The sequence below is a fragment of the Somniosus microcephalus genome, unplaced genomic scaffold (assembly GCF_052327205.1).
Source record: "Somniosus microcephalus isolate GS21.2 unplaced genomic scaffold, FLI_Smic_1.0 unresolved_chr1, whole genome shotgun sequence".
NCBI classification, from domain to species: domain Eukaryota; kingdom Metazoa; phylum Chordata; class Chondrichthyes; order Squaliformes; family Somniosidae; genus Somniosus; species Somniosus microcephalus.
Genome location: NW_028225179.1, coordinates 155,746,433 through 155,890,611, shown reverse-complemented (window position 1 = coordinate 155,890,611; position 144,179 = coordinate 155,746,433). Strand labels below are relative to the sequence as shown.

The 144,179-nt window shown below is 47.8% G+C and overlaps 1 protein-coding gene, 1 non-coding gene and 2 pseudogenes across 2 annotated transcripts; 2 read left to right on the top strand and 2 right to left on the bottom strand.

Annotated features, from left to right (window-relative positions):
- Window positions 1-36,116: 36,116 nt before the first annotated feature.
- On the bottom strand, window positions 36,117-74,972 carry LOC147096296 (zinc-binding protein A33-like). The gene is made up of 6 exons (XM_085973868.1): window positions 74,549-74,972; window positions 74,363-74,458; window positions 74,043-74,276; window positions 72,544-72,566; window positions 72,331-72,446; window positions 36,117-40,625 (listed from the first exon to the last, which is right to left on the bottom strand). The coding sequence occupies exons 1-6, from the start codon at window positions 74,957-74,959 to the stop codon at window positions 40,093-40,095; spliced, it is 1,413 nt and encodes a 470-aa protein (XP_085829994.1). The 5' UTR covers window positions 74,960-74,972; the 3' UTR covers window positions 36,117-40,092.
- Window positions 74,973-80,549: 5,577 nt separating this feature from the next.
- On the top strand, window positions 80,550-87,507 carry LOC147096295 (zinc-binding protein A33-like; annotated as a pseudogene).
- A 13,266-nt stretch (window positions 87,508-100,773) lies between these two features.
- LOC147096294 (zinc-binding protein A33-like) lies at window positions 100,774-109,114 on the top strand (annotated as a pseudogene).
- Window positions 109,115-114,783: 5,669 nt separating this feature from the next.
- trnak-cuu (transfer RNA lysine (anticodon CUU)) lies at window positions 114,784-114,856 on the bottom strand. The gene has a single exon. It is a non-coding gene; the product is annotated as a tRNA-Lys (tRNA).
- Between the last annotated feature and the right edge of the window lie 29,323 nt (window positions 114,857-144,179).

The following is a 144,179-nucleotide window of genomic DNA, read 5'->3' as shown; positions in this document are numbered from 1 at the left end:
GTAGCCGCCAATGTACGCCGACTGGGACTCAGAGGCCATAGAAATCCGCTGGTGCGCAGGCAGGACTGGGAGAGAGCAACGCCGCACCGTGTCGGGGTGGATGAAGCTCTCCGTGCTCCCAGAGTCAAAAAGGCAGATTGTATCGTGGCCATTTACCTTAATGTCCATTGTGGACCGGGCCAGCTGGTGCGGTCTTGCTTGGTCCAGCGTAACGGAGGCCAGCGTAGGGGTCGGTGTGTTGCTGCGGGTATCAGATGAGGCGGTGTTGGGGTCCTGCTGCGTCCCGGCTGTCGTCCAAGATGGCAGCGTCCATGATCCCCATGTGGCTGGAGGCGTCCAAAATGGCTGCTGTTCTGGTGGTTCGCACATGGCTGGGGAGGCCCAAGATGGCGGCCCGCACGGCCCACACGCGGCGCTGCTGGGGTTCGGGGTGGCTTTGGCCCTGCAGATGCTGGCGTAGTGTCCTTTCTTCCCGCAGCCCGAGCAGATCGCATTTTTCGCCGGGCAGCGCGCTCTGGGGTGTTTGGCCTGGCCACAGAAGTAGCATTTCTGGCCTTGGGGCACTGCTGTCTGGCCTTGGGACACTGCTGCGGTAGTTGGGCCGTTGCTGGGATGTGGCTGGGGTGGCACGGCGCTATGAGACGGTCCTACCGTGTCCCTGACTGTCGTTCCCCGCGGCGTCCACGGTGCAGAGGAGTAGGCGTCCATGCCCCGGTAGGCTGCATCCAATGATAGTGCGAGTTCCGAGGCCTTGTTGAGATCGAGGTCACTCTGCTCCAACAGTCGCTGTCGGGTGTAATTGGACCTGTGGCCCGCTACAAAAGCGTCCCGGATAAGTTCCTCTGTGTACACAGCGGCCTTTACATCCTTACAACCACAGGCCCGGCCAAGCATAGACAGCGCCTGGAGGTATTCCTCGGTCGATTCCCCAAGTTGTTGTTTACGACTCCCCAGGAGGTGCCTAGCGTACACCTCGTTCACTGGGCGCGTGTACTGGTCCTTGAGGAGCTTGATAGCATCCGCGTACGAGGTCGCGTCCTGGATGACCGAGTACACTCGGTGGTTCACTTTGGAGGTCAGGACATCCAGTTTGTCCTCGTCAAGGGGTCAAATGTTGCAGATGCTGGGGTCTGTATGAAAAACAAAAAACAAACAAAAAACAATATAAAAAAATGTTTTCCTGACTGACCTGTTTGGGCACCATTCACACCTTTGAATGCTGTGATTATCTCTCTGCCGAGGTGTGATAAAGGGCAGTTAGAAAGATTACCTGTAATCATCTGGCAGTGTTCTCTGACTATATATGCTGTGCCTATATGCATCTCTTCACTTCTCCTGATGAAGGAGCAGCGCTCTGAAAGCTTGCGATTTCAAATAAAGCTGTTGGACTATAACTTGGTGTTGTGTGACTTTTCACATTTGTCCACCCCAGTCCAACACCGGCATCTCCACATCAATCTATTTACAGGAGAGGTTAGTGTTTGGAATGCACTGCCTGATAGGGTGGTGGATACAGATTCAATAGTAGCTTTCAAAAGGGAATTGGATAAATATTGAAGGGAAAAGTATGGGCTATAGGAAATGGGCAGTGGAGTGGGATTAATTGTTTAGCTCTTTCAAAGAGCCGGCACACGCACGAAGGGCCGAATGACCTAATTTTGTGCTGTATGATTCTGTGATTCTGTGGTTCAATGAATTATTGTCCAGGACACCGGGGAGAACTCCAAGGTCGTCTGAAAATGGCGCGACCCAATTGGGCGGCGGACATTGGTCCACAAATCTGTCCCTCACTGCACCCATTTTACCTTCAAAAACTGGGACAATGAAGTTCAATTTCTACCCCATTAACCACAAGCACAGAGTCAACTTCCACATCAACCATACAAAACCCTCCACTAACACCATCAACTCCAAGGCTGTTATATACCCGAAGGACATTAAATCCTGGAGGCATTTATCCTCTGAGCCAATGGGGGCATTCCCCCCCTCCCCCTCCACCTCCAGGGGCATCACTGTCCTTGTGAACCTTCAGAGACAGTCACCACTTCTTGGGCCATTTTTAATGGGGAATTCTTTCCTGCAGCACTGATATCCTGCCAGCAGGTGCTGGCGGTGCACTTTGTAACAATGAAAGACTTGCGATCAAACAGCGTCTCAACCCAGCCCAGAAACTCACTGCACCCGCAATGCATTACTCGCAAGTGCAGCAGCCATGGTTAGCGAGGAAAATGCAGCAGTCATTTTACACACAGCAAGATCCCACAGAGAGCCAATGAGATGAATGACCAGTTAATCCAATTCCAATTCAATTCCAATTCAAATGCTTTATTGGCATGAAAGTTTACAGAGAACCATATTGCCAAAGCTTACATAGCAAAAAGGTACAGTTTTCCAACATTCTGTAGGTGTCAATCGATTTGACATTTGTTGGGTACATACAATATTACTTTTAAACAATATTAATTTTAAACAGTCTTTCTACTTCATTTGGTACGTTCAATATTAATTTTAAACAGTCTTACTTTTAAACAGTCCTCAGGTTGTGACATGTTGTTACATATTTGGCCCCAAGGTATGGTCTGTCTCCTTCTCCCAGGACTAATCTCAATTTTGACAGGTCATCCAATTCCTTGAAATCTGGGGTTGTTTGGCTTAGCTTGTTGAATAATATGTTTCTTGATGTGTTGAATTTTTCGCATTTTAGGAGGAAATGCATTTCTGTTTCAACCTCGCCGGCCAGACATTGATCGCATATTCTATTCTCTCTAGGCTGCCAGGATTTCTTGTATCTGCCTTTTTCAATTTCCAGTTGGTGGTCGCTTAGTCTGTACCTGGTGAGGGTCTGTCTCTGTTTTGTGTCTCTGATGGTCGTGAGGTAGTCTGCCAGTTTATATTCTCTTTTTAGGGCCCGGTAACATTCTAATCTGCTTTGGCTTTCGGTTATTTTGTTCCAATGTTCCAGGTAGGTTTCTTTGCATTGTTTAATGATTTGGTTCACTCGGATTGGTGTTTGGACGGCTGTGTTGGTCTGGGGCTGGTCAGGGTCCGGCTGAGTACTTAGTTTCAGTAGCAGCTGACTCAGGGGACTCTTTTCTGGGTTTAGCTCTTGGGTCTGAAAGGCTTTGAAATGAAGGGTGTCTGGGGAGCTAGATTTGAGGTGATTTAGGAAGTTTAGTGCTCGTTTTTGGATGTTTATTATCAGTGGGTATCTGCCTAGTTCGGCTCTTTGGCGGTGCTGGTTGAGGGAGGAATGTTGGCCCGGACACCAGGAGAACTCCCCTGCTCCTCTTTGCCATGGGATCTGAATCACCCACTTGAGGCAGACTGAGGCCTTGGATTAACATCTCACCTGAAGGGCAGCCCCTCTGCCCATTAGCAGACTGAGCTAGTTGTAGGAACAGGAGTGGGCCATTCAGCCCCTGGAGATTTTTTCCGCCTTTCAATGAGATCAGGGCTGATCTGCACCTCAACTCCATTTACCCGCCTTAGCTCCAAAGATCAAACCTTCCTCACAAACAGTGGACATAAGAACATAAGAAATAGGAGCAGGAATCGGCCATTTGGCCCTTCGAGCCTGCTCCGCCATTCAATAAGATCATGGCTGATCTTGTACCTCATCTCCACTTTCCTGCACGATCCCCATATCCCTGGATTCTCTTACTATCCAAAAAATCTATCGATCTCTGTCTTGAATATACTCAATGACTGAGCCTCCACAGCCCTCTGGGGTAGAGAATTCCAAAGATTCACCACCCTCTCAGTGAAGAAATTTCTCCTCATCTCAGTTCTAAATGACTGACCCCTTATTCTGAGACTGTGACCCCTGGTTCTAGACTCCCCAGCCAGGGGAAACACCCTCCCTGCATCTACCCTGTCAAGCCCTGTAAGAATTTTGTATGTTTCAATGAGATCACCTCTCATTCTTCTAAACTCTAGAGTATATAGGCCTAGTCCACTCAATCTCTCCACATAGGACAATCCCCCCATCCCAGGAATCGGTCTGGTGAACCTTCCTTGCACTCCCTCTATGGCCACTATATCCTTATATAGGTAAAGAGACCAAAACTGTACACAATACTCCAGGTGAGGCCTCACCAGGGCCCTATATAATTGCAGTAAGACGTCTATAATCTTATACTTAAATCCTCTTGTATTAAATGCCAACATACCATTTGCTTTCCTAATTGCTTGCTGTACCTGCATGTTAAATTTCAGTGATTCATATACAAGGATATCCAGGTCCCTCTGAACACCAACATTTCCCAATCTCTCACATAGATAGGACAAGGAAGAAGGTTCTGTTAAAGGTGTATGAACAGCTAGGGGTCAAATTAAAAAACAGAACCTCAAGGGTAATAATCTCTGGATTATTACCTGAGCCACGAGCGAATTTGGCTAGGATAAATAAAATTAGAGAGTTAAATGCGTGGCTCCAAGACTGGTGTGGGAAAAATGGGTTTCACTTCTTGGGACACTGGCACCAGTACTGGGACAGGAGGGAGCTGTTCCGTTGGGACGGACTTCACTTGGCCAATGCTGGGACTAGAATCCTGGCGAATCATATAACCAGGGCTGTAGAGAGGGCTTTAAACTAGTTAGTGGGGGGGGGGAGGTTTCTAGAGAGCAAATAATAAAAATGACTACGGAGAAGGTCATAGACTTAGGTAGCAGTGGGGGAATTAAAAAACAGAGCATGTCAGGAAGGGACAGAAGGTATGGAGTAAAAGGTAAAGTAGTAAAAGGGGAAAAAACAGGAACTAAGTGCCACAAAACATATTTGAAATTTCTTTATCTGAATGCACGTAGCATTCGTAACAAAATGGACGAGTTAACGGCACAAATAACTACATATGGGTATGATCTTGTGGCCATTACAGAAACATGGCTGCAGGGTGACCATGACTGGGAATTAAATATACCAGGTTATTTAACAATCAGGAAGGACAGGCAGGAAGGAAGGGGAGCTGGGGTGGCTATGTTAATAAAGGAAGGAATCACTGTAATACAGAGAAATGATATTGGGTCAAAGGATCAGGATAGTGAAACAGTTTGGTTGGAGATACGGAATAATAAGGGGAAGAAAACCATTAGTGGGCGTAGTCTATAGGCCTCCGAACAGTTGCAACTCTGTTGGACGGAGTATTAATCAGGAAATAGTTGAAGCTTGTAATAAGGGAACAACTATAATTATGGGGGATTTTAACTATCATATTAACTGGACAAATCAATTTGGGCAGGGCAGCCTTGAGGATGAGTTCATTGAGTGTATTAGGGATGGGTTTCTTGAGCAGTATGTAACTGAACCGACCAGGGGGGCAAGCAACCTTAGATCTGGTCCTGTGTAATGAGACAGGATGTCCTAGTAAAGGATCCCCTTGGAATGAGTGACCATAACATGGTTGAATTCCATATTCAATTAGAGGGTGAGAAGGTTGGTTCTCAAACAAGCGTGCTGAACTTGAATAAAGGAGACTATGAAGGTATGAGAGTGGAATTGATTAGAGTGGACTGGGAAAATAGATTAAAGGATAAGATGGTACATGATCAGTGGTGTACATTTAAGGAGTTATTTTACAACTTCCAAAAAATATATATTCCACTGAGGTAAATAGGGTGTAAAAGAAAAGATAGCCATCCGTGGCTAAGTAAAGTAATTAAGGATAGTATCCGACTAAAAACAAGGGCATATAAGGTAGCCAAATCTAGTGGGAGGATAGAAGATTGGGAAGTCTTTAAAAGACAGCAAAAAATAACTAAAAGATTGATTAAGAAAGGGAAGATAGATTATGAAAGTAAATTAGCAAAAAATATAAAAACAGATAGCAAAAGTTTCTATAGTTATATAAAAGAAAAAGGGTGGCTAAAGTAAATGTTGGTCCCTTAGAGGATGAGACCGGGAAATTAATGGTGGGAAACATGGAGATGGCAAAAACGCTGAACAATTATTTTGTATCAGTCTTTACAGTAGAGGACACTAAGAATATCCCAACACTGGACAAACAGGAGGCTCTAGGTGGGGAGGAGCTAAATATGATTAAAATCACGAAGGAAGTGGTACTTGGTAAAATAATGGGTCTCAAGGCGGATAAATCCCCTGGACCTGATGGCTTACATCCTAGGGTCTTGAGGGAAGTGGCGGTAGGGATTGTGGATGCATTGGTAATAATTTTCCAAAACCCCCTGGACTCAGCAAAGGTCCCGGCAGATTGGAAAACTGCTAATGTAACACCCTTATTTAAAAAGGGTAGTAGGCAGAAGGCTGGAAACTATAGACCTGTTAGCCTAACATCTGTGGTTGGTAAAATATTAGAGTCCATTATTAAGGAGACAGTAACGGGACATTTGGATAAACATAATTTAATAGGACAAAGTCAGCATGGTTTTATGAAGGGGAAGTCATGTTTGACAAATTTGCTTGAGTTCTTTGAGAAAGTAACATACAGGGTGGATAAAGGGGAACCAGTGGACGTAGTGTATTTAGATTTCCAAAAGGCATTTGACAAGGTGCCACACAAAAGATTATTGCTCAAGATAAAAAATCATGGGATTGGGGGTAATATTCTGGCATGGGTGGAGGATTGGCTATCTAACAGAAAGCAGAGTTGGGATAAATGGTTCGTTCTCAGACTGGCAATCAGTAACTAGTGGTGTTCCGCAGGGGTCAGTGCTGGGTCCCCAACTCTTTACAATCTAGATTAATGATTTAGAGGAGGGGACCGAGTGTAACATATCAAAGTTTGCAGATGATACAAAGATGGGAAGGAAAGTAGTGAGTGAAGAGGACATAAAAAACCTGCAAAGTAAGTGGGCAGAGATTTGGCAGATGGAATACAATACTGGAAAGTGTGAGGTTATGCACTTTGGCAGGAAAAATCATAGAGCAAGTTATTATCTTAATGGCAAGAAACTGGAAAGTACTGAAGTACAAAGGGATCTGGGGGTCCTGGTGCACGAAACTCAAAAAGTTAGTATGCAGGTGCAGCAAGTGATCAAGAAGGCCAATGGAATGTTGGCTTTTATTGCTAGGGGGATAGAATATAAAAACAGGGAGGTATTGTTGCAGTTGTACAAGGTATTGGTGAGACGGCACCTGGAATACTGCATACAGTTTTGGTGTCCATACTTAAGAAAAGACATACTTGCTCTCGAGTCAGTACAAAGAAGGTTCACTCGGTTAATCCCGGGGATGAGGGGGTGGACATATGAGGAGAGGTTGAGTAGATTGGGACTCTATTCATTGGAGTTCAGAAGAATGAGAGGCGATCTTATTGAAACATATAAGATTGTGAAGGGGCTTGATCGGGTGGATGCGGTGAGGATGTTCCCAATGATGGGTGAAACTAAAACTAGGGGGCATAATCTTAGAATAAGAGGCTGCTCTTTCAAAACTGAGATGAGGAGAAACGTCTTCACTCAGAGGGTAGTAGGTCTGTGGAATTTGCTGCCCCAGAAAGCTGTGGAAGCTACATCATTAAATAAATTTAAAACAGAAATAGACAGTTTCTTAGAAGTAAAGGGAATTAGGGGTTACGGGGAGCGGGCAGGAAATTGGACATGAGTCTATGTTCGGTTAGGTCATGGCCCTGTGGGTAACGGAGCGGGCCCAGGGGCCATGTAGCCTGGTTCTGCTCCTACTTCTTGTGTTCTAATTATGTGTTAGATTTCAGGAGATGGTTCTATTCCTGTTCCCGGCTGGGGTGGAGATCACCTTTTACAGAAGGTAAGTACTGTAGAAAATATAGGGACAGTGATTTCCTGGGCGAGTTTCGATCGCCTAGATGGGTTGGAGAGGAATTTCCCAGATTTTTTCTCCCAAATTGGCCATTGGGTTTTTTATCTGTTTTTTCGCCTCTCCCAGGAAATCACATGGGTTTGGGAGGGATGTAGAGTGATAGTAGATTTGAGGTTAGGATCAGATCAGCCATGATCTTATTGAATGGTTCAAGGGGCCGATTGGCCTACTCCTGCTCCTATTTCTTATGTTCTTATGTTCTCACCATTTGAAAATTACTCTGATTTTCTAATTTTCCTACAAAGTGGATAACTTCACATTTCTCCACATTATATTCGGTTTGTCATGTTCTTGCCTACTCACTTAGCCTGTCTATATCCCCTTGAAGCCTCTTTGCATCCTCCTCACAACTTCCATTCCCACCTAGCTTTGTATGGACAACCATGGCAAATGCACTATAATGTGGATAAATGTGAGGTTATCCACTTTGGTGGCAAAAACAGGAAGGCAGATTATTATTTGAATGGCAATAGATTGGGAGAAGGGGAAGTGCAAAGAGACCTGGGTGTTTTTGTGCACCAGTCGCTGAAGGTAAGCATGCAGGTGCAGCAGGCGGTTAAGAAGGCAAATGGTATGTTGGCCTCCGTAGCAAGAGGGTTCGAGTACAGGAACAAGGATGTCTTGCTACAGCTGTACAGGGCCTTGGTGAGACCGCACCTTGAGTATTGTGTGCAGTTTTGGTTGCCTTACCTGAGGAAGGACGTTCTTGCCATGGAAGAAGTACAGCGAAGATTGACCAGGCTGATACCTGGGATGGCAGGAATGACGTATGAGGAGAGATCCAGTTGTCGTGGTCCACGTTGGTACCAACGACATAGATAGGACAAGGAAGGAGGTTCTGCTGAGGGAGTTTGAGCAGCTAGGGGCCAAATTAAAAAGCAGAACCACAAGGGTAATCATCTCTGGATTATTACCTGAGCCACGAGCGAATTTGGCTAGGACAAATAAAATTAGAGAGTTAAATGCGTGGCTCAAAGACTGGTGTGGGAGAAATGGGTTTTGCTTCCTGGGACACTGGCACCAGTACTGGGGCAGGAGGGAGCTGTTCCGTTGGGACGGGCTTCACTTGGCCAGTGCTGGGAGTAGAGTCCTGGCGGATCATATAACTAGGGCTGTAGAGAGGGCTTTAAACTAACTAGTGGGGGGGAGGTTCCTAGAGAGCAAATAATAAAAATGACAACAGAGAAGGTCATAGACTTAGGTAGCAGTGGGGAAATTAAAAACCAGAGCGTGTCAGGAAGGGGCAGAAGGTATGGAGTAAAAGGTAAAGTAATAAAAAGGGCAAAAGCAGGAACTAAGTGTCACAAAACATCTTTGAAAGTTCTCTATCTGAATGCACGTAGCATTCGTAACAAAATAGACGAGTTAATGGCACAAATAACTACATATGGGTATGATCTTGTGGCCATTACAGAAACATGGCTGCAGGGTGACAATGCCTGGGAATTAAACATACCAGGTTATTTAACGATCAGGAAGGACAGGCAGGAAGGAAGGGGAGGTGGGGTGGCTATGTTAATAAAGGAAGGAATCACTGTAATACAGAGAAATGATATTGGGTCAAAAGATCAGGATAATGAAACAGTTTGGGTGGAGGTAAGGAATAATAAGGGGAAAAAACACCAGTGGGCGTAGTCTATAGGCCTCCGAACAGTGGCAACTCTGTTGGACGGAGTATCAATCAGGAAATAGTTGAGGCTTGTAATAAGGGAACACCTATAATCATGGGGGATTTTAGCTATCATATTAATTGGACAAATCAAATTGGGCAGGGCTGCCTTGAGGATGAGTTCATTGAGTGTATTAGGGATGGGTTTCTTGAGCAGTATGTAACTGAACCGACCAGGGGGCAAGCAACCTTAGATCTGGTCCTGTGTAACGAGATGGGATTAATTAAAAATGTCCTAGTAAAGGATCCCCTTGGAATGAGTGACCATAACATGGTTGAATTCCATATTCAATTAGAGGGTGAGAAGGTTGGATCTCAAACAAGCGTGCTAAACTTGAATAAAGGAGACTATGAAGGTATGAGAGCGGAATTGAGTAGAGTGGATTGGGAAAATAGATTAAAGGGTAAGACGATACATGATCAGTGGTGTACATTTAAGGAGTTATTTTACAACTTCCAAAAAATATATATTCCACTGAGAAGAAAAGGGTGTAAAAGAAAAGACAGCCATCCGTGGCTAAGTAAAGAAATTAAGGATAGTATTCGACAAAAAACAAGGGCATATAAGGTAGCCAAATCTAGTGGGAGGATAGAGGATTGGGAAAACTTTAAAAGACAGCAAAAAATAACAAAAAGATTGATTAAGAAAGGGAAGATAGATTATGAAAGTAAATTAGCAAAATATATAAAAACAGATAGTAAGAGTTTTTATAGTTATATAAAAAGAAAAAGGGTGGCTAAAGTAAATGTTGGTCCCTTAGAGGATGAGACCGGGAAATTAATGGTGGGAAATATGGAGATGGCAAAAACACTGAATGAATATTTTACATCAGTCTTTACAGTAGAAGACACTAAGAATATCCCAACACTGGAGAAACAGGGGGCTAAAGGGGGGGAGGAGCTAAACACAATCAAAATCACTAAGGAAGTGGTACTCGGTAAAATAATGGGACTCAAGGCGGATAAATCACCTGGACCTGATGGCTTACATCCTAGGGTCTTGAGGGACGTGGCGGTAGGGATTGTGGATGCATTGGTAATAATTTTCCAAAACTCCCTGGACTCGGCAAAGGTCCCGGCAGACTGGAAAACTGCTAATGTAACGCCCTTATTTAAAAAGGACAGTAGACAGAAGGCTGGAAACTATAGACCGGTTAGCCTAACATCTGTGGTAGGTAAAATTTTGGAGTCCATTATTAAGGAGACAGTAACAGGACATTTGGATAATCATAATTTAATAGGACAAAGTCAGCATGGTTTTATGAAGGGGAAGTCATGTTTGACAAATTTGCTGGAGTTCTTTGAGGAAGTAACGTATAGGGTGGATAAAGGGGAACCAGTGGACGTAGTGTATTTAGTCTTCCAAAAGGCATTTGACAAGGTGCCACACAAAAGATTATTGCTTAAGATAAAAAATCACGGGATTGGGGGTAATATTCTGGCATGGATAGAGGATTGGCTATCTAACAGAAGGCAGAGAGTTGGGATAAATGGTTCATTCTCAGACTGGCAATCAGTAACTAGTGGTGTTCCGCAGGGGTCAGTGCTGGGTCCCCAACTCTTTACAATCTATATTAATGATTTGGAGGAGGGGACCGAGTGTAACATATCAAAGTTTGCAGATGATACTAAGATGGGAGGGAAAGTAGTGAGTGAGGAGGACATAAAAAACCTGCAAGGGGACATCGACAGGCTAAGTAAGTGGGCAGAGATTTGGCAGATGGAATACAATACTGGAAAGTGTGAGGTTATGCACTTTGGCAGGAAAAATCGTAGAGCAAGTTATTATCTTAATGGCAAGAAACTGGAAAGTACTGAAGTACAAAGGGATCTGGGGGTCCTGGTGCACGAAACTCAAAAGGTTAGTATGCAGGTGCAGCAAGTGATTAAGAAGGCCAATGGAATGTTGGCTTTCATTGCTAGGGGGATAGAATATAAAAATAGGGAGGTATTGCTTCAGTTGTACAAGGTATTGGTGAGACCGCACCTGGAATACTGCGTACAGTTTTGGTGTCCATACTTAAGAAAGGACATACTTGCTCTCGAGTCAATACAAAGAAGGTTCACTCGGTTAATCCCGGGGATGAGGGGATGGACATATGAGGAGAGGTTGAGTAGATTGGGACTCTACTCATTGGAGTTCAGAAGAATGAGAGGCGATCTTATTGAAACATATAAGATTGTGAAGGGGTTAGATCGGGTGGATGCGGGGAGGATGTTCCCGCTGATGGGTGAAACTAGAACTAGGGGGCATAGTCTTAGAATAAGGGGCTGCTCTTTCAAAACTGAGATGAGGAGGAACTACTTCACTCAGAGGGTGGTAGGTCCATGGAATATGCTGCCCCAAAAAGCTGTAGAAGCTACATCATTACATAAATTTAAAACAGAAATAGACAGTTTCCTAGAAGTAAAGGGAATTAAGGGTTACGGGGAGCGGGCAGGAATTTGGACATGAGTCTAGGTTCGGATCGGTCATGGCCCTGTGGGTAGCGGAGCGGGCCCAGGGGCCGTGTAGCCTGATCCTGCTCCTATTTTGTATGTCTAATTCTGTTAGATTCAGGAGATGGTTCTGTGATAGTGGATTGGCGGTTAGGATCAGATCAGCCATGATCTCATTGAATGGCGGAGCAGGCTCGAGGGGCCGATTGGCCTACTCCTGCTCCTATTTCTTATGTTCTTATGTTCTTATTAGATTGTGTCGATTGGGCTTATACTCACAGGAGTTTAGAAGATTGAGAGGGGGTCTCATCGAAACCTATAAAATTCTGTCAGGCCTGGACAGACTAGATGCAGGAAGGATGTTTATGATGGCCGGGGAGTCCAGAATCAGGGGTCACAGTCTAAGGATAAGGGGTAAGCCATTTAGGACTGAAATGCGGAGGAATTTCTTCACCCAGAGAGTGGTGAACCTGTAGAATTCTCTGCCACAGATGGCCAGTTCATTAAATATATTCAAAATGGAGTTGGATATATTTCTTAAGTCTAAAGGGATCAAGGGATATGGGGAGAAGGCAGGGACAGGGTACTGAATTTGGATGATCAGCCATGATCTCATTGAATGGCGGAGCAGGCTCGAAGGGTCGAATGGCCTACTCCTGCTCCTATCTTCTATGTTTCTATCCACCGCCCCAGAACCGCTCATGGTCGATGCTGCCACCTTCTCCATAGATGAAAGATTAAAGTATCTCCATCCTGTGAATGTGGAGCTCCTAATCAGACCCTGGAGCCCATCATTGAGCGCTGCCCGCAGAGGCAATTCACAGGCAGCCTACAAGATATCCGCTGTTACACCGCAAGCTTTGGCCTGGATATCTGACTGAGACATTGACATCTGATTGGCTATTCTACTCCCATACGGGAGAAAGGAAGAAGAAGCCCCAGTGCCCTGTATCCCACATCATAGAAGAATAGGGGGAAGGCAGCAGCAGCCAACTTCCTGGCACCATGGGTGGTTCTGCTGCACAAGACGGGAGGAAAAAGGCTGGGCGAGCTATAGTAATAGGGGATTCTATTGTAAGGGGAATAGATAGACGTTTCTGCGGCCGCAAACGAGACTCCAGGATGGTATGTTGCCTCCCTGGTGCAAGGGTCAAGGATGTCTTGGGGTGGCTGCAGGGCATGCTGGAGGGGGAGGGGGAACAACCAGTTGTTGTGGTGCATATAGGTACCGACGATATAGGTAAAAAAATGGGATTAGGTCCTAAAAGCTGAATATAGGGAGTTAGGAGGTAAATTAAAAAATAGAACCTCGAAGGTAGTAATCTCAGGATTGCTACCAGTGCCACATGCCAGTCAGAGTAGAAATAGAAGGATATTTCAGCTGAAAACATCGCTAGAGGAATGGTGCAAGGGGGAGGGATTCTAATTCCTGGGACATTGGAACCGGTTCTGGGGGAGGTGGGACCCGTACAAAATGGACGGTTTGCACCTGGGCAAGGCCAGGACCGATGTCCTAGGGGGAGTGTTTGCTAGTGCTGTTGGGGAGGGTTTAAACTAAAATGGCAGGGGGTTGGGAACCTGTGCAGGGAGACAGAGGAAAGCAAAGCAAGGATAGAAACAAAAGACAGGAAGTAGAAAAGCAAAAGTGGAATGCACAGAAATCCAGGGTGTAAATCAAACAGGGCTACAGTAAATAATAATTCTAAAGGATTATGAGTGTTAAAAAAACAAGCTTGAATGCTTTGTGTCTTAATGCGAGGAACATTCATAATAAGGTGGATGAATTAGCTGCACAAATAGATGTAAATGGATATGATGTAATTGGAATTTCTGAGACATGGCTTCAGGGTGACCAAGGCTGGAAATTCAACATCCAGGGGTATTCAATATTCAGGAAGGACAGGCAAAAAGGAAAAGGAGGTGGGGTAGTATTGCTGGTTAAAGAGGAGATTAACACAATAGTAAGGACGAATATTAGATCTGATGATGTGGAATCTGTATGGGTAGAGCTGAGAAATGCCATGGGGCAGAAAACATTAGTGGCAGTTGTATACAGACCCCCAAAGAGTAATGCTGAGGTTGGGGATGTCATTAAATGAGAAATTAGAGACGCGTGCAATAAGGGCACAGCAGTTATCATGGGTGACTTTAATCTACACATACATTGGGCTAACCAAATTGGTAACAATACTGTGGAGGAGGAATTCCTAGAGTGTATACGGGATGGTTTCCTGGACCAATATGTCGAGGAACCAACTAGAGATCAGGCCATCTTAGACTGGGTATTATGTCATGAGAAAGGATTAATTAGCAATCTTGTTGTGCGAGGCCCCTTGTGGAGGAGCGATCATAATACGATAGAATTCTTCATTAAGATGGAGAGTGAAGTAGTTGACTCAGAGACTAGGGTCCTGAATTTAAATAAAGGTAACTACGATGGTATGAGGCGCAAGTTGGCTAGGATAGATTGGGGAATGTTACTTAAAGGGTTGACAGTGGATAGGCAATGGCAAACATTTAATGATCGCATGGATGAAATACAGAATTTGTTCATCCCTGTTTGGCATAAAAATAAAACAAAAAAGGTGACTCAACCGTGGGTAACAAGGGAAATTAGGGATAGCATAAGATCCAAAGACAGGACATATAAATTGGACAGAAAAAGCAGCAAACCTGAGGATTGGGAGCAGTTTAGTATTCAGCAAAGGAGGACAAAGGGATTAATTAAGAGGGGGGAAATAGAATATGAGAGTAAGCTATCAGGGAACATAAAAACTGCCTGTAAAAGCTTCTATAGATATGTGAAGAGAAAAAGATTGGTGGTCAAGCATAGGTCCCTTGCAGTCAGAATCAGGGGAATTTATAATGGGGAACAAAGAAATGGCAGACCAATTAAATACATACTTTGGTCCTGTCTTCACAAAGGAGGACACAAATAGCCTTCCAGAGATGTCGGGGCACATAGGGTCTAATGAGAGGGAGGAATTGAATGAAATCAGTATTTGTAGGGAAATGGTGTTAGGGAAATTGACGGTATTAAAGGCCAATAAATCCCCAGGGCCTGATAATCTACATCCTAGGGTACTTAAGGAAGTGGCCCTAGAAATAGTAGATGCGTTGCTGGTCATCTTCCAAAATTCTATAGACTCTGGACTAGTTCCCATGGATTGGAGGGTAGCTAATATAACCCTACTATTTAAAAAAGGTGGTAGAGAGAAAACGGGGAATTATAGACCGGTAAGCCTGACATCGGTAGTGGGGAAAATGCTAGAGTCTATTATAGAAGATGCAATAGCAGAGCACTTGGAAAACAGTGACAGGATCGGACAAAGTCAACATGGATTTACAGAAGGTAAATCATGCTTGACTAATCTACTGGAAATTTTTGAGGATGCAAATGGTAGAATAGATAATGGAGAACCAGTGGATATCGTGTATTTGGACATTCAGAAGGCTTTCAATAAGGTCCCGCATAAGAGATTGGCGTGCAAAGTGAAAGCACATGGGATTGGGGGTAAAGTACTGACTTGGATAGAGAACTGGTTGGCAGACAGGATGCAAAGAGTTGGTAAAACGGGTCTTTTTCCGAGTGGCAGCCAGTGACTAGTGGGGTACCGCAGGGATCAGTTCTAGGACCCCAGCTATTCACAATATATATTAATGAACTAGATGTAGATGACACAAAGCTGGGTGGGTGTGTGTGTTGTGACGAGGATGCTGAGAAACTCCAGTATGATTTGGACAGGTTGGGTGGTTGGGCAGAAGCATGGCAGATGCAGTATAATGTGGATAAATGTGAGGTTATCCACTTTGGTGGCAAAAACAGGAAGACAGATTATTATCTAAACGGCAATAGATTGGGAAAAGGGGACGTGCAACGAGACCTGGGTGTCCCTGTGCACCAGTTGCTGAAGGTAAGCATGCAGGTGCAGCAAACGGTTAAGAATGCAAATGGTAAGATGGCCTTCATTGCGAGAGGATTCGAGTACAGGAGCAAGGATGTCTTGCTGCAGTTGCACAGGGCCTTGGTGAGACCACACCTTGAGAATTGTGTGCAGTTTTGGTCGCCTTATCTGAGGAAGGGTGTTCTTGCCATGGAGGGAGTGCAGCGAAGATTCACCAGACTGATACCTGGGATTGCAGGAATGACGTATGAAGAGAGATTGGGTCTGTAGTAACCTGGGAGGTTATGAGTAACCTGATCCACCAGGTGGTGCTGTGGCAATTGCTCTCCTGAGTTAAGTCTGATCTGTACTATTGTACTCTTTGTTTTTTCTGCCTCATGGCAGAAGCTTTTATGTTCAAGGGTTGATTAAACCATGTTACGGAGTTAACCGGTGTCCGTCTCCATCTATGGCCACCTCAAGATACCACATATGGTGACGAGAATAAAGGACGGAAAAGTTTTGGTGGATCAGTCATAGTTAGGGAGTATTCGGAAGAGGTGCTCGGGTTGGTTAGCAAACTAGTCGGAAAAGCACGAGGCTAGGCAGCGGGAGTCGAAACGGAGTTTGATTTTTTGGCTGAAGTGACCGGACTCCAAGGATGGCAGGAACGGTAGGCTCCGTGGCACCTTTTGACAGCAAGTCACAGTCTTGGGAGGAGTATTGTGAAATACTGGGCCATTTCTTTATGGCAAACGAGGTGGACAGTGCTGAAAAGAAAAGGGCCATTTTACTGAGTTGTGTGGGAGCGCAAACCTATACACGGATGAGGAATCTGCTGAGCCCGGAGCGGCCAGGAGAAAAATCTTTTGACGAGTTGGTGAGTCTACTAAAGAATCATTTCAATCCGAAACCTAGTGAAATAGTACAGAGATGGAAATTCAATTCGAGGATTAGGAGGCCGGAAGAAAGCGTTACCGAGTATGTGGAGGAGCTTCGGAAGCTCGCACAGGACTGTAATTTTGGAAATGCGCTCACAGTCATGTTAAGGGACAGACTAGTATGCGGAGTTAACGACGACAGTATACAGCAAAGGTTGCTGTCAGAAGAAGGATTAACGTTTGAGACGGCACTTAAAAAAGCACAAGCCATGGAGACGGCTAACAAGGACATTAAGGACTTAAATAGTATGAGCAAGGAGAAATGGAGTAAACCAGGGGGAGGAGCTGTTTTCAAGATGGAAGCTGGTGCGAGAAGTCCACCAGTCGGGGTTGGGGATTGCTACCGATGTGGCGGGACGAGCCATTATGCAAAGGACTGCAGGTTTGCAAAGGCAAAGTGCCACAATTGTGGAAAAATAGGGCACTTAAAGAAAGTCTGTAAAAGGGCAGTGAGTGAGAGAAGCAGTGCTAAAGGGGCAAAGCATGCAAAAGGGGGGAGGGAGAAGTACACAAAGTGGGCAAATTACATACAAGAGGAGGAAGAGTCTAGTGAGTCTAGTGAGGAGGTTTTCACTGTATACAGTATAGACACTTCAAGGCCCAACGTACCCCCTCTCACTCAGTATTTGATAGTGAACGGAGGTCAAGTAAAGTTTGAGATTGACACCGGATGTAGTGTAACCATAATGTCGCAGACTGAGTACGCCAAGCTATGGGGGGAAGCAAAAGTACCAGAGCTAGGTACATGCCCCATTAGTCTCAAAACCTACACAGGACAGAAGGTGGACATTTTGGGGGCGGCCGAAGTACAAGTGGAACACAAAGGAGTCACCAAAGAGCTTATGGTGGTAGTGGTAGCAGGGTCAGGGCCAAACCTGTTAGGGCGAGGGTGGATCAGTGAGTTGAGTGTGTATTGGCAGGCAATGAATAAAATGGAGGACAGTACAGAAGCACTGCAAGAAGTGCTGATGAAGCATGAGTTAGTGTTCAAGGACAAACTGGGCACCTTAAGGGGAGCCACAGCCAAGATTCATGTAGCCAGTGATGCCACGCCTCGTTTCTTTAAAGCAAGGTCGGTACCTTTTGCAATGAAAACCAAGGTTGAGGCGGAACTAGATCGCCTGCTAAGGGACAAAGTAATAGAACCAGTGAAATTTTCAGACTGGTCGGCACCAATAGTCCCGGTATTGAAGCCCGACGGTAACGTAAGGGTGTGTGGTGACTATAAGTTAACAGTGAACAGAGTATCATCACTGGAACAGTACCCTATTCCGAGAATGGAGGACATGTTAACATCGCTCGCTGGGGGAGAAAGATTCAGCAAACTGGACATGAGTCATGCGTATCAGCAGATATTGCTAGATGAAGAATCAAAAAAATTTGTCACAGTGAACACGCACAAGGGGCTGTTCACGTATGCCAGGTTACCATTTGGTGTCAGTTCTAGCCCAGCAATATTCCAACGGACTATGGAGGGCATTCTGCAGGGCATTCCAAAGGTAAAGTCATGCACTATATTTCAGGAACAGAGGAAAGCACCTGCTGGGGCACCACTCCATCCCTGGGAGTGGCCCAGCAAACCCTGGAGGAGAATTCACATAGACTATGCGGGACCTTTCATGGGCAAAATGTTTTTGGTGCTGGTTGACGCTCACTCAAAGTGGATCGACATTTATCCAGTGAGCTCTGCAATGACTGATGTCACACTGAATTGTCTCAGGAACAGCTTCAGCACGCATGGTATTCCAGAAATGATTGTATCCGACAATGCACAGTGTTTTGTTAGTGAAGGGAGCAAAGAATTCATGGTAAGGAATGGAATCACACATGTCACCTCGGCTCCATATCACCCAGCCTCAAATGGGTTAGCCGAGCGAGCCGTGCAGACTTTTAAGGAGCTCATGAGGAAGAGCTCAGGTGACACCCTGGAGACCAAGCTCAATAGAGCCTTGTTTAGTTATCGTATAACACCCCAAGCTACCACGGGGCTTTCTCCGGCTGAGTTGATGATGGGGAGAAAGTTGCGGTGCACGTTAGACCTGATACACCCAGATCTCAAAAGCAAGGTTGAGACAAAACAAACAAACCAAAAAGCGTACCATGACAAACATACTAAAGCTCGCCATTTCGCCATAGGGGACTCTGTCTACACCCGGAACTTCGGTTATGGACCTAAATGGATACCAGGACTAATCCAGGACATTACAGGACCTGTGTCGTACTCCGTGTTACTAGGGGATGGTCGAGGGGTTTGTCGGCATGTGGATCAGCTTTTCAGCCGGCAGCAGGTGGAACTGCCTCAGATGGAACAAAGGGCAGTAGAGGAGGCTGTTCCAGGACACAGCACGGCTTATAAGGTGCCAGTGGACACTGGTACTGCCAGGCCACAGCGGGACAGAGTAAACCCAACATCAGAGACTACTCCAATCTCAAGTGCGAATGAATCTGAGAATCCACCACAAGTGGAATTAAGACGTTCACAAAGGATTCGCAAGCAACCAGAAAGACTTATACAAACCTGTTAAATTAGTCAGGGGTTAACCATGGTTAGAGCATACTGGTTAATTAAAACGTAGTACCTAGTAAGGGTTATTGTTTAAGAATTGCATACGGCAATCTTAAGGGGGAAGGAGTGTAGTAACCTGGGAGGTTATGAGTAACCTGATCCACCAGGTGGTGCTGTGGCAATTGCTCTCCTGAGTTAAGTCTGATCTGTACTGTTGTACTCTTTGTTTTTTCTGCCTCATGGCAGAAGCTTTTATGTGCAAGGGTTGATTAAACCATGTTACGGAGTTAATTGGTGTTCGTCTCCATCTATGGCCACCTCAAGATACCACAGGGTCGATCTTGCTTATATTCACTAGAGTTTAGAAGAATGAGAGGGGATCTCATTGAAACTTATAAAATTCTAACAGGACTAGACAGACTAGATGCAGGAACGATGTTCCCGATGGCGGGGGAGTCCAGAACCAGGGGTCACAGTCTAAGGATAAGGGGTAAGCCATTTAGGACTGAGATGAGGAGGAATTTCTTCACCCACAGAGTGGTGAACCTGTGGAATTCTCTACCACAGAAGGCAGTTGAGGCCAATTCATTAAATATATTCAAGAAGGAGTTGGATATATTTCTAAAGGCTAGAGGGATCAAGGGATATGGGGGGAAAGCAGGGACAGGGTACTGAATTTGGTGATCAGCCATGATCTCATTAAATGGTGCAACAGGCTCGAGGGGCCGAATGGCCTACTCCTGCTCCTATCTTCTCTTTCTATTTTAATAGAATCATAGAAATTTAGGAGGCCTTTCGACCCATCGTATCTGTGCCGGCTGAAAAGAGCTATCCAGCCTAATCACACTTTCCATATCTTGCTCCGTAGCCTTGTAGGTTACGGCACTTCAAGTGCATATGCTTGTACTTTTAAAATCTGTTGAAGGTTTCTGCCTCTACCACCCTTTGAGGCATTGAGTTCCAGACCCCCACCACCCATTGGGTGAAAAAAGTTCTCATCAACGCCCGTCTAATCGTTCTACCAATTAGTTTAAGTCTATGACCCCTGGTTATTGACCTCTGCTAGGGGAAATAGGTCATTCCTATCCACTCTATCTAGGCCCCTCATAATTTTATACAACTCAATCAAGTCTCCCCTCAGCCTCCTCTGTTCCAAAGAAAACAACCCCAACCTATTGTAGGGACAGTGTCTGTTTAGCAACCTAATCTCCCCCAGGATCCACCTCCCTCGACAGACTCACATTGGAAATTGTTGGGTGCTCCTGGGCTCAGAAGTACTGGGGGTTAAACCCAGCAGCTTCTCCTCCAGCTCCACTCCAGCTCAAACTGAAGGAACAAAAAGACCTACGCAGGCGGCCAGGGACCTACCTTCCGTCAGCCTGCAATAAAACTCTTCCTGACAGCCGCTGATTAATGGTGGCCGTAACACCCACAATTCCCGCGCCCCAGAAACCACTCTATCGAACGCGCTGATTTCCCCGTTGAGAGTGCGCATGCTCCCCGGGGCCGCGGGCCATGCTGGGAGCCTGGCTCATGTCCTTTGTCCTGAGTTGGACGCGGTGGAACTGGCTGAAGAAACCTGGAGCGGCGGCGCTCCACCCTGGATTTCCAATATTCTATAGATTCTGGAATGGTTCCTGCAGATTGGAGGATAGCAAATGTAACCCCGCTATTTTAGAAAGGAGGGAGAGAGAAAACGGGGAACTATAGACCTGTTAGCCTCACATCAGTAGTTGGGAAAATGCTGGAATCTATTATAAAGGATGCAATAACTGGGCACTTAGAAACTAATAGTAAGATTGGGCAGTGTCAGCATGGATTATGAAAGGGAAATCCTGTTTGACAAACCTATTGGAGTTCTTTGAGGATGTAACTAGTGGAGTAGACAAAGGGGAACCGGTAGATGTGGTGTATCTGGTTTTTCAGAAGGCCTTCGATAATGTCCCACACAAGAGGTTGATGAAAAAAATTAGGGCACATGGAATTGGGGGTAATATACTAGCATGGATTGAGAATTGGTTAACAGACAGAAAACAAAGAGTAGGTTAAAGGGGTCTTTTTCAGGATGGCAGGCTGTGACGAGTGGGGTACCGCAAGGATCGGTGCTTGGGCCCCAGCTATTCACAATCTATATCAATGATTTGGATGAGGGGACTAAATGTAACATTTCCAAATTTGCTGATGATACAAAGCTAGGTGGCAGTGTCAGTTGTGAAGAGGATGTGGAAAGGCTTCAAGGGGATCTCAACAGGCTCAGTGAGTGGGCGCGAACATGGCAGATGGAATATAATGTGGCTAAATGTGAAGTTATCCACTTTGGTAGAAAAAACAGAAAGGCAGAGTATTTCCTAAATGGTGAACGATTGGGGAATGCAGATGCTCAAAGGAACCTGGGTGTCCTTGTACATGAGTCACTGAAAGTGAATGTGCAGGTGCAGCAAGCCATTAGGAAGGCAAATGGTATGCTGGCCTTCATTACAAGAGGATTTGAGTACAGGAGTAAAGAAGTCTTACTCCAATTATATAGGGCCTTGGTGAGACCACACCTGGAGTACTGTGTACAATTTTGGTCTCCTTACCTATGGAAGGATATACTTGCCATAGAGGGAGTGCAACCAAGGTGCACGAGATTGATTCCTGGGATGGCGGGACTGTCGTATGAGAAGAGATTGAGTAAACTAGGCCCGTATTCTCTTGAATTCAGAAGAATGAGAGGGGATCTCATTGAAGCATACAAAATCATTACAGGGATGGATAGGGTGGATGCTGGGGGAATGTTTCCCTTAGCTGGGGAGCCTAGAACCAGGGGCCACAGCCTCAGGATAAAGGGTAGGCCATTCAGGACTGAGATGAGAAGAAATTTCTTCACACAGAGGGTGGTGAATTTTTGGAATTCTCTACCCCAGTGGGCTGTGGAGGCTCAGTCATTGGGTATATTCAAAACAGAAGTCGATAGATTTCTGACTGGTAAAGGCATCAAGCGATATGGCAATAGGGCCGGTGAATGGAGTTGAGGCAGAAGATCAGCCATGATCTCATTGAATGGCAGAGCAGGCTCGAAGGGCCGAATGGCCTACTCCTGCTCCTATTTCTTATGTTCTTATGTTCTATCCAATCATTCCTCGAAGTTAAAATTCTCCAGTCCGGGCAACATCCTCGTAAATCTCTTCTGTCCCCTCTGTAGTGCAATCACATCCTTCCTGTAATCTGGTGACCAGAACTGAAACGTTAACTCTGTCTCTCTCTCCACAGAGCCTGAATATCCCAGCATTTTCTGTTTTTATTTTATTGTTTTATATAGTTCAAGCATAACCTTCCTGCTCTTACATTATATGCCTTGGCTATTAAAGGAAATTATCCCATATGCCTTCTTACCCACCTTATCTAACTGTCCTGCTACCGTCAGGACAGTGGATAGGCAATGGCAAACATTCAAAGATCACATGGATGAACTACAGAATTTGTTCATCCCAGTTTGGCATAAAAATAAAACAAAAAAGGTGACTCAACCATGGCTAACAAGGGAAATTAGGGATAGCATAAGAACTAAGGAGAGGACATATAAATTGGTCGGAAAAAGCAATAAACCTGAGGATTGGGAGCTGTTTAGGATTCAACAAAGGAGGACAAAGGACTCGTTAAGAAGGGGGAAATAGAGTATGAGAGTAAGCTTGCAGGGAACATAAAAACTGACTGTAAAAGCTTTTATAGATATGTGAAGAGAAAAAGATTGGTGAAGTCAAGCGTAGGTCCCTTGCAGTCAGAATCAGGGGAATTTATAATGGGGAACAAAGAAATGGCAGACAAATTAAATGCATACTTTGATTCTGTCTTCACAAAGGAGGACACAAGTAAACTTCCAGAGATGTCGGGAAACATAGGTTCTAATGAGAGGGAGGAATTGAAAGAAATCAGTATTTGTAAGGAAATGGTGTTAGGGAAATTGACGGGATTGAAGGCCGATACATCCCCAGGGCCTGATAATCTATATCCTATGGTACTTAAGGAAGTGGCCCTAGAAATAGTAGATGCATTGCTGTTCATCTTCCAAAATTCTACAGACTCTGGAACAGTACCCATGGATTAGAGGGTAGCTAATATTACCCCACTATTCAAAAAAGGTGATAGAGAGAAAACGGGGAATTACAGACCGGTAAGCCTGACATCGGTAGTGGGGAAAATGCTAGAGTCCATTATAAAAGATGTAATAGCAGAGCACTTGGAAAACAGTGACAGGATCGGACAAAGTCAACATGGATTTACAAAAAGTAAATCGTGCTTGACTAATCTACTGGAATTTTTTGGGGATGTAACTGATAAAATAGATAAGGGAGAACCAGTGGATGTGGTGTATTTGGACTTTCAGAAGGCTTTCGATAAGGTCCCGCATAAGAGATTAGCGTGTAAAGTTAAGGCACATGGGATTGGGGGCAAGGTATTGACTTGGATAGAGAACTGATTGGCAGACAGAAAGCAAAGAGTTGAAATAAACGGCTCTTTTTCCGAGTGGCATGCAGTGACTAGTGGGGTACCGCAGGGATCGGTCCTTGGACCCCAGCTATTCATAATATATATTAATGATCTAGACAAGGGAACTAGATGTAATATCTCCAAATATGCAGACGACACAAAGCTGGGTGGGTGTGTGAGCTGAGAGGAGGATGCCGAGAAACTCCAGGATGATTTGGAGAGGTTCGGTGACTGAGCAAAAGCATGGCAGATGCAATATAACGTGGATAAATGTGAGGTTATCCACTTTGGTGGCAAAAACAGGAAGGCAGATTATTATCTGAATGGCAATAGATTGGGAGAAGGAGAAGTGCAACGAGACCTGGGTGTCCTTGTGCACCAGTTGCTGAAGGTAAGCATGCAGGTGCAGCAGGTGGTTAAGAAGGCAAATGTTATGTTGGCCTTCGTAGCGAGAGGGTTTGAGTAAATGAACAAGGATGTCTTGCTGAAGTTGTACAGGGCCTTGGTGAGACCACATCTTGAGTATTGTGTGCAGTTTTGGTTGCCTTATCGGAGGAAACATGCTCTTGCCATGGAAGGAGTTCAGCGAAGATTCACCAGGCTGATACCTGGGATGGCAGGAATGACGTATGAGGAGAGATTGGGTCGATTGGGCTTGTACTCGCTGGAGTTTAGAAGAATGAGAGGGGATCCCATTGAAACTTATAAAATTCTGACAGGACTGGACAGACTAGATGCAGGAAGGATGTTCCCGATGGTCGGGGAGTCCAGAACCAAGGGTCACAGTCTAAGGATAAGGGGTAGGCCAGTTGGGACAGAAATGAGGAGGAATTTCTTCACCCAGAGAGTGGTGAACCTGTCGAATTCTCTAAAACAGAAGGCAGTAGAGGCCAATTCATGAAATATATTCAAGAAGGAGTTGGATATATTTCTTAAGGCTAAAGGGGTCAAGGGGTATGGGGAGAAAGCAGGGACTGGGTACTGAATTTGGATGATCAGCCATGATCGCATTGAATGGCAGAGCAGGCTCGAGGGGCCGAATGGCCTACTCCTGCTCCTATCTTCTATGTTTCTATGTTTCAGCCATTTCTTTGTTCCCCATTATAAATTCCCCTGATTCTGACTGCAAGGGACCTACGCTTGACTTCACCAATCTTTTTCTCTTCACATATCTATAGAAGCTTTTACAATCTGTTTTTATGTTTCCTGCAAGCTTACTCTCATACTCTATTTCCCCCTCTTAATTAATCCCTTTGTCCTCCTTTGCTGAATCCTAAACTGCTGCCAATCCTCAGGTTTGCTGCTTTTCTGGCCAATTTATATGTCCTCTCCTTGGATCTTATGCTATCCCTAATTTCCCTTGTTACCCACGGTTGAGTCACCTTTTTTGTTTTATTTTTATGCCAAACAGGGATGAACAAATTCTGTAGTTCATCCATGCGATCTTTAAATGTTTGCCATTGCCTATCCACTGTCAACCCTTTAAGTAACGTTCCCCAATCCATCCTAGCCAACTCCCGCCTCATATCATCGTAGTTTCCTTTATTTCAATTCAGGTCCCTAGTCTCTGAGTCAACTACTTCACTCTCCATCTTAATGAAGAATTCTGTCATATTATGATCGCTCCTCCCCAACGGGCCTCACACAACAAGATTGCTAATGAATCCTTTCTCATTACATAATACCCAGCCTAAGATGGCCTGATCTCTAGTTGGTTCCTCGACATATTGGTCCAGGAAACCATCCCATATACACTCTAGGAATTCCTCCTCCACATTATTGTTACTAATTTGGTTAGCCCAATGTATGTGTAGATTAAAGTCACCCATGATAACTGCTGTGCCCTTATTGCACGTGTCTCTAATTTCCCGTTTAATGCCATCCCCAACCTCAGCATTACTGTTTGGGGGTCTGTATACAACTCCCACTAACGTTTTCTGCCCCTTGGTATTTCTCAGCTCTACCCATACAGATTCCACATCATCAGAGCTAATATTCTTCCTTACAATTGTGTTAATCTCCTCTTTAACCAGCAATGCTACCCCACCTCCTTTTCCTTTTTGCCTGTCCTTCCTGAATATTGAATACCCCTGGATGTTGAATTTCCAGCCTTGGTCACCCTGAAGCCATGTCTCAGTAATTCCAATTACATCATATCCGTTTACATCTATTTGCGCAGCTAATTCATCCACCTTATTATGAATGCTCCTCGCATTAAGACACAAAGCCTTCAGGCTTGTTTTTGTAACACATTGTCCTTTTAGAATTATGATTTACTGTAGCCCTGTTTGATTTACACCCTTAATTTCTCTGCATTCCACTTTTGCTTGTCTACTTCCTGTCTTTTGTTTCTATCCTTGCTTCCCTTTCCTCTTTCTCCCTGCTCAGGTTCCCAACCCCCTGCCATTTTAGTTTAAACCCTCCCCCAGAGCACTAGCAAACACTCCCCCTAGGACATCAGTCCCGGTCCAGCCCAGGTGCAAACCGTCTGGTTTGTACTGGTCCCACCTCCCCCAGAATCGGTTCCAATGTCCCAGGAATTTGAATCCCTCCCCTTTGCACCATTCCTCTAGCCACGTATTCATCTGAAATATCCTTCTATTTCTACTCTGACTAGCACGTGGCACTGGTAGCAATCCTGAGATTACTACCTTTGAGGTCCTATTTTTTAATTTACCTCCTAACTCCCTATATTCAGCTTTTTGGACCTCATCCTGTTTTTTACCTATATCGTAGGCACCTATATGCACCACGACAACTGGCTGTTCACCCTCCCCTTCCAAAATGTTCTGCAGCCGCTCTGAGACATCCTTGACCCTTGCACCAGGGAGGCAACACACCATGCTGGAGTCTCGTTTGCGGCCGCAGAAACACCTATCTGTTCCCCTTTGATGCGCTATCAACAATACCAAAGACTACGAGATGGACTTAAATGAAGTAGGCTTTTATTGACTAAGAACTAGAGCATGCCTCTGCTAGTGAATCCACCCTAAGAGCTCCCGGGGGAAGGGTGGTGAGTCACCTTTATACCCGGGCTTAGGGGTGGAGCCAGGGGCTGAGACATGCCTGGACTTGTACAGGGTTAACAGTGGTTTACCACACAGGCATGTACAGGTTAACAGTGGTTTACCACATTCACCCCTCGTTTGAAAAAGAGTCCGGCGGGGTGAAGTGTTTCAAAAGTTCGTATACGAAAGTCTCTCCGGGGGTCTTGTCTGCCGTAATGATCTTCGTGGTGCCGGTTGCGGCGGTTCTTTGCCCGCGGCCGCTTCTCGCGTGGGACGGAGCACTGGCGTGTCGTCCTCTCGGGGTTGGGATGGCACCGGCATGTCGTCAGTTCATGGTAGACACCCCGGTGGTGCGTCGTGGGTAGTGGTGGTGGGTGGAGGTAGTGGATGGTGATCGATGGTGTTTCGGGTGGTACCTGAGGGTGCGAGGTCTTGAATTGAGACTGTGTCCTCCCGCCCGTCAGGATACGCCACGTAGGCGTACTGTGGGTTGGCGTGGAGGAGGTGAACCTTTTCGACCAGGGGGTCCGTCTTATGGCTCCTCTCGTGTTTCCTGAGCAGGACAGGTCCCGGAGACGTCAACCATGGCGGTAGTGATGTCACTGAGGTGGATTTCCTGGGGAAGACGAACATCTTCTCGTGAGGGGTGGCGTTTGTGGCAGTACAGAGCAGTGATTGTATGGAGTGGAGCGCATCAGGGAGGACATCTTGCCAGCGGGAGATTGGGAGGCCCTTGGATTTTAGGGCGAGCATGGCGGTCTTCCACACCATTGCGTTCTCCCTCTCTACCTGTCCGTTACCCCGGGGGTTGTAGCTGGTAGTCCTGCTCGTGGCTATGCCCTTCTCGAGCAGGTACTGGCGCAGCTCGTCGCTCATGAACGACGAGCCCCTGTCGCTGTGGATGTAATTGGGGAAGCCAAATATGGCGAACAGGTCGTGGAGGCACCTGATGACTGTGGCGCTGGTCATGTCCGGGCAGGGGATGGCGAAGGGGAAACGGGAGTACTCATCAATAATATTGAGGAAGTACGTGTTGCAGTCAGAGGAGGGAAGGGGCCCCTTGAAATCGATGCTGAGACGTTCAAAGGGGCGGGTGGCTTTAATCAGGTGTGCCCTGTCTGGCCTATAAAAATGCGGTTTGCATTCGGCGCAGACCTGGCAGTTCCTGGTCATGGTCCTGACCTCCTCGATGGAGTAAGGCAGGTTGCGAGCTTTAATAAAGTGGAAGAACCTGGTGACCCCCGGGTGGCAGAGATCATTGTGGAGGGTCCGTAGCCTATCGACTTGTGCGTTGGCACATGTCCCACGGGATAGGGCGTCTGGGGGCTCATTAAGTTTCCCGGGCCGGTATAAGATATCGTAGTTGTAGGTGGATAACTCGATCCTCCACCGCAATATCTTATCATTTTTGATTTTCCCCCTTTGTCTGTTGTTAAACATAAATGCTACTGACCGTTGGTCAGTGAGCAGGGTGAAACGTTTACCGGCCAGGTAATGTCTCCAGTGCCGTACAGCCTCCACTATCGCCTGGGCCTCCTTCTCGACTGAGGAGTGTTGAATTTCGGGGCCCTGGAGGGTCCGTGAAAAGAAGGCCACGGGTCTCCCCACCTGGTTAAGGGTTGCGGCTAGGGCGAAGTCAGATGCATCGCTCTCCACTTGGAAAGGGATGGACTCATCCACTGCGTGCATTGTGGCCTTCGCAATGTCCTCTTTTATGAGGGTGAAGGCCGCACGGGCCTCTGCCGTCAGGGGGAAGGAGGTTGACTTGATGAGGGGCCGGGCTTTGTCCGCATAGTTGGGCACCCACTGGGCATAGTAAGAGAAGAACCCTAGGCATCTCTTCAGGGCTTTTAGGCAGTGGGGGGGGGGTAGTTCCAGGAGGGGGTGCATTCGGTCGGGGTCGGGGCCGATGACTCCGTTTTCCACCACGCAGCCAAGAATAGCGAGGCGCGCGGTGCGGAACATACATTTTTCTCTGTTGTATGTCAGATTCAGCCGTTGGGCCGTACGGAGGAATTTTTCTAGGTTGGCGTCGTGGTCCTGCCGGTCATGGCCGCAGATGGTGACGTTGTCTAGATAGGGGAAGGTGGCCTGCAGCGCGTTCTGGTCAAACATCCGGTCCATCTCCCTTTGGAAGACCGAGACCCCGTTGGTGACGCCGAAGGGGACTCGGAGGAAGTGGTAGAGGCAACCGTCAGCCTCGAAGGCCGTGTACTGGCGGTCCTCAGGCCTGATGGGGAGCTGGTGGTATGCCGACTTCAGATCAATCGTCGAGAATACCCGGTATTGTGCTATCTGGTTGACCATGTCAGATATGTGGGGAAGTGGGTATGCGTCTAATTGCGTGTATCGATTGATCATCTGGCTGTAATCAATAACCAGGCGCTGTTTTTCGCCGGTCTTTACTACCACCACTTGGGCTCGCCATGGGCTGGTGCTGCCCTCGATAATCCCTTCCCTCAGGAGTCTTTGTACTTCTGATTTAATAAAGCTCCTATCCCCGGCACTGTACCGCCTGCTTTTAGTAGCAATTGGCTTGCAGTCTTTGGCGAGGTTAGCGGCGCCGGGCAAAGTATGCAGCCTGTCCACCCTGAAGGTCAAACCCCCCTTTGGCGAGGTTAGGGGGGGTTTGACCTTCAGGGTGGACAGGCTGCATACTTTGCCCGGCACCGTGTTTAAATTCTGCCGGCTGCAGACTGTAAGTGGGGGCAGGGGCCTGCCATATGCCATCGTGACGCTCTCCAGATGGCACTGGAAGTCTAATCCTAGCAGTACGGGAGCGCAGAGCTGTGGCAGGATGAGGAATTTAAACTCTCTGTACTCCACGCCGTTCACTGTCAGAGTCGCTACACAGTAGCCGCCGACGTCCGCCGTATGGGACTTTGAGGCCATAAAGACCTGGTGGCGTGTGCGCATAACCGATAGGGAGTAGCGTCGCACCGTGTCGGGGTGGATGAAGCTCTCCGTGCTTCCGCAGTCGAAAAGGCAATTTGTGGCATGGCCATTTACCTTTACGTTCATCATGGACCTGGCTAGTTGGCGGGGCCTAGATTAGTCCAGGGTGATGGAGGCCATCGTCGAGGTCGGTGGGTCGCTGTAGTATTCGCCCGCGCCGAGGGCCTGGTCCCGAGATGGTGTCCAAGATGGCGGCTCCCCCTCGGCTGATGGTGTCCAAAATGGCGGCCCGCACGGCTCACACGTGGTTGGTGGGGTCCAAAATGGCGGCCTGTACGGTTCACACGTGGCGCTGCTGGAATTGGGGGTCGATTTCGCCTTGCACACTCTCGCGTAGTGGCCTTTCTTGCCGCATTTGGAGCAGGTCGCGTCCTTTGCTGGGCATTGCTGTCTGGGGTGCTTGGCCTGGCCGCAGAAGTAGCATTTCTGGCCTCTGGTCATTGCAGCTGTAGTTGGGCTGCTGGCGGCTTGTGGCCTTACCGGGTCCCAAGATGGCTGCTCCCGTGGTATCCACGTGGCCATCCGGTCAGGGAGGTAGGCGTCCATGTTCTGGAGGGCCACGTCTAACGAGTTAGCGAGGGCCACCGTCTTCTGCAGGTCGAACCCCCTCTGTTCCAGCAGCCTCTGCCGAGTATAGTTGGACCTGATGCCGGCTACGTAGGCGTCTCGGATCAGGTCTTCCGTGCATTCCTTGGCCGTCACCGCTTTGCAATTACAGTCCCAGCCAAGGACTCTCAGTGCCAGTAAATATTCAGTGCCCGATTCCCCGGGGCGCTGTTTTTGGGTAGCCAGGAGGTGTCTGGCATAGACCTCATTAACAGGCCTCACGTATTGTTCCTTTAGCGTCGCGATGGCGGCCGCGTAAGTAGTGGCGTCTCGGATGATCGAGTAGACTCGGTGGCTCACCCGTGAGTTCAAGACAAGCCGTTTCGCGTCATCTGTAGTGACAGTAGTGCTGGAGGCCTCCAGGAAGGCTTCGAAACAGCTCAGCCAGTGTTCAAAGTTATTGGCTGCATCTGCTGCTTGAGGATCCAGGTCTAAACGTTCCGGCTTCAAGATTTGCTCCATGTTGAAAATTAGTCAATAAAATTGATGCGCTATCAACAATACCAAAGACTATGAGATGGACTTAAATGAAGTAGGCTTTTATTGACTAAGAACTAGAGCATGCCTCTGCTAGTGAATCCACCCTAAGAGCTCCCGGGGGAAGGGTGGTGAGTCACCTTTATACCCGGGCTTAGGGGTGGAGCCAAGGGCTGAGACATGCCTGGACTTGTACAGGGTTAACAGTGGTTTACCACACAGGCATGTACAGGTTAACAGTGGTTTACCACACCCTTACAATAGAATCCCCTATTACTATAGCTCTACCCCTCTTTTTCCTCCCGTCCTGTGCAGCAGAAGCACCCCTGGTGCCAGGAAGTTGGCTGCTGCTGCCTTCCCCTGGTAAGCCATTCCCCTCAACAGTTTCCAAAGTGGTGTATCTGTTTGAGAGGGGCATGACCACAGCGGACTGCTGCACTACCTGCCTGCGCCTACTACTCTGCCTGGTGGTCACCCATTCCCTTTCTGCCTTTGCAACCTTTACCTGTGGTGTGACCAACTGATTAAACGTGATATCCACGATGTCCTCAGCATCGGAAATGCTCCAGTATGTATCCAATCACAGCTCCAGCGCCGCAATGCTGTCTGCCAGTAGCTGCAGCTGGACACACTTCCTGCACACATGGTCGTCAGGGACACAGGAAGCGTCCCTGATTTCCCACATAGTGCAGGAGGAGCATACCACGGGGTCGAGCTCTCCTGCCATGACTTACCCTTTAATTAATTTAAATTAAATTAAATCAAATCATACCACCAATTACAGTATAATTAAATGACATACTCAAGGGCCCTTGTTTACCAACAGTCCCTGTTACACCACAGAGAGCTTAGAAACTATAAACCACAGAGTTTAAGTTTGGAAAAAAGGAGAAAGAGAGAAATACTCACCAACCAATCACTTACCTGGTTTCTGGTGACGTCACACTTCGATTACTTTTTACTTCTCTCTCTTGCGCTCTGAGATTGGTAAACCTACCAGGTCCGCTGCCGCTGTGGGGCCTACCTGGTCTGCCGCCTCGGTTTGGTAGTCGCTCCGCTGCCGCCTCGCTCCACCCAGGTCCGCCGCCGCTGTGGGGCCTACCTATCATAATCATAATCATAATCAACTTTATTGTCATTGTTAGTGCACAAGTGCAGTAGAACGAAATGTAGGCTTGTGGCTCCCAAGAGTGTACATTTAGATTAAGACATTTAAACATTCAACATTCATTTGGCTTGTAATACATTAACATAAACATAATAAAGTGCATTGGCAGATGTGCAGGCTTTAGAGTTTATTTGTGGAGTTCAGTAGGATGACAGCCCTGGGAAAGAAGCTGTTCCTAAATCTGGTCGTTCGGGTGCGAATGCATCTGTAGCGTCTCCCAGATGGCAGGGGGGCGAACAGACTGTGGCTGGGGTGGGTAGGGTCTTTGATGATGGTCAGTGACCTCCGTAAACAGCGTTTCTGGTAGCCTACCTGGTCTGCCGCCTCGGTTTTGTAGTCGCTCCGCTGCCGCCTCGCTCCACCCAGGTCCGCCACCGCTGTGGGGCCTACCTGCTGCTGCCGCCTCAGCTTTGTAGTTGCTCCGCCAGCGCCTCGCTCCGCCCAGGTCCGCCACCGCTGTGGGGCCTACCTGCTGCTGCCACCTCGGTTTTGTAGTCTCTCCGCCGCCACCTCACTCCACCCAGGTCCGCCACCGCAAAGTGTCAAGTTGGATTCAAAACTGGCTCGGAGGCAGGAAGCAGAGGGTAATGGTTGATGGGTGTTTTTGTGACCAGAAGGCTGTATCCAGTTGGATTCCATAGGGCTCAGTACTAGGTCCCTTGCTTTTTGTGGTATATATCAATGATCTAGACTTGAATCTAGGGGGTATGATTAAGAAGTTTGCAGATGATATTAAAATCGGCAGTGTGGTTGATACTGAAGAAGGAAGCTGTAGACTGCAGGAAGATATCAATAAATTGGTCAGGTGGGTAGAACAGTGACAAATGGAATTCAATCCGGAGAAGTGTGAGGTAATGTATTTGGGGAGGGCTAACAAGGAAAGGGAATACACATTAAATGGTAGGACACTGAGTAGTGTAGAGGAACAAAGGGACCTTTGATGTCCACAGATCCTTGAAGGTAGCAGGCCAGGTAGATAAGGTGGTGAAGACGGCATACGGAATGCTTGCCTTTATTAGCCATGGCATAGAATACAAGAGCAGAGGGGTTATGCTTGAACTGTATAAAACACTAGTTAGGACTCAGCTAGAGTACTGCGTGCAGTTCTGGTCACCACATTGCAGGAAAGATGTGATTGCACTAGAGAGGGTACAGAGGAGATTTACAAGGATGTTGCTGGGAATAGAGAATTTTAGCTATGAGGAAAGATTGGATAGGCTGGGGTTGTTTTCTTTGGAACAGAGGAGGTTGAGGGGAGACCTTATTGAGGTGTATAAAATTATGAGGGGCCTAGATAGAGTGGATAGAAAGGACCTATTTCCCTCAGCAGAGGGGTCAAAAACCAGGGGGCACAGATTTAAAGTAATTGGTGGAAGGTTTAGAGGGGATTTGAGGGGAAATTTCTTCACCCAGAGGGTTTTGGGGGTCTGGAACTCGCTGCCTGAAAGGGCGGTAGAGGCAGAAACCCTAACCACATTTAAAAAGTACTTGGGTGTGCACTTGGGATGCTGTAACCTGCAGGGCTACGGACCAAGAGCTGGGAAGTGGGATTAGGCTGGATAGCTCTTTGTTGGCCGGCGTGGACACGATGGGCCGAAATGCCCTCCTTCCGTGCTGTAACTTTCTATGATTCTATGAGTTCAGTTATCCGGGCATGGGGTGCATCACACGCTACCCGTACAGGCGCAGCCCACAACGGCCCACTGAGAATTCACCTTCATTTCACAGACGCTCTCTTGTTGCTTAAACTCAAAATCTTCAAAAGTGGTTTTCTTCGGCTTCAGAGAATGTAGGATTGTGTTCATTTCCTCCGGCCAATCCGGTTCCCCTGGGAGACACCCACCCCCTCACTGAGTGACAGGCTCTCCGGCCAATCCACTTCCCCCAGGAGAGACCCACCCCCTCACTGAGTGACAGGCTCTCCGGCCAATCCACTTCCCCCGGGAGAGACCCGCCCCCTCACTGAGTGACAGGCTCTCCGGCCAATCCACTTCCCCCAGGAGAGACCCGCCCCCTCACTGAGTGACAGGCTCTCCGGCCAATCCACTTCCCGCGGGAGAGACCCGCCCCCTCACTGAGTGACAAGCTCTCCGGCCAATCCGCTTCCCCCGGGAGATACCCACCCCCTCACTGAGTGACAGGCTCTCCGGCCAATCCGCTTCCCCCGGGAGAGACCCGCCCCCTCACTGAGCGACAGGCTCTCCGGCCAATCCGCTTCCCCCGGGAGAGACCCGCCCTCCTGACTGAGTGACAGGCTCGCCGGGCAATCAGCTTCCCCCGGGAGAGACCCGCCCACTCACTGAGTGACAGGCTCTCCGGCCAATCCACTTCCCCCGGGAGAGACCCGCCCCCTCACTGAGTGACAGGCTCTCCGGCCAATCCACTTCCCCCGGGAGAGACCCACCCCCCTCACTGAGTGACAGGCTCTCCGGCCAATCCGCTTCCCCCGGGAGAGACCCGCCCCGTCACTGAGTGACAGGCTCTCCGGCCAATGACAAGGTCATTGTCACTGGACACGGGCTCTTCTATTTCAGCCTGTGAATCGCACGCAGACGGGTCGCGGAACAGACTCAGGAATTGGTCATTGACGGAACCTTCATGCGGTTCCTTCTGAGAGCGAGTGAAGCTGGCGGGCCTTGGGGAAGTGTGGCCAATGGCCGCGGTGGAAAAGCAGCTCGAGTGAGCCGGACTGCGGGAATCCACCGGAGACACGGCCATGGAACGCCACCTTCCGGCTGTGGGGCCACATTACAGGCAGCGAGCTCACCGGCTTCCTGCAGTTCTGACCAAGGCTCATCGACCTGAAACTCGGTTTCTCTCCCTACACATGCTGCCTGACCTGCTGAGGATTTCCAGCATTTCCTGTGTTTATTCCTGCAGTTCACACCTCATTCTGGACTTAGCTGGACATTTTGAATTACCGCCCAAAAACTATTTTATCCCCAGAATTCGTTCATTCATTTTTTTGTTCGTAATGAATTTGCACCCAACCAGCGATCATTTGGTTTCAGTGCAGTCTCACCATGTTTATTACATTCATTAATCTAACAATACAAACAAAGCGAACGAAAAGAACAAAAATGTTGTCAGACAAAAACTCTAAAGCAGGAAGTTCAGGCGCTGCTTACTGGTCTGTCAGGAGCAAGATACCCGTGGATGTAGTGGAAGAAAGTTCACGGGCACTGTTGTTGGCCACACATTGAGATCCAGATCTTACTCAGGCCAACAGAGGCAGGTTATGAAGAGAGGAAAGGAGCATCAATCACACAGCGGCATGGGGTTTCCCAGCAGAACCAGAGTGTATTCCAGCAGATGCATGAAGCACACAGCAGAGGCAATCAGCATCCCAGCAGAAGCAGGGTGCTCACATCAGAGCCAAGACACGTCCCAGCACAGGCAGGGAGGTAAAGAATTGAAACAAAGGTGCTCTCTTCTTCTGTATCTGCTCGAAGCAGGTTACATTTCCGTATTAGCAGAGACATGGTGTGAACAATAATATAAAAAACAGAATCTACTAATACAATAAACCTGAATTGGAAAAGGTGTTTCAGGTGTATAACGCCTCATCACGAGTTCTGATGAAAAGATTCACATTCAAACCATCAATCGGCTCTTTTCTCTTTACAGATACTGACTGGTCTGCCATGCACTGCCGGCACTTTGTGTTTTATATCCGGTAGGAACAGTTTGCCAGTGAGCCCCATCAGCTGGGAACAGATGTGTGGCACTGGAGGGGCGGGCGAAAAGGGGGCAACTGAATTTGCCACACTACAGTGACAGAGCTTACTCATGAAAAAAATAAGTTGCAAACTATAATATTTCTCAATGCACTGAGGGCTGTAAAAGAGATTTCACTCCAGCTTATGGGGCAGCACAGCTCAGACTGGGAGAACACCATGTGTGGAGTGCAGCGAGCACCGTGGCACAGTGAGCTGAGCACCAGCACAGCCAATCGCCTTTTCATAATGTGGCTTTCTTTGCAGAAGTCCCTCAACCCTCAATTTCCTCGCTTCTTCTCCAGAAGGCACTAACTCCAGTCTCGGGAACAGCAGAGCTGAGCTCAGTTGTGTCCTCACCTGATGGCCATGCCCAGCCTGGGGCTCTTTTCTCTAGATAAGAGAAGACTGAGGGATGATGTAGCTTTTAAAAGCTCTTTAGAGTAATTTGTCCATGACTACACAAACCACTCTGGGTCCAGGTATATTGTGTATCAGTAAAACAGGTTTATTAAGCATTAAACATCCAGTACAAAGAAGTAATACTGAACAAGAAGATAGTCACAGTCTGTTCATCGAACCCTGGCATTCCTCTGAGTGACTGTGTCTCTTTTTTCTCTTGCTGTGTTCTGTTGACTGAAGCTTCTTCTTCCTCCACTGCTTTCGGTGTTCAATATCTGTATTGTTATACCCTTTTTCTCCCATTTTGACTATGTGGCAGTAATTAGCTCTCTGACACCTAGTAAATGTCCCTCCTCTCCTCACCAATCATCTTCTGACCTCGTTAACCCACTCGGCCTCTTTCTGTGTATAACAAAATACCCGTATCTAAGAGTTTCACTTTACAGAACATCCTTGAGGAGTTTTCTAAACAGTTTGTCTATTCTGCAGTTTCTAAAATGAAGGATGTCTCCAACTCTTATCTCTTTTCTCTAGCTCTTATCGCTTTTCCATAACATTACCGAATTCTATGTCTCTGACAGTCTCTGTTTATTTAGCACCATATTCCATTGCTACAGTAATTTAAAACACAGGTTTTTAGTCAGGTTGGCATAATTTCCCATCCTGCTTTGGTCTCAGCCATTCGCCATTTTATACAGGCTATATCGGTTTTTAACATAGAATTCCACATATTATAGTTATATAAAAATGGTTATAGAAACTTAATAATGGTTAGTAAATCCTATCGGTACACTCTATCTTACAGATACCCGATAGAGGTCTTTACAATGATGAAAGGGAAAGGTCGACATACAGTAAATAAGTGTATGTTCCATTGCCCAACTCCTCCAAATCCATCAACTGATTGCAGAAGGAAGAAGGCCCAGCAGCGCCTATATTTCTTGAGGAGGCTGAAGGGATGTAATCTGTCACCCCCGATCCTCTCTAACTTCTACCGCTGCACTATAGAGAGCATCCTGACAAACTGTATCACGGTATGGTACGGCAGCTGTAGCTCCCATGACCGGAAAGCCCTGCAGCGGGTAGTCAAAACTGCCCAACGCATTACCGGCACCCGGCTACCGACCATAGAACATATATATCAGAAACGCTGCCTATGGAGGGCACGGTCCATCATCAAAGACCCTACCCACCCCAGCCACAGTCTGTTCACCCTCCTACCATCTGGAAGACGCTACAGATGCATTCGCACCCGTACGACCAGATTTAGGAACAGCTTCTTTCCCAGGGCTGTCATCCTACTGAACTTCACAAATAAATACTAAAGCCTGCACATCGGCCGATGCACTTTATTATGGTCATATTTATGCTAATATATATGTACAAATGTATGTTCAAATGTTTAAGTGTCCTAATCCAAAATGTACACTCTCGGGAGCCGCAAGCCTACATTTCGTTGTACTGCACTTGTGCACTAACAATGACAATAAAAGTTGATTTGATTTGATTTGAATGTTGGCCGGGACATGGGTAAACTGCCTGCCCTTATTTCAATAGTGTCTCGTGATCTTTAACACCCAGTTGAACAGGTAGACAGGGCCTCTAACACCTCAACCTAAAGATGGTACATCTAAATAACGGTGACTGCACTTCAAAAAGAATTCATTGGCTGTGATGTGCTTTGGCATGTCTTGAAGTCATGAAGGATCTTTATGATTGCAAGCTCTTTCCTTCTGATTCCTTCATTATTGCGCTGGAGTGTCAGCTCAGGTTATGTACTCAGCAAGGCGAGGGCTTTGACCCCACAACATTCAGACTCTACTGGGTTTTCAGTTACCCGAGTGGGCTCCCAGACCCTGGCACTAAGGAGACTGGTCGCGGCTGCACCGTGCAGTCGGCAGATCCGGTTCACCCTTCGCCCCTGTGCTCACTCACCTACACTGGCTCCCGGTCCGGCAAGGCCTCGATTTTAAAATTATCATCCTTGTTTTCAAATCCCTCCATGGCCTCGCCCCTCCCTATCTCCGTAACCTCCTGCAGTCCTACAACCCTCCGAGATCTCTGTGCTCCTCCAGTTCTGGCCTCTTGCACATCCCCGATTTTCATCGCTCCACCATTGGCAGCCGTGTCTTCAGCAGCCTAGGCCCTAAGCTCTGAAATGTCCTTCTTAACCCTCTCCGCCTCTCTTCCTCTCACTCCTCCTTTAATAAACTCCATTAAACCTCCCTCTTTGACCAAACTCCTTATGTGGCTCAGTGTCAAATTTGGTTTGATAACGTTCCTGTGAAACGCCTTGGGTCATTTTACTATGTTTAAGGTGCTATATAAATGCAATTTGTCGTTGTTGTTTGATTCAAATCCAGGACCAAGGGGTGAAGTAACGGTCTGACACATACCTAGGGCGCTGCCTAGGATAATCCAGTAACTAGTTTCCATTCACTTTTGACCAAAGTATCTCCCAGGCACCCTCGGGAAATAAATTTCATGTCTTCAGCACCCACTTCAGAGATTTTTTAACTGATTAATCTCCTCTCTGTACTCGGAATACAGGCCCAGATTTTGGAATTCTGCTCTCCTGACACACAGCAAGAGCCCATATTGGGAAATTCCACACTCCCAACCTGTGCTTTTTTGAACATTGGACAAACCGGGATACGGATTTTCCCGACAGCGACTCTGTGTTTGTCAGGAGCACGGAAGAGGGAATTCTAGGCTCGTATTTATTTTCCATTCTTTTTTCTGATCCCATTATCTTTCAGTTCTGAAGGAAGGCCCTGCCTGAATTGTCTGATCCGCCGAGTGTTTCAGCATTTGCTGTTTTTGATATTCCCTCAGTACCGGTTTCCACCAGCAGGTGGTGATACTGCACTGTAAAACTTTACAGCTCTTTGTACAGCTCGCCATCACCATCTCCTGGCTGAAAGTGGCACTACAATCAACTGCAGGGGAACGTCAAACACTCTCGGGGTGAATTTTCACTTTTACCACAACAGGCGTTAGCGGATCGGCCGCCCGTTTTACAGCCCGCACCGCAGTAAAAGTGAACATTCAGCCCGTTAAACCGAAGATTTGCAAACTCCCCGTCATCTTGAAGAGAGATAGTTTGTGTATTTCTCATCACTAATGGTGCTGATGAACTGAGGAATGTCCTCATTTTGAGAGCACAACTTATACCTGCTTTTTAATATAAAGGAGTGGGGCAGTGATGAGAAAGGGCTGGGATAGAGTTGCTGTTGGTTTTACTTTTTATTTTAGTCTTTGTTTTTATTACAGTGTCAGCCAGTGGCTCAGTTGGTCGCACTCTCGCTTCCTGAGTCAGAAAGTTGTGGGTTCAAGTCCCACTCCAGAGACACCAGCACAACAATCTAGGCTGACACTCCAGTGCAGTACTGAGCGAGCGCCGCACTGTCGGAGGTGTCTTTTCGATGAGACCTTAAACCGAGGCCCTGTCTGCTCTCTCAGGTGGATGTAAAAGATCCCAAGGCACTATTTCAGAGAAGAGTTCTGACGAAGGGTCATTGACCTGAAACGTTAACTCTGTTTCTCTCTCCACAGATGCTGCCTGACCTGCTGAGTATTTCCAGCATTTTCTCCTTTTATTTCAGATTTTCAGCATCTGCAGTATTTTGCTTTTGTGTTTGAGTTTTCCCTGGTGCCTTGGCCAATATTTATCCCTCAATTAGCGTAACAAAAAACAGATTATCTGGTCATTATCACATTACTGTCTGTGGGAGCTTGCTGTGCGCAGATTGGCTGCCGCGTTTCCCACATTACAACAGTGACTACACTCCAAAAAGTACTTCATTGGCTGTAAAACGCTTTGGGAAGCCCGGTGGTCGTGAAAGGCGCTATAGAAATGCAAGTCTTTCTTTCTTCTTCTGACATTTTATATTTTTATTGGTTGTATTTACAGTCTCATTGGGATTTTACAATGTGTAATTTGGAAATTACATTTTCTAACTCCTGACCCCTGACCTCTGCTCCTGACCCGAATGGCGTGGGGGGTCAAGTCATTGTGACGTCATGGATGATGCGGGCCGGCCCGAGGCCCCGCCCCTTTTACAGACCCGGATCGGAGCCGGAGCAGATTCTCAGCCACTTGTTCACATCCCAAGTCCCAAAGAAAGGATAAAGTTTCCCCGTGAATTTATTCCCAGTGAAGGTGTGGAGATGGGACTTGGTGTCCGCGCTGTAAAATGAAACTGTCCCGGACTCATAACTGAGAGAAACTCCCACCTTCCCGGGGATCGGACCGGCGGGGAGACGGGATTCAGGGGAGGAGATTACATAAAACACATCATCAAACCGCTCGATGGTCCAGAATCCAGTCTCCGGGCTCAATGTGACCCAACCCTCCCTCCCCACAGACTCTGCGGCTACTCCCAGACTCCAGCCCCGATTACCCGCCACCTCCACCTCCCAGTAATGTCTCCCCGATGTGAATCCCTCCGATCCCAGCACACAGGGCTTGTCTGTAAACCTCTTCCCGGTGTCAGGGAGATTCCTCTTGGTCCGGGTCCATCTCAAACTCTTCAGATCCTCAGATATCTCGAGCCATGGACTCACTGTTTCCACATCCAGGGTCACAGAGACTGGGAGAAAAAGCAGAGAATTAGAGAGATTCACCCGGGATTAGAGAGACTGGCCGGGGATCGGGGGGAGAGACTGATCGGGGGGAGAGACTGGCCGGGGATCGGGGGGAGAAACTGGCCGGGGATCGGGGGAAGACACTCACTGGGGATCGGGGGGAGAGACGGGCCGGGGATCGGGGTGGGGAGAGACTGGCCGGGGATCACGGGGGGAGACTCGCCGGAGATCGGGGGAGAGACTGGCCGGGGATCGGGGGGAGAGAGACTGGCCGAGGATCGGGGTGAGACTCGCCGGGGATCGGAGGGAGACTCGCTGGAGATCGGGGGGAGAGACTGGCTGGGAATCGGGGGAGAGACTGGCCGGGGAGAGACTGGCCGGGGATCGGGGGGAGAGACTGGCTGGGAATCGGGGGAGAGACTGGCCGGGGAGAGACTGGCCGGGGATCGGGGGGAGAGACTGGACGGGGATCGGGGAGAGACTGGCTGGGGATCGGGGGGAGACTGGCTGGGGATCGGGGGGTGACTGGCCGGGGATCGGGGGGAGAGACTGGCCGGGGATCTGGGGGAGAGAGGCTGGCCGGGGATCGGGGTGAGACTCGCCGGGGATTGGGGGGAGACTCGCCGGAGATCGGGGGGAGAGACTGGCTGGGAACCGGGGGAGAGACTGACCGGGGATCGGGGGGAGACTATCCGGGGATCGGGGGTTGACTGGCCGGGGATCGGCGGGGAAGAGACTGGCCGGGGATCGGGGAGAGAGACTGGTCGGGGATCAGGGGGGGAGAGACTGGACGGGGATCGGGGAGAGACTGGCCGGGGATCGGGAGGAGAGACTGGCCGGGGATCGGGAGGAGAGACTGGCCGAGGATCGGGGAGAGAGATTGGCTGGGGATCGGGGAGAGACTGGCCGGGGATCGGGGGGAGAGGATGGCCGGGGATCAGGGGGAGACTTGCCGGGGATCGGGGGGAGAGACTGGCCGGGGATCGGGGGAAGAGACTGGCCGGGGATCGGGGGGAGAGACTGGCCGGGGATCGCGGGGGAGAGACTGGCCAGGGATCGGGGGGAGAGACTGGCCGGGGATCGGGGGGGGAGAGACTGGCCGGGGATCGGGGAGAGACTGGCCGGGGATCGGGGGGGGGAGAGACTGGCCGGGGATCGGGGGAGAGACTGGCCGGGGATCGGGGGGGGAGACTGGCCGGGGATCGGGGGGAGAGACTGGCCGGGGATCGGGGAGAGACTGGCCGGGGATCGGGGGGAGAGACTGGCTGGGGATCGGGGGGAGAGACTGGCCGGGGATCGGGGGGAGAGACTGGCCGGGGATCGGGGGGAGAGACTGGCTGGGGATCGGGGGGAAGAGACTGGCCGGGGATCGGGGGGAGACTATCCGGGGATCGGGGGTTGACTGGCCGGGGATCGGCGGGGAAGAGACTGGCCGGGGATCGGGGAGAGAGACTGGTCGGGGATCAGGGGGGGAGAGACTGGCCGGGGATCGGGGGGAGAGACTGGCCGGGGATCGGGGGGAGAGACTGGCCGAGGATCGGGGAGAGACTGGCCGGGGATCGGGGGGAGAGACTGGCCGGGGATCGGGGGGAGAGACTGGCCGGGGATCGGGGGGAGAGACTGGCCGGGGATCGGGGGGAAGAGACTGGCCGGGGATCGGGGGGAGAGACTGGCCAGGGATCGGGGAGAGACTGGCCGGGGATCGGGGGGAGACTGGCTGGGGATCAGGGGGATAGACTGGCCGGGGACTGGGGGGAGAGACTGGCCGGGGATTGGGGAGAGACTGGCCGGGGATCGGGGAGAGATTTTCTCATCGAGATCCCCCTTTCTGACTTTTTTGTTTTTCAATTCGAGTAAAGAGCCGCCCTGAGGGGAGGAAACGAGGATCTGACAACAGCAGAAAACACCGGGATTTCCAGGGAGGGAGGTCACAGCTTCTGAAAATATCAAACATTACACCCGCCTCCGGACTGTGGGATTCTGTGGGGATATAAATACTAAAATGAACAAAAGCTGGAACTGGAGCCTCAATGTACAACTAAATACTGTTCCCAGTTTAATGCCCCACAAACTGGGGTTAAAATACCTGGGGGTTGAACACATTCCATACTCCTTACCAGATTACTAACTGAGGAAAGTCACTCTGTGGGACTGGGTGTATATGGGTAGATGTGTGTGTGCATGTTCCTCAAAGTAGAAAAGTCCCCGGTCTGGATGGGATGCATCCTATGTTACTGGGGGAAGTAAGGGGGGAAATTGCGGAGGTTCTGGCCACAATCTTCCAATGCTTCTTAGATCTGGGGGTGGTGCCAGAGGACCGGAGGATTGCAAATGTTGCACTGCTCTTTTCAAAAGGGGAGAGGGCTAAACCTGGCAACTACAGGCCAGTCAGCCTAACGTCGGTGGTGGGGAAAGTTGTAGAGACAATAATCTGGGACAAAATTAATCAGCGTTTGGGAAAGTATGGGCGAGGAAATGAAAGTCAGCACGGATTTGTTAAAGGCAAATCGTGTTTGACTAACGAGATCGAGTTCTTTGATGAAGTAACGGGGAGAGTTGATGAAGGTAGTGAGGTGGATGTGGTATATATCGACTTTCAAACCAAGGTATCTATAGATATGTGAAGAGAAAAAGATTAGTGAAGTCAAGCGTAGGTCCCTTGCAGTCAGAATCAGGGGAATTTATAATGGGGAACAAAGAAATGGCAGACCAATTAAATACATACTTTGGTTCTGTCTTCAGAAAGGAGGACACAAATAACCTCCCAGAGATGTCGGGGAATATAGGGTCTAATGAGAGGGAGGAACTGAATGAAATCAGTATTTGTATGGAAATGGTGTTCGGGAAATTGACGGGATTGAAGGCTGCTAAATCCCCAGGGCCTGATAATCTACATCCTAGGATACTTAAGGAAGTGGCCCGAGAAATAGTAGATGCATTGCTGGTCATCTTCCAAAATTCTATAGACTCTGGAACAGTTCCCATGGATTGGAGGGTAGCTAATGTTACCCCACTATTCAAAAAAGGTGGTACAGAGAAAATGGGGAATTACAGACTGGTAAGTCTGACATCGGTAGTGGGGAAAATGCTAGAGTCCATTGTAAAAGATGTAATAGCAGAGCACTTCGAAAACAGTGACAGGATCAGACAAAGTCAACATGGATTTACAAAAGGTAAATCGTGCTTGACTAATCTAGTGGAAATTTTTGATGATGTACCTGGTAGAATAGATAAGGGAGAGCCAGTGGATGTGGTGTATTTGGACTTTCAGAAGGCCTTTGATAAGGTCCCGCATAAGAGATTAGCATGTAAAGTTAAGGCACATGGGATTTGGGGCAAGGTACTGACTTTATGCATCTCTCCACTTCACCTGACGAAGGAGCAGCGCTCCGAAAGCTTGTGATTTCAAATAAAGCTGTTGGACTATAACCTGGTGTTGTGTGACTTCTTACATTTGTCCACCCCAGTCCAACACCGGCATCTCCACACCATGTATGATTTTGATCGAGTAAATAAGGAGAAACTGTTTCGAATGGCAGAAGGGTTGGTAACCAGAGGACACAGATTGAAGGTGATTGGCCAAAGAACCAGAGGCGACATGAGGAAACATTTTTTACACAGCGAGTTGTTGTGATCTGGAACGCGCTGCCTGAAAGGGCGGTGGAAGCAGATTCAATAGTAACATTCCAAAGAGTATTGGATAAATAGTTCAAGGGAAAAAATGACAAGGCTGTGGGGAAAGAGCAGGGGACTGGGATTAATAGGATAGCTCTACCAAAGATGGGCCGAATGGCCTCCTTTTGTTCTGCATCATTCTATGGTCACAAAAAATAAGCATTTTATTAAGAGTGTCTAATCCTCCACCTGTGAGTAGTCTGCTTTCAGATGACCAAGAACGACTTTAAAACTGTACTGAACCATTTACTAGTTTCATTGGTGTACACTAGTCAGTTTCTTCATAAATTTAATATATTTTAATGTTTAAAAACTGTTAAAACGTGCCTACTAGTGCCTGTGCCCCTAAAAATGGGTTCAATTTGAAGAGCTTCCTCAAACGGGCACAATCAGCGGAAACTCGCCAGGCTCATTATCCCGATCTGGCGGCGGGGCCAGTTTTATGGGCGGGGTCGATAAATGGAACAACACCCAAAAGCTCAGAGGGACTTGGACTTCGAGCTTCGAGCAGCGTAAGGAGATGAGAGCTACACGCTTACAACTGTTCCTGATAAGTCCTCCAGTGAGTATCTGTCTGTCCCAGTGTAAGAATCCTGAGAAATCCCCATTTCAGATTCCCACTAGCTAACATGGACGAAATGAAATAAACATTATTAGTTGTAGGTTTAGGTTGGTATTATGTAACTGTTAGTCAATGCTCGCCAATTCTTGAATAATCGTGTTTATAAACCAGTGTAATATGCCTTGGGTAGACCCAGTTAGATTTTAAAATGGAAGAAAGAGGCCTTGGGCCTGCTTGACCAAATATTAATGGTGCAGACTTTAACAAGCCTTGTTAGCAAAGCGACAGTCAGTCTGTGAGAAAAGCTGAGAGAATTAATGGAACTCCAGAGACTGAGATACGAGGCAGGGACTGTAAGATTGTTATGAATTACATGTTTGTTTTTTTTGAATTCTTGTTTTAATATCTTATAACCAATAATATCTTATAATTGTCAGTAACAGATCCATAATCGTGTGTAAGGATTAAATGTAGAAGTTTGTAATCATCAACTGTATGCAATGATAGCCTGAATGATGTGTAACATGTAACCCTTTTTCTTATGCTTAAAAGTCTGTGAGGAAGCTGTAACCAGACAGCCTGGGGTGAGAAAGAGATTGCCACGGTCGTCTAGACTGCAGTTAGCCTGGGAACCAAGGTCAGGTGCAGTTACCATTGTGCTGAAATGTTAGAACATCCGCAGTGAATTCTAAAAACAAAGGCCAACAGGAAGGGCCGTATCTCAACCTGTGGAGACATATTCCTTTAGTATTGCCATAAATACCCCAGATAAAACCATTTGGACCACCCAGCATTGACATCGGTACCGGCTACGGACATGACAATGGCACACCCAGCCCAGTCGACCTTGCGAAGTCCTCCTCACCAACATCTGGGCACTTGTGCCAATATTGGGAGAGCTGTTCCACAGACAAGTCAAGCAACAGCCTGACAGACTCATACTCACAGAATCATACCTTTCAGCCACTGTCCCAAACTCCTCCATCACCATCACCTGGGCAGATCCTGTCCCACCGGCAGGACAGACCCACCAGGAGTGGCGGCACAGTGGTATACAGTCGGGAAGGAGTGGTCCTGGGAGTCCTCAATCTTGACTCCGGATCTCCTGAAGTCTCATGGCTTTAGGTAAAGCAAGGTGAAGGAAACCTCCTGCTGATTAACACCTACCGCCCTCCCTCAGCTGATGAATCAGTTCTCCTCCATGTTGAACACCACTTGGAAGAAGCACTGAGAGTAGCAAGGGCACAGAATGTACTCTGGGTGGAGGACTTCAATGTCCATCACCAAGAGTGCCTCGGTAGCACCTCTACTGACCGAGCTGGCCAAGTCCTTAAAGACATAGCTGCCAGTCTGGGCCTGCACCATTCAGGATAAAGCAGCCCGCTTGATTGGCACTCCATCCACCACCTTCAACATTCACTCCCTCCACCACCGGCGCACTGTGGCTGCAGTGTGCACCATCTACAAGATGCACCGCAGCAACTCGCCAAAGCTCCTTCAACAGCACCTTCCAAACCCGCGACCACTACCACTTAGAAGGACAAGGGCAGCAGACGCATGGGAACATCACCACCTACAAGTTCCCCTCCAAGCCACACACCATCCTGACTTGGACCTGTATCGCCGTTCCTTCACTGTCGCTGGGCCAAAATCCTGGAACTCCCTTCCTAACAGCATTGTGGGTGTACCTACACCATACGGACTGCAGCGGTTCAAGAAGGTGGCTCACCACCATCTTCTCAAGGGCAATTAGGGATGGGCACTAAATGCAGGCCTAGCCAGCCAGCAACGCCCACATCCCATCAATGAATAAAAAAAAAAGAACCAACAATAGGGAAAAACCTACTTGACCTCATCCTCACCAATCTACCTGCCGCAGATGCATCTGCCCATGACAGCTTTGGTAGCAGTGACCAATGCACAGTCATTGTGGAGACGAAGTCCGGTCTTCACACTGAGGACACCCTCCATCGTGTTGTGTGCCACTACCACTGTGCTAAATGGGATAGATTCAGAACAGATCAAGCAGCTCAACGCTGGGCATCCATGAGGCGCTGTGGGCCATCAGCAGCAGCAGAATTGTATTCCACCACAATCAGTAACCTCATGGCCTGACATATCCCTCAGTCTACCATTACCATCAAACCAGGGGACAAACCCTGGCTCACTGAGGTGTGTAGAAGAGCATGCCAGGAGCCGCACTAGGCGTACCGAAAAATGAGGTGCCAACCTGGAGAAGCTGCAACACGGGACTATATGCATGTTAAAAAGCAGAAGCAGCATGCTATAGACAGGGCTAAGTGAACCCACGATCAACGGATCAGATCAATGCTCTGCAGTTCTGCCACATCTAGTCGTGAATGGTGGTGGACCATTGAACAACTAACGGGAGAAGGAGGCTCCATGAACATCCCCATCTTCAAGGATGGTGGAGTCCAGTACGTGAGTGCAAAAGACAAGGCTGAAGCGTTTGCAACCATCTTCAGCCAGAAGTGCCGAGTGGATGATCCATATCGGCCTTCTCCTGAGATCCTCACCATCACAGAAGCCAGTCCTCAGCCAATTCACTCCACGTGGTAGCAAGAAATGGCTGTGTGCACTGGATACGGTCAGAAGTGGGGATGTTGGCTGATGACTACACAGTGTTCAGTGCCATTCACAACTCCTCAGATAATGAAGCAGTCCATGCCCGCCTGCAACAAGACCTGGATGCAGAAATGCATCCAGCTGCGGCTACTAGCAGACCGCATTGCGGCGCTGGAGCTGCGGATGGATGGGCTTTGGAGCATTCACGATGCTGAGAGGGTCGTGGATAACACGTTTAGTGAGTTGGTCACACCGCAGGCAGAAGGCAAATGGGTGACCATCAGGCAGAGCAGTAGAGGCAGGCAGGTAGTGCAGGGGACTCCTGTGGCCATCCCCTTCTCAAACAGGTATACCGATTTGGATACTGTTGAGGGGGATGACTTACCAGAGGAAGGCAGCAGCAGCCAACTTCCTGGCACCAGGGGTGCTTCTGCTGCTCAGGAACGGAGGAAAAAGAGTGGGAGAGCAATAGTGGTAGGGGATTCTATCGTAAGGGGAACAGATAGGCGTTTCTGTGGTCTTAGACGTGGCTCCAGGATGGTTTGTTGCCTCCCTGGTGCCAGGGTCAAGGATGTCACTGAACGGCTGCAGGGCATTCTGAAGGGGGAGGGTGAACAGTCAGAGGTCGTGGTTCACATTGGGACCAACGACATGGGTAGGAAGAGGGATGAGGTCCTGCAGCAAGAATTTAGGGAGCTAGGTAGCAGATTAAAGAGCAGGACCTCAAAGGTTGTAATCTCTGGATTACTCCCGGTGCCATGTGCTAGTGAGTATAGGAATAGGAGGATAGAGCAGATGAATGCGTGGCTAAAGACTTGGTGCAGGAGGGAGGGCTTTAGTTTCCTGGATCACTGGGCCTGCTTCTGGGGAAGGTGGGACTTGTACAAGTCAGACGGGTTGTACCTGAACCAGAGCGGGACAAATATCCTTGCGGGGAGGTTTGCTAGCACTGTTCAGGGGGGCTTAAACTAAAATGGCAGGGGGTTGGGAACCTGAGCAGGGAGACAGAGGAAAGGGAAACAGGGATAAAAGCAAAAGATAGGAAGGAGAAAAACAAAAGTGGCAGTCAGAGAAATCAACGGTTTAAATCAAACGTGGCCACAGTAAATAATAATTCTAATAGGTCTAAGAGCGTTAAAAAACAAGCCTGAAAGCTTTGTGCCTTAATGCGAGGAGCATTTGTAATAAGGTGGACGAATTGGCTGCGCAAATAGAGGTAAACAAATATGATTTGGTTGGGATTACGGAAACGTGGCTCAAGGATGGCCAAGACTGGGAACTCAACATCCAGGGGTATTCGATATTCAGGAAAGATAGGCAAAAAGGAAAGGGAGGTGGGGTAACATTACTGGTTAAAGAAGGGATTAATACAATTGTAATGAAGGATATTAGCTCTGATGATGTGGAATCTGTATGGGTAGAATTGAGAAATACTAAGGGGAAAAAAACATTAGTGGGAGTGGTTTATACACCTCCCAACAGTAAGGCGGAGGTTGGGGATGGCATTAAAAGGGAAATTAAAGAAGCGTGCAATAAGGGCACAGCAGTCATCATGGGTGACTTTAATCTACATATAGATTGGGCCAACCAAATTAGTAATAATACTGTGGAGGAGGAATTCCTGGAGTGTTTACAGGATGCTTTCCTGGATCAATATGTCGAGGAACCAACCAGAGATCAGGCCATCTTAGACTGGGTATTATGTAACGAGAAAGGATTAATTAGCAATCTTTTTTACGAGGCCCCTTGGGTCTGAGCGATCATAATATGATCGAATTCTTCATTAAGATGGAGAATGAAGTAGTTGACTCAGAGACTAGGGTCCTCAATTTAAATAAAGGAAACTACGATGGTCTGAGGAGCGAGTTGGGTAGGATTGATTGGGGAATGGCACTCAAAGGGTTGACGGTGGATAGGCAATGGCAAACATTCAAAGACCGAAAGGATGAGCTACAGAATTTGTTCATCCCAGTTTGGCATAAAAATAAAACAAAAAAGGTGACTCAACCGTGGCTAACAAGGGAAATTAGGGATAGCATAAGATCCAAGGAGACGACATATAAATTGGCCAGAAAAAGCAATAATCCTGAGGATTGGGAGCAGTTTAGGATTCAACAAAGGAGGACAAAGGGATTAATTAAGAAAGGGAAAATAGAATATGAGAGTAAGCTTGCAGGGAACATAAAAACTGACTGTAAAAGCTTTTATAGATATGTGAAGAGAAAAAGATTGGTGAAGTCAAGCATAGGTCCCTTGCAGTCAGAATCAGGGGAATTTATAATGGGAAACAAATAAATGGCAGACCAACTAAGTTCATACTTTGGTTCTGTCTTCACAAAGGAGGACACAAATAACCTCCCAGAGATGCCGGGGAACATAGGGCCTGATGAAAGGGTGGAACTGAAAGAAATCAGTATTTGTAGGGAAATGGTGTTAGGAAAATTGATGGGACTGAAGGCCAATAAATCCCCAGGGCCTGATAACCTACATCCCAGGGTACTTAAGGAAGTGGCCCTAGAAATAGTAGATGCATTGCTGGTCATCTTCCAGAACTCGATAGATTCTGGAACAGTACCCATGGATTGGAGGGTAGCTAATGTTACCCCACTATTCAAAAAAGGTGGTAGAGAAAAAGTGAGGAATTATAGACCGGTAAGCCTGACATCGGTAGTGGGGAAAATACTAGAGTCCATTATAAAAGATGTAATAGCAGAGCACTTGGTAAGCAGTGACAGGAGCGGACAAAGTCAACATGGATTTACCAAAGGTAAATCATGCTTGACTAATCTACTGGAATTTTTTGAGGATGTAACTGGTAAAATAGATAAGGGAGAACCAGTGGATGTGGTGTATTTGGACTTTCAGAAGGCTTTCGATAAGGTCCCACATAAGAGATTAGCGTGCAAAATTAAGGCACATGGGATTGGGGGCAAGGTATTGACTTGGATAGAGAACTGGTTGGCGGACAGAAGGCAGAGAGTTGGAATAAACGGGTCATTTTCCGAGTGGCAGGCAGTGACTAGTGGGGTACCGCAAGGATCAGTCCTTGGACCCCAGCTGTTCACAATATATATTAATGATCTGGACGAGGGAATTGGATGTAATATCTCCAAATTTGCAGACGACACAAAGCTGGGTGGGAGGGTAAGCTGTGAGGAGGATGTCGAGAAACTCCAGTACGATTTGGACAGATTGGGTGATTGGGCAGAAACATGGCAAATGCACTATAATGTGGATAAATGTGAGGTTATCCACTTTGGTGGCAAAAACAGGAAGGCAGATTATTATTTGAATGGCAATAGATTGGGAGAAGGGGAAGTGCAAAGAGACCTGGGTGTTCTTGTGCACCAGTCGCTGAAGGTAAGCATGCAGGTGCAGCAGGCGGTTAAGAAGGCAAATGGTATGTTGGTCTTCGTAGCAAGAGGGTTCGAGTACAGGAACAAGGATGTCTTGCTACAGCTGTACAGGGCCTTGGTGAGACCACACCTTGAGTATTGTGTGCAGTTTTGGTCGCCTTACCTGAGGAAGGACGTTCTTGCCATGGAAGGAGTACAGCGAAGATTCACCAGGCTGATACCTGGGATGGCAGGAATGACGTATGAGGAGAGATTGTGTCGATTGGGCTTATACTCACTGGAGTTTAGAAGATTGAGAGGGGATCTCATCGAAACCTATAAAATTCTGTCAGGCCTGGACAAACTCGATGCAGGAAGGATGTTTCAGATGGCCGGGGAGTCCAGAACCAGGGGTCATAGTCTAAGGATAAGGGGTAAGCCATTTAGGACTGAAATGAGGAGGAATTTCTTCACCCAGATAGCGGTGAACCTGTGGAATTCTCTGCCACAGAGGGCGGTGGAGGCCAGTTCATTAAATATATTCAAAAAGGTGTTGTATATATTTCTTAAGGCTAAAGGGATCAAGGGATATGGGGAGAAGGCAGGGACAGGGTACTGAATTTGAATGATCAGGCATGATCTCATTGAATGGCGGAGCAGGCTCGAAGGGCCGAATGGCCTACTCCTGCTCCTATCTTCTATGTTTCTATGGAAGACGTTCAGGCTTGGGTTGTTAAGTGGCAGATAACATTCGCGCCACAGAAGTGCCAGGCAATGACTATCTCCAACAAGCGAGAGTCTAACCACCGCCCCATGACATTCAATGGCATTACCATTGCCGAATCCCCCACCATCAACACCCTGGGCGTCACCATTGACCAGAAACTTAACTGGACCAGCCACATAAATACTGTGGCAACAAGAGCAGGTCAGAAGCGAGGTATTCTGCGGCGAGTGTCTCACCTCCTGACTCCCCAAAGCCTTTCTACCATCTACAAGGCACAAGTACGGAGTGTGATGGAGTATCTCCACTTGCCTGGATGACTGCAGCTCAAATAACACTCTAGAAGCTCGACACCATACAGGACAAAGCACCCGCTTGACTGGCACCCCCTCTAACACTTTAAACATTCATTCCCCCAACCAAGGATTGCAGCGGTTCACGAAGGCGGCTCACCACCACCTTCTCAATGGCAATTAGGGATGGACAATAAATGCTGGCCTTGCCAGCGAGGCCCACATCACATAAAAATGAATTTAAAAAAATATAGCGAAGTCTATTGGCCCTGTCAACATCCCGGCTATCATGCTGAAGACTTGTGCTCAAGAACTAACCGCACTTCTAGGCAAGCTGTTCCAGTACAGCTTTAACACCGGCATCTATCCGACATTGCCGAAAACTGCCCCGGAATGTCTTGTCCACAAAAAGCAGGACAACTCCAACCCGGCCAATTACCGCCCCATCAGTCTACTCTCAATCATCAGCAAAGTGATGGAAGGTGTCATCGACAGTGCTATCAAGCAGCATTTACTTACCAATAACCTGCTCACTGATGCCCAGTTTGGGCTCCGTCAGGACCACTCGGCTCCAGACCTCATTACAGCCTTGGTCCAACCAAGGACAAAGGAGCTGAATTCCAGAGGTGAGGTGAGAGTGACTGCCCTTGACATCAAGGCAGCATTTGACCGAGTCTGGCATCAAGGAGCCCTAGTAAAACTGAAGTCAATGAGAATCGGGGGGGAAACTCTCCACTGGCTAGAGTCATACCTAGCACAAAGGAAGATGGTTGTGGTTGTTGGAAGTCAATCATCACAGCCCCAGGACCCCTTGAAGTCTCATGGCTTCAGGTAAAGCATGGAAACCTCCTGCTGATTACCACCTATACCCTCTCTCAGCTGATGAATCATGTTGAACACCACTTGGAAGAAGCACTGAAAGTTGCAAGGGCACAGAATGTACTCTGCGTGGGGGACTTCAATGTCCATCACCAAGAGTGGCTCTGTAGCACCACTACTGACCGAGCTGGCCGAGTCCTGAAGGACATAACTGCCAGTCTGGGCCTTCGTCACGTGGTGAGTGAACCAAAAAGAGGGAAAAACCTGCTTGACCTCGTCCTCCCCAATCTACCTGTCGCAGATGCATCTGTCCATGACAGTATTGGCAGCAGTGACCACCGCACAGTCATTGTGGAGACAAAGTCCCATCTTCACACTGAGTACACCCTCCATCGTGTTGTGTGGCACTACCACTGTGATAAATGGGATAGATTCAGAACAGATCTAGCAGCACAAAGCTGGGCATCCATGAGGCGCTGTGGGCCATCAGCAGCAGCAGAATTGTATTCCACCACAATCTGTAACCTCGTGGCCCGGTCGTGAATGGTGGTGGACCATTAAACAACTACCGGAAGGAGGAGGCTCCAAGAATATCCCCATTCTCAATGATGGTGGAGCCCAGCACGTGAGTGCAAAAGACAAGACTGAAGCGTTTGCAACCAACTTCAGCCAGAAGTGCTGAGTGGATGATCCATATCGGCCTACTCCCGAGGTCCCCGCCATCACAGAAGCCAGTATTCAGCCAATTCGACTCACTCCACGTGATATCAAGAAATGGCTGAGTGCACTGGATACAGCAAAGGCTATGGGCCCCAACAACATCCCGGCTATTGTGCTAAAGACTTGTGCTCTAGAACTAGCCGTGCCTCTGGCCAAGTTGTTCCAGTACAGCAACAACACTGGCATCTATCCGACAATATGGAAAACTGCCCAGGTATGTCCTGTCCACAAAAAGCAGGACAAATCCAACCCGGCCAATTACCGCCCCATCAGTCTACTTTCAATCATCAGCAAAGTGATGGAAGGTGTCATCGACAGTGCTATCAAGCGGCACTTACTCACCAATAAGAGAAACAGATTGGTGAAGGCAAGCGTAGGTCCGTTGCAGTCAGATTCGGGGGAATTTATAATGGGGAATAAAGAAATGGCAGACCAATTAAATACATACTTTGGTTCTGTCTTCACAAAGGGGGAGACAAATAAACTCACAGAGATGTCGGGGAACATAGGATCTAATGAGAGGGAGGAATTGAATGAAATCAGTATTTGTAGGGAAATGCTGTTAGGGAAATTGACAGGATTGAAGGCCAAAAAATCCCCAGGGCCTGATAATCTACATCCTAGGGTACTTAAGGAAGTGGCCCTAGAAATAATAGGTGCATTGCCGGTCCTCTTCCAAATTTCTGTAGACTCTGGAACAGTTCCCATGGATTGGAGGATAGCTAATGTAACCCCACTATTTAAAAAGTGTGGTAGAGAAAAAACGAGGAATTATAGATCGGTAAGCCTGATATCGATGGTGGGGAAAATGCTAGAGTCCATTATAAAAGGTGTAATAGCAGAGCACTTGGAAAAACAGTGACAGGATCGGACAAAGTCAACATGGATTTACAAAAGGTAAATCATGCTTGACTAATCTACTGGAATTTTTAAGAATGTAACTGATAGAATGGATAAGGGAGAACCAGTGGATGTGGTGTATTTGGACTTTCAGAAGGCTTTCGATAAGGTCCCGCATAAGAGATTAGCGTGTAAAGTTAAAGTACATGGGATTGGGGGTAAGGTATTGACTTGGATAGAGAACTGGTTGGCAGACAGGAAGCAAAGTGTTGGAATAAATGGGTCTTTTTCCGAGTGGCAGGCAGTGACTAGTGGGGTACCGCAGGGATCGGTGCTAGGACCCCAGCTATTCACAATATATATAAATGATCTAGACAAGGGAACTAGATGTAATATCTCCAAGTTTGCAGATGAAACAAAGCTGGGTGGGTGGGTGTGCTGTGAGGAGCATGCAGAGAAATTCAATAAGATTTGGACAGGTTGGGTGATTATACTGCGCTTGCCATGCATCTGCCCAATGTGGATAAATGCGAGGTTATCCACTTCAGTGGCAAAAATAGGAAGACAAATTATTATCTGAACGGCAACAGATTGGGAAAAGGTGAAGTGCAACGAGACCTGAGTGTCCTTGTGCACCAGTCGCTGAAGGTAAGCATGTAGGTGCAGCAGGCAGTTAAGAAGGCAAATGGTATGTTGGCCTTCATAGTGAGAGGATTCGAGTACAGGAACAAGGATGTCTTGCTGCAGTTGTACGGGGCCTTGGTGAGACCACACCTTGAGTATTGTGTGCAGTTTTGGTTGCCTTATCTGAGGAAGAATGTTCTTGCCATGGAGAGAGTGCAGCGAAGATTCACCAGACTGATACCTGGGATGACGTATGAGGAGAGATTGGGTTGATTAGGCATATATTCACTAGAGTTTAGAAGAATGAGAGGGGATCTCATTAAAAATTATAAAATTCTAACAGGACTAGACTGACTAGATGCAGGAAGGATGTTCCCGATGGTCGGGAGTCCAGAACCAGGGGTCACAGTTAAAGGATAAGGGGTAAGCAATTTAGGACAGAGATGAGGAGGAATTTCTTCACCTGTGGAATTCTCTGCCACACAAGGCAGTTGAGGCCAATTCATTAAATATATTCAAGAAGGAGTTGGATATATTTCTTTAGGCTAAAGGGATCAAGGGATATGGGGAGAAAGCAGGGACCGGGTACTGAATTTGGATGATCAGCCATGTCACTGAATATATTTAAGAAGGAGGTAGATAGATTTCTAGACACAAAAGGCATCAGGGGTTATGGGGAGAGTGCGGGAATATGGTATTGAGATAGAGGATCAGCCATGCTCATATTGAATGGCGGAGCAGGCTCGAAGTGCTCCTATTTTTCTATATTTTAATGTTTCTACTGTTTGGGGGCCTGTAGACCACTCCCACCAGTGACTACCTACCTTGATTATTTCTTATCTCCACCCAAACCAATTCTACGTCTTGATCTTCTAATCAATATCATTTCTCATTACTGCACTGATCTCATCCCTTATTAACAGAGCTACACCACCTCCTTTTCCTTTCTGCCTATCCTTACGAAATGGCAAATACCCCTGAATATTCAGTTCCCAGCCTTGGACACCTTGCAACCACGTCTCTGTAATGGCTATCAGATCGTACCCATTTATTTCTATTTGTGCTGTCAACTCATTTATCTTGTTACGAATGCTGTGTGCGTTCAGATATAGAGCTTTTCATTTTGTCTTTTTACCATTTTTCCCTACTTTGACCCCTCTTTCTGATGCACTCTTATGTGTGTACACTCTGTCCCTTCCTGTCACACTCTGGTTATCATTACCCCTATCGCTACCCTGCACTTTTGCCTTCTCATTTTACTTCGAATTTTTTAATTTCCGCGCAGCGTATCCCTCCCTCCCACTATTTAGTTTAAAGCCCTATCTACAGCCCTAGTTATGCAATTCGCCAGGACACTGGCCCCAGCCTGGTTCGAATGAAGCCCATCCCGACAGAACAGCTCCCTCTTATCCCAGTACTGGTGCCAGTGCCCCAGGAATCGAAACCCATTTCTCCCACACCAACCTTCGAGCCACTCGTTCATCTCTCTGATCCTATTTACCCTATGCCAATTTGCACGTGGCTCAGGTAGTAATCCAGAGATTATTACCTTTGTGGTTCTGCTTTTAATGTAGCCCCTAGCTGCTCATACTCCCTCAGCAGAACCTCTTTCTTTGTCCTATGTCATTGGGACCTATATTGAACACGGCAACTTGATCTTTCCCCTCCCACTCTAAGTTCCTCTCCAGCCCAGAGGATATTTCCTTTACACTGGCACCTTTGGGAGTCACGCTCTTGGCTGCAGAGAATCGTGCCTATCCGCCTAACTGTACTGTCCCCGACCACTACCACATTTCTTTTTGCTCCTCCCACTTGAATGGCTCCCTGTTCCACGGTGCTGTGGTCAGTTTGCTCATCCTCACTGCAGCCCCTGCTCACGCCCATGCAGAGAGTAAAACCTCGTAACTATTGGACAAGAGCAAGAGCTGAGGCTCCTCCACCACTAACTCCTGGGTACCCATACCTGCCTCGCTTGTAGTCACACCCACCTGTCACTGACCACGGACCAAATTTGAATGAATTAATCTAAGGGGTGTGATTGCCTCCTGGAACACAGCGTCCAGATCAAAAGGCGAAAAAAAGAAACTTAAAGTTGCATGATCTGTCTGTACCAGTAATCTCACGGTCATTGTATGATCTGTCTGTACCAGTAATCTCACGGTCACGGTGTGATCTGTCTGTACCAGTAATCTCACGGTCATTGTATGATCTGTCTGTACCAGTAATCTCACGGTCACTGTATGATCTGTCTGTACCAGTAATCTCACGGTCACTGTATGATCTGTCTGTACCAATAATCTCACGGTCCCTGTATGATCTGTCTGTACCAGTAATCTCACGGTCATTGTATGATCTGTCTGTACCAGTAATCTCACGGTCACTGTATGATCTGTCTGTACCAGTAATCTCACGGTCACGGTGTGATCTGTCTGTACCAGTAATCTCATGGTCACTGTATGATCTGTCTGTACCAATAATCTCACGGTCACGGTGTGATCTGTCTGTACCAGTAATCTCACGGTCATTGTATGATCTGTCTGTACCAGTAATCTCACAGTCACTGTATGATCTGTCTGTACCAGTAATCTCACGGTCACTGTATGATCTGTCTGTACCAATAATCTCACGGTCACGGTGTGATCTGTCTGTACCAATAATCTCACAGTCCCTGTATGATCTGTCTGTACCAGTAATCTCACGGTCACTGTATGATCTGTCTGTACCAGTAATCTCACGGTCATTGTATGATCTGTTTGTACCAGTAATCTCACGGTCACTGTATGATCTGTCTGTATCAGTAATCTCACGGTCACTCTATGATCTGTCTGTACCAGTAATCTCACGGTCACTGTATGATCTGTCTGTACCAGTAATCTCACGGTCACTGTATGATCTGTCTGTACCAGTAATCTTATCGTCACTGTATGATCTGACTGTATCAGTAATCTCACGGTCATTGTATGATCTGTCTGTATCAGTAATCTCACGGTCATTGTATGATCTGTCTGTACCAGTAATCTCACGGTCACTGTATGATCTGTCTGTACCAGTAATCTCACAGTCACTGTGTGATCTGACTGTATCAGTAATCTCACGGTCATTGTATGATCTGTCTGTACCATTAATCTCACGGTCCCAGTGTGATCTGTCTATACCAGTAATATCATTCACTGTATGATCTGTTTCTAACAGCAATCTCACGGTCACTGTATGTTCTGTCTTTATCAGTAGTCTCACAGTCACTGTATGATCTGTCTGTACCAGTAATCTCACGGTCACTGTATGATCTGTCTGTACCAGTAATCTCACGGTCACTGTATGATCTGTCTGTACCAGTAATCTCACGGTCACTGTATGATCTGTCTGTACCAGTAATCTCACGGTCACTGTATGATCTATCTGTATCAGTAATCTCAGTGTCACTGTATGATCTGTCTGTACCAGTAATCTCAGTGTCACTGTATGATCTGTCTATACTGTTGAGTCTGTGTGTCCCAGTTATGCTTATTATAAATCACTGGACACAGAGAACAAGAATAACTTTAACAGGTCTTTACTATTCGGCGGTCAGGGTTGAACTGCCCAGCAAGTCACTACACAACGTTTATATACCGGTGTGGTCACCACCGGTATTACAGTATACAGCAGCCAAGAGAAAGTAGTACATCTCTTAAGGTAGTTCTCTTAAGGTGGAACAGGTTACATACACCACATATACCAGTAATCTCACGGTCACTGTATGATCTGTCTATAACAGTAATCTCACAGTCACTGTATGATCTGTCTGTACCAGTAATCTCACGGTCACTGTATGATCTGTCTATAACAGTAATCTCACAGTCACTTTATGATCTGTCTGTACCAGTAATCTCACGGTCACTGTATGATCTGTCTGTACCAGTAATCTCACAGTCACTGTATGATCTGTCTGTACCAGTAATCTCACGGTCACTGTATGATCTGTCTGTACCAGTAATCTCACGGTCACTGTATGATCTGTCTGTACCAGTAATCTCACGGTCACTGTATGATCTGTTTATCCCAGTAATCTCAGAGTCAGCAAAGAGAGAGCATGAAAAATTATTGGCAATTAAACTCAAGGAAAACCCAAAGATGTTTTATAAATATATTAAGTGTAAGGGGTTAACTAAAGAAAGGGTCGGGCCTATTAGAGATCATGAGCGTAATCTGTGTGTGGACACGATAGATGTCGGTAGGGTTCTTAATGAATACTTTGCGTCTGTTTTCACAAAGGAGAGGGGAGGAGCAGACATTGCTATTAGGGCGGAGGTGTGTGAAATATTAGATGAAATAAACATAGTGAGAGTGGAAGTATTAAGAGGTTTAGCAACGTTAACAGTGGATAAATCCCCAGGCCTGGATGAAATGTATCCCAGGCTGTTAAGCGAAGCAAAGGAGGAAATAGCAGAGGCCCTGACCATCATTTTCCAATCCTCCATGGCTTCAGGTGTGGTGCCGGAGGACTGGAGGACTGCTAATGTGGTACCCTTGTTTAAAAAGGGAGAAAAGGATAGACCGAGTAATTACAGACCAGTCAGCCTAACCTCGGTGGTGGGAAAATTATTGGCAAGAATTCTGATGGACAGGATAAATCTTCATTTAGAAAGATAGTCAGCACGGATTTGTTAAGGGAACGTCGTGTCTGACAAACTTGACTGAATTTTTGAGGAGGTAACAAGGAGTGTAGATGAGGGTAGTGCGTTTGATGTAGTGTATATGGACTTTAGCAAGGCTTTTGGTAAGGTTCCACATGGGAAACTGGTCACGAAGTTAAAAGCCCATGGGATCCAAGGCAAAGTGTCAAGTTAGATTCAAAACTGGCTTGGAGGCAGAAAGCAGAGGGTAATAGTTGATGGGTGTTCTTGTGACTGGAAGGCTGTTTCCAGTGGGGTTCTGCAGGGCTCAGTAATAGGTCCCTTGCTTTTTGTGGTATATATCAATGATCTAGACTTTAATATAGGGTGCATGATTAAGAAGTTTGCAGATGACACTAAAATCGGCTGTGTGGTTGATACTGAAGAAGGAAGCTGTAGATTGCAGGAAGATATCAATAAATTGGTCCGGTGGGCAGAACAGTGGCAAATGGAATTCAATCCGGAGAAGTGTGAGGTAATGTATTTGGCTGGTGGGGGGGAGCGGGCTAACAAGTAAAAGGTAATACACATTAAATGGTAGGACACTGAGTCTTGTAGAAGTACAAAGGGATCTTGGTGTGCATGTCTACAGATCCTTGAAGGTAGCAGGCCAGGTAGATAAGGTGGTTAAGAAGGCATACGGAATGCTTGCCTTTATTAGCCATGGCATAGAATACAAGAGCAGGGGGTTGATGTAAGAAAAAGGAGTCTTACACTCAAGTAACTTTAAAGTAAGCTTTAAGCAACTTATAAACACACTATATACAAGAGAGGTCTTTACCATGCCTCTGGTAGAAGCCTCTTACAATACTGAACAGTCCAGTATTTATACCAGTCCAACAGGAAGTGACATATGACAGGAAGTGAGGTATGTACAAGGTTCATAGTTCACAGTTCACAGGAAGTGATGACATAACTTCCCGGAAGTTATTATTATTATCACATTCTTCCCTCCTGCAGGATTAGGAGGCTGTGGTCTACCTTTTGTTCTGCAGCCGCCGAACGAGGAAGAGTCGCACCCGTTTGGGTTCCCGTCGTAGAGGGTCGCTGGTCCGCTTACATGCGGTTGGCCATTGGTCAGAGTCTGTGTGGCCCGGATTACCCTGTGAAGGGTCGGGGAGATCATGGCTTCGTGTACGAGCCCCAATAGGTTCAAAGTCGGACTGCCTCTGTTCAGAGGGAGGTGCAGAGCTGGTTTGTGGCGGATCAGTACTTTTGTGCGCGGTACTGGGAGGGTCGCAACTTTGAGTACAGGGTTCTACCGGCACCAAGCTAGTTGGTGTCTGATCAGGATCCTGGAGGGGTACCCGATAGGTCCCAAGAGTTTCCTGGTGAAATGCCATCACCCGATGTCCCACTAGGTCCTGGTGGGCAGGGAGCCAGATCCCGTAATGATACGGTAGATTCTCGGCCGTCAGAATATCGTATGTTTGCATAGGTGGGGTTGGCATCGGTTAGTTCGACCTCGTCTACGAGAGGGTCATTTTTAGACGTCCGAACGTATCTTCGGAGTAATACAGGTCCAGGAGTAGTTAGCCATGACGGGAGTGATGTCCCATGAGATGAACGACGCTGGAATCCAAAGAACCGCTCATGAGGTGTAGTATTTGTGGCTGTAGAAAGCAGGGACCGTATAGAGTGCAATGCATCCGGAAGCACTGTTTCCCATTGCTGGTCTGGTAGGCCCCGAGATCTTAAAGTGAGACGTACGGCATTCCAGATGATACCGTTATACCTCTCTACCTGCCCATTTCCGATGGGATGGTATGGTGTTGTTTTGCTTGTAGCAATTCCCCGTTCTGAGAGGTAGTCCTTGAGTTCCCTTGACATAAAGGATGGACCACGATCTGAGTGAATATAAGCCGGCATGCCACAGAGAGAAAATACCTGCTCAAGGCAGCAGATTACTGTGGACGCCAGCATATTGGAGCAGGGGAAGGCAAACGGAAAACGTGAATATTCGTCGATCATGGTGAGCAAATATGTGTTCCGAGTTGAAGAGGGCACTGGGCCCTTAAAATCGATGCTAAGTCGTTGCATCGGTTGGGTTGCATGTATGAGTATACCATCTGAGGGGCGGAAGAACTGAGGTTTTAATTCCGCACAAAGCCGGCATTCTGAGCATATTTTCTTTACATCTCCAGTGGAAAAAGGGAGATTCCATGATCGTACGAAATGTAGCATGCGCGTAACGCCAGGATGACACAATCCATTGTGGACCTCCATGAGAGTAGAGGACGACATAGTGGAGCAGAATGCCCGTGTGAGGGTGTCCGGGGCCACATTCTCCTTGCCAGGCCGATAGAGAATGGTATAACCAAAAGAGGCCAGTTCCACCCTCCAAAGTTGTATTTTATTATTCTTAATTTTGGTTCGTTTTCGATTATCGAGCATGAAGGCGACTGATCGCTGATCCGTGATTAATGTAAAGTGCTGGCGAGCTAGAAAATGGTTCCACTTCCGTACTGCCTCTATGATGGCTGTGGCTTCCTTCTCAACCGGAGGATAATGTAGCTCGGCACCTTGTAAGGTCCTGGACATAAATGCTACAGGACGACCTTCCTGATTCAGAGTAGCCGAGATCGCCACCTCCGAGGCATCACATTCGACTACGAAAGGGAGATTCTCATCGATGGAGTGAAGAGCCGCTTTCTCCAACTGTTTTTTGAGAAGGTTAAAGGCTGCAACAGCCGCTGTTCCCAATGGAAATGATCTAGCATGCAGCAAGGGTTGGATTTTGTCCGAAAAATGAGGAATCCATTTAGCGTAGTATGCAAACAGACCGAGAGCCCGACGTAAAGAAGCCGGATTCTTAGGTGACGGGAGCTCTTGGAGCGGGCGAAGTCTTTCTGGGTCTGGCTTAATGATACCATTGCCTACGCAGTAGCCAAGGATGTTGATGGTCGGTTGCGACTCAACAGATTTGGATTCATTCAAGGTTAAGTTACGGCGATGGAGGGCATCCCGAAATTTTTGGAGTTTGGCGTCGTGTTCCTGTTGATCGTGACCTGCAATAGTAATGTTATCAAGATAGGAAAAAGTGTCCCTTAGATTTTCCTGTTTAACCAGGCCATCCATCGCCCGTTGGAAGACAGCCACTCCATTAGTAACCCCGAATGGGAGGCGACGAAATTGGTACAGCCGTCCATTAGCCTCAAAGGCCGTGTACTGCTTATCTGAGACCTTCAAGGGTACCTGATGATAGGCACTTTAAGTCGTAAGTTGAGAACACTTTGTATTCGGCCAGTTTATTAACCATATCATCAATGCGTGGCAATGGGTAGGCATCCAAGTCGGTATATTGATTGATGGTTTGCGAATAATCAATGCATAGTCGTTGTTTGTGAGGTTTTAGAGGGTTCTTGACAATGACGACTTGAGCCCGCCAGGGCGATGAACATGGTTCGATGATATCCTCTGCTAGAAGTCGAGAGATTTCAGCCTCAATAAAAGATTGGTCTTCCTGATTAAAGCGCCGCGATTTTGTTATTATTGGTTTGCATCGAGGCCGAATACTGGCAAATAATGAGGGTTCATCCAGTGAAGCTGCTGATAATGCACAAAACGGTAATTTAGACGGTATATTAGAAATAGTAAGACCAGGTTTGGATCCGCCGAACTCAATAGTGAGTTTCTTATGCTGTTTCTGGAAATCCAGCCCTAAGAGGAGATCGCTACATAAGTCCTTGAGTACCGAAAGTCGGGTGGAGGGATACATGCGACCATTAAGTGTCATATCAACAATACAAAAGCCGGAGATTCTGGTATTAAGTGATGACTGAGCCATCGCAATTGCCTGGTCTGATGGGAAGATATGTAGTTTCAATTTCGCAACAATCTGTTCCTTAATGAAACTATCAGTACTTCCTGAGTCAATTAAGGCATCTAAGGGATGCCCTTTAATTGAAACTTTTGTAGCTGCATGAAACAGGTTCTGTGGGCAAGCAGCTGTAATTGCTGTCGTTGCACAGAGAGTGGCTAAAACTCTCGGTGTGCTTCTTCGGGAGAGAGCTCGAGAGGGAGCTTGATAGGTCCTAGCTGGAGTATCTTGATAGGCCCTAATTGGGGCAGTTCGGTAGGCCTTAGCTGGATTGGCCCTCGTAGAGGCCCTTGATAGGCAAACTTTAGCAAAGTGTCCTTTTTTTTTGCAATAACTGCAGATTGCATTGCGAGCAGAGCAGGTTTTCCTAGGGTGAAAAGCATCTCCACAAAAGAAGCATTCCTTCCTAGATTGCCAAGAGGCTGCTAAAGTGGGGTCATCCTCCTCTTCTTCATCAGAATTAGATTCCCCCATGATAGGGTTCACCTGAGACCACTTGAATTGTCTGGTTGCAGTTACAGCAGCAGATCGAGATCTGGGCAGCTGATAGAGGTCTGCTTTTCTCTTTGCCAAATCCAGAGAACAAGCTAGGTCAAAAGCTTTTTGTAGCTCAAGTGTTTTACTTTCTAGTAGACGCTGGCGTATAAATGGAGAGGCAATCCCGCAGATGAAAGCATCACGAATCATTTCTTCGCGGTACAGCTCAGCTGAGGCTGCCTGAAAGTTACAATCTATGCTGAGCCTGCGAAGTTCTTGAAGGAATTCGTTAATCGATTCCCCTGGCCCTTGTTGGGCTGTGGCCAGTAGATGTCTAGCATAGACCTCATTTGGAGTCTTGGCATACAGTTTCTTAAGTGCCCGAATCACCTCATCATAATTATCCCATTCATCAACATATTCAAACACTTTTGGGGTCACATAGTTGATAAGTATCCTCAATCTAGTAGGAGCATCCGCTTTACATTCATCCAGAAAATTCTCAAAAGTACGGTACCAATGCTTCCATACCCTGCCAGCTGCTGGTGTATTCGGGTCCAAGTCCAGACGAATAGGTCTAAGGATTCTCTCCATGATGGGTGGTTCCCTGGATCCTTAACTCCGAGTTTGTCCGAAGGTCTAGTATTTGTGAGTGTAAATACGAAGTTGCTTAAATTGATGTAAGAAAAAGGAGTCTTACACTCAAGTAACTTTAAAGTAAGCTTTAAGCAACTTATAAACACACTATATACAAGAGAGGTCTTTACCATGCCTCTGGTAGAAGCCTCTTACAATACTGAACAGTCCAGTATTTATACCAGTCCAACAGGAAGTGACATACGACAGGAAGTGAGGTATGTACAAGGTTCATAGTTCATAGTTCACAGTTCACAGGAAGTGATGACATAACTTCCCAGAAGTTATTATTATTATCACAGGGGTTATGCTTTGATATACCTATCAATTCGTCCAATAAAAAGCGACGAGTTAGGAACGTAACTAAAGGTTTTTATTGACTAAATAACAGAGCCCACCCTCGTGGGTGATCGGGTCCAACAAGGAGGAATACCAGCCAGTCGACTAAACATTCGTTCATGGGGGGTGGCGTTAACGGCAGTGCAAAGTAGTGACCGGATGGAGTGCAGCGCTGTCGGGAGGACTTCCTGCCAGCGGGAGGTTGGGAGGCCCTTAGACTTTAAGGCTAAGAGGACGGCCTTCCATACCGTCGCGTTCTCTCTTTCCACCTGGCCGTTCCCTCGGGGGTTGTAGCTGGTGGTCCTACTTGCTGCAATACCTCTCGCTAGTAGGAACTGACGGAGTTCCTCGCTCATGAAGGAGGAGCCCCGGTCACTATGTATATAGTTCGGGAACCCGAACAAGGCGAAGAGGTCGTTCAGGCACTTGATGACCGTGGTACTGGTCATGTCTGGGCAGGGGAAGGCAAAAGGGAAACGGGAGTACTCATCAACGATGTTGAGTAAGTACACATTGCGGTCAGATGACGGTAGAGGCCCCTTAAAGTCGATGCTCAGGCGCTCGAAGGGGCGGGTGGCCTTGATCAGGCTTGCTCTGTCCGGCCTATAGAAGTGCGGTTTGCACTCGGCGCAGGTCTGGCAGTTCCTGGTCACGGTCCTGACCTCCTCGATGGAGTAGGTCAGGTTGCGGGCCTTAATGAAATGGTAAAGTCTGGTGACCCCGGGGTGGCAGAGGTCGTTGTGGAGGGTCTGAGGTCTATCAATATGCGCGCTGGCGCATGTAATTCGTGAAAGAGCATCAGGGGGTTCGTTCAGCTTACCTGGCCGGTACAAGATATCATAATCGTAGGTGGATAGCTCGATTCTCCACCTCAAGATCTTGTCATTCTTGATTTTGCCCCTCAGCTTGTTATTAAACATGAAAGCAACCGAACGTTGGTCGGTGAGGAGGGTAAATCGTTTGCCTGCCAGGTAATGCCTCCAGCGCCGTACCGCCTCCACAATTGCCTGGGCTTCCTTCTCGACCGACGAGTGTCGGATCTCGGGGCCCTGTAGGGTCCTTGAGAAGAAGGCCACCGGCCTCCCCTCCTGGTTAAGGGTAGCAGCTAGGGCGAAGTCGGATGCATCGCTCTCCACTTGGAAGGGGATGGACTCATCCACTGCGTGCATTGTGGCCTTGGCTATGTCTCCCTTGATGAGGGAGAAGGCCGCGCACGCTCCCTCCGTGAGGGGGAAGGATGTGGACTTCATGAGGGGTCTGGCTTTGTCCGCATAATTGGGCACCCATTGGGCATAGTAGGCGAAGAGCCCCAGGGTTCTCTTAAGTGCCTTAGGGCAGTGGGGGAGGGGTAGCTCCATGAGGGGGCGCATTTTTTAGGGGTCGGGGCCGATGAGTCCGTTCTCTACTACACAGCCAAGGATGGCAAGGCGTGAGGTGTTAAACACACATTGCTCCTTATTGTAGGTGAGGTTCAGCCGTTGGGCCGTACGGAGGAATTTCTCCAGATTCACGTCATGGTCCTGCCGGTCGCGGCCGCAGATGGTGACGTTATCTAGATAGGGGAATGTGGCCTGCAGTCCGTTCTGGTCAACCATCCGGTCCATCTCCCTTTGGAAGACTGAGACCCCGTTGGTGACACCGAAGGGGACCCTAAGGAAGTGGTATAGGCGCCCATTCGCCTCGAAGGCGGTGTACTGGCAGTCCTCGGGGTGGATAGGGAGTTGGTGGTAGGCCGACTTAAGGTCGATGGTCGAGAATACGCGGTATTGTGCAATCTGATTGACCATGTCAGATATGCGGGGAAGGGGGTATGCGTCCAGCTGGGTGTATCTGTTTATGGTCTGGCTGTAGTCGATGACCAGGCGATTTTTATCGCCGGTCTTAACGACCACGACCTGGGCACGCCAGGGGCTGTTGCTCCCCTCGATAATGCCCTCTTTCAGGAGGCGCCGCACCTCAGAGCTAATGAAGGCTCTGTCCCCAGCGCTGTACCGCCTGCTCTTGGTAGCGACGGGTTTGCAGTCGGGGGTGAGGTTAGCGAACAGGGAAGGTGGCGGCACCTTGAGGGTGGATAGGCTGCAGGTGTTACGCGGTGGGCGGTTTAACATTCGCTGGTTGTCGACTGTGAGTGGGGGGAGGGGTCCACCGTATGCTAGGGTTACACTTTGGAGGTGGGATTGGAAGTCCAGCCCTAGTAGGACGGCAGCGCAGAGCTGGGGGAGGACGAGGAGTTTAAAATTTTTATACTCCGTACCCTTAACCGACAAGGTCACAACACAGTAGCCGCTAATGTCCGTGGCGTGGGACCTCGATGCCATCGAGATTCGGTTGTGCGTTGGCAGGACAGGGAGGGAGTAGTGGCTCACCGTGTCTGGGTGGATGAAGCTCTCCGTGCTTCCGCTGTCGAACAGGCAGGTCGTGGCGTGGCCGTTTACTTTGATGTCCATCATCGACTTGGACAGGTGGTGTGGGCGGGCTTGATCCAGAGTGACGGAGGCTAGTGTGTAGGTAAGCGAGTCGTTGTCGTCTGCGGGTGAGGCGGTCGTCGGGTCCGGAGGCCCGGTGGCAGTCAGGCGTGGTGGGTAAAATGGCGTCTCCCACGAGATAGGACAAAATGGCGGAGAAGATGGCTGCTCCCATAACTCACATGAGGCACTATTGGGGTCGGTTGCCTTGATCAAAGATGGCCACCCCATGACTCACGTGTGGGGATGCTGGCCTCAGTTGCCTTGAAAGAAGATGGCCGCCCCCACAGTTCGCATGAGGCACTGCTGGCCTCTGAAGATCCGCTCCTGCAGGCCTTAGAGAAGTGGCCTTTCTTCCTGCAGGTTGAGCAGGTAGAGTTCCTGGCTGGGCAGCGCGACCTCGGGTGCTTCTCCTGGCCGCAAAAGAAGCAGCCGGCGGCCCGATCGCGGGTGCCCGATGTCGGAGCCGGTACCGGGGGTGGCGGTCCCGGTCGGGTCCGGGACGCCGACGCTGAGGTAGGTCCCGGTGGCGGTGCTGCGAAGGGTATTGCGGTAGGGGTCGGGCCCGAGTCCCAGGGTCGCGAGCAGTACCTGGAAAACGCCTCCTGGTCCTGATGGGCCACCTCTAGGGAGAGAGCGAGGGCTTCAGCTTTGTCCAGGTCGAGGTCTTTAGCTTCAAGCAGTCTTTGCCGTGAGTAGTCGGACCGTAGGCCTTTCACAAAGGCATCGCGGATATTATCTTCCGTATTTTCAACAGCCGTCACCGCTTTAAAGTCACAGTTCCTGCCGAGTGCTCTTAGCGCCCATAAAAATTCAGCTACAGACTCTCCTGGCTGTTGCGGGCGGGATCTTAGGAGGTGCCTGGTGTACATGTAATTTACCGGGCTCCGGTACTGCTGTTTCAGTAGGTTGATAGCGGCCTCGTATGTAGTCGTGTCCTGGATGAGTGCGTATACTCTCGGGCTCGCTTGGGCGTTCAGAACTCTTAGTTTGGATCTCTGAGGGACGCCGGATTCTTCCAGGTAGGATTCGAAGCAGCCCAGCCAGTGTTTGAAGTCGAGGGCTGAGTTTGCTGCCTGTGGGTTTAGATCCAGGTACGGTGGTTTGAGGGCTTGCAGCCAAGCCGGCTGGTGTGGCTGGTGTAGCCCGGTGTCTGAAAGCTGCTGTGGCTGTGCTTCTGGGAGGGCTTCTGGCTGGCCAGTAGTAGACATCTTTAAAATTTAGTCAATAAAATTGATATACCTATCAATTCGTCCAATAAAAAGCGACGAGTTAGGAACGTAACTAAAGGTTTTTATTGACTAAATAACAGAGCCCACCCTCGTGGGTGATCGGGTCCAACAAGGAGGAATACCAGCCAGTCGACTACCTTTATACCTGGGCAGGTAGGTGGAGCCATGGGCAGAGTCGGAGGTGGTCAGCCCAGGTATAACAGCGCGACAAGAGGCGACCTCGTATAGTGATACAACAGTGAGAACAGTGATAACAATACAACAGTGATAACTATAGTGTAACGATAGTGAACGATAAAAGTGGTTTACCACATGCTTCAACTGTATAAAACACTGGTTAGGCCTCAGCTAGAGTACTGCGTGCAGTTCTGGTCACCACATTGCAGGAAAGATGTGATTGCACGAGAGAGGGTACAGAGGAGATTTACAAGGATGTTGCCGGGAATAGAGAATTTTAGCTATGAGGAAAGGTTGGTAGGCTGGGTTTGTTTTCCTTGGAACAGAGGAGGCTGAGGGGAGACCTTATTGAGGTGTATAAAATTATGAGGGGCCTAGATAAAGTGGATAGAAAGGACCTGTTCCCTTAGCAGAGGGGTCAGAAACCAGGGGGGACAAATTTAAAGTAATTGGTGGAAGGTTTAGAGGGAATTTGCGGGGAAATTTCTTCAACCAGAGGCTTGTGGGATTCTGGAACTCGCTGCCTGAAAGGGCGGTAGAGGCAGAAACCCTAACCACATTTAAAAAGTACTTGGGTGTGCACTTGGGATGCTCTAACCTGCAGGGCTACGGACCAAGAGCTGGGAAGTGGGATTAGGCTGGATAGCTCTTTGTTGGCCGGCGCGGAAACGATGGGCCGAAATGCCCTCCTTCCGTGCTGTAACTTTCTATGATTCTAGGGTCACTGTATGATCTGTCTGTACCAGTAATCTCATTCACTGTATGATCTGTCTGTGTCAGTAATCTCACAGTAACTGTATGATCTGTCTGTCCCAGTAATCTCATTCACTGTATGATCTGTCTGTGTCAGTAATCTCACAGTAACTGTATGATCTGTCTGTACCAGTAATCTCATGCACTGTATGATCTGTCTGTACCAGTAATCTCACAGTCACTGTATGACCTGTCTGTGTCAGTCATCTCATTCACTGTATGATTTGTCTCCACCAGTAATCTCACAGTCACTGTATGATCTGTCTGTGTCAGTAATCTCACGGTCACTGTATGATCTGCCTATAACAGTAATCTCGTGGTCGCTGTATGATCTGTCTGTGCCAGTAATCTCACGGTCACTGTATGATCTGCCTATAACAGTAATCTCGTGGTCGCTGTATGATCTGTCTGTGTCAGTCATCTCACGGTCATTGTATGATATGTTTGTTCCAGTAATCTCACGGTCACTGTATGATCTGTCTGTGTCAGTAATCTCACGGTCACTGTATGATCTGCCTATAACAGTAATCTCGTGGTCGCTGTATGATCTGTCTGTGCCAGTAATCTCACGGTCACTGTATGATCTGCCTATAACAGTAATCTCGTGGTCGCTGTATGATCTGTCTGTGTCAGTCATCTCACGGTCACTGTATGACATGTTTGTTCCAGTAATCTCATGGTCACTGTATGATCTGCCTGTAACAGTAATCTTGTGGTCGCTGTATGATCTGTCTGTGCCAGTAATCTTACGGTTACTGTATGATCTGCCTATAACAGTAATCTCGTGGTCGCTGTATGATCTGTCTGTGTCAGTCATCTCACGGTCACTGTATGATCTGTCTGTACCAGTAATCTCACATTCACTGTTTGCTCTGTCTGTCCCAGTAATCTCAGTCACCGTCTGATCTGTCTGTGCCAGTAATCTCACAGTAACATTTTGATCTGTTTGTCCCAGTAATCTTACGGTCAGTGTATGATCTTTCTGTACCAATTATTTTAATGTCACTGTATGATCTGTCTGTCCCAGTAATCTCATGTTCACTGTATGATCTGTCTGTCCCAGTAATCTCATGTTCACTGTATGATCTGTCTGTACCAGTAATCTCAGTCTCTGTATGTAGTGGGTGGATCAATATGATTGAAAAGTATTCAACCGACCTCTCATTATTTCCAAGTTTTCAAGATCGTTTAACGGGGTTTGAATACAGATTATTTTGTAAAAAGCCAATGTATATTTAGTGTATTAGGATAACACATAACAGGATCAAGAATACATCCCACAGATGGAGTGAGGAAAAGAGCTACCACAGGGGAAAAGGTAAGGAAGGGCAGTGAATAAATAATTCAAGGGAAAAAGTAGAGAAAAAAAAAGAGGATGAAGCAGCTGTGGTCCACAACTCGATCAGTCTGAACAGCAGCCTGGACAGGAACTCAAGCAAAGCTGGTACAACCGGGCCGGCCCCAGATTCAGAGGCACCCTCAAGTGGAAAAGACACCCTGGAGACAGCAAACCGACATCGCCCTGAATACAGTCCATCAATCAAATTATATCCACGAATCTCAACAGACTCCAGCACATAATCAGGCAAAATAAACTGATCAACATAAAAGAACAGCTGGATGCTCCATTTCTGCAGGAGATCCTCCTCACCACCCTCAGAACACACCAAGTTTGTGAGTGAGTGGGTGGGACCAATGCTTGCTGCCTTCTACTGACCCAAGAGCAGAGGATAGTCACACTAATCAACAGGAACCTTCCCATTACTCTGAGACACGCATTCCTGGAGAAGGAGGCCGCTCCATCCTAAAGAATCTCGAATAACAGGAGAACCCAAAGTGAAGCTTCAGTTCTGTGTCCTGAATGAGGTGTCCCCACATTCCCCACATCAGCAATCCTCACACTCGCCCCACGTATGGACAGCACAGTAACCATGAGTGGAGACCTAAACTGTGCTCTTCACTCCCAACAGGACAAGCTTCCAGTGGACACAGGGCACTAGGACAAGCAGCCGGAGCAATCTGGGAAAAATAGTGACCTGGTCCCACACCAACTAATAGCTCGCCTACCGAGTTTTACAAGGTCCTAATCACGGAACTTACTCTCCCGCTACTGAAACCCCGCACTATGTGCTGGAGACAAGGACACAGACACACTTAACTTAGTCACAATCATGTTAATACATATGAACAGAAAGGTCACCACCATTGCTCATCGTAGAAAACTGAATCCTCCTCAATGCTGACAAGAAAATATTGGCCAATATCTTAACCTCCAGATATCTCCGGCCTGGTCCATGCAAACAAACAGGCTTCATACGGGGCCGCACGTGGATGCAAAGCACCAGCGGTTATTCAATGTGATGCACCATTGTCATACCTCTACCCTGAAACTATCCCTGGATGTATAAGAGGTGATTGTTTAGGGGAGTGGAATGATTCAAGGCAATTGAGAGAATAAGCCTTGGTGACACTTTCAGCAATCCAGTGCTTGCTCCCCAGGTCCACAGTGAGCACCAGCTAACTCTATACCCCTGACCACTCCTCCCTCAACAGGCAGAGAAAGCCTCGCTCCCAGGCTTCCTGTCCTGACCTTGGTCACGGACATGAGTTTGACACACAAGATGGAGATGGATCAGGAGATGAGTATTGTAGAGGAGGAAAGGTTCAGCTGGGAAGGGCGGTGTTTCCTGTTGCTGAAGTGTGCAAAGTATCGATGGGTTCTGGAGGCTGTGGTTCATCTGAGGGTCCCTGTGTTGGTCATGTTCGGGGAGCTGACATTTTCAGCTGACCAGTTGAAGGCGATGCTTTTTAGAACATGGATTTGGTGCATGAATAACACTAACTCCATCCAGGCCCGCTTTTAACCGCGTTCCTTAGCAACTACTTAGTACTAAAAGATACTATCTATGATATTTTTATGTATAACGAATCAAATTATGAGATATAAATCAGGCCAAAGGAACTTATATGAGTTTTACCGGGGTTAATGGAATCCAGCATTTCACTCCACACTGCGTACGGTAAAGGGCCGTTGAATTTTTCGATAGTCAGGGCGGTATCTACTAATGTCAGTGTATTCTCGTCCTCACTAATCCTGCAAATATCAAACAATTGGTTATAAATTGACCATAAACACTTTCCTGAGCTATTTTACCAAACAGTGCAGAGTTTCAGTAAAGAGCATGGCCTACCTCCTCTTCTGACGAGTTTCTTCCTGAAATAAATAAAACACAATCTGAGTTGACAGAGACTGAGCGTCTATATCGGGACAGCAGAAATTACACCCAGATTGTTACAAGCTGCTGATAATTCCCAATTCTCACTGCTGCCCACACACAGGTAGAAAGAGGATATTACAAAAAGGATATAGAAGCACAGGAGAACGTATAAAAGAGATTTACAAGAATGATACCAGAACTGCGAGGGTACAACTAACAGGAAAGAGTGAACAGGAAAGATTATTCTCTAGAAAAGGGAAGACTGAGAGGAGACCTGAGCGAGGTCTTTAACATTATGAAAGGATTCGATGGGGCAGATGTAGAGAAGATGTTTCCACTTGTGGGGAGTCTAAAGCGAGGGGTCATAAATATAAGAGAGTCAGTAATGAATCCAAAGGAGAATTGAGGAGAAATCTCTTTACTCAGAGAGTGTTTAGAATGTGGAACTCGCTACCACAAGTTGAGGAGAATAGCACCGATGTATTTAAAAGGGAGCGAGATCAGTACATGAGGGGGGCACGGTGGCATAGTGGTTAGCACTGTTGCCTCACAGCGCCAGGGACCCGGGTTCAAATCTGGCCTCGGGCGACTGTCTGTGTGGAGTTTGCACATTCTCCCTGTGTCTGCGTGGGTTTCCTCCGGGTGCTCCGGTTTCCTCCCACAGTCCAAAGATGTGCAGGTTAGGTTGATTTGGCTATGATAAATTGACCCTTAGTGTTAGGGGATTAAATACGTGGGGTTACGTGGATAGGGTGGGATATGTGTCGGTGCAGGCTCGATGGGCCGAAATGGCCTCTATCTGCACTGTAGATTCTGTGATTCTGTGATTCTGTGAAAGGAACAGAAGGATATATTGATAGGGTGAGATGAAGTAAGGTGGGAGGGGGCTCGTGTGGAGCATAAACACTGACATTGATCTGATGGGCCGAATGGCCGGTCTCTGTGCTGGAAAATTCTGTGTAATTCTATGAGCGGCAGATTTGAAAACAGGCCATCAGAAATTACACGAAAAATTATTAAATGCTTCTGATAGAAACAGGATATAGTTGAAAAATCTTATTAGAGTATCAGATACTAGAAATCAACATCAGTGTCACTCACAGACACAGTGCCTCTCACACCCACCCTACCAGACACACCCACACACTCACAACATGGGACTGGAACTGGATTGGAATGTGAGTTTCAGGAGAATATTAAACTTGGGCACCACAGAAATAATTACAGACTAAATATCAAGATCACGGCAACTCATTCCCGGGGAGGTTGCAGGTATTCCCGGGATCCTGTAGATATTGTGGGAGGTCGATTAGTTCGGTGACAATCGCAGCTCCGCCCGGGATAGACAAAACAATCGATCGGTTTAAATCAGTGACGAATTATTGGGAAAATGCTGCATTTATGTCAAAATTCTCGCCCGTCAACTTGTGACTGTGAACTTTCACTGAACTAAACTGAAATATAATCCTCACCTTCAGAAATGTCAGCTCGTCTTTTTGCTCCATCTGTTTCTGCAACTTTGAGAGTTTCTCCTGAATAGAATTTAAATTCTCTCGAATCTGTCGAAGATTTTCCTCCATTGTTTCTAGAATCTCCCCCTCTTGTTCCCTGAGATCTCTGATTAAACGCTGCTCTTTCTCACTGAGAATCTGGTGCATTTTAGTGAACTCGGATGTGATGCGGGTCTGCAGACTGCTCGACTGTTCCTACCAAATGAAATGGGAAAAATATTTTTTCTGCAATAAAAGCAAAAAAAACATCAAGTTTCGAAAATCAGCACAGGACGATTTACCCTAATTTCGGAAATCTTCTGTTTCTGCCGCCGCTCCGTGTCTAGAACCGCCGATTTCTTCTCTGTGAGAGAATCTAAGGAAGATTTCACCTGACCCTGGGATTGGGAGAGAAAATCACAGAATAAAAGTGTTAGACCATGAAAATGTGATAAAATAATCAGGTGATCAAACCTGCTCCCTTTTACCTTGTAGATTTCAACAGCTTCTTTAATGGGCATGAAGCGGTGCTCTCTGTGTTCCCGCGCATCTCTACAAATCACACAGATCAATTTCTTGTCAGTTTCACAAAACAGCTTCAGTTCTTCCTGATGTTCCTCACAGTGAAGTTTACTTTCCTTCTCTTTCGGATTCAGTTTTAATTTTCGAGCTTTCTCGGCCAGATTCACTAAGGCCCGATTTACTCTGCGGTTTATTTCCGGAAACTCCTCTCTACATTCCGGGCAGGAGTTTGTCTCCTTCTTTTCCCAACACTGTGTGATACAGGAGCGGCAGTAGTTGTGTCCACACTCCAGTGTTACCGGATCGGTGAAGAAATCCAGACAAATGGGACAATTTAAATCCTCAGTCATACTCTCGGCCTGCTGTCTGGAAGCCATGTTCACCCTCAGCACTTCCTGATTCAAACCGCTTTCAGTTTCGATGTTTTTCTGCTGCCGAACAGCCTCAGTTCAGCGAGTTCAGCCAATCAGAGCACGGAGGGGAATAATTGAACCCTGGCCGGGAGGGTGAAGGTTCCGGGAGTGTTGACAGTGGGGGGAGGGAGAGAGAGGGAGGGAGGAGGCGGAGATGGGCGGGGATCGAGATTCCAGGGCACTTTGCTCCAGACTGAACTCACTGCCGACTACAAACCCTCTGGTGACACACGGTGTGAGATAGAGATCCATAAACTGAATTGTGTTAATGATTGCAGCCGCTCACCCTAAAACACAAAGTGCCACAAATGTCAAGGTGTGACTTTAGATGACAGGTACAGAGAAGATCTTTCGAGGGATTGAAGCATTGAGGATCGATTTTATCTGCTAGAAAGAAAGACTTGCATTTATATAGCACCTTGGAAGGTAGCAAATGTAACCCCACTATTTAGGAAAGGAGGGAGAGAGAAAACGGGGAACTACAGACCAGTTATCCTGACATCAGTAGTAGGGAAAATGCTAGAATCTATTATTAAGGAGGTGGTAACAGGGCACTTAGAAAATAACAATAGGATTGGGCCGAGTCAACACAGATTAATGAAAGGGAAATCGTGTTTGACAAATCTGTTCGAGTTTTTTGAGTTATAACTAGCAGAATAGAAAAGGGGGAACCAGTGGATGTGGTGTATTTGGATTTTCAGAAGGCATTCGGTAAAGTGACACAGACGAAGTTATTAAACATGGGATTGGGGCTAATATAGTAGCATGGATTGAGGATTGGTTAACGGACACAAAGCAGAGAGTAGTAATAAACGGGTCATTTTTGGGTTGGCAAGCTGTAACTAGTGGGGTACCGCAAGGATCAGTGCTTGGGCCTCAGCTATTCACAATCTACATCAATGATTTAGATGAGGGGACCAAATGTAATATATCCAAGTTTGCTGATGATACGAAGCGAGGTGGGAATGTAAGTTGTGAGGAGGATGCAAGGAGGCTTCAAGGGGATATAGATAGTCTTAGTGAGTGGGAAAAAACATGGCAAATGGAATATAATATGGAGAAATGTGAAGTTATCCACTTTGGTAGGAAAAATAGAAAAGCAGAGTATTTTTTAAATGGTGAAAGATTGGGAAATGTTGGTGTTCAGAGGAGCTGGGTGTCCTTGTACACGAACCACTGAAAGTTAACATGCAGGTGCAGCAAGCAACTAGGAAAGCAAATGGCCTTTATTACAAGAGGATTTGAGTATAAGAGTAAAGACATCTTACTGCAATTATATAGGGCCTTGGTGAGACCACACCTGGAGTATTGCGTACAGTTTTGTTCTCCTTAACTAAGGGAGGATATACTTGTCATAGAGGGAATAAACGAAGGTTCACCAGACTGGTTCCTGGAATAGGGGGATTGTCCTATCAGGAGAGATTGAATAGACTAGGCCTATATTCTCTCGAGTTTAGAAGAATGAGAGGTGATCTCATTGAAACATACAAAATTCTTACAGGCTTGACAGGGTAGATGCAGGGAGGATGTTTCCCCTGGCTGGGGAGTCTAGAACCAGGGGTCACAGTCTCAGAATAAGGGGTCGGCCATTTAGGACTGAGATGAGGAGAAATTTCTTCACTCAGTGGGTGGTGAATCTTTGGAATTCTCTACCCCAGAGGACTGTGGAGGCTCAGTCATTGAGTATATTCAAGACAGAGATTGATAGATTTTTGAATATTAAGGGAATCCAGGGATATGGGGATAGTGCAGGAAACTGGAGATGAGATAGAAGATCAGCCATGATCTTATTGAATGGCAGAGCAGGCTCGAAGGGCCAAATGGCCGACTCCTGCTCCTATTTCTTATGTTCTTATGTGAAGATGCAGTGGATTTTCTGTCGAGGCCGGGTCCTCCCAGGCAACTCCATAATACAGCCTCTGTGCTCAATGGATCCTTCCCAGGGACACTGGGCCAGAAACAAACATCAACTGATGCTGGAAGGCCTTGGAGTGTCAACTTTCCCCCAATATTAGGAGGAATTTCTTTACATGGAGATTGGTGAGAATGTGGAACTCGCTGCCTCATTGGGTGGTTGAAGTTGAGAGCATTGATGCATTGAAAGTGAGGCTTGAAATCCAAGATGACTTTATACTGTACAGAATGTATTTGCAGCTTGTTTCGTTTATGTTTGAGTAAATGAAGTTTGTTTTCGGAAATAGAAAAGATTCTCGAGTTACTCAAACTGTGTGTCGGGTATTTTGGGTCTGTGGATTCACATCTCAGGCAGTGCTGCCCTCCCAGTCCCTGAGACGCTGTTTGATCGCAAGTCTGTCATTGTTACAAAGTGCATTACTGCCACCTGCTGGCAGCATATCGGTGCTGCAGGAAAGAATCCCCATTAAAAACGGCCCAAGAAGCGGTGACTGTCTCTGAAGGTTCACAGGCACGATGGGCCGAATGGCCTCCTTCTGTGCTGTATCATCCTCTGATTCTTATGTATTCTTACACTTGAATCTGATCAAATCCACCTTCTCAACATTGATTTCATTCAATCCCATTGTTTGTTTACACGTTCCAGGGCCCTCATTGGGAAAGATTAGCTAGAAAATGTCACATTAATATCCACAATCATGTGGGAAATATACACACATTGGGATTCGCCATTAATGTGTAAGGTTTGATATATGCTGCAGTATTTAGCGTGCTTTGAATTGCCCGACATAATCCAATATGATTGACACCAGGGCATTGTTGTGCCCACAGAGCGAGTTCAGTCGAGTAATGGTGGAGAACAAGCGATTGGAGAACTCGGGAACTGAACAGGATCGCTGTCAGTCTTGGCCTCAAGACTCTGTCTTGGGCAAGTCAACTCCAGTCTGCTGCACTCCTGGTGTGTCGGGTCCTCTGGCGAATATCGCGATGGCATTCACTCTGCGGGGCAAAATGTGTGTCGCTCAACTCTCTCTGCGGACCTGGTTAGACTGGACAGAGGCTCATAGGGTCACGGAGCTCTGTAAGATCGCTTGTGAGAGCCGGACTTTCCATCTCAAATGTGTCCTTATATATTTCTCACTCCCGTTTCCTGAGTTCACTGTTAACTCCCGCCTTTGTCTCTAAAATGACATCTACTCGTCTGTCTCTTCCAAACGGCCGCTTATGAGCAGCTCTGATAATGTAGTAACAACAGGAAATGCTGGAAACACTCAGCAGGCCAGGCAGCCTCCCTCGCTCGGGGTCAGAGAGGGGAAGGTTAGAGGGGAGAGTGAAAACACAGCAGGGGGTGAGATTGGAAGAAGGGATGGGGTCAGAGGAAAGTGAAGGGGAAGAAGATTCCGGAGGGCGCTGGTGTCCAAGAGTTGTTGAAGTTCGCGATCCTTGACATCTGAAAGGAAGAAAACAAGTTTTTTGTCGAAGCGCCGGATGAGGCGAAGGATGAACTGGAACTGTAGCCCAGGACAGCTATGAGATAGAGTGCGTCGGTGCTGCAGAAGGGAGAGGGCGAGAGTGTTGATGTGGCGACACATGGCGTTGAGCGTGGATCTCAGGATGTGGCGAGAGCAGTAGTTCGAGGAACGCTGAACATCTCGGAGATATCTGTAATCCTGGGGGGATCTGAAACACGAAGGGTGGAATTTCAGTCGGAATCCAAGTGGAATAAGTCGGAACCGGAGACAGTTGCTGAGGAAAGAGATGTGGCTGTGAAAACGAGTCTTGGCAGATACCTGATCAAACACGAGAATGGAAACCAAAAGCAATGAAGATGAACAAGGTTGAAGAGACAAACGGAAATCCCGTCGGAGAGAAGAGCAGAACTTCTTCAAGGTGGGCATTCCGAGGAGAGAAGTGGCAGTGAACCAAACACTAATACAATAGCAAAATACTGCGGATGCTGGAAATCTGAAATAACAACAGGAAATGCTGGAAACACTCAGCAGGTCAGGCAGCATCTGATAATGTAGCGTTAGTTCATCATGACAGGGATTAGGAATCTTGCCATTAGGCACTTTACAGCTTCCGGCCTCAACACTGAGTTCAAGAACTTCAGATCATAACCACCGTCACCATTCTGCTGGAACCATTCACATCTCCTCTGGACCCACCTTTGGTTATTCACAATATATGTAAATGATCTAGACAAGGGAACTAGATGTAATATCTCCAAGTTTGCAGACGACACAAAGCTGGGTGGGCGTGTGTGCTGTGAGGAGGATGCAGAGAAACTCCAGTATGATTTAGACAGGTTGGGTGATTGGGCAGATGCAGTATAATGAGGATAAATGTGAAGTTATCCACTTCGATGGCAAGAACAGGGAGACAGATTATTATCTGAACAACAATAGATTGGGAAAAGGGGAAGTGCAAGGAGACCTGGGTGTCCTTGTGCACCAGTCGCTGAAGGTCAGCATGCAGGTGCAGCAGGCGGTTAAGAAGGCAAATGGTATGATGGCCTTCATAACGAGAGGATTCGAGTACAGGAGCAAGGATGTCTTGCTGCAGTTGTACAGGGCCTTGGTGAGGCCACACCTTGAGTATTGTTTGCAGTTTTGGTCGCATTATCTGAGGAGGAATGTTGTTGCCATGGAGAGAGTGCAGCGAAGATTCACCAGACTGATACCTGGGATGGCAGGAATGACGTGTGAGGAGACATTGGGTCGATTAGGCTTATATTTGCTAGAGTTTAGAAGAATGAGAGGGGATCTCATTAAGCCTTATAAAATTCTAACAGGACTAGACAGACTAGATGCAGGAAGGATGTTCCCGATGGCGGGGGAGTCCATAACCAGGGGTCACAGTCTAAGGATAAGGGGTAAGCCATTTAGGACTGAGGTGCGGAGGAATTTCTTCACCCAGAGAGTGGTGAACCTGTGGAATTCTCTGCCACTCAGGGCAGTTGAGGCCAATTCATTAAATATATTCAAGAAGGAGTTGGATATATTTCTTGAGGCTAAAGGGATCAAAGGATATGGGGAGAAGGCAGGGACAGGGTACTGAATTTGGATGATCAGCCATGATCTCATTGAATGGCGGAGCAGGCTAGAAGGGCCGATTGGCCTACTCCTGCTCCTATCTTCTATGTTTCTATACTTGTCCCATTACCACCCTCGTTTGCTTTGCACCATCATCCCTTTTGATATTTATTCACTCCAGCCCCCCACCCTATCACAGACCCTCCCTTTTGTTATTTCCCAGCGCGCCCACCCCTCCCCCCTTCCCCTGGCTCTGTACTTGCTTACAGATTGTTAAATCTCCAACCCTTTCCAGTTCTGACCAAAGGTCACCGACCTGAAACGTTCTGTTTTTCCCTCCACTGATGCTGCCTGATCTGCTGGGTGTTTCCAGTATTTTCTGTTTTTATTAGGGATTAGGAATGTTAATGTGCGATATATAACGTTGTAACAGCGTAAGAGTAAATACGGTAACAGAGCAGGGAACTGACGAGGCCAATTTAGTGACAATTTAGTGTTAGTTCATGACAGGGAGTTGTGAATTGTCTTTTATTGTGTGACTATATAACTTTGTATCACTGTCAGAGTAAATACGGTAACACCGCAGGGAACCGAAGGAGGATTTGATGGGCGAACCGGGGCTGATCCACCCACAGAAATATCAGCCCAGCAGTTTGAATCAGGAAGCGCTGAAACTCATCCTGGCTTCCAGACACGAGGCGGAGAGTTTCATTGAGGATTGAAATTGTCCCGTTTGTCTTGATTTCTTCACCGATCCGGTTATACTGGAGTGCGGGCACAACTTGTGCCGCGCCTGTGTCACCCGGCCTCGGGAACACCAGGAGGCGACAAACTCCTGGCCGGAATGTAGAGGGGAATTTGCAGACAGAAACCTCCGGGTCAATCGGGCCTGAGCGAGTCTGGCCCAGAAAGCGCGAAAATTAAACCTGAATGGGAAAGAGAAGGAAAGTAAACTTCACTGTGAGGAACATCAGGAAGAACTGAAGCTGTTTTGTGAAACTGACCAGAAACTGATCTGTGTGACGTGCCTTGCGGGGAGGGACGGGCAGAGTGACGAGTCGCGCCGCTTCCTGCCCATCAATGAAGCTGTTGAGATCTACAGGGTAAAATGAACAAGAGATTCACTTGATCCACTCTTTCACTCGCCTGTTTTCACAAACACTTTTATTCTGTGATTTTTCTCTCCCAATCCCAGGATCAGCTGAAATCTTCCTTAGATTCTCTCACAGAGAAGAAATCGGCGGTTCTAGAACCGGAATTAAAACAGAAACAGCAGATTTCTGCAGTTAGGGTAAGGTCTCCCTGTGCTGATTTTTTGGGATCTCGGTTAGTTTTGTTCCCTTTTTCGCGGTACATTAATTATGTTTCACGTTTCATTTGGTAGGAACAGTCGAGCAGTCTGCAGACCCGCATCACATCCGAGTTCGCTAAAATGCACCAGATTCTCAGTGAGAAAGAGCAGAGTTTAATCAGAGATCTCAGGGAACAAGAGGGGAAGATTCTAGAAACAATGGAGGAAAACCTCCGAGAAATTCAAGAGAATGTAGATTCCATTGAGCAAGTATTCTTCGAGTTCCAGATACAAACGGATCAACAAGATATTTCTCAAGGTGAGGGGATTCTCTGATGTGATTTATTCATAAAGGCACAGCCATAAAATAAGAAATAAAAGTTTAAAGTGAGAGGGCCAACATTCCTCTAACACTTGTGAACACAACGGAGCGGGTTAGTTAGTTTCTGGACTTTCCTAGATTCACTGGGCGATTGTGCTGCTCTCAGTGATACACAACTAACCAATGGGAGGGCAGCAGAATCTCGGGCTCCTCCATTCTCGGAGTGTTGCCAGAGATTCCGCTTTTAGTTGCCGGTTATGTTGGCCCAGAACACAGTATTGGCCTTTACATCACAATGAAATCTGTGTAGTTATATTTACTGATGGACCTGTCGGATTCAGTGTTTTCTGACTGTGTGTGTGTCTATGTGATGGGGGCACATGTCTGGGTGCGCCGGCTGTGTGTACTTGTGTGTGATTATGTGTCCAGGTCCCGCAACGCCGCGATTTTAAAATTCTCATCTTCGTGTTCAAATCCCTCCATGGCCCCTCCCTATCTCTGCAACCTCCTCCAGCCCCACAGCCCTTGCTGATCTCGGCGCTGCTCCAATTCTGGCCTCTTGTGCAGCCCCGATCTCCTTCGCCCCACCATTGGCGGCCGTGCCTTCAGCTGTCTCGGCCCTGAGCTCTGGAATTCCCTCCCTAAACCTCTCCGCCTCTCTCTCTTTCTTTAAGACGCTGTTTATAAACCTACCTCTTTGAGCCAGCTTTTGGCCACCTGCCTAGTATCTCCTTCTGTCGCCCAGTGTCGCGCCTTGGAAGGATTTACTGTGTTAAAGGCGCTGTATCAATGGAAGCTGTTGCTCCATCTGCTGTGAGATTGCATTCCTGGAGTCGAGAACAAGTGGACGCTGCTGGTTTAGGGAAGTTGGGGATCAGTAATAATAGGGCTAGGGCACGCAGATATAATCCAGTCAACATTTTAAATTCATGCATTCTGCCCTTATTTTCTGGATGATAGTTTGATTTTTTTAATAGTCAGATAACTGAACTTGCAGCAATTTGGGGAGTAGAGTTGCTGGAGCACAGGAGAGTCTGGGCGCTGCAGACTTGAGCAACCTGGAGCTGACAATCTAGTTGCTATTGCGCCCCTGGTGGTGGGAGGTTGTAATAACAGACTTCCAGAGGCAGTTTCTATTATAAATGTGGATATTGGAAATTATAAGGGGAGAAATGTGAAGCAAAAGTCTGACAAAACCTGACTACATGATGCAAGCTCTTGGGGTGGAGCAAGTGGGCACAGATAAATATTGTTTGTGTGTGTGAGAGATTGTGTCCCTGTGTGTTTTAAACTGGGGATGAGCTTCCAAATGCAGACAAAATAGAATTTCCACACACATCTGATTCTATCTTTGTGGATTCAGAGTCTGCAATTATTGAGTGTTTGCCTCAGTGCCATTGTATTCTGCACTGCAGCCTCTTGCTCGCTGCAGTCTGGGCTTTACACTGGCCTCTGCCGCTTCAGATCTGTTTATGGTTTATTTCCCGGAATAAGCTGATCGGGAGAGGCGGCAGGACATATTCTGTACAACATCCCGGCACAACTGAGAACATTTATTCAGCAAAGCGCTCATTGTGACTTAATACAATCAAACATTTTATATTTATAGGATTAATGAAATTTGTAATGGAGTATCATTAGCAGGTGGCAATCTGTCTCTCGGGATATTCAAAGGACCTTTACAGTACATGGTGTGGAAAGAAATGATCGACAGTATCAGCCCAGGTAACAGCCCTTACACACCTGTAATCTCTCACTTGGACATTACAGACCCTGCATCTAAAATCTTACTTCACTGAACCACAGTTCATATAATGTGGATAAATGTGAGGTTATCCACTTTGGTGGCAAAAACAGGAAGGCAGATTATTATTCGAATGGCAATAGATTGGGAGAAGGGGAAGTGCAAAGAGACCTGGGTGTTCTTGTGCACCAGTCGCTGAAGGTAAGCATGCAGGTGCAGCAGGTGGTTAAGAAGGCAAATGGTATGTTGGCCTTCGTAGTGAGAGGGTTCGAGTACAGGAACAAGGATGTCTTGCTACAGTTGTACAGGGCCTTGGTGAGACCGCACCTTGAGTATTGTGTGCAGTTTTGGTCGCCTTACCTGAGGAAGGACGTTCTTGCCATGGAAGGAGTGCAGCGAAGATTCACCAGGCTGATACCTGGGATGGCAAGAATGACGTATGAGGAGAGATTGTGTCGATTGGGCTTATACTCACTGGAGTTTAGAAGATTGAGAGGGGATCTCATCGAAACTTATAAAATTCTGTCAGGCCTGGACAGACTAGATGCAGGAAGGATGTTTATGATGGCCGGGGAGTCCAGAACCAGGGGTCATAGTCTAAGGATAAGGGGTAAGCCATTTAGGACTGAAATGAGGAGGAATTTCTTCACCCAGAGAGTGGTGAACCTGTGGAATTCTCTGCCACAGAGGGCGGTGGAGGCCAGTTCATTAAGTATATTCAAAAAAGAGTTGGATATATTTCTTAAGGCTAAAGGGATCAAGGGATATGGGGAGAAGGCAGGGACAGGGTACTGAATTTGGATGATCAGCCATGATCTCATTGAATGGCGGAGCAGGCTCGAGGGGCCGAATGACCTACTCCTGCTCCTATCTTCTATGTTTCTATGTTTCATCCGGCGCTTCAACAAAAAACTTTTTTTCTTCCTTTCAGATGTCAAGGATCACAAGCTTCAACAACTCTTCGACACCAGCGCCCCTCCGGAACCTTCTTCCCCTGGTTGTTTAGTGGTTATGATACCAGACTAAGAACCCAGGGCTCACAAATTCTTTATCCCTTCATAGCAAATTGTAAAGTCGAGTTTAACAGACAAAAAGACCACGAACTCTATTAAGATATTCATACAAACCCAACTAGTTCACTGATATCCTTCAGGGAATGGAATCTGCTCTCTCTGGTTTGGCCAACATGGGACTCCAGCCCACAATATATGGTTTATTACATAAAATATACAGCACAGAAACAGGCCCTTCGGCCTAACCAGTCCATGCCAGCATCTATGCTGCACTCGAGCCAACGTCCAGCTTTCTACATCTAGCTCGATCAGCATAGCTCTTCAATTCCCTTCTCCCTCACGTGCTTATCTAGTTTCCCCTTAAATGTATCTATACTATTCGCCTCAACTAGTCCCTGTGGTAGCGAGTTCCACATTCTAACCACTCTCTGGGTAAAGACATTTCTTCTGAATTCCCTATTTTATTTCTTGGTGACTATCTTATATTAATGGCCTCTAGCTTTGCTCTTCCCCACATGTGGAAACTCACTCTCTCTGTCTAATCTATCAAAACCTTGCATAATTTTTTCAACCTCTATTGAGTCTCCCCCTCAGCCATCTCTTTACAAGAGAAAAGAGACCCAGTCTGTTCACCCTTTCCTGATACGTATAACATCGCAGTTCTGGTATCATCCTTGTGAATCATTTTGCACCCTCTACAGTGCCTCTATATCCTTCTTAAAAAAATATGGCGACCAGAACTGCGATGGAGCTACACATCGTTATGATGAGATGGATTACATTGTAATGTAGGTTTGTTTATCAAACATGTATCCCTGATTTTGACAATTGAAAAGAGCTTACTGAAGATCGGGTTCACTGTGTAACTCAGAGGAAACTTTGTTGTAAAGTTAAATCGCCATTCAAACCTTTATCCTCGAGGGAATACAAACCAAGTTTATGCAACCGGTCCCCATAATTCACCCTTTGTGCAGAGCGAGCTGAAACAGCAGTCACTAAATTGTACAGCAGGGAGGCACATTTTAAAAAGGAAAGTCACACATTGTTTTAATAAATTACAGCCCTAACACAAATCACTGGTGTTGCTCTTTTTAAACTTTCTCCCAGTTCCAGCCTGTCTGACTCTGGATCCGAAAGCAGCCCGTTCCCAGCTCACCCTGTCTAAGGACTAAACGAGTTGTGAGAAGTGGAAAGAGATGGAGGCGTCTCCCTCACTCTCCGGAAAGGTTCAATAACTGGCTCTGTGTCCTGGGATCTGAGGGATTCACATCAGGGAGGCACTACTGGGAGGTGCGGGTGGGAAGAAGATTGAGTGGGACGTGGGAGTGGCCCGAGAGTCCATTGACAGGAAAGGCTATGAGGTCGAGGCTCCAGAGTCTGGATACTGGCTGAGGAATGGACATTAATACAAGGCTCTCACTTCACCATCTACCCCCCTCGCCCCGAGTGTGAAGCCTCGGGAGATCGGGGTGTACCTGGACTATGAGGGCGGACAGGTGTCATTTTACGATGCGGACAACATGTCCCATCTCCACACTTTCACCCACATGTTCACTGAGAAAGTCCACCCTTACTTCAGTCCCTGTTTACATGAGGGTGGGAAAAACGCAGAGCCGATGAAAACCTGCCTGATTGGAGTTTATTAACTGCTTTCATTTCCTATGGCTGATTTCAGACTCTCTGTCCTGGTCCGGTGTAATAAACAGTTCCTGTTGTTAAACAGTTTGTAATCGGAGTGTAATTAACACTGCGCCAAGCAATTGAGCTCAACAGTTTCCAGCACTGTGTCGGTGTGTTTTGGAACAATTTATTCTAACCCACTGACTTACTCCTTGCGGGAGGAGTGAAAGGCTGCGATGTGATGCAGTGTCGCCTGTTTATGGGATACAGGGTGAGAGAGGTGGTCAGTGGCGGTGAAAAATCACCCAGTGATGTGGGACCAGGGGATCCTATAGTCAGACTGGAGGTGGGCACAAGTCGGAGTGACTGGTCATCGATAAAGTTGCAGAGACTAAAGGGGGTGAGATTCACCTTCGGCAGTTTAGCGAAGCGGGTGACAACCAATCAGCAGCCCGTTTTACAACCTCAGTGGGACAGAATATTGGGCGCAGTGTGAAATGGGCGGCTGATGCGCCTGTTTTGCGCTACCTGCCAAGACAAATTTCACCCTCTGTGTTGCTACAGGTCAGCAGGGGCACTAATGGTGTCACTGTCCTGAAGTTAAAAACATTTGATGCAACAATTGAAGTGACAGAGTGGGCACTTCATCATTTGAAGATGATCAGATGTACCATTCTCTTCAATCTGAGTGTTCGGACTGAGAATCGACATTGTGCACTGGGGCAGTCTGCAGGACTGGCTCTCTGGCCTGCCATAGAAACTGTCCGATTGAGGGCTTTAAGGAGAGTGCGGCTACTCCTCGCTGTCAGTATGTGTACAGGCCTGCGGGAAGGCGACAGGGTCAGGGCCTGATCACCGGCCGAGGGTTGAGCCTTTTTATCTGCGCTAAATTGTCCTCATCACTGGACAATGTCAAAGTGTCAATTTACTGATAGCCACTTGTCAATGAGAAAACCTGTCTATGTAAGTGATGGTCAATTATCAATAAATAAATCGGATGTAAATCCAGAAGACGCCTTGAATGTCAATCCCAGTGTCAGCTTGGTGTGGTCTGCAGCACTTTTGTATTCTGGGTCCAAGTGCTGTGGGTTCCAGCCCCACTCCCGGATTCCAGCCAATGGTCGAGGCTGACATTCTGGTCCCCGCTGATTCTCTACTTCCATTGGAACATTGCAGGTTGTCACAAACAAAGGACCATCACACTGAGCTCTCCCTGTCGCTATTCTGACACCAGTTTCCTTTCACTGAACGGCTGTAATTTTAACTTTGGACGATTGTGTAAAATGGGCAATATCCAATTCTCCGCCCATTGTGCGCCCGATTTTCGCTTCAATTGACTCCAATATTCGCTATCGCCCGTTTAATGCCCTCGCCCTAATTAAAATCGCACCAAATGAGCGTTTAATATTTTGAACCACTTTGAATGCGGGAAGAAGCGGCTCTTTTTGTCTTTTTCTTGCTGACAGGTTCTTCAGACCCGGGGGGAGAGAATCCTTCAGCTCTGGCCCGGCGAGCAGCGCACCTCCCGCACATTCAGGCGGCGGGATCCGTTTGGCCATCCCGCCAGACATGAGCAGCTTTTGTCTGATGTCAAGCGGCTTTCCCCGGCAGGGCAGGGCCGGGCGGAGGAGAGCGAGGCCGGGCGGCTGAGGCCGAAAGCGGCCGCTCGCTCGCTCGCTAGGGGGGAAAAGCTCCGGCCAGACTGCGAGGAGCGGGCGCGCGCTCCGCTCAAAGCCCCGCCCCCAAAGCGCGGGCCCGAGAGCGCGGGAAGAAGCGCGGCTCTGATTGGAGGATCAGCGAGCGGGGGCGGGGCAGGGGGCGGGGCTGTCCTCAGCACAGCAGCACGTGGTGAGAGGCCTTCAGTCTTTTTTTCATCACATTTTTAAAATAAACTATAAATTACATGAAAAAACTATTTTAAATAATAAATTAAATTTTTGAAAAAAGAATTTTATTTTCTAACGGGGCTAAAAATAAACTTACCTTTCTTTAAAGTATTTAAAAATTATAAACCTGTGGAAAAAATGTTTTAGTTTAAATAATTCACCACTTACCTTGTAAAAAGCAGGCCTTGCGACTGCTTTTTATCAGTGTAGCTCCTGGAGACTTACCCTCCCGGGAAAACCTGCAAGAAAAACGTAAGTTTGATGCGCACGCGCTGCCTCTCCTGCGCACGCGTTCCACCTCTTAACCCCTTATTTCAGGGGAACGGAAATGCCGGGTTCCCGCGCATGCACAAAACCAGCACTTCCATTGGGCTTACGGGTGAGTACCCCGTGCGTACTCAGCTGTGGAGACCCAAATTTCTGGGCCATTAATTGGCCCAGCAATTCGGGTCTCCACGGGTGAGTGCGCACGGGGTACTCACCCGTAGGCCGAATGGAAGTGCCGGTTTTCTGCATGCACTGCACATGCGCGGGAAACTGGCACTTCCAATCCTCTGAACGAAGGGGTTCAGAGGGCGAACGTGCGTGCAGGAGAGGCTGCGCGTGCGCATCAAACTTACGTTTTTTTAAATTCATTGATGGGATGTGGGCGTCGCTGGCTAGGCCTACATTTAGTGCCCATCCCTAATTGCCCTTGAGAAGATGGTGGTGAGCCGCCTTCTTGAACCGCTGCAGTCCGTATGGTGTAGGTACACCCACAATACTGTTAGGAAGGGAGTTCCAGGATTTTGGCCCAGCGACAGTGAAGGAACGGCGATAGAGGTCCAAGTCAGGATGGTGTGTGGCTTGGAGGGGAACTTGTAGGTGGTGATGTTCCCATGCGTCTGCTGCCCTTGTCCTTCTAAGTGGTAGAGGTCGCGGGTTTGGAAGGTGCTGTTGAAGGAGCTTTGGCGAGTTGCTGCAGTGCATCTTGCAGATGGTACACACTGCAGCCACAGTGTGCCGGTGGTGGAGGGAGTGAATGTTCAAAGTGGTGGATGGTGTGCTAATCAAGCGGGCTGCTTTATCCTGAATGGTGTCAAGCTTCTTGAGTGTTGTTGGAGCTGCACTCACCCAAGCAAGTGGAGAGTATTCCATCACACTCCTGACTTGTGCCTTGTAGATGGTGGAAAGGCTTTGGGGAGTCAGGAGGTGAGACACTCGCCGCAGAATTCCCAGCCTCTGGCCTGCTCTTGTAGCCACAGTATTTATATAAGAACATAAGAACATAAGAAATAGGAGCAGGAGTAGGCCAATTGGCCCCTCGAGCCTGCTCCGCCATTCAATAAGATCATGGCTGATCTGATCCTAACCGCCAATCCACTATGACAGGACTATCTCCTGAATCTAACAGCATTAGACACACGAAAACAGGAGCAGGATCAGGCTACACGGCCCCTGGGCCCGCTCCGCTACCCACAGGGCCATGACCTATCCGAACCTAGACTCATGTCCAAATTCCTGCCCGCTCCCCATAACCCTTAATTCCCTTTTCTACTAGGAAACTGTCTATTTCTGTTTTAAATTTATGTAATGATGTAGCTTCGACAGCTTTTTGGGGCAGCATATTCCATGGACCTACCACCCTCTGAGTGAAGTAGTTCCTCCTCATCTCAGTTTTGAAAGAGCAGCCCCTTATTCTAAGACTATGCCCCCTAGTTCTAGTTTCACCCATCATCTGGAACATCCTCCCTGCATCCACCCGATCCAACCCCTTCATAATCTTATATGTTTCAATAAGATCGCCTCTCATTCTTCTGAACTCCAATGAGTAGAGTCCCAATCTACTCAACCTCTCCTCGTATGTCCATCCCCTCATCCCCGGGATTAATCGAGTGAACCTTCTTTGTACTGACTCGAGAGCAAGTATGTCCTTTCTTAAGTATGGACACCAAAACTGTATGCAGTATTCCAGGTGCGGTCTCACCAATACCTTGTACAACTGAAGCAATACCTCCCTATTTTTATATTCTATCCCCCTAGCAATAAAAGCCAACATTCCATTGGCCTTCTTAATCACTTGCTGCACCTGCATACTAACCTTTTGAGTTTCGTGCACCAGGACCCCCAGATCCCTTTGTACTTCAGTACTTTCAAGTTTCTTGCCATTAAGATAATAACTTGCTCTACGATTTTTCCTGCCAAAGTGCATAACCTCACACTTTCCAGTATTGTATTCCATCTGCCAAATCTCTGCCCACTTACTTAGCCTGTCTATGTCCCCTTGCAGGTTTTTTATGTCCTCCTCACTCACTACTTTCCCTCCCATCTTAGTATCATCTGCAAACTTTGACGTGTTACACTCGGTCCCCTCCTCCAAATCGTTAATATAGATTGTAAAGAGTTGGGGACCCAGCACTGACCCCTGCGGAACACCACTGGTTACTGATTGCCAGTCTGAATATGAACCATTTATCCCAACTCTCTGCCTTCTGTTAGATAGCCAATCCTCTATCCATGCCAGAATATTACCCCCAATCCCGTGATTTTTTATCTTAAGCAATAATCTTTTGTGTGGCACCTTGTCAAATGCCTTTTGGAAGTCTAAATACACTACGTCCACTGGTTCACCTTTATCCACCCTATATGTTACTTCCTCAAAGAACTCCAGCAAATTTGTCAAACATGACTTCCCCTTCATAAAACCATGCTGACTTTGTCTTATTAAATTATGATTATCCAAATGTCCTGTTACTGTCTCCTTAATAATGGACTCCAAAATTTTACCTACCACAGATGTTAGGCTAACCGGTCTATAGTTTCCAGCCTTCTGTCTACTGCCCTTTTTAAATAAGGGTGTTACATTAGCAGTTTTCCAGTCTGCCGGGACCTTTGCTGAGTCCAGGGAGTTTTGGAAGATTATTACCAATGCATCCACAATCCCTACCGCCACTTCCCTCAAAACCCTGGGATGTAAGCCATCAGGTCCAGGTGATTTATCCGCCTTGAGTCCCATTATTTTACCAAGTACTACTTCCTTAGTGATTTTAATCGTATTTAGCTCCTCCCCCCCTATAGCCCCCTGCTTGTCAAGTGTTGGGATATTCTTGGTGTCCTCTACTGTAAAGACTGATGTAAAATATTCATTCAGTGTTTTTGCCATCTCCATATTTCCCACCATTAATTTCCCGGTCTCATCCTCTAAGGGACCAACATTTACTTTAGCCACCCTTTTTCTTTTTATATAACTATAAAAACTCTTACTATCTGTCTTTATATTTTTTGCTAGTTTACTTTCATAATCTATCTTCCCATTCTTAATCAATCTGGCCGGTCCAGCTCAGTTTCTGATCAATGGTAACCCCCAGGATGTTGATAGTGGGGGATTCAGCGATGGTAATGCCATTGAATGTCAAGGGGAGATGGTTAGAGTCTCGCTTGTTGGAGATGGTCATTGCCTGACACTTGTGTGGTGCGAATGTTACTTGCCACTTGTCAGCCCAAGTCTGAATGTTGTCCAGGTCTTGCTGCATATGGACACGGACTGCAGGTTTTCACGCGAGGTTAAGCCTGCAGGATTTAGAAATGTAAAAAGGAGGCATAAGGCCTGCTTTTTACAAGCTAAGTGGTCAATTAATTAAAATTAAAACATTTTTTCCAGAGGTTTATTATTTTTAAATACTTTAAAGCAAGGTAAGTTTATTTTTAGCCCCGTTAGATTAAAAAAATATTTTTTTCAAAAATTTAAATTATTGTTTAAAATAATTATTTAATGTAATTTATAGTTTATTTCAAAAGCGTGATTTAAAAAAAAAATTATTTGAAGGTTTACTGCTATTTTGGGGCCGTAGTATTTATAAGTTTTGACAGGTCTCCCTGTCAATCTTATGAATGGGCTTTTCCCTCCTCCGATTGGCTGCCCATGGCTCACGTGATCCCAGCGGAAGCATCGCACTAACTGCGCCCCTGGGACACGCAAGCACTGCGCGCTGGTCTCTGGGCCAGGTACCGGAGCGCAATTCCACGGGGCCCTACAGCTCAACTGCCGGCACGCAAGGTAAGTGCAGGTCAAGGGCTTACACCCACGGGAAGCCCCCGACCCAAATTCCTGGGCATAGAACCACAGAATCATACAGCACAGGAGGAGGTCACTCGGCCCTTCGTGCCTGTGCCGGCTCTTTGAAAGAGCGAAACAATTAATCCCACTCCACTGCCCTTTCCCCACAGCCCTTCTCTAGCCTCTCCACGTAACTGAAGTCCCGCATCCCTGGTACCAGTCCAGTAAACTGTATTTCCCAGAACTGGACACAATACTCCATGGAAGGAGTGCAGCGAAGATTTACCAGGCTGATAGCTGGGATGGCAGGAATGACGCATGAGGAGAGATTGTGTCGATTGGGCTTATACTCACTGGAGTTTAGAAGATTGAGAGGGGATCTCATCGAAACCTATAAAATTCTGTCAGGCCTGGACAGACTAGATGCAGGAAGGTTGTTCCCGATGGCCGGGGAGTCCAGAACCAGGGGTCATTGTCTAAGGATAAGGGGTAGGACATTTAGGACTGAAATGAGGAGGAATTTGTTCACCCAGAGAGTGGTGAACCTGTGGAATTCTCTGCCACAGAGGGCGGTGGAGGCCAGTTCATTAAATATATTCAAGAAAGAGTTGGATATATTTCTTAAGGCTAAAGGGATCAAGGGATATGGGGAGAAGGCAGGGACAGGGTACTGAATTTGGATGATCAGCCATGATCTCATTGAATGGTGGAGCAGGCTCGAAGGGCCGAATGGCCTACTCCTGCTCCTATCTTCTATGTTTCTATGAACCACTGATTTAGGAAGGTTCAGCATAACTTCCTTGCTATTGTAATCTATGACTCTGTTTATAAAGCTAAGGATACTGTATATTATTTAGCAGCCATATCACCTTTTCCCCGTACTACGCTCTCACAGCCGGCCCGCCCCCTACCATGCTCCCGCAGCCGGCCCGCCCCCAACTATGCTCCCGCAGCCGGCCCGCCCCCAACTATGCTCCCGCAGCCGGCCCGTCCCCAACTATGCTCCCGCAGCCGGCCCGCCCCCTGCTACTCTCCCGCAGCCGGCCCGCCCCCTGCTACTCTCCCGCAGCCAGCCCACCCCCTACTCTGCTCAAGCAGCCGGCCCGCACCCTACTACGCTACCGCAGCCGGCCCGCCCCCTACTACGCTCCCGCAGCCGGCCCGCCCCTACTATGCTACCGCAGCCGGCCCGCCCCCTACTATGCTCCCGCAGCCGGCCCGCCGCCTACTATGCTCCCGCAGCCGGCCCGCCCCGTACTTCGCTCCCGCAGCCGGCCCGCCCCCTTCTATGTTCCCGCAGCCGGCCCGCCCCATACTTCGCTCCCGCAGCCGGCCCGCCCCGCCCCCCCCTCCGCTCCCGCAGCCGGCCCGCCCCCTACTATGTTCCCGCAGCCGGCCCGCCCCCTGCTACTCTCCCGCAGCCAGCCCGCCCTCTGCTATGCTGCTGCAGCCGGCCCACCTCCTGCTACTCTCCCGCAGCCGGCCCGCCCCCTGCTACTCTCCAGCAGCCAGCCCGCCCCCTGCTACTCTCCCGCAGCCGGCCCGCCCCCTGCTATGCTGCCGCAGCCGGCCCGCCCCCTACTACGCTCCCGCAGCCGGCCCGCCCCCTACTATGCTCCCGCAGCCGGTCCGCCCCCTACTACGCTCCCGCAGCCGGCCCGCCCCCTACTATGCTCCCGCAGCCGGCCCGCCCCCTACTATGCTCCCGCAGCCGGCCCGCCCCCTACTATGCTCCCGCAGCCGGCCCGCCCCCTACTGTGATCCCGCAGCCGGCCCGCCCTCTACTGTGATCCCGCAGCCGGCCCGCCACCCACCCCCCCCCGCTCCCGCAGCCGGCCTGCCCAATACTATGATCCCGCAGCCGGTCAGCTCCCTACTATGGTCCCACAGCCGGTCAGCCCCCTACTATGTTCCCGCAGCCGGCCCGCCTCCCCCTCCGCTCCCGCAGCCGGCCCGCCTCCCCCTCCGCTCCCGCAGCCGGCCCGCCCCCTACTATGTTCCCGCAGCCGGCCCGCCCCCTACTATGCTCCCGCAGCCGGCCCGCCCCCTGCTATGCTCCCGCAGCCGGCCCGCCCCCTACTATGCTCCCGCAGCCGGCCCGCCCCCTACTACACTCCGGCAGCCGGCCCGCCCCCTACTATACTCCCGCAGCCGGCCCGCCCCCTACTATACTCCGGCAGCCGGCCCGCCCCCTACTATACTCCCGCAGCCGGCCCGCCCCCTACTATACTCCCGCAGCCGGCCCGCCCCCTACTATACTCCCGCAGCCGGCCCGCCCCCTGCTATGCTCCCGCAGCCGGCCCGCCCCCTGCTATACTCCCGCAGCCGGCCCGCCCCCTACTATGCTCCCGCAGCCGGCCCGCCCCCTACTATGCTCCCGCAGCCGGCCCGCCCCCTACTATGCTCCCGCAGCCGGCCCGCCCCCTACTACGCTCCCGCAGCCGGCCCGCCCCCTGCTATGCTCCCGCAGCCGGCCCGCCCCCTACAATACTCCGGCAGCCGGCCCGCCCCCTACTTTGATCCCGCAGCCGGCCCGCCCCCTGCTACTCCCAGCCAACTCCATAACACAGGCCTCTGTGCTCAATGGATCCTTCCCAGGGACACTGGCCCAAAAAAAAGCATCAACTGATGTTGGAAGGCCTTGGAGTGTCAACTTTCCCCCAATATTAGGAGGAATTTCTTTACATGGAGATTGGTGAGAATGTGGAACTCGCTGCCTCATTGGGTGGTTGAAGTTGAGAGCATTGATGCATTGAAAGTGAGGCTTGAAATCCAAGATGTCATTATACTGCACAGAATCTATTTGGAGCTTGTTTCTTATATGTTTGAGTAAATGACGTTTGTTTTCGGAAATAGAAAAGATTCTCGAGTTACTCAAACTGTGTGTCGGGTATTTTGGGTCTGTGGATTCACATCTCAGGCAGTGCTGCCCTCCCAGTCCCTGAGACGCTGTTTGATCGCAAGTCTGTCCTTGTTACAAAGTGCATTACTGCCACCTGCTGGCAGCATATCAGTACTGCAGGAAAGAATCCCCATTAAAAACGGCCCAAGAAGCGGTGACTGTCTCTGAAGGTTCACAGGCACGATGGGCCGAATAGCCTCCTTCTGTGCTGTATCATCCTCTGATTCTTATGTATTCTTACACTTGGATCTGATCAAATTCACCTTCTCAAAATTGATTTCATTCAAGCCCATTGTTTGATTATCCGTTCCAGGGCCCTCATTGGGAAAGATTAGCTAGAAAATGCCACATTAATATCCACAATCATGTGGGAAATATACACACATTAGGATTCGCCATTAATGTGTAGGGTTTGGGAGGAGGGGTAGCATTACTGGTTAAAGAAGGGATTAACACAATTGTAATGAAGGATATTAGCTCTGATGAGGTGGAATCTGTATGAGTAGAATTGAGAGATACTAAGGGGAAATAAACATTAGTGGGAGTGGTTTATAGACCTCCAAACAGTAAGGCGGAGGTTGGGGATGGCATTAAAAGGGAAATTAAAGAAGCGTGCAATAAGGGCACAGCAGTCATCATGGGTGACTTTAATCTACATATAGATTGGGCTAACCAAATTAGTAACAATACTGTGGAGGAGGAATTCCTGGAGTGCATACGGGATGGTTTCCTGGACCAATATGTCGAGGAACCAACCAGAGATCAGGCCATCTTAGACTGGGTATTATGTAACGAGAAAAGATTAATTAGCAATCTTGTTGTACGAGGCCCCTTGGGTCTGAGCGATCATAATATGATCGAATTCTTCATTAAGATGGAGAATGAAGTAGTTGACTCAGAAACTAGGGTCCTCAATTTAAATAAACTACGATGGTCTGAGGAGCGAGTGGGGTAGGATTGATTGGGGAATGGCACTCAAAGGGTTGACGGTGGATAGGCAATGGCAAACATTCAAAGACCGAATGGATGAACTACAGAAGTTGTTCATCCCAGTTTGGCATAAAAATAAAACAAAATAGGTGATTCAACCGTGGCTAACAAGGGAAATTAGGGATAGCATAATATTCCAAGGAGAGGACATACAAATTGGCCAGAAAAAGCAATAATCCTGAGGATTGGGAACAGTTTAGGATTCAACAAAGGAGGACAAAGGGATTAATTAAGAAAGGGAAAATAGAATATGAGAGTAAGCTTTCAGGGAACTTAAAAACTGACTGTAAAAGCTGTTATAGGTATGTAAAGAGGAAAAGATTGGTGAAGCGTAGGTCCCTTGCAGTCAGAATCAGGGGAATTTATAATGGGGAGCAAAGAAATGGCAGACCAACTAAATACATATTTTGGTTCTGTCTTCACAAAGGAGGACATAAATAACCTCCCAGAAATACCGCGGAACATAGGGTCTGATGAAAGGGTGGAACTGAAAGATATCAGTATTTGTAGGGAAATGGTGTTAGGAAAATTGATGGGAATGAAGGCCGATAAATCCCCAGGGCCTGATAACCTACATCCCAGGGTACTTAAGGAAGTGGCCCTAGAAATAGTAGATGCATTGCTGGTCATCTTCCAGAACTCAATGGACTCTGGAACAGTACCCATGGATTGGAGGGTAGCTAATGTTACCCCACTATTCAAAAAAGGTGGCAGAGAAAAAGCGGGGAATTATAGACCGGTAAGCCTGACATCGGTAGTGGGGAAAATACTAGAGTCCATTATAAAAGATGTAATAGCAGAGCACTTGGAAAGCAGTGACAGGATCGGACAAAGTCAACATGGATTTACAAAAGGTAAATCATGCTTGACTAATCTACTGGAATTTTTTGAGGATGTAACTGGTAAAATAGATAAGGGAGAACCAGTGGATGTGGTGTATTTGGACTTTCAGAAGGCTTTCGATAAGGTCCCGCATAAGAGATTAGCGTGTAAAGTTAAGGCACATGGGATTGGGGGCAAGGTATTGACTTGGATAGAGAACTGGTTGGCGGACAGAAAGCAAAGAGTTGGAATAAACGGGTCATTTTCCGAGTGGCAGGCAGTGACTAGTGGGGTACCGCAAGGATCGGTCCTAGGACCCCAGCTGTTCACAATATATATTAATGATCTGGACGAGGGAATTGGATGCAATATCTCCAAATTTGCAGACGACACAAAGCTGGGTGGGAGGGTATGCTTTGAGGAGGATGTCATGAAACTCCAGTACGATTTGGACAGGTTGGGTGATTGGGCAGAAACATGGCAAATGCACTATAATGTGGATAAATGTGAGGTTATCCACTTTGGTGGCAAAAACAGGAAGGCAGATTATTATTTGAATGGCAATAGATTGGGAGAAGGGGAAGTGCAAAGAGACCTGGGTGTTCTTGTGCACCAGTCGCTGAAGGTAAGCATGCAGGTGCAGCAGGCGGTTAAGAAGGCAAATGGTATGTTGGCCTTCGTAGCAAGAGGGTTCGAGTACAAGAACAAGGATGTCTTGCTGCAGTTGTACAGGGCCTCGGTGAGACCGCACCTTGAGTATTGTGTGCAGTTTTGGTCACCTTACCTGAGGAAGGACGTTCTTGCCATGGAGGGAGTGCAGCAAAGATTCACCAGGCTGATACCTGGGATGGCAGGAATGACGTACGAGGAGAGATTGTGTCAATTGGGCTTATACTCACTGGAGTTTAGAAGATTGAGAGGGGATCTCATCGAAACCTATAAAATTCTGTTAGGTCTGGACAGACTAGATGCAGAAAGGATGTTTCTGATGGCCGGGGAGTCCAGAACCAGGGGTCATAGTCCAAGGATAAGGGGTAAGCCATTTAGGACTGAAATGAGGAGGAATTTCTTCACCCAGAGAGTGGTGAACCTATGGAATTCTCTGCCACAGAGGGCGGTGGAGGCCAGTTCATTAAATATATTCAAGAAAGAGTTGGATATATTTCTTGAGGCTAAAGGGATCTGGGGATATGGCGAGAAGGCAGGGACAGGGTACTGAGTTTGAATGATCAGCCATGATCTCATTGAATGGTGGAGCAGGCTCGAAGGGCCGAATGGCCTACTCCTGCTCCTATCTTCTATGTTTCTATGGTTCTATATGCTGCAGTACTTAGCGAGCTTTGAATTGCCCGACATAAACCAATATGATTGACACCAAGGCATTGTTGTGCCCACAGAGCGAGTTCAGTCGAGTAATGGTGGAGAACAAGTGATTGGAGAACTCGGGAACTGAACAGGATCGCTGTCAGTCTTGGTCTCAAGACTCTGTCTTGGGCAAGTCCACTCCAGTTTGCTGCACTCCTGGTGTGTCGGTTCTTCTGGCGAATATCGCGATGGCATTCACTCTGCGGGCAAAATGTGTGTCGCTCAACTCTCTCTGCGGACCTGGTTAGACTGGACAGAGGCTCATAGGGTCACGGAGCTCTGTAAGATCGCTTGTGAGAGCCGGACTTTCCATCTCAAATGTGTCCTTATATATTTCTCACTCCCGTTTCCTGAGTTCACTGTTAACTCCCGCCTTTGTCTCTAAAATGACATCTACTCGTCTGTCTCTTCCAAACGGCCGCTTATGAGCAGCTCTGATAATGTAGTAACAACAGGAAATGCTGGAAACACTCAGCAGGCCAGGCAGCCTCCCTCGCTCGGGGTCAGAGAGGGAAAGGTCAGAGGGGAGAGTGAAAACACAGCAGGGGGAGAGATTGGAAGAAGGGATGCGGTCAGAGGAAAGTGAAGGGGAAGAAGGTTCCGGAGGGGCGCTGGTGTCCAAGAGTTGTTGAAGCTTGTGATCCTTGACATCTGAAAGGAAGAAAAAAAGGTTTTTTATTGAAGCGCCAGATGAGGCGAAGGATGAACTGGAACTGTGGACCAGGACAGCTTTGAGATAGAGTGCGTCGGTGCTGCTGAAGGGAGAGGGCGAGAGTGTTGATGTGGCGATGCATGGCGTTGAGCGTGGAGCTCAGGATGTGGCGAGAGCAGTAGTTCGAGGAACGCTGAATATCTCAGAGATATCTGTAATCCTGGGGGGATCCGAAACACGAAGGGTGGAATTTCAGTTGGAATCCACGTGGAATAAGTCGGAACAGGAGACAGTTGCTGAGGAAAGAGATGTGGCTGTGAAAACGAGTCTTGGCAGATACCTGATCAAACACGAGAAGGGAAACCGAAAGCAATGAATGTAAGAAGTCACACAACACCAGGTTATAGTCCAACAGCTTTATTTGAAATCAAAAGCTTTCGGCAGCGCTCCGAAAGCTTGTGATTTCAAATAAAGCTGTTGGACTATAACCTGGTGTTGTGTGACTTCTTACATTTGTCCACCCCAGTCCAACTCCGGCATCTCCACACCATGAAAGCAATGAAGATGAACAAGGTGAAGAGACAAACGGAAATCCCGTCGGAGAGAAGAGCAGAACTTCTTCAAGGTGGGCATTCCGAGGAGAGAAGTGGCAGTGAACCAAACACTAATACAACAGCAAAATACTGCGGATGCTGGAAATCTGAAATAACAACAGAAAATGCTGGAAACACTCAGCAGGTCAGGCAGCATCTGATAATGTAGCGTTAGTTCATCATGACAGGGATTAGGAATCTTGCCATTAGGCACTTTACAGCTTCCGGCCTCAACACTGAGTTCAAGAACTTCAGATCATAACCACCGTCACCATTCTGCTGGGACCATTCACACCTCCTCTGGACCCACATTTTGTCTCTTTACTTGTCCCATTACCACCCTCTTTTGCTTTGCACCATCATCCCTTTTGACATTTATTCACTCCGGCCCCCCACCCTATCACAGACCCTCCCTGTTGTTATTTCCCAGCGCACCCACCCCTCTCCCCTTCCCCTGGCTTTGTACTTGTTTACAGATTGTTAAATCTCCAACACTTTCCAGTTCTGACGAAAGGTCACCGACCTGAGACGTTCTGTTTTTCCTCCACTGACGCTGCCTGATCTGCTGAGTGTTTCCAGCATTTTCTGTTTTTATTAGGGATTAGGAATGTTAATGTGCGATATATAACGTTGTAACAGCGTAAGAGTAAATACGGTAACAGAGCAGGGAACCGAGGAGACAAATTTAGTGACAATTTAGTGTTAGTTCATGACAGGGAGTTGGGAATTGTCTTTTATTGTGTGACTATATAACTTTGTATCACTGTCAGAGTAAATACGGTAACACCGCAGGGAACTGAAGGAGGATTTGATGGGCGAACCGGGGCTGATCCACCCACAGAAATATCAGCCCAGCAGTGTGAATCAGGAAGCGCTGAAACTCATCCTGGCTTCCAGACACGAGGCGGAGAGTTTCACTGAGGATTGAAATTGTCCCGTTTGTCTTGATTTCTTCACCGATCCGGTTATACTGGAGTGCGGCCACAACTTGTGCCGCGCCTGTGTCACCCGGCCTCGCGAACACCAGGAGGCGACAAACTCCTGGCCGGAATGTAGAGAGGAATTTGCAGACAGAAACCTCCGGGTCAATCGGGCCTGAGCGAGTCTGGCCCAGAAAGCGCGAAAATTAAACCTGAATGGGAAAGAGAAGGAAAGTAAACTTCACTGTGAGGAACATCGGGAAGAACTGAAGCTGTTTTGTGAAACTGACCAGAAACTGATCTGTGTGACGTGCCTTGCGGGGAGAGACGGGCAGAGTGACGAGTCGCGCCGCTTCCTGCCCATCAATGAAGCTGTTGAGATCTACAGGGTAAAATGAACCAGAGATTCACTTGATCCACTCTTTCACTCGCCTGTTTTCACAAACACTTTTATTCTGTGATTTTCATCCCAATCCCGGGATCAGCTGAAATCTTCCTTAGATTCTCTCACAGAGAAGAAATCGGCGGTTCTAGAAACGGAATTAAAACAGAAACAGCAGATTTCCGCAGTTAGGGTAAGGTCTCCCTGTGCTGATTTTCTGGGATCTCGGTTAGTTTTGTTCCCTTTATCGCGGTACATTAATTATGTTTCACATTTCATTTGGTAGGAACAGTCGAGCAGTCTGCAGACCCGCATCACATCCGAGTTCGCTAAAATGCACCAGATTCTCAGTGAGAAAGAGCAGCGTTTAATCAGAGATCTCAGGGAACAAGAGGGGGAGATTCTAGAAATAATGGAGAAAAACCTCCGAGAAATTCAAGAGAATCTAAATTCTATTCAGGAGAAACTCTCAAAGTTGCAGAAACAAATGGAGCGAAAAGACGGGCTGACATTTCTGAAGGTGAGGATTATATTGCGGGTCAGTTCAGTGAAACTTCACACAGTCACAAAATAACCGATGATAACTGAAATAAATGCAGCATTTGCTGAATAATTCGAAACTGATTTAAATTGATTGTTTTCTCTATTCCGGGGCGGTTCTGTTGTCACTGAAATAACCGGCTCCCACACTATCCGCAGATTCCCAGGAATACCTGCAAACTCCCGGAATGAGTTGTCCTGATCTTGATATTTTGCTTGTAATTATTTCCGTGTTGTGCAAGTTTAATATTTATCTGGCACTCAGATTGCAATCCAGTTACACTTCGATGTTGTGAGTGTGTGGGTGTGTCTGGTGCGGTGGGTGTGAGAGTCACTGTGTCTGTGAGTGACACTGATGTTGAGTTCCAGTATCTGACACACAAATCAGGCTTTTCAAACTACATAGAATGATCGAACCCGACAGCACGGACGGAAACAATTCGGCTCATCTTCCCTGTGCTGGCTTTTTGAAAGAGCAACCAATTAGACCCACTCCCCCTGCTCTTTCTCCATAGCCCTGCATTGTTTTCCTTTTCAAGTGTATATCACTATGGAATCTGCTTCCTCCACCCTGTCGGTCAGTGCATTCCAGATCATCACAAGTCATTGTTAAAAAATCCCCACTCTCTTTTTGCCAATTATCTCAGCGATTTGTGAATGTGAGCCCCCAGGTCTCTCTGTTCCTGCACCACATTTAAAATGGTACCATTTAGTTTATTTTGCCTCTCCTCATTCTTCCTTCCAAAATGCATCACTTCACACTTCTCTGTGTTAAATTCTACCTGCCCTGTGTCTGCTCATTTCACCAGCCTGTCTGTGTCCTCCTGAAGTCTTTTACTATCCTCCTCACTGTTTGTGTTTTATTTATTTCAGGAGGAAGCTTGTCGGAAGAGGAGGTAGGACATGCTCTTTACTGAAACTCTGCACAGTTTGGGAAAATAACTCAGGAAAGTGTTAAATATCGATCGATAACATCAACTCTTCAATATTTACAGGATTAGTGACGAAGATCAAGTACTGTCAGTAGCAGATGGCGCCCTGTCTATCGGAAAGTTCAACGGCCCTTTACAGTACACAGCGTGGAGAGAAATGATAGACGCCATTAACCCCGGTAAAACTCTTATATTCCTTTTCCTGATTTATAAATCCAGATGAGAAGAGACTGAACGGGCTCCCAGACCCCGGATTAAATGATCACTGATGTCCGTGTCTAGCCTGGAAGTCAGGAGTCTTTGCTCTGGATAAGGGAGGGCTTGGGGTGATCTTATTGAATTATTCAAGATCCTAAACCGCAGAGAGAAGATAAACATCCACAGGTTTAACACAGTCACAGAGTCTACAACAAAGTAGGGATAGTCTCAAACTGAGAAAAGGGAGGGTGAAAGGGCCGTTTGGATTGAGCGAGGTTGGGTTTTTGAGTGACCCCATTGATCGGGCAGGCAGTGAGTCAGTGAGCCCACTGCTCGCTCCATGAAACTGGTCAGAGGCCCAATCCATTCTCAGGGTTGGGCTTCAGTGCAATATTGCTGGCGAGTTGCCCACGGATTTGGAGCGTGGGAAGGTGCTCGGTGATCCTTGAGGATGGAGGCGGGAGACAGGAAATCCGCCAAATCCTCCCTGGAGGCAAGTGAGCAGAAGGCTAGGGGGGAGGGGGTGACAGGAAAATGCAGTGGGTGGGGGCGGGGTTGGGGGAGGTGAAGGGACAAAGCCGAGGAGCGGCAGCAGCATTAAGGACAATTCAGGCACCTCCTGGCCACAGAGAAACTGTTACAAAAGGGAATAAAAGGAAAGAACTTGCATTTCCATGGCGCCTTTCACGACCTCAAGAAGTCCCAAAGCGCTTTACAGCCAATGAAGTAATTTTTATGAGTAGTCACTGATGTAGCAAAAGCTACAACGAATCTGCGCACAAATAACAATGTGATGATGACCAGTTTTGGTGATGTCGGTTGAGGGATAAATCTTGCCCAGGACACCGGAGAGAACGAACTCCCTACATCATTCCCTATGGGGTTTCCAGCGGTCCCTTTAAGGACCACAGGTTGGGCCATTCTACAGACTGTTCCACTGGGCGGGGCTTGCACAGCTCACGCACCATCCAATGGAAGACCAAGATTGCAATGGGGTCCCATGTACATTATGGGATCCGGTTTGCATGGACTAATGAGGCTTCCCCCATGTTCAGTGCGGGAGCGCTGGATTCCTATTTCCCGGCTGCTGCATCATTGCCCGGCGGCCTTGGTGGGAACCAGGTGGGAAGCACTGTGTGTGATTTTGGTCTCGTTACTGCTCCGTTTATGGTGTAAATCCGGGCGATAGTGAGACGTAAATCACTCCCAACTACTTTATGCGGAGGGTATGGAAAGTAAGGGAGGCAGAGTTGTCTGAGGGTATCAGCAGCTTCAAGAGAGAGTTTGATAAGCAGCTGGCAAAAACTGTAAACCCAAATAGGACTGAGCTGCCTGGGCTTGGAGAGTGGAATTGTGAGGGCTGAGGAGAGGGGAGGTCTAATTTGGACACCCTGCCCTATTGGACACCCTGCCCTATATCACAGCAGAAAATACACTTCAAAAGTAATACATTGTGTGAAGTGCTTTGAGACATTTGTCAGGAGCATTAGAAATGTCAGTTTCTCCTTCAGATGTAATTGCAGTGTATTTATTTCCAACACATCCCTTATGCTGGACTCTGCCTTACCTGTGAAATATTTTACTCACAACAGTACTTTCCTTGTGGCCTTTGAAAACAGCTGCTTAAACCCGAGTTTAGAACCACGCTAGAAAGTCATCGCATCACCTTTGAAAGCAGCTTCACACAGTGACACTAATCCCATCATCACTCACTTCCACCTAGACTCTCACCCACTTTCTCTGATCTGCTTTGAGTTATTCACAGTTCTTACTTCAGTTCTTAAATTCACATCAATGTATGTTCTGATATTTTATACCAATATTCCTACTGGATAAAACATCAAAGTTCGGTTCAATGTTTGGTATTTTTATTTTTATGCTCTCGCTGCATTATTGTCTTTATTTTACATATCCATGGTGCAAGTAACCAATCAGAAGCCAGGCTGCCTGTCTTACTGAGATTGTATTCTCTGCTGGACCCACCTCCTGTTCCATTGACCCAATTCCCACTAAACTGCTGCCCACCCAACTTCACTTCCTGGTTTCCTGTTAGCTCACATTGTAAATGGTTCCCTCTCCTCACGTCCTATCCAGCTCCTTTTCAAATCCAATGTCATCACACCCTTCCTCAAAATTACCCACCCTCTATCCCTCTGTCCTTGCACTTGATCTCCAACCTTACTTTCTTCTACAAAGTCCTTGACCGTACGATCACTTCTGAAATCCCTGGCCATTTTCCCGCAACTGCATGTTTGAACCACACTAACGAGATTTTCATCCCTGTCACCAAAGTGGCCCTAATAAAGGGCACAAATGTCTTGCTCTATGACAGCGAGCATAGCGTATTACCCCTCCTCATTCTCCTGGACCTTTCTTGGAAAGGGTAAAAAAGAGGTTTAACAGGATAAAACCAGGGACGATGGACTTCAGTTATGTGGAGAGACTGGCAAAGCTGGGATTGTTCTCATTATAAGAACATAAGAACATAAGAAGTAGGAGCAGGAGTAGGCCATACGGCCCCTCGGGCCTGCTCCGCCATTCAATAGGATCATGGCTGATCCGAATCTAGACTCGTGTCCACTTCCCTGCCCTCTCCCCGTAACCCCTAATTCCCTTATCTGCTAGGAAAATGTCTATCTCCATTTTAAATTTATTTAATGTTGCAGCTTCCACAGCACTCTGGGGTAGCAAATTCCATAGATTTACTACACTCTGAATGAAGAAGTTTCTCCTCATCTCAGTTTTGAAAGGGCTGCCCCTTATTCTAAGATTATGCCCCCTAGTTCTAGTCTCACCCATCAGTGGAAACATCCTCACCGCATCTACCCGATCAAGCCCCATCACAATCTTATATGTTTCGATAAGATCGCCTCTCATTCTTCTGAACTCCAATGAGTAGAGTCCCAACCTACTCAACCTTTCCTCATACGTCAACCCCCTCATCTCTGGAATCACCCGAGTGAACCTTCTCTGAACCGCCTCGAGAGCAAGTATATCTTTTCTTAAATATGGAAACCAAAACTGCACGCTGTATTCCAAGTGTGGCCTCACCAATACCCTGTATAACTGCAGCAAGACTTCCCTGTTGTTATACTCCATCCCCCTTGTAATAAAAGCTAAGGTTCTTTTGGCCTTCCTGATCACCTGCTGCACCTGCATACTAACTTTTTGTGTTTCATGCACCAGGACCCCCAGATCCCTTTGTACTGTAGCACTTTGCAGTTTCTCTCCATTTAGATAATAACTTGCTCTTTGATTTTTTCTGCCAAAGTGCATAACCTCACACTTTCCAACATTATATTGCATCTGCCAAATCTCTGCCCACTCACTTAGCCTGTCTATGTCCTTTTGCAGGTTTTTTATGTCCTCCTCACTCACTGCTTTCCCTCCCATCTGGGAGAAAGGTCAGAGAGAGTCCCATTGACTCAGATACACACTGGTCCTGGAGATAGACTGGGGAGCAAGGTCAGAGAGATTCTCATTGACTCAGATACATACTGATCCTGGAGATGGACTGGGGAGAAAGGTCAGAGAGAGTCCCATTGACTCAGATACACACTGGCCCTGGAGATGGACTGTGGAGAAAGGTCAGAGAGAGTCCTATTGACTCAGATACACGCTGGTCCTGGAGATGGACTGCGAAGAAAGGTCAGAGAGAGTCCCATTGACTCAGACTGAATGGTTCAGTGCTTTCAAAGAGCCGGCACAGGCACAAAGGGTGGAACGGGCTCCTTCTGTGATGTAAGATTCCATGGTTCTGGTCCAACCGGTAATTGGATTGGGTCATTTCTCTAGTGTCCAGGAAAATCTTCCTGCACCCACTCCCCCCGCTCCCCCTCCCCCTCCTGCCCGCTCACTCCCCTCCCTCTCCCCTCCCCAGCTATCTCTCCCCTCCCATGCTCTCTCTCCCTGACCCCGCTACCCCTCTCCGCCTCCACTCTCTCTCCTCTCCCACTCTCTCTCCTCTCCTGTTCTCTCTCCCCTCCCCACGCTGTCTCTCTCCCCCTACCCCCGCTCTCTCTCCCCAGCCCGCTCTCTCTCCCCAGCCCACTCTCTCTCCCCTCTCGCTCTCTCTCCTTTCCCTCCGCTGTCTCTCTCCCCCTACCCCCGCTCTCTCTCCCCAGCCCTCTCTCTCTCCCCAGCCCGCTCTTTCTCTCCCCCGCTCTCTCTCCCCTCTCGCTCTCTCTCCCCTCCCCCGCTTTCTCTCTCCTCCTACCCCAGCTCTCTCTCTCCAGCCCGCTGCTCTCTCTTCCCCCTCACCTCGCTATCTCTTCCCCCCCCCTCTCAATTCAATTCAATTCAATTCAAATCGCTTTATTGGCATGACAAGTTACATCTTATGTTGCCAAAGCATCGAAAAACATTCATGTTTGTTCACAAAAATACAGATCTATCCATACAGTGTATAAACAGATATATCCCTGAGTGTATAAATATACTTTCATATAATTTATATATACTCTTTTCTTATATTAATGGTTGTTCCTCTGTTTATGGCAAGCTGTAACATAGTGTGCCGCTAGTGTTACACAATTTCTCTCTTCCCCTAGTAGGTATGGGAGTTTTTGGTCGTCATTCAAATTTCTGAATTCCGGGTATATTTTTGTGAATTTTGGGTAGAAATTCTCCCTTATGCCCTGATATTTTCTACAAGCTGTGAGGAAGTGCATCTCTGTCTCCACCACTCCATGACTGCAGTGAGAGCATATCCTGTCCTCTCTTGGTAGCCGGGTCTGCCTGTGTCTACCTTTTTCGATCGCCAGGTTATGTTCACTAAGTCTGTACATCGTCAAAGTTTTTCTCAGCTTGCTATCCTTTACCATGGTCAGGTAATCAGCCATGTTGTATTGTCTGTTTAGGGCCAAGTAGCAATTGAGTTTGCTTTGGGTTTTTGTTGTTTCTGCCCAATATGACAAATATTTTTCCTTTTGCTTAGCGACGATTGTGTTGGGTCGAATTCTTTGTGTTATGCTGTCACTGTCCTGGGGCTGGTTATTGTTAGTAGTGTTAGTAGTTACTTCACTGAGTCCCAGGACTAGTTGACTGAGGGTATTCTTCTTTATGGTCCTCTCTTGGCATTTCAGGGCTTCGTAATGATAGCATTGGGGGTTGCTCATTTCTAGGTGTTTCCAAAATTTGGTGGCTCTTTTTTGGATAGTGATTATTAATGGATATTGGCCTAGTTCTGCCCTGCATGCATTGTTTACGGTTTTCCTTTGAGTCCGGAGGATACTTTTACAGAATTCTGCATGTAGGATCTCAATTGGGTGTTTGTCCCATTTTGCAAATTCTTGTTGTGTTAGCGGTCCCCACACCTCACTGCCATAGAGTGCAATTGGTTCAATTACTGATTTGAAAATTTTGAGCCAAATGCTAATTGGGATTTCTATTTGGATTGATTTTTTAATGGCATAGAAAGCCCTTCTTGCTTTCTCTTTCAGTTCATTCACAGCCAGTTTGAAATTTCCCGTAGAACTGATGTTTAAGCCCAAGTATGTGTAGTTAGTGGTTTGCTCAATTTTGGTTGTTCCTAGTGTGAAATTCATTTTGGGTCCCTGATGTCTGGATCTTTGCTGGAACACAAGGACTTTGGTTTTTTGGGGATTTATTGTCAGGGTCCAAGTCTGGCAGTACGACTCCAGCAGATCCAGGTTCTGCTGTAGACCCTCCTTAGTTGGTGACAGCAACTCTCCCCTCTCGCTCTCTCTCCCCTCCCCCCGCTGTCTCTCTCCCCCTACCCCCGCGCTCACTCCTCAGCCCGCTGCTCTCTCTTCCCCCTCACCTCACTATCTCTTCCCTGCCCGCTCTCACTCCCCTCCCCCCGCTGTCTCTCTCCCCACCTGCATGCTGTCTCTCCCCACCCAATGCTGTTTCTCTCCCCCTACCCCCCTCTCTCTCCTCTGCCCGCTCTCTCCCCCCACCACGCTCTCTCCCCCTCCGCTCTCTCTCCCCCGCTCCCTCTCTCGCCCCGATCTCTCTCCCCCTCTCTCTCCCCCCTCTCTCTCCCCCGCTCTCTCTCCCCTCCCCCTGCTGTCCCTCTCCCCTACCCCCGCTCTCTCTCCCCAGACTGCTGCTCTCTCTTCCCCCTCACCTCGCTATCTCTTCCCCCCGCCCCCCGCTGTCTCTCCCCTCCCCCCGCTGTCTCTCTCCCCACCTCCATGCTGTCTCTCCCCACCCCACACTGTTTCTCCCTTCCCCCACTGGCTCCTGTGGTTCTCTGGTCTTTATCTCCGGGCGCTGCTTCCGCTACAGCGCTGATTTGGGACCGAAAACGACCCCTAGATCATAAACCCTGGAGTGGCAGCAGATTCCATGAACACAACCCAGAGCCCGGGTGGTCACTTTAAAAAGGGAAGTGTTTGAATAAATCACAGCAAAAAACTAAATCACTGACTGTTATTTTAACTTTCCCCCAGCTCCAGCCTCTCTGACTCTGGATCCGAACACAGCGAATCCCCGGCTCATCGAGGACTGGACCAGTGTGAGACTCGGAGACAAACAGCAGCCGCTCCCTGACACCCCGGAGAGGTTTGATTACTGGGCCCTGTGTCCTGGGATTGGAGGGATTCACATCAGGGAGACACTACTGGGAGGTGGCGGTGGGGAACAAGACTCTGTGGGTTGTGGGAGTGGCCCGAGAGTCTGTCGAGAGGAAAGGGGGAATCAGACTGAGCCCTGAGACCGGATATTGGACTGTGGGGCTGTTTCCCAGAAGTGTCTATGTTGCCCTCACCTCCCCCTCACCGACCCGCCTCACCCCGAGTGTGAAGCCCCGGAAGATCGGGGTGTACCTGGACTATGAGGGCGGACAGGTGTCATTTTACAATGCAGACAACATGTCCCATCTCCACACTTTCACCCACACTTTCACTGAGAGAATCTTTCCCATCTTCAATCCGGGACGGAATGACGGCGGGAAAAACTCCGCCCCGCTGACAATCTGCGGGGTTAAAGGTCACTAATAGGTCCATCCCATAATTTCACCCCGCCTCCTGCCAGCTGCAAACTGACGGGCGTCGGTCTCAGTCACAGGTGGTGCGGATGGTCCAAATGTCACCTGAGGTCAGGGCGGCTACAACCCAGTGACAATGTCTTGTTGGTGAGCTTTGTTTGTTTAATCGGTGCAGGGGAACAAACTCGTGGCAACTGCTCCAGAGACTCCTGTAAAATTAAATAAAAAGCGCAGCCTGAGATCCACGCTCCACGCCAGGCACCACCACATGCACGCTCTCCACCTCTCCCTTTCAGCAGCACCGACTCACTCTATCTCAGAGCTGGCCTGGTCCACAGTCCCACTTCATCCTTTGCCTCATCCGCAGCTTTAACAAGAAAACATTTTATCTTCCTTTCAGGTGTCGAGGATCGCGAGCTTCAACAACTCTTAGACACCAATGCCCCTGGAGATGCTTCGTCCCGTTCACTTTCCTCTGACCCCCCATCCCTTCTTACAATCTCACCCCTTGCAGTGTTTTCACTATCCCCTCTGACCTTCCCCTCTCTGACCCTGAATGATCAGTCCTCAGCAAAGGCCTGAGCTTCATCCCCTTACGAACCACCTCAACGGATTTCAAGATGTGAACAGGCTTTCATGACCAACATTTATTCACGTGGTAAGGATTGATATCTCGATGCCTGTGTCGTGAGCAGCATTACTGCGAGAGAAGGATTTTTGGTGAAGCAGCCAAAAGATGAACAGATTCAACACCTCCGTTCAGTCCGTAAGGCTGACCCCGAGCTTCCGGTCACCTGTCATTTTAATTCACCGCTCCATTCCCACTCGGACCTCACCGTCCTTGGCCTCTTGCATTGTTCCACGGAAGCTCAACGTAAACTCGAGGAACAGCACCTCATCTTCCGATTAGGCACTTTGCAGCCTTCCGGACTCAATATCGAGTTCAACAATTTCACATCATAACCTCAGCCCCTATTACATTTTTACTTATATTTTTTTCCACCCCTTTGTTTTGGGTCTTCCCTTCCCCCCCCCCCACTTTCCTTTTTTTCTCTCTCCCACATGGCAGCTGTCTCTCATCCTGCCAGTACACTTCACACCTAATCTGAGCCGTCTTTTGTCTCCACTGTCCTATCACCATCTCGTCTGGTTTTGAATACCTCTTAATGTCTCTTTACTTCTTTTGTTCTATCGCAGCCCTGCCTTCGATCTATTTTATTTCCTTTCCAGTTTTGAAAAAGGGTTTTGACCCGAAACGTCAACTCTAATTTCTCTCCACGGATGTTGCCTGGCCTGCTGAGTTTTCTGTTGTTATTTCAAATTCTGGCCTTGAGTGGGATTCATCCCCTGTCCCCGCAGAGACTGGAGCTTTAATCAAGCGCCTTAGACCACTCGTCCACACTTTCAGCTGCTTTCAGTTTTAAAAATCTTTAGTGCTGATTGAAAGCTGCCTTTCTTGTTGATTGCCCTCTGAATCGAGGGTTGTGCGTTGAAAGATGGAAACAAAAGGAATTTTTAAGCACCATTTATGCAACCAGCTGGCCGAGTGGTTACATTATTGGATTGCTAATCCATTGGGCTCTGCGTGCATATGGAGTATAATGTAGGGAAATGTGAGGTTATTCACTTTGGTAGGAAGAATAGAGAAACAGAATAATTTTTAAATGGTGAGAAACTTTCAAATGTTGGTGTTCAGAGAGATTTGGGTGTCCTCGTGCAAGAAACACAGAAAGCTAGCAAGCAATAAGGAAGGCAAATGACATGTTGGCCTTTTTTGCAAGGGGGTTGGCTAATAAGAGTAAGGAAGTCTGGCTACAATTGTACAGGGCCTTGGTGAGACCGCACCTGGAGTACTGTGCACAGTTCTGGTTTCCTTATCTAAGGAAGGATATACTTGCCTTGGAGTCGGTGCAACGAAGGTTCACTGGATTGATTCCTGCGATGAGAGGGCTGTCCTATGATGAGAGATTGTGTAGAATGGGCCGATACTCTCTGGAGTTTAGAAGAATGAGAGGTGATCTCATTGAAACATACAAGATTCTGAGGGGGATTGACAGGGTAGATGCTGAGAGGTTGTTTCCCCTGGCTGGAGTGTCTCGAGCTAGGAGGCATAGTCTCAGGATAAGGGGTCGGCCATTTAAGACTGAGATGAGGAGGAATTTCTTCACTCAGAGGGTTGTGAACCTTTGGCATTCTCTGCCCCAGAGGGCTGTGGATGCTGAGACTTTGAGTATATTCAAGGCTGAGATAGATTTTTAGCCTCATGGGGAATCAAGGAATATGGGGATCGGGTGGGAAAGTGGAGTTGAGGTCGATGATCAACCATGATCTTATTAAATGGCGGAGCAGGCTCGAGGGGCCACACGGCCTACTCCTGCTCTTACTTCTTATGTTCTTATGTTACATTCTCGCAGTTATTGCATTGAAGATTTGACGTATTGTGTCCTTTTGCATTGCTGGCTCGCCGCTGTTTGCTCAAATCAGCAAATTGCTGAGATTGTGAACTTTGAGCTGTGTGAAGTATCGGTGAAAGTGCATAATGATGACCTGGTAAAGCGAGTATCTCTCCACAGATGCTGCCTGACCTGCTGAGTGTTGCCAGCAGTTTCTGGTTTTAATTTTCTGCTTTAACTACAGCAGTTTTCCTGACAACACGCAACTTGCCTCAAGGGCGCAGCTCCAAGCACTACCTTCTTGTGATCTTCTCACACACAAGGTCGCTCTTTACTTTACTTCCCTACACATGCACTTTAAAGTCTGCCAGTTCCGAGCACAGCGTCCTGCGCTCCGGGCAATCAAAAGACCTTTCGCTCATTCCGCCTTCCTTTTCATTTCTCCTCTATTCTTCTCAATCGCCCCCTTTAACAGACCTATTCAGATCAAGGCGGAATGTGAATAGTGACACAACTTACCTCTGGCACTATTATTGCCCTTCTCTTCACTTGCTATGTTCAATGTGAATATTTTCTTCCCCATTCTGTTGCAGTTTTTACACTCTTGGTTTGCCTTCTGGTTTTGAAGCCATCTGAATTCTGTGTCATTTACCGTAATTTACCTTTTTCTCTTCTGGATGAATTGTTTTTTAGTTCCGTTGAACCAGGCTGGACTGTAATGACGCTCAGTACCTTTGCTTTGCATGGGTACACGTTGATCCATTGCATTCAGAATCACCTCCTTGAAGGAACTCCACAGAACAACTACAGCAACAACCCCCACATCTAGTTTAAACATCCAAATTCAGTACCCGGTCCCTGCTTTCTCCCCATACCCCTTGATCCCTTTAGCCTTAAGGAATATATCTAACTCCTTCTTGAATATATTTAATGAATTGGCCTCCACTGCCTTCTGTGGTAGAGAATTCCACAGGTTCACCACTCTTTGGCTGAAGAAATTCCTCCTCATCTCAGTCCTAAATGGCTTACCCCTTATCCTTAGACTGTGACCACTGGTTCTGGATTCCCCCGCCATTGGGAACATCCTTCCTGCATCTAGTCTATCTAGTCCTGTTAGAATTTTATAAGTTTCAATGAGAGCCCCTCTCATTCTTCTAAATTAATCGACTCAATCTCTTTTCATACGTCATTCCTGCCATGCCAGGTATCAGTCTGGTGAATCTTCACTGCACTCCCTCCATAGCAAGAACATCCCTCCTCAGATAAGGCGACCAAAACTGCACACAATACTCAAGATGTGGTCTCACCAAGGCCCTGTACAACTGCAGCAAGACATCCTTGCTCCTGTACTCGAATCCTCTCGCTATGAAGGCCAACATACCATTTGCCTTCTTAACCGCCTGCTGCACCTGCACGCTTACCTTCAGCAACTGGTGCACAAGGACACCCAGGTCTCGTTGCACTTCCCCTTTTCCCAATCTATTGCTATTCAGGTAATAATCTGCCTTCCTGTTTTTGCCACCAAAGTGGATAACCTCGCATTTATCCACATTATACTGCATCTACCATGCATCTGCCCAATCACCCAACCTGTCCAAATCATACTGGAGTTTCTCTGCATCCTCCTCACAGCACACACGCCCACCCAGCTGTGTGTCGTCTGCAAACTTGGAGATATTACATCTAGTTCCCTTGTCTAGATCATTAATACATATTGTGAATAGCTGGGGTCCTAGCACCGATCACGGTGGTACCCCACTAATCACTGCCTGCCACTCGGAAAAAGACCCGTTTATTCCAACTCTTTGCTTCCTGTCTGCCAACCAGTTCTCTATCCAAGTCAGTACCTTACCCCCAATCCCATGTGCTTTAACATTGCACGCCAATCTCTTACGCGGGACCTTATTGAAAGCCTTCTGAAAGTCCAAATACACCACATCCACTAGTTCTCCCTTATCTATTCTACCAGTTACATCCTCAAAAATTTCCAGTAGATTAGTCAAGCATTATTTACCTTTTGTAAATCCATGTTGACTTTGTCCGATCCTGTCACTGTTTCCCAAGTGCTCTGCTATTACATCTTTTGTAATAGACTCTAGCATTTTCCCCACTACCGATGTCAGGCTTACCGGTCTATAATTCCCCGTTTAAATAGTGGGGTAACATTAGCTACCCTCCAATCCATGGGAACTATTCCAGAGTCTATAGAATTTTGGAAGATGACCAGCAATGCATCTACTATTTCTAGGGCCACTTCCTTAAGTACCCTAGGGGACGGGTTTAATTCCTGTACGGGTCATCAGCAGTTTATTTCTTACTTTTTAGGTTTCTCCTGACATTGAAATTCCAGACTTTACAAAAAATCTACACAAACTGTCAATTGGAAATTATTTTGAGTAACATCCATTTCACCTTTGCCCTGGGGCGGAGTAACACATCTTTCAGTTTATTTGTCTTTCTTCGGTTTGCTGATATACGTTTAACTGGCGGCCTGTTCCCGTTAATGGTCACAAGCAGTAACAGACAGACAGAGCGTGCCTGGCCGCCCCGAGATGTGTAAAAGGCATCAGTTTAGGACAAATGCTTACCCAGCACCGAGAGAGAATAAACCAGAGAAAAGGGCAGAAGGAGGCAGAAAAATAAAAGCTAAATACAGACAATAGAACTAGTTCCCATCCTTGATGTCTGTCTATTCAAACCCAACCCTTCAGTGGCAGAAAAGAGACTTAAGTTTAAATTGGTAAGTTCGAGAAAAGGACCCAAAGAAAGAGACACAACATATCTAACAGCCGCCGAATCCCAACTGACCTATTTCTGACGCACATCAAAGTGATTTTCGCGTCATTCTTTTAAAGAAACTCGAATCCCTCCTGCTGATTAATCACTCCGGGGGAATGGGACCCGCCCAGATCTCCGAGCTCAGGTTATGTTAATGTTCCGCTGACGTGTTTATAAACATCTAAAGCTGACCCACCAGGGGAGACCTCACAGGGTTGGACACGGAGTGAAGTATACTGAAGTTTTTATAAGAAGTTACAGAGCACAACATGTGTGTAAAGTTCCCCGTTGTTTTCCCGGCACTGATGCGCTGTGAAGGGAGAGACTGGCCCGAAGTCCCACTGAGCCGCACTGACGGTGAAATGATATGATGTTCAACGAGAGAGAGATAAGAGTCCAGAATCATGGAGAGATTTTCTGATATTGTTGTTCAGTCTCATTTACATCAAACACTCTGGAGCGGAATTCAGAGCTGGGGACCGCCTGTAAAATCAGCAGCAAAAACAACCGCCCAACGTGGGGCTCGAACCCACGACCCTGAGATTAAGAGTCTCATACTCTACCGACTGAGCTAGCCGGGCCGGCCTGCAGCTGTGCTCCCTGTCTGTCTTTATCAGTAAATCGAATGGCCAAAGCCCGATTGACAGACGGATTCCTCTCACTGACCGATCATAAAACTCAGATCTTCTGTTATTTCACCTGCTAAGATCAGCCATGATCTCATTGAATGGCGGTGCAGGCTCGAAGGGCCGAATGGCCTACTCCTGCTCCTATTTCTTATGTTCTTAAACATTAATATCCATTTTGCTCAGTATTTATTTCTCTCTTTTTTATTCTGTTCGTGCTTTTTCTTATGAACGTTTCACTGTAGTTATTTATTAGATGGAAGAAATGAACAGAAATGATTTACTGGAATGGTACAAGGGATGAGGGACTTCAGTGTGTGGGGGACTGGAGAAGCTGGGGTTGTGATCTTTGGAGCAGAGGTTTTGACAGGTGTTTAAATTCATGAACGGGTTTGATATGGTAAATGAGGAGAAACATGTTTCCAGCGGTTAAAGAGTCGGTGACCAGAGGACACAGAGTGAAGGTGATTGGCAGAAGGATCCGAGGTGACATTAGGAGCCATTGTTTTCACACTGCGAGTTGTTGGGGTCTGGAATTCACTGCCTCAATTCACAATTAAACAGATAATAATAATAATCAACTTTATTGTCATTGTTAGTGCACAAGTGCAGTACAACGATATGTAGACAGATGAGACCCAATAAATGAATAATTAATTCAGATATATCTACAGACACTTGTAACTTGCAGAGATAATAAACATTTACATCGAGCACCAGTCAGGAATACATGTGTATCTGGCGGGGGTGCACCCAGTATATTTACAGCTCTCACAGCTGCTGGGTGGAGCGTTCCCTGGTGGGCCAGGGGCTGGAATTCGGAGCAACCAGAGCACGGGGTTGATTTCCGGTCTGATTTTTATAAAACAGTTGTGCAGTTTATTAAATCAATGACACGAACTTATAATTAAAGGCAGTATCACGATGAATAACTGTTTTAATCGCCATTAATAAACCGATAACTTTCTGTTGCTGACTGGAGGAAATGTTAACATGTTGGCCGAATGACAGTCAGAATTTAAGATGTATTTGTGATGTGAGTGTGATGAGCCTTTATCCGTTCCCATCCCAAAGGATTGCAGCACTTTCAAACGAGAAGCAGCCAACCTCTGTGGGATCATAAGAGAATATTTTGTTCTTAAAAAAAAAATCCCGCTGGGATTCGAACCCAAAGCTCTCCTGTTTACATAAACCAGCTAAGTTACGGAGCCAACTCACGGCTGGAATGTTTCTCCCCCCTCACTGATATCTGGGACCTGTGGTATCGCGTTCCACATTCCAACCAGTCTTTGCATAAACAAGTTTTTCCTGAATTCCCGACTGGATTTAATATTGAGGATCTTATATCTATGACATCTAGTTTTACTTAGTGTGAACACAGGAGGACTGGCGGCTGCTGTTGTATAAAACCTACTGTCAAAGACCCGCACTCTGTACAGGCACACCTGAGGTTGTACAATAGTGGGGACACTGGTGAAGGTTGTTGTATAAAACCTACTGTCAAAGACCCGCACTCTATACAGGCACACCTGAGGTTGTACAATAGTGGGGACACTGGTGAAGGTTGTTGTATAAAACCTACTGTCAAAGACCCACACTCTATACAGGCACACCTGAGGTTGTACAATAGTGGGGACACTGGTGAAGGTTGTTGTATAAAACCTACTGTCAAAGACCCGCACTCTGTACAGGCACACCCGAGGTTGTACAATAGTGGGGACACTGGTGAAGGTTGTTGTATAAAACCCACTGTCAAAGACCCGCACTCTGTACAGGCACACCCGAGGTTGTACAATAGTGGGGACACTGGTGAAGGTTGTTGTATAAAACCCACTGTCAAAGACCCGCACTCTGTACAGGCACACCTGGGGTTGTACAATAGTGAGGACACTGGTGAAGGTTGTTGTATAAAACCTACTGTCAAAGACCCGCACTCTGTACAGGCACACCCGAGGTTGTACAATAGTGGGGACACTGGTGAAGGTTGTTGTATAAAACCCACTGTCAAAGACCCGCACTCTGTACAGGCACACCTGAGGTTGTACAATAGTGGGGACACTGGTGAAGGTTGTTGTATAAAACCCACTGTCAAAGACCCGCACTCTGTACAGGCACACCTGAGGTTGTACAATAGTGGGGACACTGGTGAAGATTGTTGTATAAAACCCACTGTCAAAGACCCGCACTCTGTACAGGCACACCTGAGGTTGTACAATAGTGGGGACACTGGTGAAGGTTGTTGTATAAAACCTACTGTCAAAGACCCGCACTCTGTACAGGCACACCCGAGGTTGTACAATAGTGGGGACACTGGTGAAGGTTGTTGTATAAAACCTACTGTCAAAGACCCGCACTCTGTACAGGCACACCTGAGGTTGTACAATAGTGGGGACACTGGTGAAGATTGTTGTGTAAAACCTACTGTCAAAGACCCACACTCTGTACAGGCACACCCGAGGTTGTACAATAGTGGGGACACTGGTGAAGATTGTTGTATAAAACCTACTGTCAAAGACCCGCACTCTGTACAGGCACACCTGAGGTTGTACAATAGTGGGGACACTGGTGAAGATTGTTGTATAAAACCCACTGTCAAAGACCCGCACTCTGTACAGGCACACCTGAGGTTGTACAATAGTGGGGACACTGGTGAAGATTGTTGTATAAAACCTACTGTCAAAGACCCGCACTCTGTACAGGCACACCTGAGGTTGTACAATAGTGGGGACACTGGTGAAGATTGTTGTATAAAACCCACTGTCAAAGACCCGCACTCTGTACAGGCACACCCGAGGTTGTACAATAGTGGGGACACTGGTGAAGGTTGTTGAATTGAGGGGGCACTAGTTGGGTTTATATGGTAGAGTGGAGCAGTACTTGCCGTTGTGCGGTAGTGAGGTGGGAAATATTTGGTGAATTTATCTGGAGCTGATTTTTCGGCCCAGTTGATTTGCTCCTTCCAGAAAACCAACCCGCCCTCCATCCCCGGCAGGTTTTCACTTCCATCAGCTCATCCCCAAAACGCAGCTTTAAACAGCAATAAAAACACTGGAACCACACGGCGGGCCATTCAACATCTGTGGAGACAACAGACACGATTATTTTAGGGGTTTGGACCATTTTTTCACGGACCACCTGCAGTACCCTCGCGGCCCACTGGTGGCCTGTGGACCACAGGTTGAGAACCACTGCTCCATCGACTGAGCTCGCCGGGTCCAATAACTTTCAGTGTCTTTGTCGCTGATTGCAGCCAGGCGCCTGGTGGCTCCGCTCCAGGGGTTTAACTTGTTCTGCAAACCACGAACCAGGTTCTCCTGAATTCCAAGGTGTTTAAGGAAATCAAGCATCAAACGTCCTTTCATTAACCACAGGACTACATGCAATTTTCTGATCGCAAAGCGGTTTTAGTCCTTGTCAATATCGCTGGTCTATTTCCCGGTGTTTCCCGGTTCTGTCTGGTTCTTTGTCTCTGTTTAATCTGTGTGTGGCCACCTACAGGTTGATTTTGAAGCAACACCTGTGTTTGTGTCTTGTGACATTAAATAAATGAGGAATTGTGGCGCTTTCTTTCCCAGACACAGTCTTTGGAGCAAGGGGCTGGTAATTGAGAAACAGCTAAGAAAATACTATTTCCGAAATTATTCAGAAGGACAGTGACCCACACGTGATTTGAACACGCAGTCTTTGGATTTGGAGTCAGACGCGCTATCGTTGTGCCACAAAGTCCACATCGGCCGTACATTATGTTTGTATATATGCACGTTGCACGAACACTGTTCTATTTCTCCTGCCTTGCAGCAATAAAAGGTCTTTAAAATCCCGGCCCACTCGAGTCCACCGGGTGTCAGACAGCATCAGAAGCAGCGCTCACCTGTCACTCACCGTCTCACGCCCGCTTTCACCGCCTGCTGCCGGCGGGCTGCAGCCAATCCAATGACACACGCCGAGCCCCCACAATCACAGGGAAATAAACTGGGAAACTGCTCCAAATACACAACAGGTCGAGCAGCTTCTGAAAAACAATTCAACTTCCGGCGGGTGGACAATATTCAGAACTGCAAACAAGGCCGTGTAAAAATATAAAATATGTCATAAAATCATAGATTCAATATTAACTTTCAAAAGGGAAATGTAGCTGCTGGATCCGCAGGGCTCTGGGGAAAGAGCAGGGCAGTGGGACTAATTGAATCGTTCTTTCAACCAGCCGGCACAGGCACGATGGGGCTTAATGGGCTCATTCTGTGCTGTCTGATTCTACAAAATAGTTATTAAATTTTGACTGTCACCTGGCAAACATGTTAGCATTTCCTTCAGTGGGCAACAAAAAGCAGTGGGTTGATTAAGAGAATTATTAAGTGTCTCACAGACTTGAATTATTTTATTAAACAGTGTTGTAAGAACCACGGGCCGCGGTGCTGAGAGCGCCGAATCCTAACCACTAGACCACCAGGGAACACTTGTACAAACTGCAATATCTGGCAGTTTCTTGCTCGCTTACTACCAGCAGATCAAACCGTATTTTAGTTGTGGTCACCTTACCTGTTGAAGGATATACTTGCCTTAGATGGGGTGTGACGAAGGTTCACTAGACTGATTCCTGCAATGAGAGGGCTGTCCTATGAGCAGCGATTGAGTAGATTGGGCCTATAGTCTCTGGAGTTTAGAAGAACCAGAGGTGACCTCATTGAATCATACAATCATACAGCTACTTATGCAACTGCCTTTTGAAAACCACGATTGAATCTGCCTCCAGCACCCTTTCAGGCAGTGCATTGCAGATCCTACGATCGATAACTGTAAACCACGTTTGACGGTGGCACAGTAATTAGTGGGGATGGGAGCAGAAGTTTGCAAAGGGACATTGATTGAGTGGCAAAACTGGAGGCATCTGATTCAGGAGATTCGGGGGCGACGTGGAAATTCGAGAGTTTAATGACTTTGAAAGGAACATTTTTGACTTGTGCAGTTTTGGTCAGAGAAATGTTAGTGAAAGGAAATTAATCCAGAATCTGGGATTCAGCATTTCACCTTCTCGCTGAACAGTTCTTTCTGGATGTGCAGCTAAGCAGAGGTTTCCGTAGTGTAGCGGTTTATCATGTTCGCCTCATAGGCGACAAGGCCCCGGTTCGCTCCCGGGCAGAAATATTATGTTGGAGAAATGGTCCCCGGTTCGAAACTGGAAAGAAACCTTCCCAATAAAATTGAATAAATATGAATAATGGAAGAATTCATCTTGCAATTAAATGTGAATAAAATAAAATGTCTCGTATTATCTGAGCCTGTACCAGTCTGCACAGACTCAAACTCAGCACAGATACCGACAGTGTCCCTTCCTCACTCCCGTATCCTGCCCTGACGGTGCAGAAAGCCCCTCTCAAAGCTGCACATTCGACTGGTTTCCGTGGATCCGCGGGAGATCTTTAAAGGATCCTGCAGCGTCGCCTCGGATAATAACCATAGATCGTCACCATATTTCACACACCGCAGCAAACCCGTCCATTTCAGTCGAAGTCCCCTTTTTAACTGTCTTAATAAGTCTTAATTACCGCCAAATACCCTCTCTGGCACTGAAAATTAACTTTTATAAGAGTGTAATCTCATTCCTTCAGATATACATTTTGGAAGATGTTTTATATAATAAAAATGTTTTTACATTTTTCTCTTTATTTTTTCTCTCTCTTGAACCAACCTTTCTTTTCCTCTTTTTATTTATCTTTCTGCCTGATTGGACATTGAATTCACTGTTCTAACTGACTCTTCCTGGTTCAGACTCTGCGCTGCTCATTAACGATTCTTCTATCAATTAATTATGGGGCATGGCGGCACAGTGATTCTGTTACTCGACCAGTAATCCAGAGGAAAAGTGGAATGGTGCGGAGAAAATTGTCCAGTGCTCGCTGGTGGGAGAGGTCTGCCTTGAGGGGGCAGCGATGAATTGCCATTGCAGTGCTGGGCCCCGTCACACACTCTGTTCCTCAACCACCGACTTCATGATGATCTGGAGACCCGAGTTCACAATCCCACCACGGCAGATGGTGCAAGGTTTAAAATCAGGGATGTGTAAGAGCCCAGAATCGGAGGAGCACAGAGATCACAGAGGGTGTAGGGCTGGAGAATGTTACAGAAATAGGGAGGGGCGAGTCCATGGAGGGATTTGAAAACACGGAAGAGAATTTGAAAATTGAGTTGTCGCCTGATTGGGAGCCAATGTAGGTGAGTGAGAACCGGGGTGATGGGTGAAGGGGACATGGTGCGAGTTAGGATACGGGCAGCAGAGGATTGGATGAGCTGAAGTTTACAGAGGGAGGAAGATGGGGGGCCTTCCAGGAGCACATTTGAATCGTCAAGTCTAGAGGTGACCAAGGCAAGGATGCGGGTTTCAGCAGCAGATCAGCTGCGGCAGAGGCGGAGTCGGGCGATGTTACGGAGGTGGAAGTAGACCACCTTGGCCGGAAGCTTATCTCGGGCTCAAACAGGGAATCAAGGTTGCAAGCTGTCTGGTTCAGCCTCAGTGGCCAGGGATTGGGATGAAGTCGGTGACTCGGGAACGGAGGTTGTGGTGGGGACCAGCACTGCAATGGCGATACATCGCTGCCCCCTCAAGGCTACTTGTAAACCTCGCCCAGCAGCAACATTGGAAGAACTGGACAATTTTAACTCCACCATTCCATTTTGGCCCGGCCTTTCCTCATCCACACCTTCAGCGTCCACACATCCCAGCTGCTGATCAGCCAATCACACAGCTGCCAACAACATTACTTTTGCCAAATTTTACAACAGCTGGGACAAGAGGGAACCCGGCTTCATCGAGATTTGCACTCAGATCACTGGATTCAAATTCCAGAGTGCTCACCATTGCACCATGGAAACCTTCAACACCGTTTGGAAGCCAATTCGCTTTTCTCAAACTCACCTACCATTCACAGCTGCTGAGTATTTCCAGCAAATTCTGTTTCTATTTCAAACTTCCAACATCCGCAGCATTTTGTCTTGTGTTAGAAAAGCAAACGTGATCCTGGGCTTTATAAACAGAGACATAGAGGGTAAAAGGAAGGAAGTTATACCAAACCTTTGGAGTATTGTGTGTAATTCGGGCACTCCGCTTTAGGACGGATGCGGGGCTTCAGTTCCGTGGAGTAGTAGAGAAGAAGAGGTTGTTCTCCTCAGAGCAGAGAAGATAAGGGGAGATTTTGTAGGCCTGTTCAATATCATGAAGAGTTTTAAGAAAGTAAATAAGGAGAACATTTTCCAGCGGCAGAAGTGTTGCTCACCAGAAAACACATATTAAAGTGATTGGACAAAGTGTCAGTAATGAGGTTCTCTCGGGCTTTTGTTGGCCGATTTACTGGTAAACCTGGGGATTGAGGGGAAACTGGTTCATGGTCTGTAACACAAGCAGGGCGCGGGGTCAGAGCGGCCCGGCTAGCTCAGTCGGTAGAGCCTGAGACTCTTCATCTCAGGGGTGGTTTGTGTTTCAAATTATTGGGCTGGTTTCACAGGCGATCCCCAGCTCTAAATCCCCCGACACCTCTCCGGCAATGACTCTTTCAAAAAATGCGATTCAACAACATTATCAGGAAATCTGAAGTGTTTATAAACACCGGAAGCGGACACGCCAGGGAAGACGTCACAGAGTGAAATACACTGAAGTGTTTATAAAAAGTTACAGAGTACAACACGTGTGTAAAATTCCCCGTTGTTTTCTCAGCCCTGATCGGTTGTGAAGGGAGAGATGGGCCGAAGTCCCACTGAGCCGCACTGACCCCGAGCCAAGGTGAAATTAAAGTCTGTTCAATCTTTAGCAGCGAGCGGCTGGCGAGAGATAAGATTCCGGAATCAAGCAGAGATTTTCTTATTTTGTTGGACCGCATTTACATGAAACACTCATTAACCGAGCTGGGAATTGTTGTGTATGTACCTTTAAGAGAATAACTGGTCTCAGACTGCAGCACCGGCAGTGACCACCCCTGTATAAAAGGCGCTAGCGAGCCTCTGTTTGTTAGTTTCACAATTGACTTCCACCAGTAAAGACTTGTTTGTTTTCACTCCTGCTGGTCCACGTCTCAATCATTCACGAACTTAACACTGGCGACGAGTAAGAAACGAACTTACCTGCAACTCGGCAGCACCTCAGACGACGTTGTTGAAGGTCGAAGCCAGAAGAAAGAAAAAAACAAGAGTCCAAAGAAACTCGAGAAACGGGCGTCGACCGTCAATCATCGGTTTGAAAACTTGCAGGAGAGACTGTCAAGAGCCAGGTTCGGTTCACCAGTCTGTGGTTTCCCAGCTAGTCGGGCTGGTGACAGGTAGTGCTCTGATCCTTCCTGGGCTGCGGCGGGCTAGACCTCGATCGGGTGGCTCTGCGACAGGGCCGGGCAGTGAGTCGGGAGGCAGAGAGAGAGAGAGGGTGGAGCATACAGGGCGCAGCCGGTGTTTCACAGCCAGGCAGCGTTCGGACCTAAGAAGAGGGAGGGAAGTGTCCCAGAGGGTCCGCTCCACGACGGGAAAATAAAATTAAAAAATATTAAATGCGCTAGAAACCGTGGAAAGCAGCGCTAACAACAGCGGGGAAGAAGGCAAAGCGCGGGAGGTGCCATTTTGTTACATCGGGGAAGAAGGCAAAGCACGGGAGGCACCATTTTAGATTTGCAAGATGCCGAAGACTGGCTGTATCACTGCTTTTGATAATACAATAGAGGACTGGACCACGTATGTGGAAAGAGTCGAGGTATATTTTGAGGCAAACGAAATAGCGGAGGAGAAAAAGGCATCGATATTGCTAAACTTAATGGGCGCTAGAATGTACGGCCTATTGCAGGACCTGATTACTCCAGCCAAACCGAAGGCGAAGAGTTTTAATGAAATTGTTGCTGTCCTACAGGAACACCTAAACCCTGCACCGCTGTTGATAGCAGAAAGATTTAAATTCCACAGGAGAACTCAGCACAAAGATGAGAGCAATGCTGAGTATCTTACGGAACTACGCAAGCTATCAAAGCACTGCCAGTTTGGAGCAGGACTGGCAGATACCCTACGGGACAAATTTGTCTGTGGACTCCTGAGTGAAGGAACACAGAAGAAGTTACTCTCAGAAAAAGAGCTGACGCTAGATAAGGCTTTCAGCGTGGCAGTATCGTACGAAGCGGCAGCCAGGGGAGCTGCAGAAATTCAACAAAAACCACAGGAATACGGCACCCACGAAATGACATGGGGATTTGCAAAATGTTATCGCTGCGGCAGAACTAACCATGACCAGAAGGACTGCTGGTCCAAAGACAAAATATGCAGACAATGCAGGAAGATTGGACACATTGCACGAGTTTGCAGGTCTGGGAAGAAGACCAGCGACAACAAAAAGGCTACTAAGGAACCGTACAAGAAAGTACAAAAGATGACGGACAGTAGTTCCGAAGACCAGATGAGCGATAGTGAATCCAAGAACAGGAGACTAAGCTGTCTCAAACTTCACAATGTAATCGCAAAAGAGGATCACCGAACCATTTGGGTACCCTCACGATAGCAGGGTCCCAAGTTAAAATGGAATTGGATACAGGATCAGCGCTAACCATCATGAATCGATGAGACTATGAGTGGCTATTTTCACACATACCCTTGAGAGAGACATCCATCGTCTTGACGACATATACGGGGCAAAAAGTATACCCCAGAGGAAAAATAAGGGTGCCTGTCGAATACAATGGCAAGAAAATACGGAAATTGTATCTCTACATACTGCCAAATCGTGGACCACCGTTATTGGGACGGGAATGGATCAGGAAGATAAACTTAGATTGACATTCCATTCATGCAATGACGGTGGTCGGTAAAAAAGATGAAGACGTCACTCCTGGACGATTGTCAACAATCTTAGCTAACGCCAAAGAGGTATTTCAACAAGAACTGGGCACGCTTAAAGGCGTAACCGTCTCGATAAAAATAGAAGAGAATGCAGTTCCCAAGTTTTTCAAAGCAAGACCGGTACCATATGCAATTCGCCCAGCCGTCGAGGCAGAGCTGGAGAATCTGGAGAAGGCGGGCGTGTTGTCTAAGGTCGACTGGAGCGAGTGGGCGACACCCATCGTTCCTGTCATGAAGAAAACTTTAAGCAATAAGTCCGGAGAGCCAAGGAAGATTCGCATCTGTGGGGATTTCAAGGTGACGGTGAACCTAGTCCTTCACACAGTACAATATCCTCTTCCAAGGATAGAAGACATCTTCGTCTCACTGTATGGAGGGAAGCGTTTTACAAAAATTGACCTAGCACAAGCATATTTGCAGATGGAGGTTGAAGAGTCCTCTAGGAAGTACCTCACGATAAACACTCACAAAGGTCTTTACCAGTATCATCGATTGGTATTCGGAGTAGCATCGGCTCCGGCGATATGGCAAAGAGCGATGGAACAAGTCCTGCAAGGGATTCCGGGGACTCAGTGTTACTTGGACGACATCCTTGTAACAGGTGAAGATGACAGTGAACACCTTAACAACCTAGAACAGGTGCTCACTAGACTACGGGAACATGGGCTGCGAGCCAACCGCTCCAAGTGCGAAATTTTAAAGAAACAGATATCGTATTGTGGCCACATGATTGATGAAGAGGTGTTACATAAGTCCCCTGACAAAATTGAAGCGGTTGTTAAGGCCCCAGCGCCTGAAAATGTGTCGCAACTGAGGTCATTCCTCGGATTGGTGAATTACTATCTTAAGTTTTTGCCGAATTTGTCGACAATTTTGCACCCACTGAACACTCTGCTACAAACGGGGGCAGCATGGAAATGGAGCGATGATTGTAAGTGTGCTTTTCAGAAGAGTAAGGACTTAATCACTTCAAGGGAAGTATTGGCTCACTACAACCCAGCACTGCCGATCAGACTGGCGTGTGATGCGTCTCCCTACGGCATTGGGGCGGTACTGTCACATAAATTCCTTGATGGGTTAGAGAGGCTGATAGCTTTTCCGTCACGCTCGTTAACTTCTGCCGAGCGTAACTACGCTCAGATTGACAGAGAGGCCCTCAGCTTAGTGTGGGGGGGTGAAGAAGTTCAATCACTACCTGCACGGTCAAAAATTTACTCTACTAACCGATCATCAACCTCTTGTCTCCATTTTCAACCCTCAGAAGGGCGTACCGATAATGACGGCACAACAGCTGCAGAGATGGTCCCTTTTCCTAGGGGCACACCAATATGACATCGAGTACAAAGGAACTAAACAGCATGGAAATGCTGATGGATTGTCACGCCTACCGTTGCCGATGGTGGAAGAAGAAGACCTTGCAGTGGATCCAATGGAGTTATTCCACTCGACCATAGTCGAATGTCTCCCTGTGACGAATGCAAACATAGAAAAGGAAACACGGAATGACCCGACACTATCACGGGTCTATGATTTAATGGTGAAGGGATGGCCAGCACATGGCGAACCACTGCTGCCAGCATTCTCGCCGAGTAGAGAACAGCTGTCAGTGTGCAGAGGAACCTTGATGTGTGGATCCAGAGTAGTAATTCCACCTAAGTTGACGGATAGAGTGCTCAATGAGCTTCATGAGGGTCATCTGGGTGGGGTAAAAATGAAGAACTTAGCCAGAGCGTTTGTGTGGTGGCCGGGAATCGATAGAGAAATCGAAGAGATGACCAAGAGCTCTGCAGGATGCCAGAAGGTCCAAAACGCCCCACCACAAGCTCCTCTGCATCCATGGGAGTGGCCCTCATCTCCATGGCAACGGGTGCACATTGATTTTGCTGGTCCCTTCATGGACTCGATGTTTTTAATTGCGGTGGATGCGCATTCAAAGTGGCCAGAGGTAATAAAAATGTCCTCAACCACCACGGAAAAAACTATCACAGTTTTGCAAACCATATTCGCCAGGAATGGGCTGCCTGAACAGATTTGCTCTGACAATGGACCACAGTTTGTGTCTGAAGAGTTCCAGAGGTTCTTAAAGAACAATGGTGTTAAGCATTACACATCTGCCCCATATCATCCAGCCACTAATGGATTGGCCGAGAGGTTTGCCCAAACATTCAAGAAGGCTATCAAGGCAATGTGTAATGAAGATATACCCCTACAACACAAGGTGGACAACTTCTTGTTTGCCTACCGGAATGCGACACATGTGGTTACCAACCAAACTCCAGCCATGATGTTCTTCAATCGAAGACTACGATGCCACTTGGATTTGGTTAAGCCAAATGTCCGAAGAGATGTGGAGAACAGGCAGTTTCAGAATATGAATGAAAGGCCGACCAGGAGTTTTAAGATAGGTCAACCAGTTTTGGCCCGGCACTACCGCACTGAGAAATGGCAGCCAGGAACGTTTGTACACGACAAGGACCTCTCATGTATACCGTGGACGTTGGGGAGAGCATTGTAAGACGCCATGCTGACCAGATTCTAGAATCACTGGAAAACATCAACTCCACACCACGATCTGATACACCTGGTAATGAAATTGACGTTCCAATTGCAGCTACCGCAGAACCGGTAATATTGGAAGCAGATGAACCAAACAAAGACATTGATCCCGATGCAACATTGCCAGAAGAACCTGATACCCCACAGAGGCGTTATCCAGACAGAATCAGGAAGCCTCCTCAAAGACTGAACTTATAATTGCTTAAACTTAACCAATGTATCTAGCAACAGTAATTGTGATTGTAATTCGTTATCATTTAATTGTTAAATGAATGTTATGTACTGTTTATCTAAAAGGGGAGGAATTGTTGTGTATGTACCTTTAAGAGAATAACTGGTCTCAGACTGCAGTACCGGCAGTGACCACCCCTGTATAAAAGGCACTAGCGAGCCTCTGTTTGTTAGTTTCACTATTGACTTCCACCAGTAAAGACTTGTTTGTTTTCACTCCTGCTGGTCCGTGTCTCAATCATTCACGGACTTAACAGGAATCACCTTTAAAATCAGACCAAAAATTTAAAACGCAAACTCCCCAAGGTGGGGATGAAGTATCCGACCCTCCACCGACTGGGCTAGCCGGACTGGTCTGTCGCAAGGACCCTGCCTGTGCTCCAGATTCCGCTCAATTCCCCGGTTTATTAGTAAATCCACCAGCAAAAGCCCGAGGGATCCTTATTACTGATTCGTTGTCCAATTACTTGAATAGAAAGCGAGCGGAGGAGAAGGACTGAGAGCTTTTAGTGTGGAACAGAAGTGATGTTGTTTGACTGAGAAGCGACACAATCTCAATCAGTTCTCTGCGGCCAAGAGCGAGAGTCCAGACGGTTGTGTTGCCTGCCCGGTGCCAGGGTTCGGGACATCTGCTCTGGGCTGGAGAAGAACTTGCAGTGGGAGGGGGAGGTGCCAGTTGTCATGGTCCATGTAGGCACCTACGACATTGGTAGAACTAGGAAAGAGGTTCTGCTGAGAGATTATGAGCAGCTAGGGGCTAAATTAAAAAGCAGAACCTCAAGGGTAAGGGTGAGCTCCCAAATAACAGGCGCAGTGCAGTCTGGTCAACGTCAAACACTCCTTTCTTATTCAACAGAGGAAGAAGAGACATGAACGGGAATCAGACGCCACAAACGTTAATAAAGGCACAAATACGAGTAGCACATACTTCCAAATCGTTTCACTGAAAAATTCTTTCACTTGGTGTAAAAGCTGACTGCGTTGAATCTGATTATGAGCACCGTGGGATATTTTGTTCACTATTGATTCTATGCTCTGTGAGCACCGAAGGAGAGGTTTCCGTAGTGTAGCGGTTGTCACGTTTCCCTTACACAAGAAAGGTCCCCGGTTTGAGCCCTGGGAAACATTCCATTTCTCAGGATTTTATTCTGTGCAGTGACCAGTCCTGTTAATTTTAACAAAAGTTGCCCCAGATTTCTGCTTTGATAAGCAATGAACATTTTAAACATGACTCCTAAAATAAGTTGTGTAAAATGAGATATGGGTAACAGATCATCACATACAAAGGGCAAAATGCATTATTGAAGTGTGTTTCGCCTTTCTTTCATTCTGTAAATTATGGTAATCGTTTATTTAATGGTGATTGTAAAAAATTCAACTGCAAGTCCAATAGTTGCGGCAAAATGAGGACTCGTTTGTGATTCGAACTGAGGATTTCTCGGAAATTTAAACAACCACCGAAGCGAAAATCGGACGCCGAGGACGCCAGTTCAAACCTAGCCGAGTGAGGAGGTAACCATTGTAAAACCATTTAGTATGTGGCTATTCTAGATGAGCTGTTAGGGCGTTAATGTATCCGGGCTGCAGGAGGACACCCCAGGCGCAGCAGAGGAGTCTCTGCATTAGTTCTGCGAAGAAACAGTATTTTTCCCTTCCCTCTTCCTCTTCTCTATATCCCTGTGTTTTGATTTCTATAGTTATTCCCACTGTCTCAGTTTCCTGAATCATAACACGGTGCTGCCATTTTTGGAGACGCACTTTCTTTGTTACTTATTGAAAGGACAAGACGGAGCGATTGAAACTGCAATTTGAATCCTGTCGCTGACCCTGTGTTTTCCGATTAATCTGTGTTGTTCTGCTTCCACATTCTCAATGAGAAAGTTCCGAGCCTCAATTTTTAAATAAAGTAAATAATCTCTTCAAATAGAGAGACGCGAGCGGGAGATTCCCTAAATCAGCGACACATTTCCCCAAATCCTCCTTAAAGTACCACAAGCCAAACTGTGTCCTATATGGGAAATATCATTGAGAATTACTTCACTCACTGTAACGCTGCCATTTGAATGGCATAATTCGCCTGATAATTCCCATTTTATTTATACTTAAACAAACATGTAAATTATTCCAGTTTTCATATTTACTAAACTTGAATGGGTAAAAGGTATTAAATTGCCTCCACCCACTTTCGAACCGTTGAGTTTTCGTGTGTTAGCGGAATGCGATAACCACTACACACCGCAAACCCTTCAGCACTCGGATGCACCGCAGCGACTCCATAGGATCAGGAGGAGGCCATTCAGCCCCTCGAGCCTGCACCGGCATTCAATTAGATCAGGTCTGGTCTGTTTCTTCACTCCATCTACGCGCTTTGTTTCCGTAACCCGTAATCATCTTACCCAACAAAAATCTATCGACAATCTTCAGCCTGAAACCAGCTGCACTCCTGGACCCAGAGAGAAAAGGCTTGTTACTGACGGCCACACTGCAGATCAATTAATTACATTTCTGAACTTCAGGGCTTCAGAGATTCCAGGGTTTAAAAGATGAAATGGGCCTCACTGTGGATCACTTTACTCTCACTGAAAGGTATCTGATTAGTGAAGTGAAATACAGAACAATTAAGAAGCCGCTGTAGCCCTATTACCAGGAGAATAAACTACACATACATCTCTCTCATTTCCTAGTTCTAACGAAGGGTAATCGAATTGAGACATTCACTCTTTCTTTTTATCCACAGATACTGCCTGAACTCTTGAGAATTTCCAGCATTTTCCGTTTGTATTTTACATTTATAGAATTATGCAGTAATTTTCTTCTCTCAGTTGGAGTGAACCCGCTGGTTGTTTATCCACAGCAAGTTTAATCAATAATGTTCCTTGCCCAGAATCGAAGCGGGAATTTTCCGCGAGTAAAGCGAACGCGATATCCACCACACTACGGGAACCACTTTGTGCACCGCGTCAACAGAGGGGAACTGACCTGTGAACTCCCTCTGTGCTGATTGGTTCACCTTAAACAGCATCACACAATATAAAGGATGAGCTCACAAAATCAGCCGCAGTGCAGTCTGGTCAACGACAGCCCTCCTTTCTTATTCTACAGAGGAATCAGAGACATGAACGGGAGTCAGACGCCACAAACTTTAAGTAAAGGCACAAATACGAGTAACACATACTTCCAAATCATTTCACTGAAACATTTTTCACTTGATGTAAAAGCTGACCGCGTTGAATCTGAAAATGAGCACCATGGGATTTTTTCACTATTGATTCCATACTCTGTGAGCAGTGAAGCGCAGTTTTCTGTAGTCTAACGGTTATCACGGTTGCTTTCCACGCGAAAAGTCTCAGGTTCGAACCCGGGTGGAAAAATTCCATTTGCCAGGATTTTATTCTGTGCAGTGACCAGTCCTGTTAATTTTAACAACAGTTAACCTAGATTTCTGGTGTCATAAGCAACGTACATTTTAAATCGGACTCCTAAAATACAATGTGTAAAATGAGATATGGGTAACAGTTCATTACATACAAAGCACAAAATGCGTTATTGAAGTGTGTTTCGCCTTTCTGTCATTCTGTAACTTATGGTAACCGGTTATTTAATGGTGTGGAGATGCCGGAGTTGGACTGGGGTGGACAAATGTAAGAAATCACACAACACCAGGTTATAGTCCAACAGCTTTATTTGAAATCACAATCAGGTGAAGAAGGAGCAGCGCTCCGAAAGCTTGTGATTTCAAATAAAGCTGTTGGACTATAACCTGGTGTTGGGTTATTTAATGGTGATTGTAAAAGATTCAACTGCAGTTCCAATTGTGGCCACAACATGAGGGACCGTTTCTGATTTGAACTGCGGACGTCACGGAAATTTAAACAACCACCGACGCGAAAATCAGACCCCGAGGACGTTGGTTCAAACCTAGCCGAGTGATGAGGTAACTATTGTATAACCATTTTCTGTATGTGGCTATTCTTAATGAGCTGTTAGGACGTTAATGTATCCGGGCTGCAAGAGGCCACCCCAGGCGCAGCAGAGGAGTCTCGCCATTAGATCTCCGTGGAGACAGTATTTTCCCCTCCTCTTCCTCTTGTCTATATCCCTGTGCTTTTATTTTCGTATTTATTCTCCCTGTCTCAATTTCTTGAAATATAACAAGGTGGGGACATTTTAAGAGACGCGATTTCTATGTTACTTATTGAAAGGACAGGCAGACGGACCGATTGAAACTGCAATTTGAATCCAAAAGAAAACTGCTGCAAATCTGAAATAGAAACGGAAAATGCATGAAATTCTCAAGAGGTCAGGCAGTGTCTGTGGATGAAAAAAGAGAGTGATCGTTTCAGGTCGATTACCCTTCGTTAAAACTGGGAAATGAGAGAGATGTACGGCGAGTTTATTCTCCTGTCAATTGGGCTAAAGAGTCTTTTTAATTGTTCTTTATTTCACTTCACTAATCAGATAACTTTGAGTGAGAGAAAACTGACCCACAGTGAGGCCCATTTCATCTTGTGTTCCCTTTTATTCCCTGGAATCTCTGATGCCCTGAAGTTCAGAAATGTAATCCATTAATCTGCAGGGTGGCCGTCAGTAAGAAACCTTTTCTGTCTGGATCCGGGAGTGCAGCTGGTTTCAGGCTCAAGACTGGAGCTACTGTCGATAGATTGTTGTTGGCTAATGGTATAAAGGGTTACGGAAACAAAGCGGGTCAATGGAGTGAAGATACAGCCCAGTCCGGATCTAATTGTATGACGGAGCAGGCTCGAGGGGCTGAATGGCCTCCTCCTGTTCCAATGGAGTCGCTGCACTGCAATACACCGAGTGTGGAGAGTTTCCGGTGGTTAGTGTTTATCGCATTCCGCCAACACACGGAAATTTAACGGTTCGAAAGTGGGTGGAGGCAATTTAATGCCTTTTCTCCATTCAAGTTTAGTAAATATGAAACTGGAATAATTTGCATGTTTGGTTCAGTATAAATAAAACACGCTTTGGCCGGCGAATTATGCCATTCAAATGGCAGCGTTACAGTGAGTGAAGTAATTCTCAATGTTATTTCCCATATAGGACACAGTTTTGGTTGCGGTCCTGTAAGGAGGATTTGGGGAATGTTGGCGCTGATTTTGGGAATCTCCGGCTCGCGTGTCGCTCCTTGAAGAGGTGGGACTTATTTTATTTAAAAATTGAGGGTCGGAACTTTCTCATTGAGAATGTGGAAGCAGAACAACACAGATTAATAGAAAAGCACAGGGATATAGACAAGAGGAAGAGAGGAGGGGAAAATACTGTCTCCACGGAGATCTAATGGCGAGACTCCTCTGCTGCGCCTGGGGTGGCCTCTTGCAGCCCGGATACATTAACGTCCTAACAGCTCATTAAGAATAGACACATACAGAAAATGGTTATACAATAGTTACCTCATCACTCGGCTAGGATTTGAACCAGCGTCCTCGGGGTCCGATTCTCACTTCGGTGGTTGTTTAAATTTCCGTGACGTCCGCAGTTCAAATCAGAAACGGTCCCTCATGTTGCGGCCACTATTGGAACTGCAGTTGAATCTTTTACAATCACCATTAAATAACCGGTTACCATAAGTTACAGAATGACAGAAAGGCGAAACACACTTCAATAACGCATTTTGTGCTTTGTATGTAATGAACTGTTACCCATGTCTCATTTTACACATTGTATTTTAGGAGTCCGATTTAAAATGTTCGTTGCTTATGACACCAGAAATCTGGGGTAACTGTTGTTAAAATTAACAGGACTGGTCACTGCACAGAATAAAATCCTGGCAAATGGAATTTATCCACCCGGGTTCGAACCTGAGACTTTTCGCGTGGAAAGCAACCGTGATAACCGTTAGACTACAGAAAACTGCGCTTCACTGCTCACAGAGTATGGAATCAATAGTGAAAAAATCCCATGGTGCTCATTGTCAGATTCAACGCGGTCAGCTTTTACATCAAGTGAAAAATGTTTCAGTGAAATGATTTGGAAGTATGTGTTACTCGTATTTGTGCCTTTAATTAAAGTTTGTGGCGTCTGACTCCCGTTCATGTCTCTGATTCCTCTGTAGAATAAGAAAGGAGGGCTGTCGTTGACCAGACTGCACTGCGGCTGATTTTGTGAGCTCATCCTTTATATTGAGTGATGCTGTTTAAGGTGAACCAATCAGCAGAGGGAGTTCACTGGTCAGCTCCCCTTTGTTGACGCGGTGCATAAAGTGGTTCCCGTAGTGTAGTGGATATCACTGTTTGCTTTACTCGCGTAAAAGTTCCTGGTTCGATCCTAGGCAGGAACATTATTGATGAAACTTGCTGTGGGTGAACAACCAGCAGGTTTACTCCAAATGAGAGAAGAAAGTTACTGCAAATTCTATAAATGTGAAATAGAAACATAAAATGCTGGAAATTCTCAAGAGTTCAGGCAGTATCTGTGGATAAAAAAAGAGTGAATGTCTCAATTCGATTACCCTTCGTTAGAACTGGGAAATGAGAGAGATGTGTGTGTAGTTTATTCTCCTGGTAATAGGGCTACAGCGGCTTCTTAATTGTTCTTTATTTCACTTCACTAATCAGATACCTTTCAGTGAGAGTAAAGTGATCCACAGTGAGGCCCATTTCATCTTTTAAACCCTGGAATCTCTGAAGCCCTGAAGTTCAGAAATGTAATTAATTGATCTGCAGGGTGGCCGTCAGTAACAAGCCTTTTCTCTCTGGGTCCAGGAGTGCAGCTGGTTTCAGGCTGAAGATTGTCGATAGATTTTTGTTGGGTAAGGTGATTACGGGTTACGGAAACAAAGCGCGTAGATGGAGTGAAGAAACAGACCAGACCTGATCTAATTGAATGCCGGCGCAGGCTCGAGGGGCTGAATGGCCTCCTCCTGATCCTATGGAGCCGCTGCGGTGCATCCGAGTGCTGAAGGGTTTGCGGTGTGTAGTGGTTATCGCATTCCGCTAACACACGAAAACTCAACGGTTCGAAAGTGGGTGGAGGCAATTTAATACCTTTTGCCCATTCAAGTTTAGTAAATATAAAAACTGGAATAATTTACATCTTTGTTTAAGTATAAATAAAATGGGAATTATCAGGCGAATTATGCCATTCAAATGGCAGCGTTACAGTGCGTGAAGTAATTCTCAATGATATTTCCCATATAGGACACAGTTTGGCTTGTGGTACTTTAAGGAGGGTTTGGGGAAATGTGTCGCTGATTTAGGGAATCTCCGGCTCGCGTGTCGCTCCTTGAAGAGGTGGGCCTTACTTTATTTAATAATTGAGCCTCTGAACTTTCTCATTGAGAATGTGGAAGCAGAACACCACAGATTAATCGGAAAACAGGGTCAGCGACAGGATTCAAATTGCAGTTTCAATCGGTCCGTCTGGGTGTCCTTTCAATAAGTAACATAGAAAGTGCGTCTCCAAAAATGGCAGCGCCGTGTTATGATTCAGGAAACTGAGACAGTGGGAATAACTATAGAAATCAAAACACAGGGATATAGAGAAGAGGAAGAGAGAAGGGAAAAATAATGTTTCCTCGCAGAACTAATGCAGAGACTCCTCTGCTGCGCCTGGGGTGTCCTCCTGCAGCCCGGATACATTGACCTCCTAACAGCTCATCTAGAATAGCCACATACTAAATGGTTTTACAATGGTTACCTCCTCACTCGGCTAGGTTTGAACTGGCGTTTTCGGCGTCCGATTTTCGCTTCGGTGGTTGTTTAAATTACCGAGAAATCCGCGGTTCAAATCACAAACGAGTCCTCATTTTGCCGCCACTATTGGACTTGCAGTTGAATTTTTTACAATCACCATTAAATAAACGATTACCATAATTTACAGAATGAAAGAAAGGCGAAACACGCTTCAATAATGCATTTTGCCCTTTGTATGTGATGATCTGTTACCCATATCTCATTTTACACAACTTATTTTAGGAGTCATGTTTAAAATGTTCATTGCTTATGAAAGCAGAAATCTGGGGCAACTTTTGTTAAAATTAACAGGACTGGTCACTGCACAGAATAAAATCCTGAGAAATGGAATGTTTCCCAGGGCTCAAACCGGGGACCTTTCTTGTGTAAGGGAAAGGTGATAACCGCTACACTACGGAAACCTCTCCTTCGGTGCTCACAGGGCATAGAATCAATAGTGAACAAAATATCCCACGGTGCTCATAATCAGATTCAACGCAGTCAGCTTTTACACCAAGTGAAAGAGTTTTTCAGTGAAACGATTTGGAAGTATGTGTTACTCGTATTTGTGCCTTTATTAACGTTTGTGGCGTCAGATTCCCGTTCATGTCTCTTCTTCCTCTGTTGAATAAGAAAGGAGTGTTTGACGTTGCCCAGACTGCACTGCGCCTGTTATTTGGGAGCTCACCCTTACCCTTGAGGTTCTGCTTTTTAATTTAGCCCCTAGCTGCTCATAATCTCAGCAGAACCTCTTTCCTAGTTCTACCAATGTCGTAGGTGCCTACATGGACCACGACAACTGGCACCTCCCCCTCCCACTGCAAGTTCCTCTCCAGCCCAGAGCAGATGTCCCGAACCCTGGCACCGGGCAGGCAACACAACCGTCTGGACTCTCGCTCTTGGCCGCAGAGAACTGATTGAGATTGTGTCGCTTCTCAGTCAAACAACATCACTTCTGTCCCACACTAAAAGCTCTCAGTCCTTCTCCTCCGCTCGCTTTCTATTCAAGTAATTGGACAACGAATCAGTAATAAGGATCCCTCGGGCTTTTGCTGGTGGATTTACTAATAAACCGGGGAATTGAGCGGAATCTGGAGCACAGGCAGGGTCCTTGCGACAGACCAGTCCGGCTAGCCCAGTCGGTGGAGGGTCGGATACTTCATCCCCACCTTGGGGAGTTGGCGTTTTATATTTCTGGTCTGATTTTAAAGTGATTCCCAGCTCGGTTAGTGAGTGTTTCATGTAAATGCGGTCCAACAAAATAAGAAAATCTCTCCTTGATTCCGGAATCTTATCTCTCTCCAGCCGCTCGCTGCTAAAGATTGAACAGACTTTAATTTCACCTTGGCTCGGGGTCAGTGCGGCCCAGTGGGACTTCGGCCCGTCTCTCTCTTCACAACCCATCAGGGCTGAGAAAACAACGGGGAATTTTACACACGTGTTGTACTCTGTAACTTTTTATAAACACTTCAGTGTATTTCACTCTGTGACGTCTTCCCTGGCGTGTCCGCTTCCGGTGTTTATAAACACTTCGGGCTAGATTTTCAGTTGCTTGCGCCAGCAGTTAGCGCCTTAAGAGAAGTGATTTCCGGGCGCTATGCGTGTAGCGCCCGGGCGCAGCGCAGTTTGCGCCCCGCCCCAAATTAAGTTGCCCGTTAGCGCCGGCGCAAAGTTTAGCGCCCGCCCGGATGCGCGCGCAGAAAATGACGTCACATCCTCGTGCAACGCCCTTTGGCCGCCCCGATTGTAAACTTCAGTCGGACCGCCCCATTGTGCGGCGGGCGGCCGGAGCGTTTGGAAAAAGGAACGCAACACAACCAGCACGGGCCCCGGGGGGCGCTAATTAAAGGGAACGTCCTCTCCAGTATAAAGGCCATCCTTTTTTCAGAAAACAGTCTTGTGCAACGCATTTCTGGAGACACAACAAGGAGGATAGCTAACTGGTTTCAAGCAGCAAGAGCCAGGTATTTTTGGACTCAGGCAACAGCGCTGCAAGTGGCCATTTGGAAATTAGAGTGTTTGCCAGGATTTGATGGGGGTTGCATGGGGTGCCAACGCGGAGCTGCAGCTCCATGTCCGTAGGGCTCGCAGACGCATTGTGAGAGGGGCAGCCCTGGCTAGAGGCAGAGGGGGCTACAGGCGTCAGCCACGTAGGCCTTACCCAGTCAGGCTATACCGCCAGCAGCGCTCCTACCTAAACATGAGTGCCGCGCGATGTGTTAAAAGGCTCCGATTCCGAAAGGGGGTGATTGCAGAGATCTGCCACCTGCTTCGCCGAGATCTGCGGCCAAAGCTCAGGTGCAGGACGTCTCTGTCGGTGGAAGTGAAGGTGATGGTGGCATTGAACTTCTATGCCACCGGCTCCTTCCAATACGCTGCTGGGGGCATAGCAAACATCTCCCAGTACGGCGCGCATCGCTGCATCCACCAGGTGACCGAAGCACTGTTCAGAAGGAGAAGCCAATTCATCTCCTTCCCCATGGCCCTGGAGAGCCAGCATCAGCGCGCATTGGGATTTTCCAGACTCGGGGAATTCCCCTTGGTGCAGGGCGCCATTGACTGTACGCATGTGGCTTTGCGGGCCCCTCTGGAGCATGGCGAGCAGTATCGCAACAGGAAGGGCTACCATTCTCTGAATGTGCAGCTGGTCTGTGACCACAAGCAGCGCATCATGGCAGTCAATGCCAGCTTCCCAGGCAGCAGCCACGATGCCTTTATCCTGCGGCAGAGTACTGTGCATGACATGTTCCAGGCACAGCCTCCCCCAAGAGGATGGCTACTCGGGGACAAAGGCTATCCTTTGTGCACCTGGCTCATGACCCCGCTCCGCGCGCCCAGGACCGCTGCTGAAGAGGCCTACAACGAGAGCCATCAAACCACCCGCAACATCATCGAGCTAACTATTGGGGTCCTCAAGCAGCGGTTCCGCTGCCTTGATCGCTCCGGAGGAGCTCTCCAGTATTCGCCGGACCGGGTCTCCCAATTTGTGGTGGTTTGCTGCATGCTACACAACCTGGCTATCCGCAGGACTCAGGCACTGCCACCTGACGTTGGACCAGCACCTCAGGAGGAGGAGCAGGAGGAGCATGAGGAGGAGGAGGAGGAGGAGGAGGAGGAGCAGGAGTACGTTCCCAGGAGGGAGCGACCAGGGCCAAGGGCCGCACGACGCCACCTTATTACACGGTACTTCTAAGCCCCCTGTCAGGGAATGGCCAGGGGCCATGAGGGAAGATGAATGCAGCCGCTCCGCAAGCCCTCAGCCGGCGAAGCCAACAAACACTAAGAAGAACAACCATGGAGACTGCATGAATAAAGATAATTTTTTATTAAACAAAAATGAAAAGCCCTTCCCACATGAATCCCCAAAAACAATAAACGGGCCCCACAAAAAGCCCAACAAACGACTCACTCCCACAAACTGGGGAGGAGCCACTCCACCTTTATTGAAACCGGGCCTCAACGTCGGCCTAACGCAAAAAAAAAGCCCTCCAAAAGCACAACCATGGGCAAAATAAAGATGGCCACCGCCATATTAAAGGAAAGCTGGCCACACCCTCTACTGAGTGGCCCGCGAGGGCGAGACCTTGGCCAGCATTTTGCCTCCCCTGCCCTGCCTGCTGCTCCTTCGCAAGCTCTGCCCAGTGGCTGCTGTGAGGCTGGGGGAAGGCGCCTGAGGCTCAGATGCCCTTCCGCCAGATGCCGCTGGGGGGCGGCCTACACGGCGTTTGGGCCTCGAGGGGCCGTCTCCTGAGTGGCGCACCTGAGCCTGGCCACCATCAGCTGCAGCCGCTTGCCCTTGACGCCCCAGAGGGGGAATGGCGGCAACGGATGGCGCAATGTGGGCCAGCTGGCGTCTGGGATGCGCTGGCTGGTGCTGTGGCGCGGTGGCACTCGGCCGGGCCCGCACTGCAGGATCCGCAGCAATCAGCCGACGGCCGGCTTGCTGGGATGGTCCAGCGCGGCGCCTGCCCTGGTGATGCCTGCCTGAGACAGCGCGTGTGGCAGCAGTGAGTGGCCCTGTGGTCCTGGTGTGCGCGCGCATCACATCCGCCAGGGTCTTGATGGCATCAGTTAGCATGCGGCCAGTCGCGGCAGTTGCTGCCCCGAACTCGCGCACACTGGTCACCAGCGACTCGATGGCCTCAGGCATGCGCCCCACCACGCTCATGAGCTCCGTGTGGCGCCGGTCCGAGTCGTCGGCCATCTGATCGAGCTTCCGCACCTCCTCCGAAGTGAAGGTGTCCGGACTGGAGTCGCGACTCTCCCGCTGGGGAGGAGGGGGCCGAACTAGGGGACCCTTGCCGCGTTGGTGATGGCGAGTGTGCCGAGCAGCAGCACTCCCCTCTGATCCTTCCCCCCTTTGGGGGGAAGGCCGCGGGCCACGCGCACGGCTGCTGGGTGGCTGGACGCCACTGGTCCCAGAAGCTGCATTGCCCTGCGACAGTTCCTCCAGGCACTCGTCCAGTGAGGAGGTGTCGAGCATTTCCTCCTCTCCTGCGGGACGTGACTGTTCCCCCGAAGGTCCGGCTTGCTCCTCCTCCTCCTCCTGGTTGGAGGTGCTGTCACTGGCAGCCTCAGGGTCCTGGTCGTCACCAGCTGAAAGCAGGAATGCACAAGAGTAGCTTCAGAGTGAGGAGACGGTGTCAGCGAGGGAGTTAGGACTGGTGGGATTCAGCGCATTGGTGGGACAGTGGCAAAGGAGGTAGCTCGGATGGGCCAGTGCGACGCGAGAGGGCCAAAAGGCGAGGTCCTTACCATTGCCGGGCAGTGGAGGGTCGGATACACCGCACGCTGTGGGGACAATCACACGGGCTCCCATGAGCACACACACGCGCTCCTCCAGCCGAGTGAGCTTCTGCAGCTTGGCGCGGCCACCCCTGGCACGGGCCTGGCGATTAAACGCTACTTTAGCCTGCAAGAGAAAGGACGGGCTGTAAGTGCGCAGTGAAGCCCTGATGTACTGTCCACTGCCTCCCATGGTGGAATAGCTGGGCCAAACTGTAGAGTGCCGAATGGCCATTTGATGCTCATGACTGTCCCAATGCTGCTGGCTGAGGGCTGGCCAAAAGGACTTTCAGGTCCCTTTGCCCATCATGTCAGGTGTACATGCAAGAATGAGGAGGAGACTGGAAAGGCTACTCACCCTCACAATCCTGGTCAGATCGTTGTATTTCTTACGGCATTGTGTGTGGGTCCTGGGGGCCTCGCCGGTGAACGTCACCCTCTGGGCGATCTGCTTCCAGGCTTTGGTGTAGTCGTGGTGGGTTGGATTCCTCCCACTCTCTGGAAACAAGATCTTGCGCCTCACCTCCAGAGCTGTGACCATTATGTCCAGATCACCCTCTGAGAAGCGCAGGGCACGCTGACGGGCCTTCTCTGGCGTTGCCATGACTCCCTGGGGCTGAGCAGTAGTGTTGAGGCCTCTTTGCAAGGCTGCAGTGTGCAGGGCGTGGCAGCAGACCAATTCGTCCCTTCCCCCTTTAAGAGCTGGTCGGCACCACGGGGTCTGCTGTCAGTGCAAAAATGACCGCACCCGTGCTGCGCCCCGCCTGGGCGCTATCCCTCTGGACCGCCGGCTTAGCGCCTAAAGAGAGTAGTGGAACGCCTCTTTTAGCGCTCCACCAACCTCTTAGGGCGAAGCCACTGAATTCCCGGCAACGGGGCGCTACTTTGGGGCAGGCGCTAACTTCGGGCGGGCGCTAAGGTTAGCGCCCCAAAACTGCCTATACTGAAAATCTAGCCCTTCAGATTTCCCGATAATGTTGTTGAATCGCATTTTTTGAAAGAGTCATTGCCGGAGAGGTGCCGGGGGATTTAGAGTTGGGGATCGCCTGTGAAACCAGCCCAATAATTTGAAACACAAACCACCCCTGAGATTAAGAGTCTCAGGCCTAGAAATTGGGTTGGTAGCGCCGGCGCTGAGCGCCTAAAGAGACCTAGAATTGGGGCGAAGCGCTATGTTGGGGCGGACGCTATGAAGATAGTGCCAACTCAGATATTGACTATACATTTAGCGCCTGCGCTAAGTGTTTGCGCGCGCCCGCGAGTGCAAGCAGCTCATGATGTCATTTCAGTGTGCAACGCCTTTTAGGAGCGCCTGAGCGCATATTGGGTGGTGCCCGGAGCCTTAGCGCCCAGCGCTATTAGTGACAGTTTGAGGGAGGGCTAACAGGCCCTTCTCGGAGTAGGGGGGCGCTATTTAAAGGGGACAGCTCTACTGCAGAATCTTCTGCCACTTGGCCTGCTCATTGCGCTCACTGCTAGAGAGAGTTGGCGAGCTAATGTGGAGCGGAGTTCTGGGATTTGAGCTTTACAGTACTTGGTTCCTTCAACCCTGTCCGAAGCACTTGCACCACTACACCTAAAAGCCTTTTGACCAACTGGCATCGGAATAGGAGCTTGTTTGGAGGGCGACGGACCTCATCTGCACTCTGTGCAGCAGTCATGATGACCTGCCTTGCCCTGCGGGGAGACGGTGGCCGAACTTGCCTATCCCCCCTGCGTTGCTCCATGCCGCTTGGTCCAGCAACTGGTTCATCCTCAGAGCCACCCCCCCTCCCCTCCAGGGGACTACTATCCCCAGTCTGCAGATGTCTCTGCTCCCCGGATTCTGCAATGGCTGGTCCGGATTCCTCCTGGTCCTCGCCTCCGGTGGCACTGGCACTGGCAGCTTCAGCGCGTTGAGCCCGAGTTGGTGCTGCTTCATCTGAAAGTGGGAGGTGGAAGAGTGGCTTTAGCAAAAGGACAGGTTTGCTGAAAGGCATGCCAGATTGCGGCAAGGCTCTGACATGGCTGCACACTGAGGATGCATGCTGGCGGGGGGACCAAGTGGAAGGCAACAGGTGGAAAAGGTGAGAGTCTTACCCTCGCTGTCAGTAATGGGGTCGGCAGATGCAGTGGTCACTGGACCAGACAGACGTCCTCCAAGTATCTGGTGCACTCTCTCCTCCAGATCCGTGAGAGTGACCACTTGCGCAGGTCCACCACAGGTTCGACACTGCTCCTTTCTAATCTGTGCCATCTTGGACTGCAGGGGAAAGAAGGGGAGGTTCTGTTACATGAGGCCTTGAGACCTCATCGCATGCCCCCCATGGTGCAAGAGCCCTTACATGAGGCCTTGAGCCCTCATTGCATGCCCCCCATGGTGCAAGAGCCCTTACATGAGGCCTTGAGACATCTGCCCATGTGTGTGGCCAGAAAGGGCCATGGGTGCATACTGACAGATGGCCATTGGCGCATCATTGCAGCAGGGTGCCCGAAGTCAGCTGCAGATGGAGGGAAGCACAAGTTTGGTAAACCATCACTCACCCTAACGATCCGTGTGAGGTCGTTGAATTTCTTCCTGCACTGAACAGGGGTCCTGGTTGCCATGCTGCTGGAATTCACCCTCACAGCAACCTCCCTCCAAGATCGTCGATAAGCCTTCTGATTTGGCCTTCTGCCATTATCCGGATACAGGACCTCTCGACGGTGTTCAACTGCAGCCACCAAGTGGTCCAGAGCCTCAGTGCTGAAGCGCTCTGCTCTCTGCCTAACCTTCTCCATAATGCACAAGTTTCTAACGCCAGACAAGGGCGAGCGCCGAATCTGAGGCCTACAGGGCCTGTTTAAGTTCAGTCTGACTGACCCACCCCTTTAAGAGCCGGCCGGCGCCTGTAGCTCTCGTGCTTTCCCGTAATTGAGTTCACCTGCGCTGCGCCCGTCCGCGTCAATATTGAGTAGCGCCTGACCTTTTGCGCCTTAAGAGCACCGTGCAACGGCTGATTTAGCGCCTCAATCCCCTTTGGGGGCGATGCAACCCAATATCTCGCCAGGCAGCGATAAGTTTCGTCTGGCTATAAACTTTGCGCATCGCCAGTTCTAACGCCTCAAGCGGGGCTATACCCAATTTCTAGGCCTCAGGCTCTACCGACTGAGCTAGCCGGGCCGCTCTGACCCTGCGCACTGCTTGTGTTACAAACCATGAACCAGTTTCCCCTCAATTCCCAGGTTTACCAGTAAATCGGCCAACAAAAGCCCGAGAGAACCTCATTACTGACACTTTATCCAATCACTTTAATATGTGTTTTCTGGTTAGCAACACTTCTGCCGCTGGAAAATGTTCTCCTTATTTACTTTCTTAAAACTCTTCATGATATTGAACAGGTCTACAAAATCTCCCCTTATCTTCTCTGCTCTGAGGAGAACAACCTCTTCTTCTCTACTACTCCACGGAACTGAAGCCCCGCATCCGTCCTAAAGCGGAGTGCCCGAATTACACACAATACTCCAAAGGTTTGGTATAACTTCCTTCCTTTTACCCTCTATGTCTCTGTTTATAAAGCCTAGGATCCCGTTTGCTTTTCTAACACAAGACAAAATGCTGCGGATGCTGGAAGTTTGAAATAGAAACAGAATTTGCTGGAAATACTCAGCAGCTGTGAATGGTAGGTGAGTTTGAGAAAAGCGAATTGGCTTCCAAACTGTGTTGAAGGTTTCCATGGTGCAATGGTGAGCACTCTGGAATTTGAATCCAGTGATCTGAGGTCAAATCTCGATGAAGCCTGGTTCCCTCTTGTCCCCGCTGTTGTAAAATTTGGCAAAAGTAATGTTGTTGACAGCTGTGTGATTGGCTGATCAGCAGCTGGGAGGTGTGGACGCTGAAGGTGTGGATGAGGAAAGGCCGGGCCAAAATGGAATGGTGGAGTTAAAATTGTCCAGTTCTTCCAATGTTGCTGCTGGGCGAGGTTTACAAGTAGCCTTGAGGGGGCAGCGATGTATCGCCATTGCAGTGCTGGTCCCCGCCACAACCTCCGTTCCCGAGTCACCGACTTCATCCCAATCCCTGGCCACTGAGGCTGAACCAGACAGCTTGCAACCTTGATTCCCTGTTTGAGCCCGAGATAAGCTTCCGGCCAAGGTGGTCTACTTCCACCTCCGTAACATCGCCCGACTCTGCCTCT

Coding starts and splice junctions, on each gene's coding strand:
- LOC147096296 (XM_085973868.1), bottom strand. CDS start 74,959: ATGGCTTCCAGACAGCAGGCCGAGAGTATGACTGAGGATTTAAATTGT. Junction 74,277..74,362: donor AGAAGATTTCCGAAATTAGG/GTAAATCGTCCT, acceptor TTCATTTGGTAG/GAACAGTCGAGCAGTCTGCA. Junction 40,626..72,330: donor GCTGGATTCCATTAACCCCG/GTAAAACTCATA, acceptor TTTTTCTCCCAG/TCTCTGTGACCCTGGATGTG.